Source organism: Homarus americanus, unplaced genomic scaffold, assembly GCF_018991925.1.
Source record: "Homarus americanus isolate GMGI-L3 unplaced genomic scaffold, GMGI_Hamer_2.0 scaffold23578, whole genome shotgun sequence".
Classification (NCBI taxonomy): Eukaryota; Metazoa; Arthropoda; class Malacostraca; order Decapoda; family Nephropidae; genus Homarus; species Homarus americanus.
The window spans coordinates 7,079,869-7,224,047 of NW_024733231.1; the positions used below are offsets into that span (position 1 = coordinate 7,079,869).

The 144,179-nt window shown below is 39.2% G+C and overlaps 7 protein-coding genes across 10 annotated transcripts in view; 5 read left to right on the forward strand and 2 right to left on the reverse strand.

Annotated features, from left to right (window-relative positions):
- The first annotated feature begins 7,783 nt into the window (after positions 1-7,783).
- Positions 7,784-17,622, forward strand: LOC121869661. The gene is made up of 6 exons (XM_042371195.1): positions 7,784-7,889; positions 12,094-12,248; positions 15,118-15,298; positions 15,575-15,707; positions 16,327-16,417; positions 17,169-17,622. Exons 2-6 carry the CDS (start codon positions 12,094-12,096, stop codon positions 17,257-17,259), a joined length of 651 nt encoding a protein of 216 aa, XP_042227129.1. The 5' UTR covers positions 7,784-7,889; the 3' UTR covers positions 17,260-17,622.
- A 9,715-nt stretch (positions 17,623-27,337) lies between these two features.
- LOC121869662 (dnaJ homolog subfamily C member 25 homolog) lies at positions 27,338-36,222 on the reverse strand. The gene is made up of 6 exons (XM_042371197.1): positions 36,070-36,222; positions 33,587-33,728; positions 32,994-33,182; positions 32,527-32,739; positions 31,871-32,039; positions 27,338-31,122 (listed from the first exon to the last, which is right to left on the reverse strand). Exons 1-6 carry the CDS (start codon positions 36,170-36,172, stop codon positions 30,934-30,936), a joined length of 1,005 nt encoding a protein of 334 aa, XP_042227131.1. The 5' UTR covers positions 36,173-36,222; the 3' UTR covers positions 27,338-30,933.
- A 543-nt stretch (positions 36,223-36,765) lies between these two features.
- Positions 36,766-94,400, forward strand: LOC121869494 (ATP-dependent RNA helicase TDRD9-like). Its single transcript, XM_042370848.1, has 25 exons — positions 36,766-36,840; positions 39,936-40,016; positions 44,827-44,973; positions 45,685-45,861; positions 47,211-47,432; positions 49,235-49,438; positions 49,922-50,092; positions 51,020-51,153; positions 51,530-51,613; positions 53,162-53,304; positions 55,183-55,349; positions 56,623-56,791; positions 58,276-58,536; positions 59,806-59,933; positions 60,744-60,950; positions 61,758-61,975; positions 65,838-65,990; positions 68,386-68,584; positions 69,384-69,638; positions 69,770-69,837; positions 73,023-73,161; positions 75,260-75,391; positions 77,197-77,340; positions 87,735-87,869; positions 94,270-94,400. The coding sequence occupies exons 2-24, from the start codon at positions 39,936-39,938 to the stop codon at positions 87,771-87,773; spliced, it is 3,642 nt and encodes a 1,213-aa protein (XP_042226782.1). The 5' UTR covers positions 36,766-36,840; the 3' UTR covers positions 87,774-87,869; positions 94,270-94,400.
- A 9,619-nt stretch (positions 94,401-104,019) lies between these two features.
- LOC121869663 (transcription initiation factor TFIID subunit 8-like) lies at positions 104,020-110,486 on the reverse strand. The gene is made up of 6 exons (XM_042371198.1): positions 110,222-110,486; positions 109,377-109,498; positions 108,645-108,799; positions 107,888-108,045; positions 106,090-106,223; positions 104,020-104,907 (listed from the first exon to the last, which is right to left on the reverse strand). Exons 1-6 carry the CDS (start codon positions 110,385-110,387, stop codon positions 104,812-104,814), a joined length of 831 nt encoding a protein of 276 aa, XP_042227132.1. The 5' UTR covers positions 110,388-110,486; the 3' UTR covers positions 104,020-104,811.
- Positions 110,487-113,535: 3,049 nt separating this feature from the next.
- On the forward strand, positions 113,536-122,496 carry LOC121869664 (splicing factor 45-like). 2 transcript variants are annotated; one of them, XM_042371200.1, is made up of 10 exons: positions 113,536-113,677; positions 114,762-114,882; positions 115,252-115,368; positions 116,331-116,451; positions 117,167-117,248; positions 119,063-119,145; positions 120,078-120,220; positions 120,622-120,849; positions 121,648-121,822; positions 122,092-122,496. In XM_042371200.1, exons 2-10 carry the CDS (start codon positions 114,769-114,771, stop codon positions 122,196-122,198), a joined length of 1,170 nt encoding a protein of 389 aa, XP_042227134.1. In that variant the 5' UTR covers positions 113,536-113,677; positions 114,762-114,768; the 3' UTR covers positions 122,199-122,496. The 2 variants fall into 2 exon arrangements, with proteins under 2 accessions (XP_042227134.1, XP_042227133.1); XM_042371199.1 differs by having other exon boundaries at positions 113,537-113,683.
- Positions 122,497-131,897: 9,401 nt separating this feature from the next.
- LOC121869665 (2-hydroxy-3-oxopropionate reductase-like) lies at positions 131,898-138,790 on the forward strand. 3 transcript variants are annotated; one of them, XM_042371201.1, is made up of 8 exons: positions 131,905-132,119; positions 133,503-133,693; positions 133,958-134,110; positions 134,922-135,040; positions 136,225-136,371; positions 137,207-137,327; positions 137,640-137,824; positions 138,199-138,790. In XM_042371201.1, exons 1-8 carry the CDS (start codon positions 131,995-131,997, stop codon positions 138,406-138,408), a joined length of 1,251 nt encoding a protein of 416 aa, XP_042227135.1. In that variant the 5' UTR covers positions 131,905-131,994; the 3' UTR covers positions 138,409-138,790. The 3 variants fall into 3 exon arrangements, with proteins under 3 accessions (XP_042227137.1, XP_042227135.1, XP_042227136.1); XM_042371202.1 differs by having other exon boundaries at positions 132,019-132,103; XM_042371203.1 differs by lacking the exon at positions 136,225-136,371 and having other exon boundaries at positions 131,898-132,119.
- Positions 138,791-142,437: 3,647 nt separating this feature from the next.
- The window catches only part of LOC121869666, a 13,265-nt gene continuing 11,523 nt past the window's right edge, over positions 142,438-144,179 (forward strand). Inside the window, exon 1 of the mRNA XM_042371204.1 lies at positions 142,438-142,547. Coding sequence (XP_042227138.1) covers positions 142,530-142,547 — 18 coding nt within the window. The 5' untranslated portion in view covers positions 142,438-142,529. The remainder of the gene's footprint in view (positions 142,548-144,179) is intronic.

Consider the following 144,179-nt stretch of genomic DNA (forward strand, 5'->3'; position numbering starts at 1 on the left):
TCTGTCTGTCCTGTTTACCTGTGTCTGTCTCTCTGTTTACTGTGTGTCTGTCTGTCTGTTTACCTGTGTCTGTCTGTCTGTCTGTTTTACCTGTATCATATCTGTCTGTCTGTGTCTGTCTGTCTGTCTGTTTACCTGTATCTATCTATCTGTCTGTTTTACTGCTAATGTTGTCTGTCTGTTTACCTGTCTGTCTGTCTGTCTGTTTACTGTGTCTGTCTGTCTGTCTGTTTACCTGTGTCTGTTCTGTCTACTACCTGTGTCTGTCTGTCTTGTTTTACCTGTTCTGTCTCTCTCTGTTACCTGTGTCTGTCTGTCTGTCTGTTTGCCTTGTCTGTGTCTGTCTGTTTACCTGTGTCTGTTCTGTTTACCTGTGTATCTGTCTGTCTTGTTTTACCTGTATCTGTCTGTCTGTCTGTTTACCTGTGATCTGTCTGTCTGTTTATGTGTCTGTCTGTCTGTCTGTTTACCTGTGTCTGTCTGTCTGTCTGTTTTACCTGTATCTGTCTCTCTATGTTTTACATTGTCTGTCTCTCTCCTGTTTACCTGTGTCTGTCTCTCTCTTGTTTTTCTTGTCTGTCTGTCTGTCTGTCTGTTTCCTGTGTCTATCTGTCTGTCTGTTTACCTGTGTCTGTCTCTCTCTGTTTTTGTTTTTTGTTTACCTGTATTTTCTCTCTCTATTTTACTTGTGTCTGTCTGTCTGTCTGTCTGTTTATGTGTCTGTCTGTCTGTTTTGTGTCTTGTCTGTCTGTCTGTTTACCTGTGTCTGTCTCTCCTCTGTTTACCTGTGTTCTCTCTCTGTTTACCTGTCTGTCTCTTGCTTACCTGTCTGTCTGTCTGTTTACCTGTGTCTGTCTGTCCTGTTTCCTGTGTCTGTCTGTCTGTTTATGTGTCTGTCTGTGTTTTTTACCTGTGTCTGTCTCTCTCTCTTTTACCTGTGTCTGTCTGTCTGTTTACCTGTGTCTGTCTGTCTGTCTGTCTGTTTACCTGTGTCTGTCTGTCTATCTGTCACACTCATCCAAACTATGGTGGAGTAAGTATATGAAAGAACTCTTCCTTTTTCCACAATAAGTTAAGTTTGTATATAGATACAATGTGATGAATAAGGTCATTTTAGTGATGATGTTGGACAAGGTATAATGCATAAGGTAGCATATTATGACTGGGGGTGATCCACCCCCTACAGCCACACCTCCCTCCCCTAACACCCCTCATCACTCCTATCACCCCCCTCAACCCTCCCCTCCCTTACTTACCCCCTCAGCCACCTCCTAACACCCCTCAACCACCTCCCTAACACCCCTCTTCCTCCTCTCCAACCTCCTCAACCACCTCCCCAACACCTCAACCACCTCCTCTCCAGCACCCCTCACCCACCTCCCCAACACCCCTCAACACCTCCCCTCCTTCCCTGTACCTCCCCTTCCCCCTCCAACACCTCCCCTCTCCTTCCTCCCTCCATGCCTCTGCTTGCTCCCTCAACCACCTCCCCTTGCCCCTCAACCACCTCCCTCTCCATTGCCCCCTCAGCCACCTCCCCAACACCCCCCTCAACCTCCCCAACACCCCTCAACCCTCCCTCCCCCACCCCACCCCTCTCCCTCCCTCTCACTCCCTCCAACCCCACCTCCCCAACACCTCAACCTCCCTCTCCTTACTCCCCTCCAACCACCTCCCCAACACCCTTCAGCTACCTCCCCTCCCTACACCCCCTCAACTACCTCCTAACACCCCTCAACCACTTCCTCCTAACACCCCTCAACCTCCTCTCCAGCACTCCCTCAACCACCTCCCCTATACCTCCCTCCAACACCAGAACTGTAGATACAGGCTCCAGACCTCTTTCCTGGGAGGGGGTGCTGGTAGGACGTCACTTAACATGTGCCAGTGTTGGTCTAGTCTCTCTGGCCTTACAGGAACCCACACCAGATGCGTCATAACCACAACATTCTCAGGCGGGTTATACCAAGAGTTCACAACACAAATTTCACTCCCAAAGATAGTTAGGTTTTCTGTGGTGTTCTAACTTGAGGATACTTGATGGAGTAACACCATTTGTAGTGTTTATAAATGTAGAGAGAATTTGGTGTCAGTATCGTCACACACAAATACTACTACTACTACTACTACTACTACTACTACTACTACTACTCTCTCCTACATGTGGCTCCAGCCTCCCCAATATTTTAGCCTTACCATTTATTTACATATTAATGTCTATACAAACATCCTACTACTACTACTACTACTTTGTCAAAGCCAAACCTAAGGAGAAAGGACAGTCGACATCTCATCCAGGCTGTAACGCATAACTGGGGCTGCTGCTTCTGTTCGATCACCTCCGGAGTCTGGCGTAAAACATCTTGCACTTGGTCTCATCCCACAGGTTGTGAACACCAAGGTGAAGCTGCCTGATCAACGTTCTGAATTCTCCCCATGCCCCTATCTTGTCGTTCTCGTTCCTCCTGTGTTGCAGCATCGCTAAGTTACGGTGACATGCGGCCATGTGATCAAAAATCCTGATGTCGAAGAAGGCTCGGTGTCCCGACCAGAATCCTCGGCGCTGCGTCCACGGGCTTCGTTGGATGTGTTTGAAGTCTATGTTGGAAATTCTCACCGTCCAATGGGAGGTCGGTTCTACCCCGACATCACTGACAGAATTCCTTCAACATATTTGCTGTGAGGTCCTTACTTCGTCATGCCTCATGCATAAAGCCCCTTTCTTGCACACCAGGGCGTGATCGACGTCATAGGAAGAGCCACACGCATTGGGAGGCAAACCTTCTACTGGCCTACCGTACCTTAGAGCAATGGCACCTGTAAATTCTTGTTTATTACTACTACGACTACTACCAACTACCTATACTACTACTACTACTAATACTACATCTACTAACTACTACTACTACTACTAATAATAAAAATAATAATAATAATAATAATATTAATAATAATAATAATTATAATAATAATAATAACACAAATAACAATAATAATAACAAATAATAATAACAAATAATAATAATAATAATAATAATAATAATAACCACTCACCCCATATTATTATACCACATCACAGAACAAACAAAAGGCTGCAATATATACTAAAGGAAATTTAATCACAGAAACAATGACTGCAGTTGTTAGTTACAGGAAGACGTATACCTAATTATGGCGATGGCTTATTTCCTGTGGGAGGCTGGGTACACTACACGGTGTTTACAAAGTCCCTTCATGATGTTTATAAAGTCCCTTCATGATGTTTATAAAGTCCCTTGATGGTGTTTATAAAGTCCCTTGATGGTGTTTATAAAGTCCCTTGATGGTGTTTATAAAGTCCCTTGATGGTGTTTATAAAGTCTTGATGGTGTTTATAAAGTCCTTGATGGTGTTTATAAAGTCCCTTGATGTTTGTGTTTACAGAGTCCCTTGATGTTTGTGTTTAGAGTCCCTTGATGTTGGTGTTTACAGAGTCCCTTGATGTTTGTGTTTACAGAGTCCCTTGATGTTTGTGTTTTACAGAGTCCTTGATGCTTGTGTTTACAGAGTCCCTTGATGTTTGTGTTTACAGAGTCCCTATGTTGTGTTTACAGAGTCCCTTGATGTTTGTGTTTACAGAGTCCCTTGATGTTTGTGTTTACAGAGTCCCTTGATGCTTGTGTTTACAGAGTCCCTTGATGTTTTGTGTTTACAAGTCCCTTGATGTTGGTGTTTACAGAGTCTCTTGATGTTTGTGTTTACAGAGTCCCTTGATGTTGGTGTTTACAGAGTCCCTTGATGTTTGTGTTTACAGAGTCCCTTGATGTTTGTGTTTACAGAGTCCTTGATGTTTGTGTTTACAGAGTCCTTGATGTTTGTGTTTACAAGAGTCCTTGATGTTTGTGCTTACAGAGTCCCTTGATGTTTGTGTTTACAGAGTCCCTTGATGTTGGTGTTTACAGAGTCCCTTGATGTTTGTATTTCAGTCTCTTGATGTTTGTGTTTACAGAGTCCTTGATGTTGGTGTTTACGAGTCCTTGATGTTGGTGTTTAGAGTCCTTGATGTTTGTGTTTACAGAGTCCCTTGATGTTGTATTTACAGAGTCTCTTGATGTTTGTTTACAGAGTCCTTGATGTTGGTGTTTACAAGTCTCTTGATGTTTGTGTTTACAGAGTCCCTTGATGTTGGTGTTTAGAGGTCCTTGATGTTTGTGTTTAGAGTCCTTGATGTTGGTGTTTACAGGGTCCCTTGATGTTGGTGTTTACAGAGTCCCGATGTTTGTGTTTACAGGTCCTTGATGTTGGTGTTTACAGAGTCCTTGATGTTGGTGTTTACAGAGTCCTTGATGTTGGTGTTTTACAGAGTCCCTTGATGTTTGTGTTTACAGAGTCCCTTGATGCTTGTGTTTACAGGTCCCTCGATGTTTGTGTTTAGAGTCCCTTGATGTTTGTGTTTACAGAGTCCCTTGATGCTTGTGTTTACAGTCCTTGATGTTGGTGTTTAAAAGTCCTTGATGTTGTTATAGAGCCCTTGATGTTTAGGCTTACAGAGTCTCTGATGTTTGTGTTTACAGAGTCCCTTGATGTTTGTGTTTACAAATTCGCACAAACACTAATGGAATCTGTAAACACAACTGCCATCTCAGCAAACACAAACATGGAGGGACTCTGTCAACACAAACATCAAGAGGCGAAACACAGGCATAGAGTGACTGTACAAACTCCTTACACGGTTCAGCAACACTCGGCTCGCTGCTGGGGTCACCTTGCCAGGGGTGTGTGACGCAAGATGGAGGAAGTGGCAACGCAAAAACCCAGAGGAAAAAATCCTAGTTATTTCCTACTAGACAAAATCCCAGCTATTTCCTAATAGACAAAATCCTAGTTATTTCCTACTAGACAAAATCCTAGTTATTTCTAATAGACAAAATCCAGTTATTCCTACTAGCAATCAAATCAATCCCAGCTATTTCCTACTAGACAAAATCCCAGCTATTTTCTACTAGACAAATCCTAGTTATTTCCCATTAGACAAAATCCCAGTTATTTCACTAGACGAAATCCCAGCTATTTCTAATAGACAAAATCCTAGTTATTTCTAATAGACAAAATCCCAGTTATTTCCTACTAGACGAAATCCCAGCTATTTTCTACTAGACAAATCCTAGTTATTTCTAATAGACAAAATCCTAGTTATTTCCCACTAGACAAATCCCAGCTATTTCACTAGACAAATCCTAGTTATTTCCTAATAGACAAAATCCCAGTTATTTCCCTACTAGACAATCCCAGCTATTTTCTCACTAGACAAATCCTAGTTATTTCCTAATAGACAAAATCCCAGTTATTTCCACTAGACGAAATCCCAGCTATTTTCTACTAGACAAATCCTAGTTATTTCCTAATAGACAAAATCCTAGTTATTTCCGACCAGACAAAATCCCAGCTATTTCCCTAATAGACAAAATCCTAGTTATTCCTACTAGACAAAATCCCAGCTATTTCTACTAGACAAATCCTAGTTATTTCCTAATAGACAAAATCCCAGTTATTTCACTAGACGAAATCCCAGCTATTTTCTACTAGACAAATCCTGTTATTCTAATAGACAACCCAGTTATTTCTACTAGACAAAAATCCCAGCTATTTCTACCAGACAAATCCTAGTTATTTCCTAATAGACAAAATCCTAGTTATTCTCACTAGACAAAATCCCAGCTATTTTCTACTAGACAAATCCTAGTTATTTCCTAATAGACAAAATCCCAGTTATTTCCTACTAGACGAAATCCCAGCTATTTTCTACTAGACAAATCCTAGTTATTTCCTAATAGACAATATCCCAGCTCTTTCCCACTGGACAAAATCCCAGTTATTTCCTACTAGACAAAATCACAGCTATTTCCCACCAGACAAAATCACAGCTATTTCCCACCAGTCATAATCCCAGCTATTTCCCACCAGACAAAATCCCAGTTATTTCCTACTAGACAAAATCCCAGCTATTTCCTAGTAGACAAAATCCCAGCTATTTTCTACTAAACAATATCCCAGCTATTTCCCAGTAGACAAAAGCCCAGCTATTTCCCACCAGACAATCCCACCAAATTTGACTATGGCTCGTCTCTCATTGGTTAGTGAATCGACCAATCAGACGCGTGTCCTTCCACTAATGAATACTTGTTGCCTATATCATTGGCTACAAGGAACCACGCCATGTGCGAAGTAACCAATCAGACGCTTGTTCTCCCACTCGTTGGCTGTCATTGGCTACAAGGAACCAGTCTCTGAAGTAACCAATCAGACGCTTATTCTTCCACCTATTGTCTGTCATTGGCTACAAGGAACCAGGCTGTGCGAAGTAACCAATCAGACGCTTATTCTTCCACCTATTGTCTGTCATTGGCTACAAGGAACCAGGCCATATGCGAAGTAACCAATCAGACGCGTGTTCCTCCACTAATAAATACCTACTGCCTATGCCTACATGCAGCAGGGGACCAGTTTATTGACAGCATGAGCACACACAGATAACCTCGCTCTGTTTCCCCTACCGTTAAACCTTTAACTTGTTTTCCCTTTGATCTATCTACCAAGGACAGTGTGTACCAGTGTAAGGTAGGCCAGTTTGATGCTGTTAATATGTATAAATTTGCTTCCATAAGTAAACAGGTATTGTGGATCACCTGAAGAATATCCACCCCAGTTTATTTCACCTGAAGAATATCCACCCCAGTTTATTTCACCTGAAGAATATCCACCCCAGTTTATTTCACCTGAAGAATATCCACCCCAGTTTATTTCACCTGAAGAATATCCACCCCAGTTTATTTCACCTCATCACCTCAGTAGAATATCAGGTATCCAGTTTATGGATCACCTGAAGAATATCCACCCTCAGTTTATTTCACCCAGTTTATTTCAAGAATATCCAAGAGTTTATTTCCACCCTCAGTTTAAGAATCACCTCCAGAATCCATTTATTTCACCTCAGTAGAATTTCACCCACCCCAGTTTATTTCACCTCTAGAATATCCACCTCAGTTTATTTCACCTGAAGAATATCCACCCAGTTTATTTCACCTGTAGAATATCCACCCCAGTTTATTTCACCTGTAGAATATCCACCCCAGTTTATTTCACCTGTAGAATATCCACCTCAGTTTATTTCACCTGTAGAATATCCACCTCAGTTTATTTCACCTGTAGAATATCCACTTCAGTTTATTTCACCTGAAGAATATCCACCATTAACTAACAGTACACTATTTGGGAGGGAGGTTAAGTTAGGTTAATCTTTAGGTGAAATAAGCTGGGGTGGCTATTCTTCAGGTGATCCAGTACTGAAAGTATGTATACCTATGTAGTGCATTGTCTATATACATGCTGAACTGTACACCTGCATTGTCTATATACATGCTGAACTGTACACCTGCATTGTCTATATACATGTTGAACTGTACACCTGCATTGTCTATATACATGCTGAACTGTACACCTGCATTGTCTATATACATGCTGAACTGTACACCTGTATATTATGTATAAGAACCAAGTGGTATACATATTTATAGAAATCAGGAAGCACCTAGCATATAAAAATTATATTGATTGTTTATATAAATTATCAAACTACTGAATAGAAAGAATTAAGAATGACATTAAAGGCACCAGGAAAACTAAAGAAATATTTGAGGAAAGAAACAGACGTAAAAGAAAGTTAAGGGGTGAGAAACAAGAGAGGGTAGGAGGTAGGTAGGTGAGGAGAGGGGAGAGGAGGGAGGTCTGGGGAGAGTCGAGCTCGAACGGGTGGGGGTGGCTGTAGGAGTCAGACCCAGGAGGACGTCAGTGTGCTAGTGGCCGGTAAAGAGTTCACACGGAGTTCGTCTGACTGACTTGAGGAGAGAAAGGTAAGACGTCATACTGTCTTGTTGGCTTAATTTAACCCTCAACACACACACACCAGTTGCATCATTCAATCAACAACGTCTCCATTGCCCCATAACCGAGATGGTTCCTATAAGATCTACGTCATTATACGTCTCTGGCATCAATTATTTCTGGTTATTTTCACTCGCGCTGTCGTCAACACACAAGGTTCTTCGGGGGCGGATCCAGGAATATAAAGGAGGGGAAGGGGGGGGGGGTCCAAGAAGTTTTAGGGAAGGGAATATGGCGAGCAAAGCGAGACCACCAAGCTCGGGGTTTTGGGTGGCATTAAGACCCCTCGAGATTTTTTTTTAATCTAGTTAATAACATGGGCATTTTGAGGCCATTTTCAACCCTTGTGTACTTGATAATAGGAGATATTCTGAGGTCCGGACCCACAGGACACCCCTCCTGGATCCGCCCGAAGTAAAAATAAAACACAGGAGAAATATAAACTCGACTTGTGTATTCGGGAACATTCTGGTCAGTCTAGGTCACTGTGTCTAGACCCCAGACTTAGAGGACAGTCAGGTCAAATGAGGTGCAGAGGAGGGCGGACGAGTTGCCGGTTTTACCACAGCCACCATTTTCCAGTGTTTCTAAAATCCCTTGATGTTTTCTTGTTTACAGAGGCCCTTCACATAACTGTATTCTTCATATTTTTTTTCTTGAGACTTAATCTAGTGAAGGATATTTATGACGTGTATTACATAATTCTATCTGTAAGTTGTATATTGTAATGTACACGGTGAATGATATAATTTTGTTAAAGGGAATGCAAACAAAAACATCAAGGGACTTTGTAAACACCTCATGAATCAGGCTAGTGAGGTGATGGACACGTGTTGGCAGCTTGTAGCTCAAATCTCAATTCTTTCTCTTATTTATATCGTCATGTATTGTGCCAGCGAAAAGTTGCTACATAGAGCGACCTTTTTTTCTCTCTACCCAAACCCGTTGATAAATCCCATTAAGAGAGAAATATAACAATAAAATGACTCATACTTGACCATCTCAGATTCCAATATTCTCCTCTCGCATTGTGTATAACAGACAGTCGGGGTATTGGGTTAGGTTAACATTAGATGCGGTTAGGTTCGCATTAGATAAGGTTAAGTTAGTATTAGATAAGGTTAAGTTAGCATTAGGTTAGCATTAGATAAGGTTAGGTTAGCATTCGATAAGGTAAGTTAACGTTAGGTTAGCATTAGATAAGGTTAAGTTAGTATTAGATAAGGTTAAGTTAGCGTTAGGTTGGCATTAGATAAGGTTAGGTTAGCATTCGATAAGGTAAGTTAGCGTTAGGTTAGCATTAGATAAGGTTAAGTTAGTATTAGATAAGGTTAAGTTAGCGTTAGGTTAGCATTAGATAAGGTTAGGTTAGCATTCGATAAGGTAAGTTAACGTTAGGTTAGCATTAGATAAGGTTAAGTTAGCATTAGATAAGGTTAAGTTAGCGTTAGGTTAGCATTAGATAAGGTTAGGTTAGCATTCGATAAGGTAAGTTAACGTTAGGTTAGCATTAGATAAGGTTAAGTTAGCGTTAGGTTTAGGGTGATTAATTAAAAGGTAAAATAAACTAGAGGGGCTAATCTGTGTGTGTATAAATGTAGGACAGTGTTGGGTGAGAAGTGTGTCGCAGCAGAGGTCATTACCAGGTCCTTGTGTTACTCTCTAGTGGTACAAGTTTATACCAGTGTTTTATTCAGTGTTTTATGGATATCCTTCATCAGATTGCCTTACTGTTTACCACTGTTTGTATACCATCACTCTAGGTACATTTATTGTATACCTGCACTGTCTAGGTACTGTACTTCGTAAACCTGTACTGTGTATATGCATGTTGAACTGTATACCTGCATTGTGTATATGCATGTTGAACTGTATACCTGCATTGTCTATATACATGTTGAACTGTACACCTGCATTGTCCATATACTCCTACATGATGAATTGATTGTAAACATCTGACGATTTTACTAAATACATATTCCAACCTATGTATCTACCCATCAAGAGCCAGAGAGGGTCACTGAACAAACCCACATTACCTACCCATCTCCGCCCTTCACCTTCATCTAGCTAGTCGACTTTCACACCTTTCACCTGACAGCGTATAACTTTCACCAATCTAAGTCGCACTACACACACACACTGCCAACCCTCCCTGGTGCCTGGAGGGTGTGAGAGCTACCGGTCACTGTTTTAGGTCAGCCTTTTTCTCAGCCATGACTTGGATATATAATGTACTGTGTATCTTCGCAGGGGACCTTACAGTACAGTACAACATGCGTATAGATAATGCAGGTATACGTTTAATTATACATATAGACAACGCAGGTATACAGTTCAACATACTGTACAGTGTCACGCAGGTATGTAGATTGTATCGTGACAGTGCTGGTATACAAACAATGTGTCTAAACAGTGCAGGTATAGAAACAATGGTAAATATATGTCCTGCATTTCACACTGTGGTTGCAAGAGGTGTATGTTAAACATGTTTGCTTCCTTGTTCAACCAGAGATGAAGCAACGATACCTTCTGTTCCGCTTATGGACTGAACATGGCGTCATTCCAAGTCTCTCGTACGCGTCGTCAGAAGGTTGAGTATCACGTAATTCCTTGTGGATTTTCACTCTTTGATGGCGTCCTTTATTATAGCGAAAATATATTGAAGATAAAAATCCTGCTTGTGTTAGCGCTCTACAGAAAGTAATCGTATGTCCGCTAGAAGACTCTGGCTAATAGGAAGATGAGGGAGTGACAAAAGCGATTCTTTGTTGACAACGGTGAGCGACGAGAGCAATGACCGCGGGAAATCTATTTGAAAGACCTATTCTTACTGGTTCACATCCGCTGTAGCACCAATCATAATCCTCTTTTCATATGGACACAGCCGGTCAAGTGATGGAGACTCGTAATATTTTCATGAGAATTTTATTGAATATATTGAGTTAATTTTAATAATCGAGTTATGAAAGGATTTTGAAACTATTCCTAAGGAACTGTGTGCTAAACTGTATACCTGCATTGTCTATATACATGCTGAACCAATTGTAAACTTGTATGACAATTTTACTTAATATATAGCATAAGATTCCATATACTGTATTCTAGCTTTAGATTCCCTATATTAATGTTGAAATTCCCTGTATTAAGCGTGAGTGTGATAATGGAGGGAAAAACAAGATCGTTAAGACATGCGTGAGACTTGTCAAGTATAACATTTACTGTACTGTGGCCTCGATTTCTTCACCCACACTTTCCACGTATCACTAAATAGCTAGGACTATATTCCGTTGTCTTAGTACAGTACCTACGGGTATGGATTTGTTATTAATTCACTCACTCATTCCCTGACGGAGAAGAGTTAAAGCTCCTCTTACGTACTTAAAATTTTAGTTTTTTTGACAATGGTAGACAAGATTATGGGTGGTGGCTGTAGGGGGCGCTGGAGGAGCCTTGGAATGACTACCAGAGAGAGAGAGATAATGATTCTATGCGTGGTGTATCTACTGTACGTGTATGTAGTGTTAGGAGTTCTGCAGAGAGTCAGTGGTTGGATTCCCCCGCTAAGGTGAAGCGGCGACATGTACAGTATACACAGCCAGCGGGCGTTGTGGTGTGTGTGTGTTACAATGAAAAACTGTCTGACCTGCGGCGAGAGAACCCGTTATCCAGACTGCGATTGACAGTAAGTAGTCTCTCTCCTTGAAGCAAGAGTTCACGAGCTAATCATATCTAACCTAACATAATAAATGTTTTACCTAACTTAACCTCAACAAATCAAATCAATTCTCACCTGACCAAATTTAACCTAATCAAACCCAACCTAACATCGCCTTACTATATCTAATCAGATGTAAATTCACTTAACCTAACATAACAGTTGCATAACCTGTGGAACGGAGGTAACACATATATCCTATACTGTGTCCTGGGTTCAGTCTCGGGCCCGAACCACATACGGGAAAGGAGTTAGTTGTCCAGGTTGACATTACCAAACATAGTAGGTTTCCGCCAGGTAGCCTACTCCAGCTTCCTCCTGTACTAACACTGGACAATAGTGATAACAAAGTAACACAGAACAGACCAACCTCCCGATAAGTGGTGTAATGATATTGTTCTTGTGTTGCAGAGGACGACTTACTGTATAATGCATTTGTTTTTCTCATGTTGCAGATGTTCATGCGCGTGGCACTTGCGGCGGCGGTGGTGATGGTAGTGGTGGCGGCGCCCAGCAACAAAGAGGGGCGTGAGTCCAGCCAACTACCCGCCGAGCACCGTAAGGGGACTCCTTCCTCCACACCACATCCTATGGAGGACATTGTTGATGCGTAAGTATCTGTCTGTCACTGACTGTCATATCCCAAAATACACACAATAATTGTGCTTATTAGAGCCTCATGCACACGCACACCTAAAATTCTGTTCATCAGAGGCTCCATACCACACACACCTGAAATATGCTAACCAGTGCCCCTCATGCCCACGCACATTAATTCCTCCAAGCAGCACGCGAACATTAGCGAAGCCTCTGCCAATCAGCGTGTGTATCCTGCCAGTCAAGAAGGTACGGAAATTCTCTTGGGACTGGTTTTGTTCGCTTCAAGGTGACCTCTGGAAGACTTGGCATTCTTAAAGATCCTTACATTCATCCCCCCATTCTTAAAGATCCTTACATTCATCCCCCCATTCTTAAAGATCCTTACATTCATCCCCCCATTCTTAAAGATCCTTACATTCATCCCCCCATTCTTAAAGATCCTTACATTCATCCCCCCATTCTTAAAGATCCTTACATTCATCCCCCACAAATAATGTGAGTGCGTTTTATACGTTTTTATAAGTTACGACACAAAAGATGGATTCTTATAGGTCTTTATGTGAAAATGTTCTACAATTGATGATGATAGAAAGCATCTAATAAACTCATTAAAGTTAAGACAAAAGGTGGATTGTTGAAAGTCCTTATGTTAAACTATTCCTTAAGCTGGAGATGTAAAAACTCATCCAACTGGTTCATTTGAGTTGCAACACGTATATACGAGTTATAAGATTACGAACACACTGATTCTTAAAGCATAGTATGTTCTACAAAGTGTGAACGATGCTTCTGTGTTATGGGAAAAATAAGCGTCCAGTTCGGATTCCAATCCAGAGACTTCACATGCTTCGGCAGAGATGATATTGACCAACCTAACTGGCTATTTAGAACGAGTTGGCGCGCGCAGTGATGCCAGGTCTCCTTGGCAAATTGTCCTTACTTGCTAATAAGCAACAAGTGGCGCGCGCAGTGATGCCAGGTCTCCTTGGCCAAATTGCCTTGATGCACCCTCAAAATTTCCTTTTTGTCACAAAATTTCCCTATTTATATATAATTGTGATAATATGGTGGTAGTTATTTGCATTTCTAATCATATTCAATATGACAGCATCTGCATGTTAATATGATGCTATTACCTGCGTGGCTGAAAATAAATATATAATTTACTGAGTGTCTATTGGGATGAATGTTCAATGCCACTACTTTTTTCTTAAATTATTGAAAACAGCCTATCAAAGGGCGGGGAAGAGTAGGGAGGAGGAGAACCTGTAGGTGGGAATAGCTGAGGTGACCAAAGGAGTGGGGGAATGTAAACCAAATTAATATAGTGCCAAGGAAGACACACAGAACAAAGTAATTTGGTTAGTTTAGCAACTTATTAACAATATTGCAAGAACATAATACAGTACCTTGTGGGTGGAGAGGGTGAGGTGTATGGGATCCGACTGACAAACTTAGTCGTCGAAATAGTTTGGTCCTCTTTCAAAATGCCCCTTTTCCATTGCCATTTTCCCCTAAATTTTGACCAATTTTCATTTTCTTCCCTTTCCCTAAATAAGAAATTTTTTCCACACCTGGCAACACTGGCCTGCGCGTCATAATAAACCAGTCTCACGTAGTGGATGTTTTTATTAATTTATATATGTATGCTTAAACAACTATGGTGTTTAAGCACGTAATTTGTAGACTAATACAATAAAAAACATTTTATATACTAATTCAAGGAGGAAATTTATGCTATTTATGTATATTGACTTTATTGAGAGCGTATATAAAGCAAATACATCAAGCCAAAGAACCAACTAAAATAGAAAAAGCAATCTTGTTTTTTATGTAAGATCTTTCCTAATGTTGCAGCTGAGCCTCGTGTGTGTGTGTGTGTCCCGCCTGGATACAACAGCACCTTGGCTATTGGGTTTCAAGAGGAGGTACAGATAGGAGACTGGCTGGCTTATCCTTGTCAGCTGACGTCAGGGAAGTTGAATTTAAGGGAAAGCTGGCATGAAGGGAGCAAACATAACACATTCTAGCAGATTAAAAATACTGTACTGTCCTCAAACACCTTTACACATTACAATCCGTATATGTTAATAATAAGTTTGAGGCGTTTCAGCTTATTGATCACGTGAAGATTAGGCACCCTAGCTTATTTCACCTTACACTTACCGGTAGCCACCCTATTCTAACCCTAACCCATCCCAGGTTGCATTAGGGTATTTAATCAAGTGAAATAAGGTGGTGTGTCTATTTTCATGTGATCCCAGCTTTTAACTATGGCAATCTTGCAGTTAGTTATCCATTTGCCTTGAAACTTAAGATTTTAACTGTTTCAACCTGAATAGATTCGATATTATTAAACAAACAAGGTCGGTCATCACAACCCATTTAGCTACCAGCAATCATTAATTTTCCTACAAATTAAGAATTATATAAAAATGATATGTGGATGATATCCGTATGAAGTTAAAATGATTCATGGATGATGAGAATAAAATAAAAAATTAAAATGATAAATGGATATTAGAATGATATTACCTGTAAAAGGATATGTGGATGGTATAACTATATAGATAATACAAGGCCTGGCAAATTGCTTCCTTGTAAAGCGTAACATAGTTGGTGTCAAGTGAATTGCGTATCACCTGATCTGGGTGCGTATAGTTGAAAGTCCCAACACTTATTATCTCCAGGGTTAAGACTGTTGTAATGCCTCCTGTGGTAAGATTGGATGTACAGGTATTGATATATTCAGTGTAAAGACTGAATCTACTAATACCTCTCATGAAAAGCCTGACCCTTGTGTATGTGTTGTTAAGTCAATTCTAAGATGATGGTGGCAGCAACAAGACCAACATTGTGGATGAAATTACGTGTTACAGGGTGTTGACGTCTGAAACAATGGCAGCTGTGGACGAGGCAGCAGCTCGCGTCACAACAGCCATCGGAGGGGTCATTGATGACTTGGGCAACTTCGTAGTGAATTCGGTAAAAGAGTTACCAGATGCCATTCGCGAGGTGTCGGAAAAGGTCAATCAAGCGATTGCTGAAGGCGGCGAGCAGGTGAGTAGGATTTGAATTTCATTTTGTGGGAGATAATTCTGATTTTAAATAATTTTTACCAACTTTGGATAAATCTTTGGTGATGGAAATTTTATCTACTTACCTCCTTCTCTTACAACAAATAGAAATTGCGATACACCTGTATAATCAACTATTTGTTTAAAGTTATTCTTTCGTCAATGCTAACTAAAACTACACTGTAATTCTCTGCTATATATACCTGATTCACATTGTCATCATTTAATGTGTACTGAACATGGTTGGTGTTGTGTGTAGGTAGTGATTATAGTGAAGGGGGTGAAGACCAAAGTCACCAACGGTACAGCCACAAGAACTGTCACCAACACCGTCGACAGGGTCTTCCAGGTCGCCAACTCTTCTCAAACTGCTTCCAGTTTCAAGGACCTTCGTAAGTTTGATCTACCTATGTAAATTACTCTTTCTGAACAACTGTTTATGAATTTTTATCATTAGGAGAATGTATACTTGGGTTAAATGAGTTTTGAAATAAGACTATGCAATGATTAAACGAATTGCCGACATTTCCAGTATGCCATCTTACATTTGCTTCACACTGGAAAATAAATGTTGCAATATACGATGCATTACCTATTATTTCACTCCCTTATATGTATTCATGCCTGAGAATATTCATTTGATCTTCAGTGAGTGATGACATTTTTTTTAATAAAAATATATCACTGATTCACTATACGATTTATAAGTATTTTGTCTGACTTCCTGGTGTTCAATATCAAGAGATGACTTGTTATTATTTAGTGCTGTGCTGTATTGGGTCCGTTCAAAAGAAGTTTCTTAAGATCATTTTGCTTGACCATGGGTCACCATTGCTTACCTCAAGACCGAAAATGTATACCTGCATTATACTGGCACATGCTGAACTATACTGTATACAGTACTGTACCTGCATTGTCTGTATACAGGTTGAACCAATTATAAACTTGTATGATGATTTTACTGCATAAATATCTATCTACTTTTTGAAGTAAAACAAAATTTTCTCACAGAGGAGCGCATTGCAGTGACTGTGAGCCGCATATTCTCCTCTTTCATGTTCAACTTGGACAAGATTGACAGTGCTGTAGCTGATGGGATCAGGTGAGAGCATCTGCCTTCATCTGGTGTTATATTACCAATCATACTAGTCAGATCACCTGAAGATTAGGCACCCCAGCTTATTTTACCTGATGATTAAAACACCCTTATATTAATCTAAACTACCCTAAGATAACCTGTCCTAACTTAATCCAACATATCCTAACCATACTACCATCAGGTGAAGGGCTGACTGTTCTTTCTAATTGTACATCAGTGTTATAATGAAATCCCTTATTTTTCTTAAACATGCTCAACTCTTGTGAACCCTTTCAGTGTAGGTTATTTAGCAACTTTCTTCCTTTCCTTGAAGCTATTAGAACATTGAAAACCTGCTTTAACTGATGTTAGTGTTTTATTATATAGCACTGTACTAATAAATGATAATGTACAGTACATTATGTTTTGGATGTCTTCCTCATTTATGCTAAAATTTATCAATTCACAAAAAGATCATGAAAGAATTGCCGAGGAAACCATTTGAATTCTCCTGCACTTATGAGTTCAACCATAAAATTAACACTAAAACTGCACTATATTTAACAACTTTGACTTAAGATTAATTTAGATGTACAGTACACTATGTCACCTTCATTTCATGAGTCATTCTTTCGTGATAAATCTTGTCTCTATAATAGTGACTTTCTTTTATAATTTTTGGAGCAGAATAAATACTGTACTGCATATATCTCATGTAATTGCTAGTAAGTTTTTCATGTTTTTTATAGTGATTCTTAATATTCTTCCAATACAGGAGAGTGGCTTTCAACAGCACTGACAGTAAACCCACGACCCAAGTACTTAATCGTCCTTCACAGGAAAATGAAATTCGAGCACTGTCTTAAGTGTGGCACTGAAGAAAACAACACCAAGACCCAAAATATCCAGTAAAATAAGTTTAATGTAGCTTTTAATTTACACTTACCTGTACTGTAACATTTGTAAACCAATATTTATCTATCTCTGTGAACTGTATATTATGTGTGTTGTTTCATGCATTCAAACATTGTATGTTAAATATTCCCAGGATATATTCTCTTTGGTGAGTAACAGGGTGACCCCAGACTGTGTCACCTCGGAACCACCACCACACATAATGTTAACCACATCTAATGAACTTGTTGAAGAATATTAATACCTGTACTGTATTATGAAATGTTACATATATGACATCAGTATCAAATGCAACATACTGTATACCATTTTAAGTCTTATTTTTAATAACTTGTGACCTGTAGATCACCATAAAAGTACTCTCAAGGTGAATTATTGTACTGGGAGTTAAAAATAAGTCACTATTTTGTGCACATTTATAATCGCCTGCTGGAGGAAAGTAATTCACAACCCAGAGAGAAAGATTTGGTAAGAAGGCCAGCAGAGTGGTCAGACAGCATTTCGTAGCCAGTGGTTTACCTTCATCCTTCTGGCAGGGTGTTCAGTGGTTTACCTCCATCCTTCTGGCAGGGTGTCCGGTGGTTTACCTTCATCCTTCTGGCAAGGTGTCCAGTGGTTTACCTCCATCCTCCTAGCAGGGTGTTCAGTGGTTCACCTTCACCATTCTGGCAGATGTCTGTCTATTCAAGGGTTGTACTACCATCAGCAAAGCACCCTCCACTGTGTTCATTTTATTGCCAAGTGAGCAAGGGTGATATTCAGTACAGCACAATAGGGATGTTACTTTACTCTGGCCAGACCTTTCCTGCAATGGAACAAGGAGGCCAAAAATAAGTACTGTACTAACACTAAGCCTCCATCATTCATTCTCATTTAATTTGTTTTCCTACCTTACCAGATGTGTTCTGATATATAAACACATCCATATTTATATACTAACAGTTAAGATTAAGATTATAACATATAAGGCTATAGAAACAAGTTACCCATATATCCATTATCATATAAGAATTGCCTCTCAATATATCTGGGCTGAGTTAAGAGGAGTGTTGAGTGTGTGCATGTGGTGGTATATTTTGTGTTTTTAGCCCAGGTAATGTAACACATTGACAGGGCATACGTATTGAAACTACTTAGAAACCTACACTTGTAACATCCCTGTAGTGAAGTGAAGGGGCCGTCATTTTTGGAATCATGTTAATTTAATTCTCTAGAACTTATGTTTGAATATAAATTATATCAAAACATAAATTCTATCGAAGTAACTTATGATTTTAAAAGCATTTAAACAATATTTATGAAAGACAATTACACAAACTCTGCAACTGTAAATAAAAAATAAATCTTGAATTATAATAACGAACATTTATATAAGTTCTTTCAATCAATCATAAAATATTCTTACAAATGTCTATAAATGATATACCCCACTAGCCAGAACTTACCACAACACATATAGCATACAACATCCCTCTGTGGTAATTCAACTGTTTAAAATGATCTTATTAGGCAGCCAAAGTATAATTATTAACTACCAACTGTGAACCTGAGATTTGTACTATAGTCATCAGGAGCCAGTGAGAAATCTTATGGGAGTTACCTGGTACATTTGCTTCATTATTCTCAATCATAGTGACTCACAACTTTCCCCAATAAGGTGAAGAGGGGTGGGATCTGGGTCACTTACAGGTTTCCTCTTTTTAAGCATGCAAAAGGCTTAATCTGTTATAACTTTTAGGTGCTAATGGGTTAGTGTAATTACTGACCTTGGTATGCACTTAAAAAGGGCCTACCCTCATTGTTGAGGTGCAGTAATAATATAAAAAAACCACCAAGTAAGTACAAATACAGTACTGTACACATTACAAAGGATAAAGTAAAACCAGAGTTGCAGTGAGTGAAAATTCTATTAAACATTGTCTGCAGCAGAGGATCGTTAGCCACCTCACTCACCAAATTAATGGTGCCCTCTAGTTACAGAAACTTTATAGTACCACTATTAAACAGTGACAAGGAATATTTCTGAAGGTTAATCCAAAAATTACAGGAGAATAAATAGATGTTAGAATTAAAGTTTCATAAACATTTGAGAATCAGAATCAACATCAATTTTGAGAATAATTTCAAATGTTAGACCTTGGGCAACATGCTTACAAGTCTCTTGAGATGCCACCTACTGCAGATTATGTCTGGGATATTGGAAGCCCGTATAGGCTATGTTTACATACACTATTTTGAAATGGCAATAAGTAGTTCTTAAAAAAAAAAAGTCAACTCATTCCTTGCAATACACAAGTGTAAATCAGGAAGAAAACAAGACTCACTCCTCTGATCAACCAGTCTTTTTCTAAGTACAGTGTAAACCCTTTCACCCCACAACAGTACACAGCCCTTGCATCCAATTAGTGCAAATTCCTTTTATTCTGTTAAGATTTAATTCCAACATACTTCCTAAGGACACAATATAGTGAATGTCAGATCTACATCAACACAAACATGGGATGCTCTGTAATTTCATGAGCACCATATATTCGTATACACTTCACTATAATATTCTTAAAAAATATGGCCCAATTTAGTAAACAATAATGACACAAAATTCACAGCAAGCCATCATGTAGCTGAACAGTCATGTCTTTAATAAACACCATAAAATTCTCATGTTTGAGGGTTTAATTTCAACAAAAAACAATTAAAATAAATAAATTCAATTACAAGTACAGTACAGAGAACATTATAATGAGTGGGTGGACACTATGAAATAAGGAACACAAAACAGTCACTGATGATGGCTACTGTTTAAGGCTTAACAATGGTAAACCCAGTATAAGGAAACAGTTCAAGAAGTGTTCAAACTCTAGCAACATTCCTCACAGTATAGTTAATTCATGCTTTGTGATTCTAAACAACATACTGTTCTTTAAAATACACTTTTTAATATTCAACGGGTAAATGTGACAGTAAAAGCAAATAAATTTTGGTCATATATGAATTAAGTTGAAGGCCACAGTAACCACACCCCAGCAGGTCTTGGAGGAAGGTCACAATGGTATGACTAAGTTTTAGTACAGTACTGTATCTTGTGAAATTAGTTGATTAATTACAGGAGTGCCAACCTGCTACACAGAATTCTTGGGTAGTTATCTTGAACACAGTTGCTGGGTCTTTGACATGAATGGAGAATATCAGTGAATGGGGTGCTTAAGGAAGAATCTATTTGTACTACTCAGTTTTAAATACAGTTGTAATAAAACAAAACAAGTCCAAACAGGTATGTCTACTGTACATACAGTATATATCTATTTATACTTTATAAACAATAATGGAACTTGGGCTAAGGTCCACGTTATACCCTGACTAGACATACAGTAAAATCTCTCAAAGCCACAATGTCTCTTGAGCTGCATTTGGTGTGCAGCACAGCTTTAAGAAAGGAACAAAACCAGTCTGGCAACTGTGAGAGGCTTTGCAGCTCAACATGGGTAAATATCCTACCCACACCTCACTCATAACACTTACAGTAGTATATCAATAAATGTTCTCAGTTCTTGTGATAATTGTGCCCAAAGATAAACTTTTCTTAATACGTACTATTGTAGGATCATTATAAAGTTGCAATTGAAATTATACATTATGTAAATTAACTACTGTACAATCTATTAGAGCAGCCATATTGTGTCTGATTACAGTACAGTATTGTAGAAGCTGTAACTTCAGCATTCTGAATGTTCTGTAATAAAACTAACAAAAAGCTGAACTGTAGTTGTTACAGTAATGAGTGCACTTATTCCCCATGCCAAAACATATTCACTGTCTTTTAAGCATAAAGGCCAAAAGACTCGCTTTACTTTGCATGACAGAGAGAGGAAGTTCATGTACCATGTTATAACTAGTGCTGCCTGATTCACCTGAACTCCCTACAGCAGAAATACTCAACAATAGTTTACCGGCATGCTGCTTTTGACAGGTGTTTGAGATAGCAATTAGCTACTCAGTAATACCTGCAAAAGCTAACTTGGCCTCAATACTGTGCACACCAAGTGTTATACCATGGAAAGGTTTTGCTGTACTGTACTTTGATTAGCAGGAGAGTTTAAATACCTGTGTAACTAACTTTGACATTGGTTCCTGAGTATATAATCATTTCAATAATTCACTTTTGTCTCAGAATATTTACCTAAAAACCTACAAAAACAAATGAAGATCTCTTATCTATGCATATATACTGTACAATATATATATATATATATATATATATATATATATATATATATATATATATATATATATATATATATATATATATATATATATATATATATATATATATATATATATATATATATATTGTGAGGTCTACATCCACAATAATAAATTAAAATTACGTAGGTATAAAATATAAAGTTGGAAATTACATCAGCAGACTTATTAAGCTACTACAAGCATTCACTGATTTACATCAAGCCAAACAGTGTCATTCTGATATAAAATTGTCTAATAATTGGGGAACAATATTTGAATAAGTTACTGAAGTCTGATATAGCACCATTAATCTTGCGCACACCAGTGTAACGACCGCCTTGCCCATTCATTTCCAGCCCACCAAAATTCGGTTTCACACACTCTGCCTTGGTGACAACTGGTGCTGCTCCGTGGATTATTTTTTAGCTCCCTCCCCAAAATTACCATGCCTGGAAAATATCCTACTGGTACTGTACCCAAGAAATCCCATCTCTCCATTAGTTTAGGCGTGAAAATCCAGAAAATACAGAGTCTGGAGAGAGACAGTGCCTGGGAAGGCAGAGGAGAGATAGGCTGGGGAAGAGAATGACCTTGACAGTGACATAACAGAGGAAAGTGATGTACCTTTAGATATACTTGGTTAGTTTAAGTCTTTTTTATTTAATTATTCAAGTGATGGCGATCGGGCAGCCCCTCGTGAGTAACGTCACAGCTTCAATCAGCTGGCAGGACCTCCGCCACTACTCGGGATGTCCACCGTTTAGTGATATACAGTACTACATACACTGGTCCCTCTGTTAACGAACACAATTCGTTTCACAGTCGTTCGTTAACCGAATCTATTATTTCAATGGGATCTTGAGTAATTGGTTCCAACTCACAGAAAAAGTATACATACAAAGTACTGTATACCAGTAATAGAATTAACAAAACATTAAATATAAACTAAATACAGTACTGTACTATACAGTACAATGATAAATAAAAAACAATAGAATACTATATTTTAACTTACTTTGAGGTGTGTATGTCGTATTCCCGGCAGCTTTGTTTACATATCAAACAGCCGATTGTAGAGGCAGTCGATGATGACATGCCATATTCGTTACAGAGTGCATTGGTTCTAATGCCTTCTTCAAGTTTCATAATAATTTCAGCACTGTATATTATCAATACTGTATGTTAACTAAATTTCAGAATGACCAATAATTTTAATGTAAAAAATGCAGAAATATTCAAGAGACCAACTTCCTTGATATTTACTCCACTGGAAACAAATGTAAACATAAAACTGATTACTGTATTAGCGGACTGGCCGATCAGATGATGCGCACAACAAAACATGTTTGTCGTAATGATTTCGTTGATTGAAGTTTTGTTCGTTAATAGAACTGAAAATCCTTATGGGAGCTAATTCGTTTACCGAAATTTCGTTAATCGAACCGTTCGTGAACCGAGGGACCACTGTACTGTACATATATTTTTCTTATTTGTTTAATAAATGTTTATTCTCATGTCATTTATTTTTAACCTGTACAGAACTTTAGTATGCTATTATAACACAAGGTTTGTACAAGAGTTTGCTCTGGTTTGTGCACAACAAGAGGCTCTACTGTATGAAGTCAAGTGAAAAGTTAGGTTTAGGATGACTGAAAATGTCATTATTTAAAACCTGGACAGTACAGTACTTTAATAATTATGTCATATACCCCTTTAACATGCCAGATAACTCTTTAACTTAGTACTGTAGTTTGCTCTGGTTTGTGCTAATGAAAGGCTCCACTGTATGAAGTTCACTGAAAAGGTTAGAGTTAGGGTGGCTGAAAATGTGTCCTGAGAATACAGCGTCTGAATAACATTCCACTTTTTGGGAATGCTTCCATGACATAACTCGGCAACTAGCCGTATGATGGACACCGTCCCTAAAGCTAATTTCCACTAATGATGGCTGCTGTCCTTATAGCTAACTTCCACTGATGATAGCTGCCATTATAGAGTTACTAAACTAAATATTCAAACTATGAGAACAAAATGAGCTAAAAAGAAAAGAAAAATGGTGTAACATAAATACAGAATATGATTAGGGTGAAACAAATGGCCACAGAATATTCTTAAGTGTACAACTCAATGACTGACAGCAAACAAATACAAGTAAACTTGATAAACAAAGTAAATTATTTATACAAGACTTCCTTTGCTTATTTATTACACAACAACACTTAATTATAAAACCATCACGCTTATGTTGTTCTTGAGGCTCTAACAACCACAAAGTAAAAGACTACAGTATTTAGTATCAATAACTTGTTCTATCAACTGAGGCACACCTTAATATCATATATCTCAAATATCTGTTTTGTATCTAGAATTTCTTTTTTATCTAAGCCATTACATGTATACATTCTCCAAACAGTATCCTTCCTTAAGATTTTGTGTCAAACAATATGACAACTGACAAAGGATTCTGACAACCCTATAGAGAAAACTGACAAAGGATTCTGACAACCCTATAGAGACAACTGACAAAGGATTCTGACAACCCTATAGAGACAACTGACAAAGGATTCTGACAACCCTATAGAGACAACTGACAAAGGATTCTGACAACCCTATAGAGACAACTGACAAAGGATTCTGACAACCCTATAGAGAAAACTGACAAAGGATTCTGACAACCCTATAGAGACAACTGACAAAGGATTCTGACAACCCTATAGAGACAACTGACAAAGGATTCTGACAACCCTATAGAGACAACTGACAAAGGATTCTGACAACCCTATAGAGACAACACAAGTTGCTGTCTTCATTGTAAAATTCACCGGACCTCTTTGTAAAGATACTTTTTTGGAGTGTGTATACATTTCTATGACCATACATTATGATATTGTAAATCCTTGGCAGTATCTGAGAGAAAACAAAGATTCAGACGATTCTTACAATTTCACTCCTTTGTCTAATTCATCAATTATTTTTTTACAGTAGGATTCCTTATTTTTTTTACAGTAAAGCATATTGTCTTCAAACTTTCAACTCATCTAAGCATTTATAGTTCCAATTTAATGAATGTTAAATGTTAATAACATTTTTGGAGTTACAATATAGTACATATTACCATCACTCAATTTATGAAGGATTGATTTACGATAGTTCACCCTTTTGTAAATCCAAGATGCCTGTAAATTCCAATATGACATCCACAAAGACACCATGAAGTTGTACAATACAGGCATCAATGGAGGATCAATTTACAAGTGGTTTTCTGGAACAGAGGTCTTACCTAACCCAAATACTGTACTGACACTGGCTAGAATATGTCCTTTACTTTATATCTTCCTTCTCCAAGAAATTCCATCTCCATAAATAAGACTCTTCCCTAAGCACTTGGTTCACTTGCCCTCAAATCGTTAAGCTCAAGACCCATTCCAGTATAATCAATAGACAATATTTTTATAAGAGAATCTTACAACCTACTGTACTACATTACCAGACCTTACACCATAGCATGACAACCCTGTAATATACATACAATATAGTACAGTATATATGCAGTACAGTATCTAGTCAATTATTTAATTTTTTTTTGCTGTACAGGATTAAAGGGGTTTTACACCTCAATGTTCTTCATACTGTCCACAAATGCTGAATTTTGAAAACATTACCTCAGTTTATTTTTGGCATGCAAGAAATGATAATCGAGTAATAATAACAATACAAATAAAATAATATCAATAAAGGTAAGGATAATATAAATATAATAATGATAACAAAGAAAGTGAAACAAATTTTCAGGATAATCTACCAAAAGAATGGAAACTAAATATATTTCCTATGAATAGTTTTATAACATAATAAATAACAACATCCATTAGACTAAAAAATTATTTATGTTACATTAAAACTTTCACCAGGAGATTATGGCAAAACAAACTACTGTACTATATATCTTCTTTGCAAAGTTAATAATAAAAGAAAAATTATAATGCAAAGTGATTGAGAATTATTTTATATTATAATCTTGGTCATTGAATGGAAGTGGTCACCTCACCTGATGCACTTTACTACAACCAATTAAAAGAATGGACTAAAAACTGAAATGTCAGCTTTAGTTCCGTCATCAGATATTACCACATACCGTATAGTTACCGATGAATACTGCTACACAAACACTGAGTGAGATTTGCAAGTATTCTTCAAGGTATAAGTTTCCCTTCCCAATACAGTAAAAGTCCAAAAAACCGGATGCCAGGAATCCGGACCACCCGAGAATCCGGACTTTTCAAAAACTCAAACTTTTTAAATTTAGAGGGCTTTTGTGGGTTGTGTGAATGAATGGAGTTGCTTTAAAAAATTAATTTACATAATTCTAATAATAAAAGTAATTGTAAATTATAGGTAGCTAATTTTGTTAGTTTTGTAATTAGCTTGAACTGAAATGTAAAATTTGAGGCACTATAAATCTTTTGTGTGTATGCCACAGCTGCACATCGACAACAAACGACCACGCGATCGCCACTTTAAAACAAGCAATCAAACTGTGACAACGTATGTAATTTTGAGTCCTACTCTTTCCATGTACAGAGTACAAGCCCATAATAATGGTCCCTAAAGTAGATAAACTTCGTTGTGTGAAGAGAAAGAAGAACACATTGAAATTGAGTCACAAACTTGAAATAATTAAGAAACTAGATTGTAATGTGAGCAATGCTGTTCTAATGGAAACATACAACATTGGAAAGTCTACAATTTATGATATAAAAAAGGCAAAGAATAAAATTCTAGAATTCACAGCTTCTTCTGAGCCTTACATTAAAATTGCTGAAAGAAAAAGTTTACATTGGCCCAAATTAGAAAATCTTGAGTGTTGCACGAATGGTTTTTGTTAAAACGATCAGAAGGTATGGCAATTTCTGGGCCGATGCTTATTGCCAAAGCAAAGTCTTTTAAGGAACAAATGAACATTGAATCAGAGTGCGCATTTAGTGATGGATGGCTTAGGAATTTCAAGACTCGTCATGGTATTAGACAGTTTGTTTACATTTTTGTCTAGTGTTGACTTTATTTTTCTTTAAAACTGCTCGTTTTGACAAATGAAGCATGCTTTATTTGCTAATGAATAAACTATCAAAATGTACCTGTTCATCTCTTCTTTATTCCTCCTTAAATTTTAATTTTAAAAGTACTGCCTGAGAATCCGGAAAATCCGAAAATCCGGACCGACCCAATCCCCAAGCAGTCCGGATTTTTGGACTTCTGCTGTAACATGATATAACTGAGGAATATAATCCATTGTAAATATATGATAATGTGGCAATACACAACAGTTTTTAAAGAAATGAATAACAAAATATTACAGGCATTGATGACTGATTTACAAGTACTGAAATGTAATTGTGTATCTGCTTCACCAAAGGGGACTACAGTATTTAGTAAAAAAATTATTGTGTGGTTTTACCCTTTGTAGTAATGCCATTGTTCTTTAAGTACTGTACACAAGTGTCCTGGAAAAATGTATACACATTGCCATACAGGTTTTGGCGGAGATTGTGCGAATGGTTGTATTGTATCATAACATCAGTATTGTCTTCACTTATTGACGTGTGAGGTCTCCCACAAATGATGAAAATGTTACCATTGTAGTACTGTATAAAGCATTCACGTGCTCTCCAGGAAAACCTGTAAGACATTTTTTTGAGACATCCTGTATATTCTCAACCTGTGAAGTACTGCACCTGAATATTAGACCCACTCTTGACCTCACATCACACATGATGCTCCTAATGTAAAAAAAAAAAAAAAAAAAGTTTGTACAGAGTAGTTTTAATAAAAAAAATAAAAGAACCAAGAAAAATCCAAATTCTCCTTCTGTCCTACACAAGTCAACAAATCTTTCTGAATATCATAAATTCAGACCCACCAAACTTGGCACAAAGAGGGAACACTGTACAGTAATATGATAAATAAAACCCCCTTCCTACCTTTACTTGACACTCCTATAAAGGACCAGACAGCTAACAACTGCCTCTAAAAGCTTACTGCATATCCTCATCAATATATTTGTCAATGAACGTTTGATAACCCACTTAGAATATCCCAGGATCTGCCCCTACAAAGGTTTCCCCTTATTCCCCAATGAAACAATAATTGCAAAAACAGTTGAAAATGAATAACTCTCCACCTGAGGATGTATAGAGTATATGGGGAAGAATACCAAGATACGCACATTATTCACCCTTTCCCAGGATATGGATTTTAAATGCCTGTAATAAACAAACATAAACATCACTATTACAAGTACAAAAATAACCTTCCACAGTTTTTAGCACACACAACTCCCCCACAAATTTGCCGATAGAAATAAAATCTGCATACACTGTGCAGGGGGGCACACGAGTCGCTGTACCGAGACACATTTCCTCGGTAAAACAGATCATGCACCATCCTGTATATCTTTGTAAATTATGTGGTATAATTCTAAACATACCGGTATCAAGAACATTTTAAGTAGAATTATAAAACAGTAACTGAAGGCTTAAGGTGGATTGAGCAAATATCCACTTTACAACTCGGTAATCCCCAGTTCTCACTCTTACCTCCAGAAAGGGTTTTTTTCTGGTCCATAATCATCAACATGCTAATTTTCAAAATACAGTAATGGGTAACTATTTTGGTGAGCCAATAATCAAGACAGTTTCCATCTTTAATGTTCTTTAATATTAACGTGGATTGAGATGTTCCAATAAATTTTGAGAACTAAATTTCAATAGAAGGCATTTTCTTGTGTTATTGTACACAAACACACACACTCAGAAATACAAACATAAAAAAACGGAAAAATCTTGAATATGCAATTTTGTGCATAACAAAAATTTCAAAAAAAGTAGAAAGCCTTCCACTGCCAAGAGGAACAAAATCTAACAATAAATCTTCACATCAAACTAAATTTTTCCAGTGTTATGAGAGTGTAAGTGGAACTTCTCAAAACCTTCATTATATTCACACCTTCTATCTCCTCCATGACTGCTTTTAAAGCAGTACTACTAAATAAAAGAGGTTGATATTTTCATTTGTATATAAGTAAATTTGTAAATATTGCAGCGTTCTTGATGATCACTACTAAAATTGTGTACAGTACCATGAAGCACTTGAGGATGACTATTGGTGGCAGTTTAACTTCTTCCTTTATAATGTACAAACAATGCTGGTGATCTACATTAAACTATTAAATATTAGACATAATGAAATGACATACAGTATATGAACTGATGGAAAATTCATAACCAGAGATGTATATATGACACTTGACAATGATCAACACACATAACCGGTGACTCTGGCCCGAGGCACGGTCTTGTGCAAAATAACCATGGGTCGATGCTTGCCTCTTGAGACAACTTATGACTGTTAAACAAAATTAGTAATTGATTCTGCAAACCTATTTTATAACTGAAGATGGAGAGAAAATTTTGTGAATATGCCAAAAAAATTTTCAGGCTTTGGAATCCAGGAAAGCCCACTACAGCCCTAGCCTTTAGTTTAGAAAGTGTCAGAGGTTGATACTGTCAATCACAGCTGCACAGTGCACGAGATGCTTGTTCTATCCTCGGCAGGCTCAATCATAAGGCTGGAGGCAGAACCAACTTCAACCTTCTTACCAATACTGAACACCAAAGGGAAGAGGCGGGGAACTACATCGTTCTTCCCAGACTTGATTATAATATGGGAATTATAATCAATACCTCATACATATTCTAATGACTGTCAAAAGTGGCCTGTAAGTGCAGAAACCAGCTACAGAGAGCGGGGAGGTGGAAAGTACTTTATGATGGGCACCTTGGAGGGGACAACTTTCCGTGAGTAACAAACTGTAAAATAGTTACCTAACCTTCACTGTGTTGTCTAAGTCACTCGCTCAGCTCCACAAAGTTGCCAGATACTGCTATTTGAATGAATCATACTGAAACCATGACATCCCTTCTGAGGCTGATTGTACTTATTCACAGTTTGGTTGACCTGGGATGCCCCCTTGCACAAACCAGTAACCCTTGTGAAAGGAAACAGATTTGGTACAGTACTTAGCTTCTGAAATATGGCAGCCAAGAGTAGGACGATTGTGATGCTGGTTCTGTCTCTCGCTGTATGATCAAGTCCGACAAAAAGAAAAGGCAGCACCTACTATTTCACAGAGTGTTAGTTCCAAGCCCCAACAGAAATATTTATTTACTCAGACCCCTTTGTATGGGCAAAGACTACTCAGGGGAGCCGGGCTGATTGCCCAATTAGCAACAGCCACTTATATTATGGCTTCCCTGGATTCCAAAGCTTGGAAGCTTAGTGGGTATATTCATGACTTGTTTTTGAAAGGCATTAGGTTATAAAATGAGGTATTGATTCTCAAATCCCAGTTTACAGATGTATCTGGACTGGGCAATTCATGTATCATTAGCCAATGTTTATAGGTTCAAAATCAAGGTTTTTCAACAATGTTGGCTAAAACTAACTGAAATATTACCATTGTTGAAACCTTTCTGTTGTTAACATAGCTCTTAAGATAGTGGTCTTAGAGGCATCAGCTGCTGTTTAAGGTAAAAAGATTGAGTCCTCTCATTACACTAGCAATATGCTTTGTCACTCATTTGTGTAAGTCACAAACTGTCATTTCATAAGATCAACCCTCACTTCCAGTCCATCTCCGTGTCAGACAATGAGAGGAAGGCATAAGTGAGCCACCAGGTAAAAGCTTGGGCACTGAATAACGTGGGACAGCCAATATCTGGGTCTCTACAGGAAAGTCGCTAGAGACAATGCCCCCTGGATTAGGTGTTCAAGGAAAGCAGCCCAGTTGAGTGAGTTTAACGACTTAAACAAACACATAAGATGAGCTCTGGTTGCTTATTAAGAGATATGTAATGCTTGGACAGAATGGTGAAAACATTTCCAATTCCCTGACCACAGAAACTAACCTTGTTAGTTACAGCCACCATTGTTGAGAGAACTTAATTTTTTACCCACAGACTTTGGCTTGTACTGTACTGTAACATGTGAATTGCCCCAGCCAGGTATTAGGTTATGAAAATACTGTAAGCTCAAATTTCTTCATGTTTATGCAACTTACTATGCTGGAAAAGCTCTAATCATTCCACAACACAGCTTTATATTGGGTTCAAATATACACCTGTCTTATCACTAAGAATATATCCTGTATGATCAATATCTTTATATACTGTACTGATATACAGTATAATAAATCTACAGCATGAACTACCATACACAACACAGTTTAAGTGCATCATAAAAGCCTACTGCAAGGCTCATGTATGCTTTTATCATTACTTAGTAAAGCTATCCATATTCATATAATAGAATATTGCACCTTATTGAACTTAGGAGTCGTCGAAGTACATACGACCGGGTCCGTTAGCCTTCATGTAACGACGATATGACTTGTACCGACCAGACTGGGCCATCTTCACCTTCATCTCTGCATCACGATCAGCCTTCCATTCATTATATTTATCTTTATTCCATAATTCTCGTTTCAAGTAATCTGCTTTTATATTTTCTTCTAAGTTCTAGGGAGAGAGAGATGATGGCGATAATGATAAATTGCAAAGAAGTTCTTGTTTAAACACATTAATTCTATGTTTATTTTTTTCATTACTGGATTCACTAAAATTATAGTTGCCCATCCCAACAACTTTGACAAAATATTTCATGATACTTCATCTGATAATGGGTGGAGGAGTAAACTGAAAATGACGAAGAGTAAAATAACTTCGCCTCTTAACACATCCAACAATTCCAATAATAATAACACTAACATTAACTAATATTTTTGAGTAAAATTATCAGATAAATTACAACTGGTTTGACAAATACAATATATAGACAATGCAGGTATACAATTTCCAATGTACAGTCGAAGAAATAAGTCGTGTTACACTCCCCAGCGTAATGTTCTGCAGCCCATTATGAAGAATTTGGGTCGTGACAGCGAAGCATCGAGGTTTGACTCTGAACAGGGAACTTTACCATAATTCTTTGCCGTGGGTTTCAGAACATGAGACACGGTAAGTGTAACGTGACTTTTCTTTGACTGTACAAATAAAAAGGACATTTGAATAAGGATAGCCAACAAAGCCATCAGATGTTTATATCCAGTAGGTTCCTTACACAATACTATATACTGTACAGAATCTGAAGAAAATTATGGAAAGGAAGCTAAAATTATCCAAAACAGACAGTGTTACATTGTTATATGCCCTCACACTTTCAGAAGGTGGTATAAAGAACTGAAATCAATGTAATAAAAGAACTTACTTCAAATTGTCCATGACTGAGGCCCATGAACTTGCGAATTATATACATCTTCTCCTCCTCACCGTACTCCTCCTTCAGGATCCAGAACTTCCACACCCAGCGTAAGTACCAGGATATGTACTTCACGATCCAGTACGGGAGGAACACGAGTTGTATCCACAGAATATCCCTAGAGGAAACAAAATAAGAAATGAAAAATAGAGAGAGAAATAGGAAATGAAAAACAGAGAGAGAAATAGCATATGAGAGAGAGAGAAATAAGAAATGAGAGAGAGAGAGAGAGAGAGAGAGAAATAAGAAATGAAAAACAGAGAAAAATAAATGACATACTATAAGACATTAATCAGGATAAGAAAATGGTGGGTGTGTGTGTGAACTTCTGTGGCAGTTCATCAAGCAAACAAGAATTCTCAAGTGGCAAAGGAACTACTGTACTAAATAAGACTAAATACACTTATGTTTAACTGCCATATTTATGCCCAGTGATTAAAACAAGGCCAAGCAGAATAGGCATTGCACCTCAACTCACCTGATGATTAAACACCTTCAAGCTATCTGGGTGTCTAATCATCAGGTGAAATCATCAAGGGTGCCTAATCTTCAAGTGATCCACCTAATTACTCTACCACATGCTGAAAACTCACTAATTAACGTACTTGTAAGTGGGCTTAGCGTACACCCCACGAATATCCATCTTTCGCTCGATGACCTGACGAATTATTTTTTCCTCCCGTTCTTTAATTTGCTCTTTCGACATTCCTTTTAACTTCTTCTTGTCAGTTATAAGCAAACCCTCCTGCTTGGCTAACTCTACCGCCTGTAGACGGTATTTTGGTACTACAGCAAAATACTTGATGGCTTCTTGATATCTGGAAATAATGTTTACCGTGAAGTATCAACACAAGCTGTAAACATTCTTCACATCATTCACAAAAAGGATTATTAATTCATGTACACCAGGAGGTTCTGTGTGTTTTATATGTAAAAAGTTTTAAGTCATACGTACACAAAAAACACAAACAGGATGAGAACATCGATGCCAAGTTATTTTTCAAGCCATCAAAAAGCATATTACTGTAACACTGTCTCACATGAACAATAAAATAACTATATATACACTTACTTCATCCAACCATTATAATACTGTACTAATGATATAAGGGATATGGTCGCCGCCAAAACGATTCTGACGTCAACGTGGGGGGCCATGCGTCTGCGCCACGCTCGGTATACATTCTGGTAGAACTGTTCTGGATGGTCCAACATATAATCGTAATCTTCTCGGGCTTCATCGTCTCGTAGAATGTCATACCTGCCCAACGGAGATCAAGAAACACAGATAACAGGACAACATAACACAAAATTTCTCCTATATTATATGGAGAGGTTTGATATCTTCCCCTGGTGAAAGATCAAAGATGTGACATATCAAAGTACAGTTGGTTCAGTCTATCACACAGCAGACAATATCTCGCACTAACACTAAGATCAAACCATCATTTCCATTCAAGAGTTATGGCAGGGACATAGATGAAGAGGTGAATACTGTATACAAGTTTAGACCCTTGTAAAAACAAAACAAAAAAACAATAATAAATAATGGAAGACCTTTTGTGTAATAAAGCCAATATATATATATAATAGATGGTGTTTACTTTCACAAGGGCAGGAAATGGCTAACATCAGACCTCAGAGGAGACAAAATACTGTACTCACGCTGTAGACAATATCCGGAATCGCTCTTCTGCAATTTTCTTTTCCTCGGGATCTTGGAACTTGTCAGGGTGGGTTTTAGAGGCAACCGCCCGGAAGGCTCGCTTAACTTCTTGTTTCGTCGCATCGCGGGTTATCTCAAGGACTGGAATAATAATAATAATATTTATTCAGTAAAATTGTTATACAGATTTACAATTGGATAGGCATGTTTATAAATTATGCTGTTGTACAGTTCAGCATGAATACAGAAGTTGTAGGTACACAGTGCAGGTATGCTGTGGGAGTATACAGTTTCCTGTGTGCCTAGACAGTGTAGGTAAACAACAATGGTAAATAGGAAGGCAACTTGATGGAAAGTACCGTACTTATATGTAATGGGAAGTTCTGAATTTGTAAAATACTACAGTAGTTATTTATATAAAAAATATCTATCAAGTACTGTACAGTACTGTACAATAATAAGGAGGTGTATTATGCACAAACTTGATCTGTGCATAGAGAACAGTGTGTGTGTGTATACTAGTTCAGACCAGCTGTTCAGTTTTGAGCAGTAGCATCAACATCATGCACCAATGATCAATTATTAGGGAGTTAACTGAGACCTACCAAACAATGAGAGAACACTTTAATATTTTAAAATTAAAAATAAAGTCACATTTCATTTAAACAGTCCAATTTTTCTTTGATTAGCCACCTTTTGTCTTTAATCCCCATTATTATGTACAGTATCTATGATATTGTATTCATTAATATAGTACTGTACTACATATTACTGTAATAGTACAATATGTTATTACAACCAACAGTGGACACTGGCAACAATTAGAGAGCAGCTTCCTCTGTGGTAAACATCATCTGCTGAAATCTGATAGTGAACTGAGCTACAGTATTGTATTTGTGTTGACAAGTCTGAGGAAAAGTTGAAAAATACCACCATTAATCTGTAGGATATATATTAACTGGAAACTGCCACACTTTGTCCTTCCTGCTGTTGGGAAAAAATCTACTCAATAAAGCAAGACATAAAGAACACAGCCATAAGAGTTTCAACACAATGGCTTTATTTTCTGTGATAATTACATTCGCCCCTTAACAAAAATTTCACTTTGGTCGGTGAAGCCAGCCAGCAGCCCCGCGAGTCTCCCTACAGTATCGCTCAATACACTAAAGCCACAGTACTGGTAATTACAGTATAATCTGGATTTTGTAATTACAGAAGTACTGTACTTGCTGTATCTCAAAATATGGTTGGTATGTATAGTATATCAAACGAGGCACTCCCCATTGATAGTTTGTGTGTAATCATTTAAAACCTGATAATTGTACAGTAACTCATTAGGTGTATTTTACCTCACAATTAACGTACAAGAAATGTTGTTTTGAACTTTGGGTTTTATAGACTGATGAAAATAATTGAAATCTTTTAAAATATGCAAAAAACACACACATTATAAGCTCTCTGTTAGGTTAGGGTTGTCTGATTTCTTCACTTGACTTGTTTTAGAAATGTGTGACACTGCAACCACCACGATGATAAAAGACTGAACTACCATACTGATCTTAAGAACTGATGATAAAATGTAAGCAAGTCAGCCAAGTTTCAGACAAAGCCAAACCCACATGAATACTGTAACCAATATTCCTGGTAATACTGTACAAGGTAGAGCTCCTGAACCACCAACTGGATTATTAGTTCATAAAGTGTACCAAACCTAACCTAACATAATACAGTTATTGTCTTCTGTTAACATCTGTAAAAATAAAATTAATGTCCACTTATTAACCTCATCAATTCCTTTACCCATCTGCCCATTGCTGGAAGTAAAATAAATAATAATAATCCTTAATCATTCAAATTTTATTGTGGATATTTTGCCGTGACCGGTTATGTTCCTACTAACGCTATTTTACCGTGAGTGAGCTAATTGGCTAAGTATACTTTGTTTCATATGAAGGAGTGTTCGCCCCCCTGGCTAGGAAGTTAGGTAAGGTTAGGTAGGTTAGGTAAGGTTAGGTAGGTTAGGTTAGGTAGGTTAGGTAAGGTTAGGTAGGTTAGGTAAGGTAGGTTAGGTAAGGTTAGGTAAGGTAGGTTAGGTAGGTTAGGTTAGGTAGGTTAGGTAAGGTTAGGTAGGTTAGGTAAGGTTAGGTAGGTTAGGTAAGGTTAGGTAGGTTTCATTGGTTGGTTAGATCTGGTTCTTGTAAATATGTCGCCTCTTTTATACTGATAAGAACATGAGATATTAAGAGTTTATCCTAGGTGTGGCGAGGGTAGGTGACGTGGGTGTACCAGATGTAGTGAAGTAACACCAGCTGGTACTATAGGAGAGGTCAACAACCACCAGATGTAGTGAAGTAACACCAGCTGGTACTATAGGAGAGGTCAACAACCACCAGATGACATAAGGTAACCATGTAACTCCGGGAAGCTGTGAGGGAGGGGGGGTTAGAGATCCCGTTAGTCACACATGATTCCTTCTACTTACGATCATAACAGTTATTTTCGCCGCAGTAGTAGTCCTCGACGTAGCCATTTGTGGGCTGGAACACGATACAGAGGGAATATAAGAGAAGGAAGCGCCACATCATCACTGAGGGCTGGGAGGGTAGGAGCCTCACTCACCTCTCGCCGCTGCCACACACACACTGCCATCAACACATGCGATTCTAGAAGACATCAACATTTTACATCAACATAGATTAAATTAAGTTTCAAGAATTCACATTAATCACATCTAAATATTTTTGTGAGATAAAGGATAGCATATGTGATAAGTTTGGATATTATGATACACGTAAAACAAAAAATTATTTTGAAACGCATGTTTTACTTTATACCTAAACTAGTAGAAAACAAGTCTTATCCTGACATAGGAAAGCTTTGTATTTTATAAACCTGTAATAAATAATTAAGAATAACTTTATCAACAATATTTTGTCTCCATTATATCTAGAGTTAAATGTATCATCACGAACACCTTCTAACTTTGGCTGTGGCTTCGTCGTATCTTATTTGTCAATTAATTACAAATACAATTATAAAACATCGATTAAACGTAATAAAATGAATTCTTAATTATAGTAAAATTTATTTTAAATACGACAGTGTTTATAAAGTTTCAGTGACTCATTACCGTACAGTATATGAAGTTTTCTGTAAATAATGATCGAACAGAATTGCTGCCATGTTGGAAAGTTGAGTTTCCAAGACACGCGTGGCGTGGCGGGCGGCGTGTCTCTCTTAATGAAATTTCAAGGTTTGTGGAGAAAGTTCCTCCTACGTAAATTGGTTAGGGTCCAATTTCACAAGTGACTTTCATGAGTATACTGTATATAAAGTTACTATTTTCCAGACTTCGAGTGGCCATTTAAATGGCCCTCAGTGTACACTTTGTGTAATGAGTTGACCACTTACCTGTGTTACCATGGTGGCCGCCTTTCAGGTCACCACACTACCCTCGTCATTGAGTGATAGTGTGACTAAACCAAAGGAAATCGGCCATTGGAAGATTTGTTAAGGGGAGTAATTTTAACTTGTGGTTGTTGGAGCTGACGTGTGTGAGTTGTTTTGTTGGGGAATTATTAATAGCGGTTCATGAACGCACATAATAAACATTTAATGACAATAACGTAGAAATTATTGTAGACCCATCCCCTCTAGGTAGCATCAGTGTGTTAAATCGGCAATTGAAGTAATCTGGGGTGTCTAATCTGCATCTGAGCCATTTACACTTAAAAATGTACTCGTATATAGTACAGTAATATGGTATTATTGCTTTTAATTGACCCATACCTTTATTATATTTATATATTTATTTGGTTAGGTGAGGGTAGATTAGATCAGGTTGAGTCAGGCAATTAGAAGCAAATTTACCATAATTATTGACGACTGACCCGCAGTTGACTATACCTTTCTTTTTTTAGGTAAAATTGTCGTTTTGGTCATCCATCTATTTGAAATAAAGGTCAGAATCATTCAAAAACTCAAAAACCATCAGAAAAACATAATTTTCACCTAACCCAACCAAAATCTAACCTAATCAAACTAACCTAACTAACCTAACCTAACCAAACTAACCTAGTGTAGCAGGATGTAAGCGTGTGATGACCGTGGCAGCTGTCCTTGGTCTAATTTCGGTTAATATTGACGACACACCCGTCACACCGTAAGTTTTGATGGATAATTTTCTTACAGTATATTTTCATCGCTGAGTTCGGATGTAAAATTTAATTTCTTTGGCAAATGCTTCGTTTGGTAGATAATTAGGCCCCAAGGCTCGTACTAGCGGAACTACTTTGTCTGTCGCGGCAGTAAAATGATATGGTGGCCTGATCCATGCTTGATGTTGTCTTCAGATAATTTCCACACATGGGAAGCAAAAGTTAGTAAGTAAAAAGCTATGATAACATAAATATCGTAAAGAGAAAAGAAAAATATTAAAAGTTTTCAGTGACATCACTCGGCAAGGCGGGGTTTACATGGCTGAAATTGTGCATCATATTTGTGATTTTTTTTTTATGATATTTATGTTACCAGAGCATTTAATACTATTTTAATGTGTAAGAAGTCAATTTAATGTATAACTAGTGAATTAAACATATAAACAGGTTTGTTGGTGGCCCTTAAAGTCTTGGTGAAAGGTTTGAAAGTAAAGGAGCAACTGTGTGTTTGTGTTATAGGTTGCTGGTCCCCACCCCCCCCTACCCCCCGCCCCTACCCCTACCCCCCCGCCCCCTACCCCCTTTACCCCTACCCCCCTACCCCCTACCCCCCGCCCCTACCCCCACCCCTACCCTACCCTCCTTCCCTACCCTCCACCCCCACCCCCTACCCTACCTCCGCCCCCCACCCATACCCCCCCCGCCCCATATACCCCCGCCCCCCACCCTTACCCCCCACCCCACCCTTACCCCCCGCCCCCACCCTACCCCCCCCACCCCCACCCCGCCCCCACCCCTACCCCCCTCACTGTGGTGGTGTTGCCTGTGAGGTGAGTAACTTCACATATGTGGACAACCTGTACACCTGCATAGTCTATACGGAACTGTACTGTATACATGCCAAACCAATCGTAAACTATGATTTTATTTAATTCTGGTTACGTATATAGTATATTATTATTGTTACAGTACAGTATAGTTACAGTATTTGACTTCTTTGTTTATTTGGTAATACTGTGTTGTAGTTTACTATTCTTATACATTACACTTAAACTAAGGACATTGCAGGTACAGTATAAAGCTGTTATAGATACTGTACCAGTATTTTGTTTAAAAGGCAAGTGGTCTCATAACTCAAGAACATCTCATATTCAACCCCAAAATTGTAATGGATGTATTCTGTTATGTTTTCTCCCTTCAGGAATTTTAAGTGGTAAAATGAACCAATAAACCTAATATAACCTAACTTAAATAAAAAGTATTTAAAGATTGTTTGATAAGGTTGGGGTTATTTGGTTATTGTCATCTTTAATAAATGGCTGCTTAAACATATACGGTACAGCTTAGCCAATGTTTTTTTTTTTTTGTTCAAGTATAAGTACAAAATAATGAGAAAACAAAATATTAGCATTAACAAATGTTAGTCTCAGGGATACACCAAGAATTGCAAATTTATTTATAAAGTCAAAAGTGTGGTCATTAAATTGTTACTGGCACCTGTACTCGGATGCCTCATTTACCAAGTGAGATTAGAAAGTCTTCAATTACCATTAGTTCAAAGAAAGGCAGGGGATATAAATTTAGAAGTACCTCAGAGGGTATTACTCCAGTTTATATCCGAAGTAAGTGGGAGGCTGCACTTCTCGAGGTCACAAGTTAAAGAAACTATCAGTACAGAAAACTCAAGAGTTAACTTCTTTGGAGTAGGAGCACATGTTCAGGTTCATTCAAGTGCCTGCTAACAATGAAAACTCACTGTCTCACTGGCTAGGAAGCTGGCAAGAGGTAAAATTGATAGATGTAAAATGTAATTGACTACTGAACTGTACTGTATATTTAAATAAGGGGTGTGGTGATGCAGTAGACAGAGCTCTCACCACCTGGCCCAAGTGTTTGATCTCTAGCTGTGTACGGTTCACTCTGCAGTATACATGTATCTACAGTAACTGTACTAGTTGAGGCAATTAAGTGCAGTGCTGTGCCATCTGTGCTGCCTCCATGCCTACTGAAGGCTTAGTTTATAGTATGCTATGTCCAAACTGTTCCTGATGGGCAGTTATGACAATGGGACTCAACCTCACACACTTAAATAATAGTTATTACCCGGTAAGTATTGAGAAGTATGGTCACAACACATTGAACCATTTTATTGTCCACCACTCAAGAAACTGACAATCATTTCCATTTACAGATGGCTGAAATGCCTCTAAGTAAATTCCATGGAACTGCTGAAGACTACCTCAACTGGTTTAATGGTGTTGAGTTTGAGAAGGTAAGTACTGTACTATACCACACAGCACCTGTCTCTCTGGTATGTGTTTTAGTACAGTGTCCCACCTCCTGTTATAATACCCTTAAGCTTTTTATGGTGCTTGAATTATTTACACAGGTTGAAAGATTGTTATTGTTATAAATGATGGTCTTGGTGTTAGAAGGAAGTCATTGTGATTTGTTTGAAGCCTTAGTGTAATTATTAGGTCAGATAAGCTACCAAGTACTGTACTAGCAAATAAACGGGGGCTCAGACACAGTCCAAGTCACTGGTCCTGGAAGGGGGGAGGGGGTATTTTGTTATGTTGTAGTTGATCCCGTCACTGTAACACCAATGGAGGAGTGAAAAGATGTTTTTTCTATGTTCTTTATTATGCATTCCTCATTTTTGTATAAATTATTTCTTTATGTATGTAAGTTTTATTTTCTTTCATTTTCTGTGTGTAGTTTAGTGTTTTTTAAGTTTATCTTATTTAACTTGATTTATTTATTATTATTTTTTGTTTTATATATATACAGGTACCCGGCAACTCGGGTTTTACATGCGTTTGATGTAAGTGTTTTTTGGAATAACGTGATTAATCAATTAATACTAAAAGCTAATTTACAAGCACCTATTTTTTAAATAACGCGCTCAAGACAGTTTAAATTTGCCGCGCGTATTCGCCTGGCAGTGGAGTCTCGTGTGATGCCTGGTGAGGTGGTTGTAAGTTATTACTATAAAGTCGCAGTCATATCAACATCAAGGATTTAAATATTATTGTTAATAATAATTATTATTATAATAATGTAATAATAAAGATTATTTCTGCTAATGATGAAGATAATGATGATAATGAAGTGCAACAACTGTGATGACGTCCAGCAAGCTTCCCGTATATCACTTTCTCAGGTCACACCAGCACTACTTTTTCTCTGTGCTCTCATTTGCACTGTGTATTTATCACTTACCTTTTTAGTGTTAAACTCTGTTTTCCCCCATTGAGCATGTCTGGAAAGTGTCCGTCTACCTCCTTTGGGGCGCCTAAAGCTAAAAAGGCATGATAAACAATCGCAGTGGACGTGAAATTAAATGTGATCACCCGCCTTCAGAGAGGAGATCGTGTGTCGGAGGTTGGCCGCGTGCTTGGTTTAAGTGAGAGCACTGTTCATTCCCTGTGCGGTGTGTGATGGTTCCCCTAACCTGTACCATTTACATGTATTCTTATGGGAAAATTTTGTTTAATTTACGCATCTTTTAATTAAGCGGCGATTTTCAAGAACGTGACCCCCGCGTAAAATGAGAGGTGGGTGTACAGTATATTCTTTTATAGCAATAGAGTAGTGGATGAGTGGAACAAGTTACCAAACATCATTATTAACTCGAATTTACTGGATAGCTTCAAACATAGGTTGGATGGATATATGAGCAATGCGGGTTGGGTGTAAATGGGACTGCCCAGTATGGGCCAATAGCCCCACTGCGGTTTCTTCCATTCTTATGTTCTTAAATTACAGTACAGTGGTCCCTCGGTTAACGAATGCCTCGGTTAACGAAATTTCGGTTAACGAACTGCCTCCCATAAGATTCTTAAATTCGGTTAACGAACAAAAATTCGGGTAACGAATTTCTTACGAACCGACCTCAACATGTTTTCGCTTGCACTGGCCGGTCAACCAGCTTTAGTATTAGTCCGCTAATACATTAATCGGTTCTAGGGCTTAAATTCCTTACTATTTTAGTAAATATCAAGAAGTTCATACTATTCAATAATTTTAAAAGTTTAATATTCAATTTTTTAGTCATTTTAACAATTATTGAACATAATTGAAGGTAAAGTGACTAGTTTAATGCGCGGCATCCAGCCTCTTAACACAGCAAACAGGCGTTAGTCTCTCTCTGTTTTCACTGGAGGTAACATCTTGCTTGAGACTCTCTTCAACTAAATGCTTTTTTTCTGTGTTTCCAAGCAAATTATTGGTCATTTTGAAATATATTATACATATTGACAATATATAATGCAGTGCAGTGTTGATTTAACGAAAATAATCTTGAAATACACCAAGAGAACTAATATTTTATGGGTGAAATGGTGCCATGGGGTGACTTCTCTTCCACCCCAATGCCTTCTCTTCTTCCTTCTCCTCCACCCCCATTCTAATTCCCATCATCATCATCACCATCATCCAGGAGCCTTCTACATACACACCTCAAAGTAAGTGAACTTTTCTACCAATTTTGTTGAATTTAGGCAATTTTCGGTGAGCTGGAACCAATTACCCAAAAACCCATTGAAACAATGGTTTCGGTTAACGAACAACCTGCTGGAACGGATTGTGTTCGTTAACTGAGGGACCACTGTATTAGGGAGAATAAAAAGTAGATACGGCAGTGGTAATAATAGCACTAAAGGCATTATGATTATTTGTTAAAAATGTTGGCAAGTACTGGGCATGCACTGGCTCCTGATTGTACCTGAACCCGCTGCAGTGTTGATCAAGTTTGGTTTTGAAAGAGCTCACACTCGGTATACTGTATTTCTTTCAGTGTCTCTTATGACTTCAGTGGTGAGTAGGTATCTCGTAGCTTCTCACAGGGCAGAGAAAAGATTCTCACCTCTATTGCAAACTCGAACACTCAACTTACTTAACAATTTTACTAAAAGTAAATATGGTTGAAGCTTTCAGCAATCATTTATAATTTAAAATATACAAACATAAACATGAGATTTCTTAACTTTCTTAAACAGACGTCTCAATGGGGGACTTGAGAAATAAGTTATGGCTACATGTTTTATGGGCTATTGAGCATAATATGAATCATGTGATTTTTTGTTGCACAGACATCCTGCCTGCAGCTGGTTAAAATACAAATGTCACACAATACATCTTGTGCAAGGAAATGAATGGAGCATGACCACTTAACACATGATAAGACTAGGGTGGCCAGACGTCCGGCTTTTGAGCACTCTGTCCTCTGTCCGGCGCTACCTCGAGCTGGACGTTAATTCGTCCTCCTTTTTGTTGTTTAACTAAAAAGAATTATATAGATTACCTTAGGTATACTTAAAACAGCGGGAACTGAAGGCCGTAATAACCTTTAACATATTTTTATTATATGTAGTTGTCGTTGTCAACACTGTTGATGAGCCTCAGTGTACGACAGTAAGAGTCAAGTTGTCGACAGTAAACACGTCTTATGGTCCGAGATAGTCAGTCTACCCAAGGCCGCAGTGGAGAGTGGTTGACTTTTTTGTTCTTGCTTCAATTTGGTTAGCATATGCTGTTTCAGCAGGAGTAAAAATTTTAACTCATTTCTTTCAGTTCTTTATTTATACTGTATAAATGCATGTATGTGATATATAGAGTGCGTTTAAAAAATAAATAAATTTTAGAAATATTACCACAAAATAGCATTCATCACATTGTAGTGATATTTGACAAATCAACAATTCTTCAAAGTATATTTTGTATATTTTATACAACCATTTATATATTTTCAACTCATCATTAAACATGCTTAATTTAGGTCAAAAAATAGGTGTCGCCAAAAAAAAAAAGAAGAAAAAAGTCCTCCTTTTTGAAAATTTGGAAATGGCCACCATAGATAAGACGGTGAGTTATGTTACAGGATTACTGTACTTGTATACTCAAAGTAAGCACAACTAAGTCAGATTCACTTAATATGATGGTCACAAGTAACATACCTGGTACATGAAGGAGATCACAGTCAGTCATGGTACTTCTGGCTGTCTCACATTATATACACCAAGGACTACGCAGTCAGGCTTTTTATGGAAATATTATCAGTCCCAGATATTGTACACATTGTTCTATGAAAATTAGTGCTGTGGCTCTACATTACTTTTTGTAAGGTTAACGTTTATAATGTAATCAGTGTTTGAGGGAGTCGGCCAAAAGTAACAGAGGCTTATTCACAGGGACTCAGAGATTTTGTTGGTTGAAAGGTTTGAACTAAAAAATTATTGAGTTTCTTTATTACAAAAATGACAATTTCAATATAGTCATCAGATTCTCCAGTGACTGTAAATCAAGGAACTATAACTTCTGTTTTGGATTGATGTCTTGTATGTTCACGAGAGGCAAAACAAGGATTGTAGGTAACTGAAACATATCGTCTTAGTATAACTTTCACTACACTTAAATACAGTTGAAGCCTTTAACATACTCATAATCAATCTTGAATGTTTCAGCTTTTGGTAGGCATATATCACATCTGGGCGGAACTTTAGATTTATGGACGACGGCATAATATGAATGAGTGTGGGTATTAATCTACTAGATGCGCAACTGTGACTGTTACAGTCCTGCATTGTGAGGGAATGACTACTGGACTGGAAGTGGACATGCGAGTGTCAACACTCACGCATCCAATATAGATTTATACATACGTATGCAAAAAAAAAAATACATAATTACTGAACAGTATTACTTAAATGTTTGTACTGTATTATCATATTTTTATGATTTATGGTAATTATGATATTTTGATCTGGAAATGTTTGATTTTACTGTCAAGCTGTATGTGTGGTAAAACATTTCCCATGATGAATGGAGGTGCTGGAGCGGCACTCTGGTGCACTGATCCTCTGTCAGGAGATACGAGTTGTGTTAGAGGTGCTGTAATACAGTATAGAGCTATTCACTCTGGCTATACTTTACTGGACTGTATCTAGGGGTGGACTAAGCCCCTGTAAGGCAAGGCTGCCAATACACTATACAGAACTGTGGGTGACATCAGTTTAGGGTTTCCATTGTTGGCTGTTTTGAGAAGCTTGTGAATGTAATGTTCTTGGTTGTACCCATAACAGGTGGTACTTCCAAAGAGCCAGACTGATGGTAAGGGGCTCCAAGTGCCTGAAACTGAACAGGATTCCTGTTCTTTCATTGACACGTCTGCCTACATGGATCGTAAACACGGTCAGGATTATGCTGCCAAGTACAAGAAAGAGTTTGAGGTTAGTTACAACTTTTAAATTATGAGCTTCTTGTTGAGATTATATTTACTTTTACTGCGTAAGTGTATGTTCATACTCTTAAGACATCATGTGATGTAACCCTTTAGAGGGCAGGAGTTTATCTCAGTTGAATAAAATTGTCTGGTGTCAGACAGAATAACATACCTAAGGGCGGTGTGGACCTCAGAAGAGTTAAATTGGGATGTTGTAACTTCCAGTGCTCAAAATTTCAGTTAGCCCAGTTGTGGCCATCAAAATTAGTGTTAGTATACTCCCAGTTGTCAGTTAGGGACATGGAAGGATAACCAAGCCCCCACACCTGGCTAGTGCAGGAACAGTAGCTGCCTTATTACAATTTACCAGTACCCAGAAAATAAGATATCAGGATGAATTCTCCATTTATGTGGCAGCCAATGTTTTGTAGGTCTTTAAAACTGAAGGACAATGAATTCCAAAGAGGTGCATATATAATATCTTTATCGATAAATTAGTGAGGATCATCAAAAATATATCCTGCTATACTTGGTGATACAGTACTAAGGACCTACAGTACAAGGCAGGTGTAGGGTAAAGTTCTCCGGGTATACGAGAAATAAATTTATATAAGTTGCACTAAATGATTCAAAAGTTATACTGTATTGTGATCAGTCATTTATAATGCTTACATTATTACCATATAATAATGTCTTATATTCCTGTTATTTTCCTCAGGCACTGCCATTAGTTGATACTAAACAACATTCCAAGGTGTGGTCAGTGGAAGAAGATACAATGACAGAATCACTCTTGAATGAGGACGGGGTGAATGCTGCCCAAGTTTATTTGCATTATAACTTCTGTGTATACAATCAAGACTCAACACTGCCCGTATTTGATGACCAGAAATTGGTGAGTAAATATAACCACTGTGGGAAATATATAACTTCAGTGAGAAAAGAATTCTCTCTTTAACAGTCCTGGTGAAAGAGGAAATGTTAAACCATGGCATGTACTGTACAGGAAAGTTGCTTGACGGAGAGCTTGTTGCAGTGTTTCTCTAGACTGTGAAGGTATAAGTTTTAGAAGTACAGGTAAGAAGAAAGTGAAAACAACAGTTTTAAAGAACAAAAAGAATGTATTAATTAAGATAATCACTTGAGTAAAGAATAAAAATGTGTAAAAGATTTGAGGGAGAAGGTGTTCAAAGTGTATGTCTGAGATTGGATTTATTAAATGAGTCAACACACATCACTCATTTTGGTGTACTACAGTGCTGCTGGCCATCAATTTATGACTTCAGTAGTGCTTTGTATTTGGAAGGAGAGGAGGAGATAAACGTTAAACAGCTTCAACACCTTTATTACTTTTCTATACCTAAAAGACAGAGGGGGTTGAATTGATGGTTGGACTGACAGGGATTTAGTTAACAGGAGGATGAGTTGATAGAGGGTTGGGTCAACGGGTTGGATTGACCGACTACCATATACTGTACTCTGTGTCTGTAGCTGTTCCGGAAATGCTCAAGATAAATTGGGGACGCTCATGCTATGGTAGGTCTGTCCCAGGTCAGTCAAGCAGAACTGCAGCTCTGACATGACCGGCATCTTTCATGTATCTCAATTTTTTTTTTATAATAGTCTTTCTGTTCTTATAACCTCTATTTATGGACTGTATTGGAAAGTATTATATCGAGGGTCCATTAGATATGAAACCTCCATCCAATGAACAAGTACAGTATACTTTATAGAGATGAAAGTCCGCTGTATTGAGAGTCCGTTAGATGAGAACACCCTCCACCCTATCTCACGGATTATATGGAGTGAAGTCTTTTTTATGGAGGTTTCACCGTACGTATCTCCAAAACTGTAATATTATGTAATATTATCCTCGTGTGGACCTCGGGGACCCCTCTAACAGGATGATGTCTCTGGCAATGGTACGTGAAGTTAAGATTAAAATTAATGAATGGCTAGATCTGTGCCTCCAAGTTAATAGCCACTGATCTACTTACTTTGTTGTCTTACTGATTACCATTGCTGTATACCCACACTGTCTAGATACATTGATAATTGTATATCTGTATGGTCTGCTGTATGTACACATTATATCTACCTCTTCTATATACAACCCGAACTGTACAGTACAGTATACGTATATGGTCTGTACACCCCAGACCATTAGTAAATTTGTTTGGTGATTTTACTAATTATAATTTTGTGTGAATGTTTTCTTTCATATCTTTTATTTATTTTTTTTAGATCCTTAAGGAAATTTCTAACTATCAAGTTGTGGTAATTCAAGGAGAAACAGGATGTGGAAAATCAACACAAATTCCTCAGTTCATCCTAGATGATGCAGCAGAGAAAAACGTCCATTGCAATATTGTGGTCACACAGCCTCGTAAGATTGCTGCTATTTCTCTGGCTCGTCGAGTTTGTACAGAACGTAATTGGGTACTGGGAAAATTAGTTGGTTATCAGGTAAGATTTTGTCATATGAATTTTTGTACATTACTGAAGCTTTTATAACCTAATGTTAATAACCTACTGTTTATAACCTATTGTTTATAACCTACTGTTTACCTTCATCCTTCTGTTGGTCCCATCTGTCTGTCTTGTTCCATCCATCCATTTCAGTCGTAGGTACAAGATTGATGAGTGGATAATGACCAAATTTACTGCACATGGAATTAAATATATAAAAAAAGTGGATTTAAATTTAACTAGGATGAGGTGAGAAAAATTATACCAAACAGTACTTGGTAATTTATTAGATTTATCACTATTCAGGTTATTAGCTGTTAGACAGTCACTTACCTCCTGGCTGACCACTTCTCATTACATTTGCTTATTTTATCCTCTTCACCACTGATCGGCTCGTTCGTCACTTGGGCGATCGGTCACGTCTCTGTTACACACTGTTGGCAAGTACTGGGCATGCACCGGCTCCTGAATGTACCTGAACCCACTCCAGTGTTGGTCAAGTCTTGTCTTGAGAGCTCACACTCGGTGCCGTCACAACACTTGCTGGTAGATTGTTGCAACAGTTCACAAATCTCACTCCGAAAAAATTTGCCCTCACAGTTTTCTGGACTTGCGGCTTCTTCAATCTTGAGCTGTGACCCCTTGTGGGGCGAGCGTCTGCCAGCTCCAAGTAAGGACACTCAACTGAGTAGTGCCCCTTGAGATGTTTTTACACCTCATTGTCACCAGGCACTGGGCTGCACAGAGTCTTGAATGGTCCCAAGCATGTAACCGTACTAGTATAGTTTGGACGACACGAAACTCTTTATACTTAAGGCACTCACGACATTAGTTAATTAATTATTCAGTGAATTATTAATCTGTTCACATCAAATGTTCTAGGCCACAAAATTAGTTCACATGGTCTCACTGATAAGACAATGTTAATTCCCAAAGTCGGAAACCTCCATAATTTGGACGAGCTCTAGCTTTGGGGGGGGTTCAGTTCGCACATTGTTGTTGTGACCACCGCTCCACTCCTGTTTTTTTTTTCATCTGCATTTAGTGGTTCCCAAGTGTATTATTATGGCCTGTAAAGCAAGTAAAGGCAAAGCAACACCACCGAGGACCATAACATCAGCCAGATTTACCATAAGTGCATATTAGATAATGTATAAATGTTACTAAATATAAGTGTGAGTATACGTACAGTACCGTAAGTCCTACACTGGACCTTAAGAGTCATTTGCTACAAAAAAGTAATTGCAGTCTAAATGTATATTGGCAATTTTAATTTTGTTTTTGGAAGGAATTTTTCAGCAAACTGGTGGTTGAAAGCATCCAGGGAGGGAGGGAGGTTACACTTAAGTCAGAATTCTAGATAAGTCGGATAGCCTCAAGCCCCAAATACTCTGACTCAGGAAGGTCTCACAGCTAAAATAACTAGGAGGGATTGATCTGTCTGCAATTTGTATAATAAATCAATTGGATACAATATATAGTAATGTTTGTTTCACAGTTGATATAAGTTGTGGAAGTGAACTATATTAATATTTTTTTAATTGGGGCCAGATCAGAGCTTGGCAGTTGAGTGGGTGCAGCATTTGCCTCCTGTTATGGGGGTCAGTGGTTCGATTCCTGCCTCCTGTGTACCGAAGGCTTCGTATACTATATGCTGTATCCACACTGTCCCTAATGGGCAGTCATGCTTTTGTGATTCACTTGCAATTGGGCCAAAAGTTCATTTAAATTTAGATGAAATATGGATTTGTAAATTGTCTAATTTTGATTGAAAGTAGCTAATATTTTTATTCTTTCAGGTAGGTCTGGACAAACGCACCGACATTGACACAAGACTCGTGTACGTCACGGCAGAAGTATTGGTTCAGACACTAATTAACCAACGCAGTCTTGACAAGTTCACACACATTATCTTGGATGAGGTTCATGAACGAAGCGCTGAGACAGACTTTGCCATCCTTCTTGTGAAAAAGCTGCTTCGTTCTGTTTCTCCTCGGGTTAAGGTAAGGTGAAGGCGTGTGTAAAGTGGCCAAAGGATTGAACACCTTGTACAGTGTGCTACTTGGTATGTACAGTACTCTAGATATTATGGACAAAGACTGTATACCTGCAGGTTCTCCGGAGGTGATCATTTGCTGCTAAATGAAATTCACTGCCATACTAATTGATCTGTTTACTGTAGTCTCAACTCAACTCATGCTATGTAAAGTAAGAAAAATCAGCAACTCCACATTGTTTATATGACACACCAGCTGTGCTAAATGTAAACTACAGGGTAGAACAATTGCAGAATAAAGAGTTAAAAATGTTCATTACTTGAAAGACTTGAACATCTTCTGAAAGTAAGTTCACTTAAGTAACTTAATCAAATTCTTGTTGAATTTACAATTTTGGATACATTAATTAGACGATTCTAAGACATAGATTTGGATAAGAAGTCATAATCTTATATTTTATCTTCTTATAAAGATTTTCTGTACTTACAGATCATTCTGATGTCGGCCACCATTGATACCTTCAAATTTTCTGAATATTTTGCCACTCCGGTCACGGACCAGTTAGTACCTGCACCCGTTATTTCCATAGGGAAGAGGACACGCCACAAAATCATGACCTTTTACTTGGAAGATCTTCGTGTGATCTGCAGAGACAGACCAGTGAGTATTTCATCAAGCAGTTTTATACTTTAAGCTTAAGTGCATTCATAGCAGTTAGCCTTTCATTATTCTGAGGTCAGCAGAAGTTGATGAAATACAGTAAACTCTTGCCATTTGTGATTTTATGGTTTCCAGTTTAGACTTTGTGGCTCATTCCCTTAAAAAAAATGTTTAGAAACACAAAAAGGTAGTTGTATATTACATAACAATTCCTTCCTTCTCATAACCATTCTCCAGGTAACACCATTGTACAGTACCAATAAAAGCAACAAATAAATAAAGAACATAGATACAGGCTTGCTGACTGTTGTACACAAACTCATTAACTCATCTGGGGTTGAGTGTGGGATTATTTTATGATAATATTTCATTAACTTGGCACCAAATGAACCTAAATAATATGGGAATTATGGTGAAATTGCATACTTACTGTGGTTAGAAAGGGGTGGGAAATTTCCGTTGGGTCCAGCCCTGCTACCTGCCCTACTCCGTCTCACAATTCCACTCTAGTTTTTCTTATTTTATACCTACTGTACAGTATGTTTTATAATTTAATTGTTTTATTAATGCTTTTCACCATACATTTAGACTATGCAGTGTGCATACAGTAGACTATGCAGGTATACAATATACACTCGCCAACAAAAGCCCTGTTGGAAAGGGGTGGCTTGAATATATTATGAAATAGATTAAGATGAATGAATTATAGGAATAGAAAACGAATTATATTAAGACACTACACAATACTGTGTATGGATACATAGCCCAGGACTCAGGGGAGGAGGAGGGAGGAAGGACAACTCACCACCTCCCATGCACGTCAGCCCACAATCCCTTTATAACTACAGTATACAATTTCACAATAGTATAGATGACTGTGTCAACTAGTTCCTGTAAAAGTTGTTCTTAGGTTAGGTATTCTTTCAGACTATAATACCCAAGTTACCAAGGATCAACCCAGGAAACCCGAGTATAGATGACGACATGTACAAATTTGTTGTCGAGATGATATCGTGTTTTGACATCTTGGAGGAGAACACCGAGAAGATGGTGACAACAAGGTACACAAGCTGTTTTACTCTCTTTTGGTATTGGTTGATTAACACCTACCTGAAGTGTATGTCTGTAGCCGAGTGAGTGAGGGTGTAGTTATTAAAGTGTTGGTAAGTGCGAAAATGACTATAAGGAAGTGTTGCCATGACTGATAAAGATGTGGGTGTAAAGTGTTGATCAGGAAGTGGGTTTTTTTAAGTGTTAAGTGACTAAGGAAGTGTTGCAATTACTCATGTAGATACTATTATTTATGTGTGAAAAAGTGGATACTGTTTTATGGATGTGGGTGGGAATAGCCTGTTCTGACTGCTCTTACCTTGTTAAAAATATGTTTCTTCTGATTGCAGTTAATTTGCTTTATTTATTTATTTATTTTTTCTTCAGAGGAGCAGTTTTGGTGTTCCTGCCCGGTTTGTTTCAAATTGAATGCTTGATTGACCACCTAGGTGAGAGAGCCGAAAGATACAAGTGAGTTTAAACTTATCTCCAAATTTTACAGTTGGATTTTCTCTCATGTACTGTATAGACTGTAGCAAGTGTTGTAAGTGTTGAATTCTAGATTTATTAAGCGTCTTTGATATAGTAACTGCCTGTGAATTTAAAATTTTTACAAAATATTGCAAAGAAACGTGACATAGGAAACATGGTGGGCTTGTCCTGTGCCTAAGTGATGTATGATCCCAATATGCATTCCTGAAAACCTGTATGATAGCCTGACCAAGTACAGTCTTATCAATGCATCACAACATGAGTACATGGAGAGCAAATCCTGTCTGGCAAACTTATTCACTTTCCTTGAAATGGGAACAGACTACAGGTACATGGACCAAGGCTTACCAGTGGATCTGTTGTACATGAATTTCTCTAAGGCATTTGACAAAGTGCCTCTTTAAGATCCAGGCACATGGCATCACAGGAGATATTGAAGTGAATTAACAAATGGCTCAAAGACAGGCAGCAAAAAGTGGTCATAAATAGAATACATTCAGAATGGAAAAAGTTTCTTAGTGGAGTACCACAGAAACTATCATTGTGATCTACATAAATGAAATGAAGGAAAATATAGCAAGCCACAAAGTCAAGTTTGTGCTTGAGACTGCGAATTGTTTTTTCGCATTACAAAATGTAAGACTGTATGTCATGTAGATTACAACAACCCCAATCACAACTATTTTGTTTATAACATTTCCTGTTATTGTTCATAAGTAAAAAGATCTAAGTATTGTGACATCAGTCACTGAAGGCAGTGCAACAGTGGAAAAAGCCAACTAAGATTTAGGAATAACTTAGATACAAAGATAAGAAAATGTTCCTTCAACTTTATAAGTATCTCTTACATCCCAGTCTGGAATAGTACTTTATACAGGTATGGAACCTCTATCCCCCACAAAAATTTAGCATTCCTTGAAAATGTGCAACATAGAATAACTAAGATGATTCTGGAACTAGCATGTATCACCTTGATTATCCAGGAAGACCGAGGGCCTTGGGACTAACAACTCTTCAAACAAGACTTAATAGGGCAGATCTCATACATTCAAAATCTTGAGAGGGATGGAAAATGTTAACCCGGTCCTTATCTTCATAACTCCAAGGTATCATGAAGAACGAACATAAGCAAATAATTCTTTTCAATGAGAGTGATAGATGTATGGAGCAACTTAATAGCTCAAGTTGTGGAATAGAGACTAGTACTACTGTACACTGGGCTTCAAAATAGCCCAAGACAAGATCATCAAGAACAATGGAGGGATTCTACACAGACCACTGGCATGGGCACCTCTAGTTTGGGTGGCCTTCAGATACAATAGAACCTCATTATTTGAACTAAAGGGGAAATGGGAGTTCAAAATACCAGATACTTCGATATAGGAGTGATTTTATTACTTAAACAAGCCTCACCCGTTAACTATGTTTATTTGCATAACAAAATCAAAACAAAGTAATTTGGTGCTTTTCATAATTACAGTTCGTGTATACACACTACATTCATAATGACACCCATTAACATTTCAGATGGCAGTTGTTTCCACTTCACTCCTCCATCACACATGAGGAACAACAGCTTGCATTCTCAACCCAACCAAAAGGCTTCAGGAAAATTATATTGTCAACAAATATTGCCGAGAGCTCTGTTACTATAACAGATATCAAATATGGTTGGTACCTTTTTATTTAAAGCATAAAAATACTTGCTGAAGGTATAAAAATAGATGAATCATACAGATAATTTTTGTTGATGAGTTTTTAACCTAACCTTATGTAACTAAAGTTAGTATATTTGACTTTACTTAATATAGCCTTACATAACCTTGTATAATCTTAAATAAGCCAACTGCTGTAGAGTATTGTTAACCAAATACAGTCGACCCTTGTTAATTCGGACTAATAGGGGAAGGGTGTCCGTTTTAGCAGATTGTCCGAATTAACCGATTTAGGGGTTAATATTGCATTATATTTCAAAATCATTGTTTTCGTCACGATTTTATCCCACTTTCCACTGTAATACGTACGTAATTTCAGCAAAAATATTACATTTCCGTGAATGTATTATATCAAGCACAGTATGAATAGAATATCATTGTAATATAACAGTATTTAAACCGAAAACTAGTAAAAAAACGAATAACATCTCTCGAACATCGGAAGCTTGGGTAAAGTCTTTTGTTTTCGTCATGTATTTTATCCTATTTTACACTGAAATACATCACGTTTCAGCAAAACTACTATTTATTTTCGAGAATATATTCATTCAGGCACAGTTTAGGTAAAATTTACGTGTGATGTAACAGTTTTTTAACTGAAAATGATTCGAAAAACACATACCCTCTAGCCCTGTTCCAGGAGAGGACTGGGAGAAGCTGTTTGGTGCTGCAGACGATGACAAGGAAAATGATTTGGATGGATTTTAATGAAAATATTCAGAAATATGGTATCATAGTATTTATTCAAGTCAATTAGGATAGAATATTATTGTAATACAACAGTTTTTTAACTGAAAACCAATCGAAAAGCGATTACGGTAACATCTTTTGAACGAAAGAAAGCGAAAGTCTTTGTTTTCGTCACGATTTTATCCCACTTTCCACTGTAATACTGACGTCATTTCAGCAAAAATATTACATTTCCGTGAATGCATTATATCAAGCACAGTATGAATAGAATTCCATTGTAATATAACAGTATTTTAACCAAAAACTATTAAAAAAAACGAGTAATTTCTCTTGAACATCGGAAGGTTAGGTAAAGTCTTTTGTTTTCGTCATGTATTTTATCCTATTTTACATTAAAATACATCACGTTTCAGCAAAACTCCTATTTATTTCTGAGAATATATTGATTCAGGCACAGTTAAGGTAAAATATACATGTGATGTAACAGTTTTTTAACTGAAAACGATTCGAAAAACACGTGTACCGTCTAGCTGATACTCAACAGATGGTGGTGGTGCGTCGTGATCGTTGTAAACAATATGAGGTTGAGGTGGATTACTGGGTACTATATCAAGTGTGAAATATCAAAAACGTTTTTATTACCGGTACTTTTTGTAGATCAATGGGTACTGTGATGCCGTATATGATAAGTTAGCCTGTGCTAAGAACTTCAACATAGACTACTGAAATCACGTTGTAAGGTAATTTAGCCTATTGTAAGTTAGTGAGCTTCATTTGCTGAAGGAACTGCACAACTTTTCATTACTAATTGGTACATATTTTACATTTCCATTGTTTACTGGCAGTAAATAGTAAATATTTTTCATGTCTGAAGCTAAAAGTTGCATCCCCCCCCACACTAGTGGTGATGTTACATTTAACCAAAAAGAAGCTGGTGTTTTATCCAAGCAGTGGGTGGACCAGCATTTTAGCTTAAGGTCCGCGTAGGTAATATTCCTACAAATATAAAAAAAAAAAGTTCGTTCAGATTTTGTCCGAATTACCCGAAATCCGGATTAAAGGGGTCCGAATTAACGAGGGTCGACTGTAGGATGCTTTGGTGTGATAAATCTTTGTGAAACTCAGATACTAAATACTTTTCAGTGATCGACTTCTGCCTGACAAAGGTGCTGACATATGATAGTGCAACTAACTATACTTCACTGAAGATGGACTGGTCATCGCAGGCTTCTTGCCAACAGAAAGCAGGAAGGTGTGGACGGGTCTCGTCGGGAAGAGTTTACCGTCTTATACCACAGTCATTTTTTAGGGTTGGTAAAGAAACACTGCTCCATTTGTTAATATGTATTCCCTGTACAGGGGGTCCCTGACTTACGAATGCCCGCCGATAGAAAAAGGAGTTAAACTTGAAATTTACAGTATTTTATTTACCCGATGATTTATTTTTTGCTTTCATTTACTCTATTTTTTCATTCTATTTCTTCTTTTCTCTTAAATTAAGTGATTTTACATGTATGTAGGGACTTAGGCTATGATATAGTGGGATTTCAAAAATTGTTTTGTAAGTACGGTATGCACATAGCATGTGTTCTGACTTACATACAAATCCAACTTAACCCTCTCAGCCTTGCACATCTCCATAGTGACGTCGAACATAAAAGACAAAAAACCTGTGCTCAGCCTCGCGACGCCAACGTGGCGTCCAATGGACCGTACTTTCAAATAACTCAAAAACTATTCATTGAAACTGACTGAACTTTGGATGCCATTTGACAGACGTCGTTTTCTTTGTGTGGGCCTTATCACCTTCTCCGAGACGGTCTTGGTCGCCGTGTGAGTGGCGTTTGGTGTTGCTCTGGCCATTAGAGCGAGAGGAGGGTGCGCTGCCCGGCCATTAAAGTATTCCACGAGTTTTTGTGTTATGTTATTTTTCCTTATACGACGATATTCTGCATGCTTTGTTCTATATTTTAGTATATAGTACATATCAATGAACATCATAATAAAAGCAAAATAGTTTCAGACAATTTTACACTAGAAGAGGCCCCATTACAATTAATAAAATTCCATGGCAGTGAAATGACCCCTTAAAAAAAAAAGTCAGCAAAAACCTCTGAGGCTGAGCGTAGGTTTTCATGCACTTATGTGTCGCAGGCTCCGAGGTTGAGAGGGATAAGAACGTCCTCAGGAACGGAACCTGTTCATAACCTGGGGAACCCCTGTAATGTGTTTAGATTATATATTAATCTACTGGTTGTCTTGGTTTCCATTTGAATAATTATTGGGTACTGTACTGTAGGTATTTTTCAACGAATAATATTTTTTGAGTTTGAGAGATGCCCAAATTTACTGTGTTTTTGGAGATAGTGGAAAGGAAGAGTGATAAAGGATGAGTGGAAACTAGGTGGTTATGTCATATCCTTTACCCAAAGCACCCAGAGGTCTAACCACTACGTATATATAAATGGTATTATGCTGTATCATATTAGTTGTTGTGGTTAATAGTGTTTTGGTGAATAGGGATGAAGAGATGGTGTAAAAAGAAGAGACAAAAGAAGCCTGTTTTAGTACATTGTGTTTCAGACTCTGCCTTTATATTCAACTCCTGAACTGTGCCGCATACCCCTCAGCCATTTAGTGTTGAAGACCAAGGTGCTTAATATGGGGGAACCTCAGTCCCTCCTGGCTCTGGCTCTTGATCCACCAAACTTGGTTGACATACATCGAACTATCCTCACATTGAAGCAGGCAAGTAAATTGCATACATGATACTTTTGTTATTAATGTTGAACTTTAAGTTTGAGGCTAACAAATGTCTCTTGTTAGGTAGAAATATTGTCTTTACTGCATGAGTGTTTTGATAAAGGAAATAATCAGTTTGATCAAAAAAATTCACGTTTGCAGCTCAAGCTGGCCACATCCTCTGCTGTGCTAGAGTAAAGGTCCAAGAAGCTATAAGGATGGATATTAATGCCTGAGACTACTGATTAACTTAGTGGTCTGAAGTCATGTTAACGTATACAGTATTTACGAAGCAACTTTATTTATATCCATTGCAATGTTTAGCTCACTTTCACAAAGTGCAGAAGAGGTAGCTTTACTTCCCTTGTTGTGTTGTAATTATCAACATAAACAGATGTTGAACTTTTGCTGGTACATGTACTGTAAGGTCGTATATCACTTGTAAAACACTGCACCACCACCATATTCAGTGGGTAGAATTATCAGATGATAACAGTCACCTTTCTCATATGTATGTGCCGTAGCTGTAACATTTTGAGGGAAATGTAGGTCACATTAATTATTAATTCCAACTTTGGTTCTACACAGATACTCTACAATATGTTACCTCACTGAGCATCTTGGTCCTGATCATTTATAACAAAGAATTGCTCTTTTAGAAAAATGGTCACTTGTCCACCTTTTGGAAGATTTTGACCTGTGGCTACAACGATCACTCTTAATGGGTGTGATTATCTAATGGTATCTCTTAAAGTAATGCAGGTGGTAATCATTCCACTAAATCAAATACAGTTATACATCTGGCAATGAAGTGGGTCCCCAGTGATTGGAAAGTGGCTTAAGTGAATCCTATCTTCAAGAAGGGCGATCGTCACTTCACGAACAACAATAGACCGGCGAGCCTGACCAGCATAATATGTAAAGTACTTGAGAGTCTTGTCAGAGATGACGCGGTGGAACATCTACTACGAAACAACCTTGTAAAGGATTGCCAACACGGTTTTATGCCAGGGCGCAGCCTGCACACAGCTGTGCCCGCTGCATGATGTTCTTTAACATACTTACCGATTTTTACTTAAGTTTATTTATCTAAATATAAATTCATATAGGTTGGCTCATTGCTCTATCTATTTTAAAATCAAATTAACAGTATATACTTGCAGAAAGGCATAATATAATGCGAAACAACAAAGCCCAACCATTAATTAAGCAACGGGGAACTAAGTAACCAATCACCGATCACTTTTACATTCATTCATAATTTTTACTACGTAGTATAGTAAACAAACGGCCTTGAGTTGCCAGCTGTCTCCAGCAGTATTCGAAGAATCTTGAACGTGACTGTACATCCTGCTATGGTTGTACAGTAACACAATGTGCTGCAGCCACTAGATATATGCATGATGACACCTGGTCTCCTGTCTAAAAGAATGTGATGAAACAAAGTGTTTCAATATCTTATGACAACTCTTGTTTTGGTCATGTTACATCAAGCACAAGTCTTCCCCCTCACAACATTTCACCCTGTGCTGTATATATGTATTTATTTGTGTATTTATTTAATTGTATTAATTTTTTTTCTTTTGGAACAGATGGGTGCTCTTGCTGTCAAATCCAACAATGAGATATCTTCCCTAGATGGTAATTTAACATTCTTAGGAGAGGTGATTGTCGCTCTTCCACTTGATCCCCGTCTTGCCAAGCTGATTGTGATGGGCTATCTGTTAGGTTGTCTCAGGGAATGTATAATTATTGGTGAGTAAAGATTTCATTCTCATTTAAGATCTTCCATTTTTTCTCTGTTTTCTGCCTCTTTGTCCTACAGGACCCACATGGATTAATTAGGTGGCCATGGTAGAATGGATGCTTCACTTGTAACACTACTTTGACTTAATGGATCATACTGTTTACTGTCAAGCATTGTATGCCTTTTGGTTTTGTCTCAGGTCATTTATGGGGTCCTTTAGGCTGTCATAAAATTATTGTTCGGGATGGGGAAGACAACATATGGTGGGAAGATAGTTTTATAATTTATGAGAGGTGTGTGAGTGCATAGGGTGTCTGGCAAAACTGTCTACATACTGCTTTATAGATTTTATTATCGTGTGAATGCTTCTATTATAACAGCAACATTATTTGCACTTGTGTAAGGCAGTGTATACATTTTTTTATACTCTGTATATTATATGTTACTCCTGTGGAGTAAACATGTGAATCCCTTAGGGCAGGGGTTCTCAACCAGGGGGGAATTTCCCCCCTCAGGTTTTCAGGGGGGGGGGGGTAAAACTGATACTAATATGGAAAAAATAAAAGATTTCCAGTATTATATGCATATTATTTGGAATGCACTTTTTGAGGCAGACAATCTTGGAAAGGAGGGGGAAATGACATTCTGACATATGGTGAAAGGGGTGCATGGGGCAAACAAGGTTGAGAACCACTGCCTTAGGGGGTTACATTTCCAAAGAAAACCACCAATGAGGTTAAATCTGGGAAGTGAAGGAAGAAAAATTTACATTACTTAAGCCCCTTCACCACTGATTGGCCTGTAATCCACTTGGACTGTCAGTCATAACTCAGTTACACATTGTTGGCACATACTGGGTATACACTGGCTCCAGAGTGTATCTGTGCCAGCATTGGTCAAGTCAGGTCTTGAATGATCTAACTCTTGGTTCTGTCACAACACTGGCATATTATTCCAAGTCTTCTGACAGTGATGGCCAATAACAGGCACATTTTAACATTACACAATATTAAATGCAATATACCAGTCTATTTTTTTCCACAAGACATAGTTTTCAATTATCCTTTAGTTTGGTTAGGTGTGTGAAGTATGATTTATCACACTATAATCTTTGTATATTTAATGATGCCTTTACTTTTATTCTATTTATTTTTTATTAACATCAAACACATTTGTTGAATTAGACCCAACTTATCAAATGCTACCTCTCTGTAAGTAGACTTGTAAATTTTATCTGTTAATGGTTATTTGTTTTCTCTACTGTTATTTCTTTTCAGCTGCTGGCTTGTCATTGAGAGGCATCCATGCCCATCCATTCCGAGATGAACTAAATGCCTATCTTTCCAAGGTCTCCTGGTCTTATGGCTCCTTCTCTGATTGCATTGCTGTTCTCAACGCCTATGATGTAAGGACACACACACATTCCTTTTTTATTATTATTATTTATTATCATCATTATTTTGTCTTTTTAACTCATTCATAGTACAATCAGTCCTTGACTTACGACGGGGTTAGGGACCAACGACCGGGTCGTAAGTCGAAAATGCGAAAATAATACATAGAAAATCTAAAATGGGTGTCTCTTTTTCTTCTCGGCACCACGAGAACTTTCACTTTTACGCTTGCCAGCCAATTTAAAGGGAATTACAAACAAAATTTTTTTCAGTACACAGCGCGATCACTAACGTCAGGACTCGAAAATACATAATTTGAAAAATATTTTATACGACTGCGGCTGTCGTATATCCGGCTGGTCGTAAGTCGAGGAGTGGCTGTATTTTGATAGGAAAATAGATGCCTAGACAGGATTGTGTCAGGTGCTGCGTGACCCCACCAGGATTAGTGACCTATTTCAGTTGTGGGTAATTCATCTTTACATTAAGTTTCAAATCAATTAGTGTCAAGTTGTCAACATTTTAGAAGAAACACCAATCTCAGAGGCTGTAAATGTGATGTGACAGGAGTTATGACCTGGCAATAAATTATTCAACCAATTAAATCTCGGAAGTCACATGCCTGAGGTAAGTAAATGTTGCACATAATCTGCACAGCCTGTGCTAAAATAGTTTGGTATGACGTTTGGTTTAAATGCTCGGAACAGATACTTTTCGGGTAACATACCCTAAATTGAATAAGGAGTCAATGATTATATTGCGCTTTTTACCTGTGAATATTGGAAATTTTAATGTTTATTTACATTACCCGATACCCGTAGCTGTGGCAGAGTTTGCAGCTCAGAGGAAAGTTCATTCATCGAGGCGGCCAAACTGAGAAACACTGGGCCAGGCACAGCTATGTAGACCTCGTTGCCCTACGGGAAGTGCAAACGTTAGTGAATGAATTGACAAGTCGTTTGCAACGTTTCAAGATCGAACCTCAAGTGCATAATCCAATCAATCAGAGTCACTGCCTTATTCTAAAGGTATGGTAATGTTTAATATTAACATTTGATTAGGATAAATGTTTGTCTTTTATATTAATTTTTTGAATTAGAGTTAATTCTTTCATCATGGTGTGCCAGTATGCCCACAGGTGTTCATTGGTTCTTGAAACTAATCCAACTGGGTAAAGAGGATTACATGTAAAAAAAAAATCTTTATCTGGTCTTATCCACCAGGATAGTGTAATCTGCTTTGAAATTATATGTCTTCTCTGAAGGGTACATAGAGGGTATTCATTGCTGGTGCTTGTTGTCTTGCAAAATTCTTATCTGAAGTTTTTTCCATGATCAGAAATTGTTAATTCCACATTAGGGAAACAGTGGGACGGGTACTGTATTCAGATGCAATGTGAAGTGAGTGGAGGGATTTCTTCATTCCTCCTATTCCAACACAGTTACAGAAAGGAAGGAACTGTTAGTTTTGTTTAAGATGATCAGAAACCTCTCAGCCACTGTAATGACAGGAAATTGTCAAAAATGGGTTACATCTGTGGATGGCAGTTGGTCCCTGTATTAGTCTCAAGGGATACTGATAAGAAACCTCTTAATCAAACAGAAGGCAGGAAATAAGCCAAAATAATCAGACATTGTACGAATCCAAAGTAGGCTTCATGAAGCATGGAGTGAGTTTAAACTTGCAATATGAAGGGAATCAGGCTGTTAGATCTGATGAGAATGAATGAAAACTCTTGTGTTAATGAATGAAAGGACAGACAGAGGGACAGCCTGACAACACATTAAATATATACATCCCATCTGAAGACTGAGTAAAAACTATCATCCCCACAGATATGCATAGCAAGTGCCTTCTTCCCACACTACTTCAAACGTTACATCCCAGATAACCACGAGGAAGAGATATGTCGGGAACTGAATGGACACGATCCATTTAAGACGGTGGTTGTGGGAGGTCTGCCCCCAGATACTAACATTGTGTATGACCAGCAAATTAGGCAGCTATTTCAGGAGTGTTCACAAAACCTTCGCATTTCCTATGAAGGAAGCAGGTAAGTGGAGATGATTTTCTCATGGTTTGGTAATTATCTCTGGAACAAAAGGAAAAGATCTCTGCTTAAAAATTTAGTTATTCACTTGTAGGTATACAGGGTTTTGCTGCCATCCATAAGTTAGTGCAGAAGGATCAAGGCAAACTACACCAGAGTGGTTAATATGGGTTATTTCACTTTTTCTGGGTTATGCCCTTCAACAGGCTACAGCTTGTAACAAGTACTCTACTGGTTGCCAGTTTGGGAGTTCAGTAGCCTTTGCCAACTTGTGATCCCTCAGCCCAGGGTGCTATATTAACCCAGAGGGTACACCAGTTATTACCAGCTTCCTGCCACACCATTGGCACAAAATGGGTGATTTTTATGCATATATTGTCTTCCAGAGACAGGTCTACGTTTACTTTACTTTTTACTTCTATCCTCATTGCCACCGGTACACTCGTTAGCCGCTTGGGTGGTTGACCTCGTCTCTCTTATGCACTGTTGGCAAGTACTGGGCTCCTGAATATACAGTGGGGTATGCTATAACGAATGTAATTGGTTCCAGAACCTCGTTCGTTATAGGATTAATCCGTTCCAGGCCCTCAAATACAACCACTTAACACTGAAAAAATTCTGTGGAAAATGTAAAAAATACGGTACTTTGTCTTACCTTAGTGTTGTTCAGCATGCAGGACAGGAGGCAGAGGGGGAGGGGGGAGGAGAGAATTATGGAGAAGAGGTGGAAGGAGAGGAGTCATCCTTCCTAGCCCTCTTTGGTGGCTGTCTCACAGGCACTTTGTCTGTAGGTTCTTCAGTTACCTTTGTAAAGAAGGAATCCAGGGTTGGCTGCTTCAACCTTGATTTCTGGACCTTCCAAAAGTAGTTCATAACATTGTCATTAAACACACTGATGGCCTTTTGCACAGAACCAACATCAGGATGATAATCCTTAGCAAGTTTGGACAGTTTGCTCCAGCAAAAGAACCTATCCTTGAGATCTTTGGCTGGAATGATGCGGCTTTCCTCCTTGTCCTCCTCCTCCCCTGACTCCTCAGAAGTTAAGCTCCGCTTCAGTGTCTCATTTTCCTCTTTGTGAAGCTCAAGCAGCTCCTCAGTGGACAATTCCTTAGTGTGCTCGTCCACCAACTCCTCAACATCATCATCATCCACTTCCAGGCCCATGGAATTGCCCAGAGACACAATTTCATGAACAACAGCCTCTTCTTCTAACTCTTCGAAGCCTTCAAAGTCTCTTTGAAGGACACATTCAGGCCACAATGGCCTCCAAGCAGCACAAAGACACCTAACAGTAACTTCTTTCCAGGCTGAGGTAATTAAAAATACAGCATCTGCTATATTGAAGTGACTCTTCCAAAATTCCTTCAAGCTAACATCACTGGAAGAAGTGGACGCAAAACATTTTCTAAACAGTGCCTTTGTGTACAGCTTCTTAAAGTTAGAAATTACCTGTTGATCCATGGGCTGGATGAGAGGTGTTGTGTTGGGTGGCAAGAAGTGCACAGTGATGAAGTTGAACTCCTCTGGCAATTCAACCATCAAATTAGGAGGGTGGGCTGGTGCATTGTCCATCACCAACAAAGCTTTCAGTGGAAGATTATTCTCCCTGAGGTATTCCCGAACACTGGGTCCAAACACCTCAATCACCCACTCAGAGAATAAATTCCTGGTCACCCAAGCCTTTGGGTTTGACCGCCACATAACACCAAGGCGGGTCTTCCTAATTTTTTTGAAAGCTCTGGGGTTTTCTGCATGGTACACAAGGAGTGGCTTTATTTTGCAGTCACCAGAAGCATTAGCACAAAGAAGGAGGGTAAGCCTGTCTTTCATTGGCTTATGGCCAGGGACAGAAGTTTCCTCCTTGGTAATGTATGTACGGCGAGGCATTTTTTTCCAAAAAAGTCCAGTTTCATCTCAGTTGAATACCTGCTGAGAAACAAAGCCTCCCTCTTTAATAATATTCAAAAAAATGTCATGGTGTTCCTTAGCTGCTTCCTTATCTGCACTAGCAGCATCACCATGTCTCACAACACTATGTATTTTATTTCTCCTTCTGAAACCAGTAAACCACCCCTTGGTACCCATAAACAATGGCACATCACTATCACTTGCACTGGGAGTCTTGGCTTTAAGGTCCTCAAACAATTGTCTGGCCTTCTCACAAATTATAGCTTCACTAATGCTATCACCTGCCATTTCTTTCTCTTTTATCCACACTAAGAGTAAGTTTTCCATCTCCTCAATCACATTACACCTTGCTTTGCTAAGTCTAGAGATTCCCTTAGCCACTTGCACTGTTTTCAACTCCTCTTTATTCTTTAAAATTGTACATATAGTCGATTTAGCCATCCCATACTCATCACTAAGTTTCGCAATGCTTGTTCCATCCTCATGTTTCTTTATGATTTCTTTCTTAGTTTCAAGAGTTATGAGCTTTCTCACTCGCTTTGGACGATTCATTGTCACAATTATACACTTGTATAATAAAATATTTATACAAATAACTTTATTTCCATATCAAAAGATGAAATTTCAACAATAACAGTGGTGCACTGGCTACACAATGAGACAAAGATGGCGCCTGACGCTCTTGTTGTGGGTCGCGGTACAACAATATTCATGCGCCAGGTGAAATAAGTCCCGTATTCATCCGCGTTCGTTGTAGGAGTTGCGTTCGTTATAGCATTCTCAATTTTATAGGTAAAACCGTTCGTTATAGGAATATTCGTAGTAGGATCCGTTCATTATAGCATACCCCACTGTATTGGAACCTGCTCCAGTGTTGGTCAAGTCTGGCCCTGAAAGAGCTCACACTCAGTGCTGTCACAACACTGGCAGGTTGTTCCAAGAGTTCATAATTCTCAACAGGTCTTATAGTGGATGTGTTACTCATAAAACATTATGTATTAGTACAGTAACGTGATTATTTTCATAATGCTTCTATGTACAGTAATAATTTCTAGTTAGAATTTACATTTTTCACAGTTCAGCAAATTTAAGTCATATATCAAGATCAATAAGTACTTTTGAGCAACTTTCACTTGATTATTATACCCCAGAAAATTTTAGTAGAAGTTGCAAATAATAAAAAAAAATTTAGGTTCATGTTATTCTGATGATGCTGATGGTGGTTGTTTTGGACCTGTTAGTACACATTTTATTGCTTCATTGGAGTGAAATAATTGGAAGTGGTTGTTTGCTGCTGTTGTATAGTACAGAGTTGGGGATTTTGTTTCTACCAAGTGGAAGTTTCAGAATGAATTGGTCCTGTAAAACCAGATTCAGAGATAAGACAGCCCTGTTAAGAGAGTCATAAATTTCTAGCATTGGAAGCAAAATTACATTGAATCAATGAAGATTCCCCCCCATCTTATTTACCCTGACGATTTGACACCTTAATTCAATCCATATGGAGGGGGGGGGGCCTGATTAGCATTAGGGTGGTTAATCTTAGGGTAAAATAAGCTGGGGCTAATCTTCAGGTGATCGAAGACAACTGTTTATGTATTTACTTTGAAAGATGATGAATTGGCAAGATGTTTCACAGATGTGATGGAGTAGCCATTCCTTTCATCATTGAGCTTTAGGGTTCTTGGTCCCCTTGTTTGAGTAGAACTGAGTGTTTTCCTCTGATTTCTCCATTATGTGGGAAATATGCTTCAGGGAAGGAATACCTGGTATGTAATCTACTGGTATACAAAATTATTCATACCATTCATTTTCATTTCGCAAGATTAATCTTCCACAAAACAGCTCCAACTTCCCTTTCTTTGGTTCATCATCCACAACTTAAAGATTTACTGTTAATATACTGTACATATGGTTACCTTAGTAGGATTTTAATAAAATTTCTCCCCTTTAGGGCATTTATTCAATTTCCAAGACTTAGCGGGTCTTCAGAAAAGGAGAATCACTTCAAGGCTATTCCAGGAGACTGCCCAACAACAATGCATATGGCTCTCAAAATGCACCAAATAACGAGAATTCAGAAGGGCTTTTTTATAACTTGTTATAGGTAAGATATACAGTATTACTTTACCTTTACTTCATCCTATTAGCCAGATATAAATAAACTAACTTGTTTAGCACCTGTCTTAGATAAGTAACAAGAGAAATTGTGGTGTGAATCTAAAGGTACATTTAACTTTAACCTTTAAATGGTGGCCATCATCAGTGGAAGTTTGCTGTAGGGACATTGAACAAGGCCTCATTAAGGAAGGGGGCAGTGTACATGGGGCCCCTGTACATCAATTTATTTGGTTTCAAAGATGACAAGTGCAGTCCAGGAAACAGTTGTTTACTTTTACTTTTATCGTGTTTGGACTCGAGGAGAGTTAAAATTTGTTGGTGTGTTTTGAAATGATGGATTTAGTTTTGAATAGAGAAAAGGTGTTTTAAGAATTGTTTACTATATTCTTTTGCTCATTGCAAGATAATCTTTATTTTCACTTTGTTTTGGTCAAATTCTTTCACTGTCAGCTCTAATGTCATAATGCTATCAAAGGTATCTGTAGTATGATAACTCTATAATGCATCGGACGGGCTAAAAACCGATGTTGTTAGAACCCTGGATACTAAAATAATAGCAATACAGTAGAAGTCCAAAAATCCGGACTGCTTGGGGATTGGGTCGGTCTGGATTTTCGGATTTTCCGGATTCTCAGGCAGTACTTTTAAAATTAAAATTTAAGGAGGAATAAAGAAGAGATGAACAGGTACATTTTGATAGTTTATTCATTAGCAAATATAGCATTCTTCATTTATCAAAACGAGCAGTTTTAATGAAAAAGCTGTGAATTCTAGAATTTTATTCTTTGCCTTTTTTATATCATAAATTGTAGACTTTCCAATGTCGTATGTTTCCATTAGAACAGTATTGCTCACACCACGTTCTAGTTTCTTAATTATTTCAAGTTTGTCACTCAATTTCAACGTGTTCTTCTTTCTCTTCACACAACGAAGTTTATCTACTTCAGGAGCCATTATTATGGGCTTGTACAGTACTCTGTAAATGGAAAGAGTAGGACTCAAAATACTGTTATATTACAATGGTATTCTATTCATACTGTGCTTGATATAATGCATTCACGGAAATGTAATATTTTTGCTGAAGTGACGTACGTATTACAATGGAAAGTGGGATGAAATCGTGACGGAAACAATGACTTTCGCTTTCTTTCGTTCAAAAGATGTTACCGTAATCGCTTTTCGAATGGTTTTCAGTTAAAAAACTGTTGTATTACAATAATATTCTATCCTAATTGACTTGAATAAATACTACGATACTATATTTCTAAATATTTTCATTAAAATCCATCAAAATCATATTCCATGTCATCGTCTGCAGCACCAAACAGCTTCTCCCAGTCCTCTCCTTGAACAGGGCTAGAGGGTACGTGTTTTTCGAATCGTTTTCAGTTAAAAAACTATTACATCACACGTATATTTTACCTAAATTGCGCCTGAATGAATATATTCTCGGAAATAAATAGTAGTTTTGCTGAAACGTGATGTATTTCAATGTATAATAGGATAAAATGCATGACGAAAATAAAAGACTTTAACTAAGCTTCCGAAATTCTTGAGATGTTACTCGTTTTTTTAATAGTTTTCGGTTAAAATTCTGTTATATTACAATGGTATTCTATTCATACTGTGCTTGATATAATACATTCACGGAAATGTAATATTTTTGCTGAAATTACGTACGTATTACAGTGGAAAGTGGGATAAAATCGTGACGAAAACAATGACTTTCGCTTTCTTTTGTTCAAAAGATGTTACCGTAATCGCTTTTCGAATGGTTTAGTTAAAAAACTGTTGTATTACAATAATATTTCCTCCTAATTGACTTGAATAAATATTTGAATGGAAATATACAATATTTTTGTTGAAACTACCCGCGTTGTCAGTGTAAAGTGTCCTAATAATAAATGGTAAACAATTTGCCTTCGGCACTCGTGTTTCAGGCACGGCAAGCCTCAGTTTATAGGACGTAGAGCGTTTTTACTGAAGGTTTTGTTGTTCCATTACCCTCAAAAACTTGGGTCAAACTATAAACGCGGAATATCATAAATTAACGATTTCTTGGTAAAAAAATCAGGGTCGACCTATAAACGAGGGGGGGTTATAGACGAGTATATATGGTATGTTGTCACAGTTTGATTGCTCGTTTTAAAGTGGCGACCACGTGGTCGCTTGTTGTCGCTGTGCAGCTGTGGCACTCACGCATGTGCACATACACACAAAAGCCCGCTAAAAAAAAATGTTTTCGAAAAGTCCGGATTCTCGGGTGGTCCGGATTTTTGGACTTTTACTGTATAATAATTAGGTTGTGGAAGGACTTATTCTACTGCACTTTGTTTCCTTGGTAATTTTAACATGTTATAGTTTTTCATAACATTTTACAGTCCAGAGGAATCTGAAAGAAAATTGAAGGAGGCCCTGGGCTATAACGTCCAGTCTAATTCTTCACTCAAATTAAGGAAGGATCCTCAACAATCAACTCTATTCACTGCTGTTAGGGTCACCCAACCCTCAGTTTGCAGACTGAAGCCTCCTATATTACCAACACAAGTAGATCATGCCTGGAAGGTGTATGTTTCTCATGTATGTACTGTAGGTGTTTCCTTTACTTTAACTTTATCTTCTTCACCACTGATTGGCTTGTTAGCCACTTGGGCAATCAGTCCCGTCTCTGTTACGCACTGTTGGAAAGTACTGGGCATGCACTTTTGTGTTTTCCTCATTGTAAAACTGAAGATACTGTACACTATTGTTTCATCACATATAACGTACACTATAATGAAAGTTACTAACTTTCAGATGAGTATTTTGTGTATAATTAATACTTACTTGTACACACAATCATAAACATATCTGCACATTGTGTCCAATGTTTTCCTAAATGACACCAGTGCTGCAATGTAACCACCAACATGAACCACGCTACACATTGTTTGGAAGATTAATCTGTTTTCTTCTGAATGTTCATATAATAACAGTACCTGTACTTCCTGTGGATAAAACAAGAAATATCGCGAGCCAGCAATATATGGCATTTTACAATATCCATTGTCTGTGGTGTCAGATAGTTGTGCGTGAAATGTGCAGTTACTCTTTTGATAGTGTGTACCGTACCTATATACCCAAGATGCCATAATGATTCGGAACTGTCTTTTGACATCCGTTCTCCGGCTTTCAATGGTATAAACTTTAGTTTGTACCTTCTAGCCAGAACTGCTGGATCAATATTAATGATGAATTTTTTTAAGAGTTTCAGTTAATAATAAAGTTATTGCCCTTTAGATTGATTCATGAATACTGTATAAGTTGCTGCTCCTCAGCAACAAGCTCTCCTCATTTATGACTATACATTATTATAAATGGACCGTCTCTTTTCTTTCAGGTAGAGACGGCAGGACATTTCTGGGTGGTTTCTAATGAAATGGGTGAAACTTTCAAGATAAAGGATGAAACACGTGACCTGACTAATATTCAGTCCTGTATTAACTCGGCCATATCAAATGATGAAGCACCTCCTCTGTCACTAGAGGGCATTACCCCGGGACATGTGTGTCTTGCCAAATATAAAGACATTGATGGTTTACAGTCTTATTACAGAGCACGTATTGAGGAGGTCCATTGTGACTCAAATGTTTTGGTAGGTTTTGAATTATTGCTCATTAAATATATTACTTTTATTCTGGCACCCATGAAAAGTAATAATAATTATACTTATATTATTCACTGATTTATTTGAAATTCATTGTATTTATATTATATCTGTTTCAGGTGTACTTTGTGGACTATGGAAATACTGAATTTGTCGATGGAGAGGACTTGAGAGCTCTACCTGTTGGGTAAACAGTATTAAGTTTTGATTGAACGAATAAGTATATTGTAGTTTTATTAGTTTGATAGAAAAAAATATGAATAGGACTAGGTTAACACACACACACACACACACACACGTCAAAAGAGAGAGAGAGAGAGAGAGGAATGATTAACTTTGTGATACACTTACTGCTGTTATGTGTAATTTCCTTTGAAAATGTCACACTCAGTATTGATTATTCTTTACCAAATATAATAATAACTTGCCAAATGCAGGAGGAATAAATCTACAAAATTATGTCTCAGGAATTGTTTATTTTTATGTGTGTGGTTATTACATTATTGCAACAAGTGGTGTTGATGTTGGTTATTGTGAAGGTCTACTACACTGCCCTTTATTGTGGTCACTTAATACTGGGTTTTACTTAATTTTAGGTCGCTACCACCAGACTGCAGGACAGCAATTGGTCGGTTCGTTAGCCGCTTGGGCGATCGGTCACTTCTCTGTTACACACTGTTGGCAAGTACTGGGCATGCACCGACTTCTGAATGTCCCTGAACCTGCCCCAGTGTTGGTCAAGTCTGGTCTTGACAGAGCTCACACTCGGTGCCGTCACAACACTTTGTGGTAGATTGTTCCAAGAGTTCACAACTCTCACTCCGAAAAAGTTTGCCTTCACTGTTTTCTGGACTTGCGGCTTCTTCAATCTTGAGCTATGACCCCTTGTGGGGCGTGTGTCCGCCGGCTCCAAGTAAGGACACTCAACTGAGTAGTGCCCCTGAGATGCTTATACACCACAATTAGGTCACCCCTTGCCCGTCTGTTATATAAGCTAGGCAAATTCAGGCGCTCCAATCTCTCGGGGTAGCTGAGGTGCCGAAGGGCAGGCACCAGTCTGGTGGCCCTCCTTTGAACATTTTCAACCAACTGACAGTCCCTAGCATATCTCGGGACCAGACGGGGTGACAGTACTGCAGATGGGGAAGCACTTCACTCTTGAAGATCGTTCCGAAGGACGGACCGTCTAGGTATCTGAACGACCTTCTCATAAGACCCAATAATTTATTTGCCTGGTTTACCTTCTTTTCGCAATGGCCCGAGAACTTCAGCTCATTGACAACATACACACCTAGGTCCTTCTCACATTCAGTCTCAAATAGTGCAGTTTCTTCATCCCGTTGGACATATGATACGCCTCCTTACCATTGGTACGCTCCAGGTGCATCCTCTTAGACTTCGTGACATTGAATCTCAGCAGCCATTTCTTCGACCATTCTTGGAGCTCTCAGAGATCCTTCTGCAGCTCTTCACAGTCCGCTTGGTTCTTTATTTCCCGAAATAACTTGGTGTCATCAGCAAACATTTGTATGGAGGAGTGTACAACTTCAGGCACGTCATTTATGAAACAAACAAACAAACAACGGCAGGCCCAATACACTGCCCTGTGGTACCCCGCTTGTGACAGGTACGGTTGATGATTTTGTGCCATTAATCCACGCGAGGACATTTCCCCGAATTCCGTACCCTTCCAGTTTGATTTTCAGCCTTTCGTTGGGTACATTGTCAAAAGCTTTGGTAAAATCTAGGTATATAATTGTCGATATTACCACCCCATTCCAGAATATAGGTCCAAATATCCAATACCTTGAGCAAGTGTGCGAAGCAGGAGGCCCCGGCATAAAACCGTGTTGGCAATCCTTTACGAGGTTGTTTGGTAGTAGATGTTCCATCGCGGCATCTCTGATAATACTCTCAAGTACTTTACATATTATGCTGGTCAGGCTCACCGGTCTGTAGTTGTTCGTGGAGTGACGATCGCCCTTCTTGAAGATAGGACTCACATGATCCATTTTCCATTTACTGGGGACCTTTTGTTCATTCAGGCATTTACATAACAGGATCTTCAGGGGCTTGGCAAGCTCGTTGCACAACTCTCTTAGCACTCTAGGATGCACCATGTCAGGGCTGGACTCTTATGGACCTTTAGCTTTGACAGTTTATTTCTAATACCCTCTTCTGTGAACACAATGTGGATCAGTGCTGTGTCGAACAGTCTGTCCTGAAACGCAGGAAGGTTAATCGCATCCTCTCTTGTGAACACCGAGGAAAAGAAGCTGTTCAATGCCTCGACTTTATCCTGGTCAGACTCTGCGTAACTACCATCTTCAAGCCTCAGGTCTGATACTCCTACTCGCGTTTTTAAATTCGACTTTGCTTAGCGGTAAAACTCCTTTGGGTTTGACTTGACCTCGCTTGCAACCAGCCTCTGGAACTCCTTTTCAGCCTTTCTACACTCTATCTTTGCTTGGTTTCTGGCAGTATACTGCTCATCGTTTGACCCAACCCACGTCTTGAATTTCTTCTCAACTTTGGCGACCGCCGCATGGTTCATGTGTAGGAATCCCCTCGTATTCCTAGAGGCACTGGATTTGGTCTTGGGTATATATTTATCGATCAAATGGGTCACTTTACTAGTTATGATATTCAGCATAGTGTCTGCGTTCTTGTGCCTTAATGAATCAGGCCAGTGGATACCACTCATCTCTTTCCTCATCTCGTTGTAATTTCCCCTGTAATATTTGCATCTTGGCCTGGTCTTATCTTGAACTAAGTAACAGTTAAATCTGAATGACAACACTGTAGGTATACGGTGACTGGTGCCAACTGGGGCAAGGTGTTCCAGTTTGGCCACCATACCCTCCTCGATGTTATGATGAGGTCTAGTGGCTTGGGTGTTTGCTCCCCTCTGTAATGTGTCGGGTCTCTAACATGTTGGAACAGAAAATTATCTCTCAGAGTTTCTACAAAAAGAGATTTAGGGATCCTCCCATCGCACGTTGCAATCGTTGAACACATAATATTCTCTGATCATTGCACTGTTCTTGGTTATTCGTCACATGGGGTAACGAGGTGTATTAAGCTCACACCGAGGTATACAAGATATTCTCTTTGAAGTATAGTTTGTGGATCACTTCCAACACTTCACACAGGTCTGTTACATTTATCCTTTTTCCAGATCATTGTTCTCATATATTTTCATCTAATTAAATAGAAACATTTTACTGTACCATCTTATGAGGTATAATTAGTACAGAATTTACTCTCTGCCTCCTTTGTGTATCCTAGAGCTTAAAAAATGTGTATATACATACAGTACATTGCATTTGTATCAATAGATTTTTGTATTAGTTTTTTTTTTTAAACCCACAGCTTAACGGATGTGAACATGAAGGCAATGGAATGTATGCTGGCAGAACTAAAGCCGGCCCCGAAATATGGTGAAGCTTGGGGAGAAGAAGTGACTAATTGGGTTCAGATCCAAATTGAAAATCAGTACTGTCTTTTAGAGGTTTGTGTTGGCTTTTACTTTTTCTTTACTTTCCATCAGTTGTGGAGTAATAAGATATTTTGAAGAAGCTTATTTTGTCTGCTAGATGTAGTTCTGTGAGGATGTGTGTGTCCCTCCATAACTCAAGAAATTGTAAACATAAAATCTCTAATAGCAGGATTTGGGATATCACCAAATAAGGTCTCAGATACTCCTCCTTGTCTCTATGGCTATAATGTGAGACATACTGATGGCTGTCATGCGAGACATATTGTATTTTAGTGAGCCTGCAAACTTTAGGGTTTTTTTTTTACACCAATACTAACCCTTTATAATAGTAGCCATAGAATCTGATTAACCCTTAAGCCCTGGGTTAGGGTGCTGCTGGCAGTACCCTCCATGCTGGGTTAAATCGAAAAAAAAAAATCATTTCCAAAATATATATACTGATGTGAATTACTTAGGAACTTCGTGTTTTCTTCTTCCTGTAGTTATCTATATATATATATATATATATATATATATATATATATATATATATATATATATATATATATATATATATATATATATATATATATATATATATATATATATATATATATATATATATATATATATATATATATATATATCATAAATCCACAATGAAAACGTGGATAAGATAAATCTTGATAAAATCACACGGGAAAATAGGCAGAAGTTCTGGAACATTACCTGGGGTCTAAGGGTTAAAAGCTCAGGTACACCTTCCACCAGGTCTTGACTTGTAAAAACTTAACAAGTGCAAAGCTTGAATTTGAATCATTTGATATCCAAATTGTGAACAGTAGTTCCATGACAAAAATAGCTTGTGTTTGTATTGGTACTTCACAGAAGGATTTTATTTAATTATTTATTGTATTTTTTTATTTATTTTTTTAAGTTATATGATGCCTTATCATGATAACCATATTACTCCCATACTGTGCTGCGAGTCACAGGCTTAAGAACATATAAAATGCTTAAAACATATTGTTGGCATTCCTCTTAGCTTATCACTATGTAGGTACTGTAACGATATGTAAGAATTATTTATTTTTTTTATACATTTGTTTTAAATTACATGGTAAGTGTAACAAAACTAAAAGGTTTGCCCCCTTGAAACATCATGGTAAATTAAGGTCTGTAGTAGCATATAGCTGTCACTGCCTCAGCCAAGTCATCGTACAGTACTGCACTCTGCCGTCCATGCAATGCTGACAAAATAGTTTTTATATTTTCTAATGTTTTCTGTGTGTGATTTTTCTGCCATACTGTACTTTTTTACAAGTCTTGTTTTAATTGTTTAAACAACATTAACGTATAGTGTCAATATTTCCAAGGGGAGCTTGAGGTTTAAAATGGTATTATAGAATAACACTCGCCAAAGCCAACTCCTGGTTCACATGTTGAAAGAGATAATTAAATAATTTTAGTTTAGTATTTATATTTATTTCATGGCAACTATTAGAGTCCCCTTGTGCCTTGTGGTGACATCATCATTGAACATATTTATGTAGACTGCACAAAATTACCTAATTTTAAAGACTTGAAAATTGGAGAAGTAATGTCAACCAGAATTTATTCACCTAAATATTTAGCAACAAGAATGATTTGATTAAAAGCATTAACAATTGGTGCAGCTTACCTGTTTGTTCTGGTTCACCTCAAACCCTGCCTTCCAATCATAACCACGGTTTCTTGAAAAGGATACCTTAAAATGGATTGTTGGTATTGAATGCTGAATGTTGTTGAATTACTATGTGAGTACTGTAGTGTATAGCTCTCCAGTCACATATTTGGTTACCTCAGTAACTATAGAGGTTTATATGGTGTGTTATAGAAAGAAAGGTATTGAATTCTGTGGTTGATTAGGTTGGGTTAGACTGGGTTATTTGGTTCTGTAGGGTTAGTTGTGTGGGGTTAAACTAATGAGGTATCATGACACTGTCATGGATTGTTGATAAGTAAGATAATATATGCCAAAAATATAATAATAGTTTTTCATTAATTTCTTTCTCTTGAATGCTGTATATGAAGCACCATTCAAGATGACATTTACAGTATACTTAAAAGAATTTATTGATATGTTTTGCAGATTTACAGTATTGTGCACGGGGTCTTGAGGGTGAAGGTGCTGAAGAAGCACGAGGGAAAGGAGATATCCCTCAGTGATGAACTGATTTCAAAGGGTTATGCAGTCTGTGCTGATGAATCCTACCTGTCAAAGGTCGGCATAAGCAGTACAGTATATATTTTAACCCTGTCTGGCCTTTTCCTTTCTTAATACTTTGATACACTGTGGCTGGAATCAAGAGAAAATGTCCACACACACACATATAATTACACAGGGGAAAGGGAAACAATGGAGAACCTTAGCTTTCTTCTTTATTCAAGACATCTTCAGAGACAACTGAATTACAAAGATTGAGAGAGAGCTTATGTACACAGGGTGACCTTACAAAACATGAGGTCAGGTAAAAAAATATGACATCCACTCAACCACACACCAACCACATAGCAAAATAAAAAGAGATTATATGAACGGGTGACATAACTATTCATGTCATGTCAGGTAAAAAAATGAGACCCACTAATCATCTATCATACATCTACCTTACATGCATTCAAAGCATTTTTAACCGTGGGCCACTGACAAATAAATTTGTGTAACATCAGTTTTGTACTGACCATCACTAAGGTTTAAAGAATACATTTCTCTAATCAAACTTGCTTGAACTAGAAGTCTTTCTGTGACACATGATTTCTATTTCTTTAATTTTATCCTCTTCAACACTGATCGGCTCGTTAGCCGCTTGGGCGATCGGTCACATCTCTGTCACGCACTGTTGGCAAGTACTGGGCATGCACCGGCTCCTGAATGTACCTGAACCTGCTCCAGTGTTGGTCAAGTCTTGTCTTGAGAGCTCACACTCGGTGCTGTCACAACACTTTCTGGTAGATTGTTCCAAGAGTTCACAACTCTCACTCCGAAAAAGTTTGTCTTCACAGTTTTCTGGACTTGCGGCTTCTTCAATCTTGAGCTGTGACCCCTTGTGGGGCAAGCGTCCGCCAGCTCCAAGAAAGGACACTCGACTGAGTAGTGCCCCCTGAGATGCTTATACACCTCAATTAGATCACCTATACACTTCTAAACTGTTTTCCCATTCCATGGGATGATTGTTGTTCCTTATATGAACGAACAGTGCACTGCTTTCAGATGCCATTCTAATATTGTACTTTGTGCTGTTTAATTCTGAGTTGCAATGCTTTCCCAGTCTGACCTACATAATTTCCATTACAATTGCTACATAGAATACAGTAAACACTTACATTTACATTCAAGGTTGGGCTGTTTTTAATTAATATATTAGTAATAGTTGAGTCATACTTAAAAACAACATTAATGTTCAATAATTTAAGGGACTGAACTGACGGGACAAATTCATTGCAATAAGGTAGTCAAAATATTCTTAATTGTAGGAACTTGCCTAATTTGAGTAGAATAAAAGGATTGTTTAGCTTTTTTAAAATCAACGATCAACAAACAATGAAGGGTTCCCAAGTTTTTGTGTAATGGACTGAATGTGTTGCAATTCTTCTTCGATAAATTCAGGGTCACAAGCAAGTACTTGCAACAGTGCATAACAGAGACGTGACCGATCACCCAAGCAGCTAACGAGCCGATCAGTAGTGTTGTGGATAAAAGTATAAAAAAAAAAGTAGTAACACTAGTACAGTATCTCATTTTTGTGTCCTGGGTTCAATCTCTGGACAGGACATATGTGAGAAGGTGTTATCCAGTGTGACATTTCCAATTGTGACGGGTTTTCTCCGGGTACTCCGGTTTCCTGCTGATCAATGAAGGTCACAACAAAGTAAGAAAGAATAGACCAATTGTGCTAACATTTAGTTAACCGACCAAGTAAAAAATAGCAGTGGAAAAATTTGATTCACTTTTCTGAAAAGGAGTTAAGGATTTTCTGCAATAAAATAATTTTAATTCCCTTAAAAATAATAAGTCATCTTTTTCAGCAAAATCGTGGGTTACGAGCAATATATAGCAGCCATTTACAGGACATTTCTACAAGCAATGCATGCACTCTTACATCGGCTGTCTCATCGCTCTCCCTCAACTGTGATAGTAAATCTTCAGTCTTTGAAGGGAAGGAAGAAAAGGTAAGCTTACTGCTGCTTTTGTTCATAAGTGAGATCCATTCCCTCAAGTATACTAATACCATTTCTTACAACCTCTCTTTTTTATTCTTGACCTGCCCCTGGCTCTCCTACCCTCCACATTCCCAAACCATCTTGACCTGCCTCTTCACCGGACTTCGCCAATACTCTCAGTATCGAGCTGCCCTCATAACTCTGAAAAGGGCCTTCTGTCTTTTGCTGTCACTTTGCACAACCACTTCACCATTTTCATATCACCCCACTCAAGTCTACTTATGTCATCCTCTTTAACTGCCCGTGTTTCATTGCCACACAACATCACACTTCTCACACCAGCCATATACATTTTTCCTTTGACTTGGATGGAAGGTCCTCGTGCATCAATCAAGGCAGCAACTCCATATATATCCTTCGGCCAAGTCTGACTCTTGCAACTGAGCAGATTTCAGGACCCCACTGGCACTGTTCATGTCACCCAGGTAATAAAACTCATCCACACAGTCCAAGGTCATATCCCCAATGTAAAGTTTCTCCACACTTAAAGAACTCTTAAAGTCAGCAACATCCTGGGGGCGGATCCAGGAAGTTGTGGGTGGGGGAACATGGCGAGCACAACAGGCCCATCGATTTTTATTTTTATTTATTTATTTATTTATTTTTGTGTGTGTGTGTGTGTGTGGGTGGGGGGGCTATTAGCACACACACACCCTGAAATTGTATTGAAATCTGACCAATATCATGGGCATTTTGAGGCGATATTCTCTGGTCAATAGTAATTATTTTTTTACTACCTGTGCTATACAAAAATGCCAGAGTAGAATACTGCACTGAAGAAAATGTATTGGAATTTTCTGATGAAAGGGGAAAGGGTGGGGGTGTTGGACCACCAGGATCTCCCCCTGGACCCTCCCTTGACATCCCATAGTCTGCCATCTACTCCACTGCACCTGTTGTTTGCTCACCTTCCACGCTCATTGCTCATTATTGAGTTGCTGTCTACACCTTTCTTGCAGACAACACATGGCCATTTTCCACTATCCATTTTGGGTCCCTCACCCACACCACTAATCAATACTTTTGTTTTTACCACATTCACTCTCAGGCCCTTTGCCTCTATTCCATTTTAAATTGCCCACAGCTTCTTCAATACTATCTGCTATCAGCATTAAGTAATCAACATAGAGCAACTCTCAAGGCAGACCAATCCTATGTAGTCCTGTGATGTATTTACCTTATTTTATCCCATGGCTACAGACTAGAGGTGGCCATGCTGAGGGAAGGAGGCCTGTGTAGGATCCCTTCATTGTTCATGATAATTTTGTCAAGGGCTATATTGAAACCCAATACTGTTCTTGATTCCACAGCTTCGGCTGGTAGACTGTTCGTTCTGCATGATAACTCTGCAAGCTTTATATATATTTATATTATATATATATATATATATATATATATATATATTTTTATAATAATATTTATATATATATATATATATATATATATATATATATATATATATATATATATATATATATATATATATATATATATATATATATATATATATATATATATATATATATATATATATATATATATATATATATATATATATATATATATATATATATATATATATATATATATATATATATATATATATATATATATATATATTTATGTATTTATATTTATATACATGTGTCTCTACTTACAAACGAGTTACGTTTCTGAGGCTTGTTTGTAAGTCCAACTACTCTTGTAGATACCAAACATATTGTAAAAATGAAAAGATTATGGATATTTAGTACAGCTATACCCTTTAATACAGCCTTAAAACCTGGCTCACTCTTCTCCTCTTAGGTAATGTTTGTTCTATCTGGAATTTTCTTCAAAATAATCCAGTCTCATCCACATTAAACACCTGTTCTGGCAGGTAACCCCCCTCAGTGATGATGTTTGTATCTCTGAAAGTTTGTAAGTTGAACGTTCTATTTTATATTTGAAGATTTTCTTGAGGCCATATTCACCCCTTCTTCTGAAGTTTATGCCATTAACTCGCCCGTTGAACTACTCGAGTGTCCATGTTGAAATGTCATCTGTCAATTCAACAGCCTTGGACCTGGAGCCTCAAAGTCCACGTAGCAGGTGAGAAAGTGTGCTCAAGGAAAAACTGATTAGTATTGATAAAACAGTGATTAACCCTTAACAGTAGAAGTTAGCTGCAGGTACGGTGGCAATCATCAGTGGAAGTTAACTGTAGGGACAGTGGCCATCATCAGTAGAAGTTCATTGTAGGGATGGTGGCCATCATCAGTAGAAGTTAGCTGTAGGTACGGTGGCCATCATCAGTAGAAGTTAGCTGTAGGTACGGTGGCCATCATCAGTAGAAGTTAACTGTAGGACGGTGGTCATCATCAGTAGAAGTTAACTGTAGACGCGTGGTCATCATCAGTAGAAGTTAACTGTAGATGAAATATCAGTAGTAGTTAACTGTAGGACAGTGGTCATCAGCAGAAGTTAACTGTAGGACGGTGGTCATCATCAGTAGAAGTTAACTGTAGGGATGGTGGTCATCATCAGTAGAAGTTAACTGTAGTGGACGGTGGTCATCATCAGTAGAAGTTAACTGTAGGGACGGTGGTCATCATCAGTAGAAGTTAACTGTAGGGATGGTGGCCATCATCAGTAGAAGTTAACTGTAGGACGGTGGTCATCATCAGTAGAAGTTAACTGGGACGGTGGTCATCAGTAGAAGTTAACTGTAGATGGTGTATTGCTATCATCAGAAGTTAACTGTAGGACGGTGGTCAATATCAGTAGAAGCTAACTGTAGGATGGTGGTCATCATCAGTGGTGCTAACTGTAGGACAGTGGCCATCATCAGCAGAAGTTAACTGTAGGACAGTGGTCATCATCAGCAGAAGTTAGCTGTAGGACAGTGGTCATCATCAGTAGAAGTTAACTGTAGACAGTGGGCCATCATCAGTAGAAGTTAACTGTAGGACGGTGGTCAATATCAGTAGAAGTTAGCTGTAGGACAGTGGTCATCATCAGTAGAAGGTTAACTGTAGGACAGTGGCCATCATCAGTAGAAGTTAACTGTAGGATGGTGGCCATCATCAGTAGAAGTTAGCTGTAGGACAGTGGTCATCATCAGTAGAAGTTAACTGTAGACAGTGGCCATCATCAGTAGGTTAACTGTAGGACAGTGGTCATCATCAGTAGAAGTTAGCTGTAGGACAGTGGTCATCATCAGTAGAAGTTAACTGTAGGACAGGCCATCATCAGTAGAAGTTAACTGTAGGACGGTGGTCATCATCAGTAGAAGTTAACTGTAGGGACGGTGGTCAATATCAGTCAGTAGAAGTTAGCTGTAGGGACAGTGGTCATCATCAGTAGAAGTTAACTGTAGGACAGTGGCCATCATCAGCAGAAGTTAACCGTGGGGACGGTGGTCATCATCAGTAGAAGCAACTGTAGGGACGGTGGTCATCATCAGTAGAAGTTAAAGGTAGACTCGTGGTCATCATCAGTAGAAGTTAACTGTGTATCTGGTGGTCATCATCAGTAGAAGCTAGCTGTAGGACGGTGGCCATCATCAGTAGAAGCAGTAGGACGGAAACATCATCAGTAGAAGTTAACTGTAGGACGGTGGTCATCATCAGTAGAAGTTAGCTGTAGGGACGGTGGCCATCATCAGTAGAAGTTAGCAGTAGGATGGTGTCATCATCAGTAGAAGTTAGCTGTAGACAGTGTCATCATCAGTAGAAGTTGGACCGTAGACAGTGGTCATCATCAGTAGAAGTTAGCCAGGACGGTGATCATCATCAGTAGAAGTTAACTGTAGGACAGTGGTCATCATCAGTAGAAGTTAACTGTAGGACGGTGGTCATCATCAGTAGAAGTTAGCTGTAGGGACGCGGTCATCATCAGTAGAAGTTAGCTGTGGACAGGCCATCATCAGTAGAAGTTAACTGTAGGATGGTGGCCATCATCAGTAGAAGCTAGCTGTAGGCTGCGGTCAACATCAGTGGAAGTTAACTGTGGACAGTACATCATCAGCAGAAGTTAACTGTAGGATGGTATCAGTAGAAGCTAGCTGTAGGGACAGTGGTATCATCAGTGGAAGTTAACCGTAGGACAGTAATATCATCAGTAGAAGTTAACTGTAGGACAGTGGTCATCAGTAGAAGCAACTGTAGGGACAGTGGTCATCATCAGTAGAAGTTAGCCAGGACAGTGGTCATCATCAGTAGAAGCTAATCCGTAGGACAGTGGCCATCATCAGTAGAAGCTAACTGTAGGACGCGTGGTCATCATCAGTTGAAGTTAGCTGTAGGGACAGTGGTCATCAATAGTGTAGTTAACTGTAGGACAGTACATCATCAGTAGAAGTTAACTGTAGGGATGGTAATAACATCAGTAGAAGTTAGCTGTAGGACAGTGGTCATCATCAGTAGAAGTTAACTGTAGGACAGTGGCCATCATCAGTAGAAGTTAACTGTAGGACAGTGGTCAATATCAGTAAGCTAGCTGTAGGGACAGTGGTCATCATCAGTAGAAGTTAACTGTAGGACAGTGGCCATCATCAGTAGAAGTTAACTGTAGGGACGGTGGTCATCATCAGTGTAGTTAACTGTAGGGACGGTGGTCATCATCAGTAGAAGTTGGCTGTAGGACAGTGGTCATCATCAGTAGAAGCAACTGTAGACACAGTGGCCATCATCAGCAGAAGCAACTGTAGGACGGTGGTCATCATCAGTAGAAGCAACTGTAGGACGGTGGTCATCAGTAGAAGTTAGCAGTAGGGACGGTGGTCATCATCGCAGAAGTTAACCGTAGGACGGTGGTCATCATCAGCAGAAGTTAGCTGTAGGACGGTGGCCATCACTGCAGAAGTTAGCAGTAGGGATGGTGGCCATCATCAGTAGAAGTTAGCTGTAGTACGGTGGCCATCATCAGTAGAAGCTAGCTGTAGGTACGGGTGGCCATCATCAGTAGAAGCTAACTGGTAGACGGTGGTCATCATCAGTAGAAGTTAACTGTAGACGGTGGTCATCATCAGTAGAAGTTAACTGTAGGACGGTGGCCATCATCAGTAGAAGTTAACTGTAGGACAGTGGTCATCATCAGTAGAAGCAACTGTAGGACGGTGGTCATCAGTAGAAGTTAACTGTAGGGAGGTGGTCATCAGTAGAAGTTAACTGTAGGACGGTGGTCATCATCGTAGTTAACCGTAGGGACGGTGGTCATCAGTAGAAGCACTGTAGGGATGGCCATCATCAGTAGAAGTTAACTGTAGGACGGTATCAAATATCAGTAGAAGCAACTGGGGACGGTGGTCATCATCAGTAGTTAACTGTAGGGATGGTGGCCAATAATGCAGAAGCAACTGTAGGGACGGTATCATCATCAGTGAAGCAACTGTAGATGGTGGTCATCATCAGTGGAAGTTAGCTGTAGGATGGTGGTCATCAGTAGAAGTTAGCGCAGGACAGTGGCCATCATCAGTGGAAGTTGGGGCTGTGTGGATGGTGGCCATCACCGTGAAGTTAACTGTAGGACAAAAATACCATCAAAGTATGGTAGTTGAAGCTTGCAGGGATTGAAAGTGGGCCATCATCAGTAGAAGCTAACTGTAGACAGTGGTCATCATCAGTGTAGTTAGCCGTAGGGATGGTGGTCATCATCAGTAGAAGTTAACCGTAGACAGTGGTCATCATCAGTGAAGTTAGCTGTAGGACAGTGGCCATCATCGCAGTTGGGGCTGTAGGACAGTGGTCATCATCAGTAGAAGTTAGCTGTAGGACAGTGGTCATCATCAGTAGAAGTTAACTGTAGGACGCGGTCATCATCAGAAGTTAGCTGTAGATGGTGGCCATCATCAGTAGAAGTTAACTGTAGGACAGTGGCCATCATCAGTAGAAGTTAACTGTAGGACGGTGGTCATCATCAGTAGAAGTTAGCTGTGGATGGTGGCCATCATCAGTAGAAGTTAGCTGTAGGACAGTGCATCAGTAGAAGTTAATCAGGGACAGTGGGCCATCATCAGTAGAAGTTAGCTGTAGGACAGTGGTCATCATCAGTGGAAGTTAGCTGTAGGGACAGGGTCATCATCAGTGGAAGCTAGCTGTAGGGACGGTGGTCATCATCAGTGGGAAGTTAGCTAGGACAGTGGTCATCATCAGAAGTTAGCCAGTAGGGACGGTGGTCATCGCCAGTGTGGAAGTTAGCTATAGGACAGTGGTCATCATCAGTGGATGTTAGCTGTAGGACAGTGGCCATCATCAGTGGATGTTAGCTGTAGAGACAGTGGCCATCATCTGTGAAGTTAGCTGTAGGACAAAAATATCATCTGTGGAAAGTTGGGGCTGTAGAGCCACCACATATTCGTGGAAATTAGCTGTAGGACAGTGGCCATCATCTGTGGAAATTAGCTGTAGGACAGTGGCCATCATCTGTGGAAGTTAGCTGTAGGGACAGTGGCCATCATCTGTGGAAAGAACTGTAGACAGTGGCCATCATCTGTGGAAGTTAGCTGTAGGACAGTGGCCATCATCTGTGAAAGTTAGCTGTGGTGCTTCAATGGCCATTATCTGTGAAGATAGCTGTAGGACAGTGGCCATCATCTGTGGAAGTTAGTTGCAGACAATGGGCCATTATCTGTGGAAATTAGCTGTAGGACAGTGGCCATCATCTGTGGAAGTTAGCTGTAGGGACAGTGGCCATCATCTGTGGGAAGTTAGTTGTAGGGACAGTGGCCATCATCTGTGGTGTTAGCTGTAGGGACAGTACATCATCTGTGGAAGTTAGCTGTAGACAATGGCCATCATCTGTGGAAGCTGTAGGACAGTGGCCATCATCTGTGGAAGCTAGCTGTAGGAATAGTGGCCATCATCCAGGAAGTTAGCTGCAGAGCCAATGGGGCCATTCGTGGAAATTAGCTGTAGGGACAGTACACATCATCTGTGGAAGCATTAGGACAGTGGCCATCATCTGTGGAAATTAATCAGACAGTGGCCATCATCTGTGGAAGTTAGCTGTAGGACAAAAATATCATCTGTGAAAGTTAGCTGTAGAGCCAATGGCCATTATCTGTGGAAGATAGCTGTAGGGACAGTGGCCACCACTGTGGAAGTTAGCTGTAGAGCCACACATTATCTGTGAAATTAGCTGTAGGACAGTGGCCATCATCTGTGGAAGTTAGCTGTAGGACAAAAGCCATCATCTGTGGGAAGTTAGGCTGTAGGACAGTGGCCATCATCTGTGGAAGTTGGGGCTGTAGGGACAGCGGCCAACACCTGTGGAAGCTAGCTGTAGGACAATGGCCATCATCTGTGGAAGTTAGCTGTAGGACAGTGGCCACCTACCAGAAGTTAGCTGTAGGACAGTGGCCAACATCTCAGGAAGCTAGCTGTAGACAATGGCCATCATCTGTGAAGTTAGCTGTAGGACAGTGGCCATCACTGTGAAGTTGGGGCTGTAGGGACAGTGGCCATCATCTGTGTGAAGTTAGCTGTAGGACAATGGCCATCATCTGTGGAAGAAGCTGTAGGACAGTGGCCATCATCTGTGGAAGTAGCTGTAGGGACACAGTGGCCATCATCTGTGGGAAGTTGGGGGCTGTAGAGCCAATGGCCATTATCTGTGAAATTAGCTGTAGGACAGTGGCCATCATCTGTGGGAAGTTAGCTGTAGGACAGTGGCCATCATCTGTGGAAGTAGCCAGGGACAGTGGCCATCATCTGTGGAAGTAGCTGTAGGGACAGTGGCCATCATCTGTGGAAATTAACTGTAGGACAGTGGCCATCATCTGTGGAAGTTGGGGCTGTAGGACAAAGTGGGCCATCATCTGTGGAAGTTAGCTGTAGAGCCCACGGCCATTATCTGTGGAAGTTAGCTGTAGGGACTGGCCATCATCTGTGGAAGTTAGCTGTAGGACAGTGGCCATCATCTGTGTGAAGCTGTAGACAGGCCACTATCTGTGGAAGTAGCCAGACAGTGGCCATCATCTGTGGAAGTTAGCCAGGGACAGTGGCCATCATCTGTGGAAGAAGGTAGGACAACAGTGGCCATCATCTGTGGAAGTTAGCCAGGGACAGTGGCCATCATCTGTGAAGGCTGTAGGACAATGGCCATCATCTGTGGAAGTTAGCTGTAGGGACAGTGGCCATCATCTGTAAGTTGTAGACGAAAAAATACCATCTGTGGAAGAAGCTAGGACAATGGCCATCATCTCGGAAGTTAGCTGTAGGACAAAAAATACTCACCGTGGAAGTTAGCTGTAGGACAGTGGCCATCATCTGTGAAGTTAGCTGTAGGGACACGTAATATCATCTGTGGAAGCTAGCTGTAGGGACAGTGGCCATCTGTGGAAGTTAGCTGTAGGACAGTACATCATCCAGGAAGTTAGCTGTAGGACAATGGCCATCATCTGTGGAAGTTAGCTGTAGGACAGTGGCCATCATCTGTAGCTAGCTTTCAGGACAATGGCCATCATCTGTGGAAGTTAGCCGTAGATGGTGGCCATCATCTGTGAAGCATTGGGAGACAGCCATCATCTGTGGAAGTTAGCTGTTGAGACAGTGGCCACTATCTGTGGAAGTTAGCTGTAGGGACAGTGGCCATCATCTGTGGAAGTTAGCTGTAGGGACAGTGGCCATCATCTGTGGAAGTTAGCTGTAGGGACAGTGGCCATCATCTGTGGAAATTAGCTGTAGAGACAATGGCCATTATCTGTGGAAGTTAGCTGTAGGGACTGGCCATCATCTGTGGAAATTAGCTGTAGAGACAATGGCAATTATCTGTGGAAGTTAGCTGTAGGGACAGTGGCCATTATCTGTGGAAGTTGAACTCAAGAAACAGCACAGAATGTGGCAAACTGGTGATGACTGTGGCTGTACTCCCAACATACCAATACCTCACCACCCGACACACCTCCTCCTACACCTGTTATTGCTATGGAGACAATAACTTAAAGCAAATACTTGTGTCAACAACTGTTTGCTGGCAAGTTTCCACTGCCACACGTGAAGTCCAAGATGCAGAACCTCCTGTCTCACCAGCAATGCAATTACTGTGGTGGTGACGTACAACTGTTGATCAAAGCTAACTCCATAAACACCACCTTGACTGCCATCTGTCCTGACTGTAACATGACATGGAGCATGGGACCAAGTGCTAGTAGCAAATTTTTTTATTTTAAAACCTATAATCCCATAAGACTTGTGTTTATTTTCGCAGATTACCTTTACTTACAATAAAATGAGGTACTGTATAGTGACAGGTATCACACAATAACCTTACAGCACTTCTGCAAAGAATTGCCTGTAACACAAAGCTAAAGCTGCTGTTATTTGAATAAACTGATTAATTTTCATCCAAATTTAAAATATATACTGCATATATTTATGAGTGTATAGGGCAGTGACTGGAACATTTTGGTCGAGAATATTTTTGATATCCCGATTAGGTATGGAACAGCAAAATTTTATTTTTAATTTTATGCAAAAAAGTATTGCTAATATTCTGACACTGTACAGTACTGTATTGTATAATTCAACACTACTCCTTTGTTTTACTTGAAATGTGTTTCAAACATGGTCCTCGTAATAAGGATAGGTAATTGCTACAATATGGTAGAGCAAATTTTAATGTATCTTTTTTGGTTACAGAGATAAAAATAATAATAATTATGGGAACACTGTAAAACAAAAAAATATTAATATTTTTTTTAAAGACTATTTGGCAGTTATCACTCATACTTACACATTCTTTGATTTATATGATCCACATAACATATTTAAAAGTCAGGTATATCCATAGAAAAGGAGTTGCACCTCCAAAAGTAAATGGCAGACAAACCCCTTAAATCATGTTGTAGATAAGCCTGCCTAGTGCAAGAAGGCCCAGTTGGTGATGGTGGTACAGCGCTAATACACATATCTCTCACTGTTGTGTCCTGTGTTCAAACCCTGGCTTGGGACAGATGTGAGAAGGGTGTTGTCTAGTGTCAGCCCCACCAAACAGCAGGTCAGGTACCACAGTTTCCTCCTGTATTACACTAGACAATAAAGGTCACATTAATGCAACATAGAACAGAACAACTGCCTGAATGGTGAGTAAGATAGTAAGTGGTGAAATGATAAATAAAAAAATTAATACAATATATCATAAACAACAGGATACACTTTATAGAGTTCCCTTTGATCCATTGGTTGAGGTAAGGGCCATAGAGTTTTCAGCCCTGGACGTGAAACCCACAATAGACTCGTGTGATCTGAACTACTTTGGTCACAAAAGAAAGTTCATACTCTTCCCTTCTCAGTTCCAATTGATTTATATCTCTCTTTTTTTTCTTTTTAAATGATAAACTAGAATGCTCTTTATATTTTCAGGCTAATGGTGGCATCGTTTGCGGGTTTGAATTCTTGTGAGTCAATGGTGATCCTGCGTAACACCACCTTGATGCCCCCCATCCCTGGCCTCTTGTCTCTCTGTCTCCTCCTCTTTTGTCCTGTAGCTGAATTAAGGTAAAGTTGGGTGTTGGTTGGTAGTATTAAAGAGAGTGTGTTACTGTAAGCAGAAGCCATTTTTAAATTAAAGGCAAAGGTTGATGCTAGTTAGTACAATAAAATATTAAATTGAAGACTATCTGGGCTTTTACCATCATGTGAGGCACAGTGGTGAGAGATAAGAGTATTATTGCTTTAGCACCTGACATCCCAAGTCTCTATTTGTCACATTATTACCTTCACTAAAATTTATTAGGCAAAATCTAATGTTATGAGCCCTTTTGGCCATCTTGGCCATCATGTCCTAAGAGTACAGATATACTAATGCTATCTCCCTAACTTCACAAGTTGTAATCAGGTGATACTTGAGGAGCTTGTCAGTAACTCAACACATACAGCATCCTTAAAAAATCTGAAGAGTAGTTTTAGAGATCAACCAGGAAAATATATTATTTTTTTAGATAAGCACACACTTAATCTTTAACCTTATAAAATATATTATCTTTGTGCTTAAAAGTGCCTAGCTGTAAATGGTTTAACACTGTAGTACAGTTATCTCTCCATTAGCCGGAATAATTGGTGTAGAGTGGTTTCCGGGTATTGTATTGAGACGACTTTTCTCATCCCCAGAATTTTTTATGGGCACTGGTGAATGTTTCCAGTCAAGCAGACACAGCTGTATTTATTTATCCAAACACTACTGTACATGTACAGTAGCTAAAAAGGAGTATCTAACAGGGTGGGTCCGATGACTTGTTACATTATATGTACATGCAACTCGTGTTGTCTCGGGAGGGTTGGTGTGCGTGTCTTCACCCACCGCCATTCAGTAGCCAACACGGAGCGAGTTGGCATAGAGGAATGAAATAAATGGGACGAAAATAGATGAAGCAGGAGCCCTGCTGGTTGACAAACTGGAGCAAGTTGAGAAAGAGATCCTTGCTAAGACTGAGGAAGTAGCTAATAGAATGGAGGTGGTTGCTAAGAGGAGTTATGCTGACGTATTAGGAGGGCCACGGGGGGGGTGGGCGGAGAGTAATGCAGAATCAGTACAGGTTCTACAGCAGATTGGGACTCTGAAAAAGTGTGTCGAAGAAATGAAAATTAACGCACCTACTGTTAGGGGAGAGGAGGAACACCAGGAACGGCTCCAGCGCAGGAACAATGTAATAGTTTTTGGAGTCCCAGAGAGCCAGGCAGAGGGAACTGTGAGTAAGGAAACACATGACAAGGTGCTGTTTCAAAATATTTGCACAGAGGTTCTGAAGATTCCAGCAACCCCTCAGGATGTGAGGAGACTGGGACAAAAGCAGGGGGCTAAGCCTCGCCCCCTCAGGATCACACTAGGGAGTGAGGAGGAGAAATGGCAAGTTATTCGGCAGGCAAAAAACTTAGCAAGGAGCGAGGCATTTCGGGATGTATTTATTCACCCAGACCGCACGGTAATGCAGAGGGAACAGCACAAGAAGCTCCTGCAGGACTTGAAGCAGAAGAGGGAGGAGTCGAGGAGGAACGGGGACAGGTGCACATGGGTTATACTCAGGGGGAGGGTAGTGGAAACAAGTGTGCCGACACAGGGCCAGGGGGCAGCAGTGCACCCTCCACCCACTCAACCCCCCACCCGGGAGGCGGCACCAGCTCAGCCTACCGGACAGGAGGGAACGAGCGCCGTGTAAACAATGACATTTTTAACCACACCCTGCAAAATACAGTGTACTTAGCAAATGCTGCAGCTTCTGAGAATGTGGGTGGAGCGGGTTTATTACTAAGAGCAGAGACGTTACCGAGAACAAATTCTGGCTTGAATGTCATGTACACTAATACTGACACGTTCCTTGATAAGAGGGAGGAGTTTGAAACACTACTAAGAGTACACCAACCAGATATTGTAGGAGTTGTAGAACTGTTGTACAAGAACAGGAGAATCGACCCAGAGGAATGTGAGTTCAGTATTGCTGGATATGACTCATTTACGAACCTAACTCAAGAATCCTGCAGGAGGGGTGTGGTTATCTACGCTAGGCAAGACCTTAGAGCCAGCCAGGCGAGGGTACAGGGAGAGGATGTTTTTGAAGAGTCCAAGTGGTGTAAAATTAAATTAAAGGGAGGGGACTTACTTATCGTCGGGTGTATCTACAGATCCCCGAACTGTGGCCCACTAAATCAAAGGAACTTAAGAACCTTAATAAACAATGCGGCGATGCTCAACCCCAGCCACCTCCTTATCATGGGGGACTTTAACTATTGCGACATCGACTGGAGAAACGAGTCCACCCCGAATGACTTGAATAATCCTGCTACTCTTTTTGTAGAAACTCTGAGAGATAATTTTCTGTTCCAACATGTGAGAGACCCGACACATTACAGAGGGGAGCAAACACCCAAGCCACTTGACCTCATCATAACAAACGAGGAGGGTATGGTGGCCAAACTGGAACACCTTGCCCCAGTTGGCACCAGTCACCATACAGTGTTGTCATTCAGATTTAACTGTTACCTAGTTCAAGATAAGGCCAGGCCAAGGTGCAAATATTACAAGGGAAATTACAATGGGATGAGGGAAGAGATGAGGGGTATCAACTGGCCTGACTTATTAAGGTACAAGAACGCAGACACTACGCTGAATATCATAACTAGTAAAATGACCCATTTGATCGATAAATATATACCCAAGACCAAACCCAGTGCTTCTAGGAATACGAGGGGATCCCTACACATGAACCATGCGGCGGTCGACAAAATTAAGAAGAAAACCCAGAAATTCAAGACGTGGGTTGGGTCAAACGATGAGCAAGACAGGAGGATGTATGCAAGAGCCAGAAACCAAGCAAAGATAGAGTGTAGGAGGGCTGAAAAGGAGTTCCAAAGGCTGGTTGCACGCGAGGTCAAGTCAAACCCAAAGGCGTTTTACCGCTATGCAAAGTCGAAATTGAAAACGCGAGTAGGAGTATCAGACCTGAGGCTTGAAGATGGTAGTTACGCAGATTCTGACCAGGATAAAGCTGAGGCATTGAACAGCTTCTTTTCCTCAGTGTTCACAAGAGAGGATGCAACTAACCTTCCTGCGTTTGAGGACAGACGGTTCGACACAGCACTGACCCACATTGTGTTCACAGAAGAGGGTATTAGAAATAAACTGTCCAGGCTAAAGGTCCATAAGAGTCCTGGACCTGACATGGTGCATCCTAGAGTGCTAAGGGAGCTGTGCAACGAGTTTGCAGAGCCCCTGAAGATTCTGTTTTGTAAATGCCTGGATGAACAAATGGTCCCCAGTGAATGGAAAGTGGCTTATGTGAGTCCTATCTTCAAGAAGGGTGATAGTCACTCCACGAACAACTATAGACCGGTGAGCCTGACCAGCATAATATGTAAAGTACTTGAGAGTATTATCAGAGATGCAGCGATGGAACATCTACTACGAAACAACCTTGTAAAAGATTGCCAACACGGTTTTATGCCGGGGCGCTCTTGCTTGACACAATTGCTCAAGGTATTGGATATTTGGACCCATATTCTAGAACGGGGTGGTAATATCGACAATATTTACCTAGATTTTGCCAAGGCTTTCGACAGTGTACCCCACGAAAGGCTGAAAATCAAACTGGAAGGGTACGGAATTCGGGGATATGTCCTAGCGTGGATAGAAGACTTTCTACATGACCGCAAGCAATGTGTGGTGATTAATGGCACGAAATCGTCATCTGTACCTGTAACAAGTGGGGTACCACAGGGTAGTGGATTGGGCCCGCTGTTGTTTGTTTGTTTCATAAATGATATGCCTGACGTACACTCCTCCATACAAATGTTTGCCGATGATGGCAAGTTATTTCGGGAAATTTAGAACCAAGCGGACTGTGAAGAGCTGCAGAAGGACCTCTGTGGGCTCCAGGAATGGTCGAAGGAATGGCTGCTGAGATTCAATGTCACGAAGTGTAAGAGGATGCACCTGGGGCGTACCAACGGTAAGGAGGCGTACCATATGTCCCAACGGGATGAAGAAAATGTACTAGTTGAGACTGTGTGTGAGAAGGACCTAGGTGTGTATGTTGACAATGAGCTGAAGTTCTCGGGCCATTGTGAGAAGAAGGTAAATCAGGCAAATAAATTATTGGGTCTTATAAGAAGGTCGTTCAGATATCTAGACGGTCCGTCCCTCGTGACGATCTTCAGGAGTGAAGTGCTTCCCCATCTGGAGTACTGTCACCCCATCTGGTCCCCGAGATATGCTAGGGACTGTCAGTTGGTTGAAAATGTTCAAAGGAGGGCCACCAAACTGGTGCCTGCACTTCGGCACCTCAGCTACCCTGAGAGATTGGAGCGCCTGAACTTGCCTAGCTTATACTACAGACGGGCAAGGGGGGACCTAGTTGAGGTTTATAAGCATCTCAGGGGGCACTACTCAGTTGAGTGTCCTTACTTGGAGCTGGCGGACGCTCGCCCCACAAGGGGTCACAGCTCAAGATTGAAGAAGCCGCAAGTCCAGAAAACCGTGAGGGCAAACTTTTTCGGAGTGAGGGTTGTAAACTCTTGGAACAATCTACCAGAGAGTGTTGTGACGGCACCGAGTGTGAGCTCTTTCAAGAGAAGACTTGACCAACACTGGAGCGGGTTCAGGTACATTCAGGAGCCGGTGCATGCCCAGTATTTGCCGACAGAGACGTGACCGATCGCCCGGGCGGCTAACAAGCCGATCAGTGGCGAAGAGGATAAAAGTAAAAGTAAGATACTTCTTTTAGCTACTGTACAATCAAGTACCTGTATATTGTAATAAATAAAATAAACTTCTGTACTGTATACACCATACTGTACTCGCCAGTAGATGCTGTCGTCTTGAGTTTGCGATGCAGGCAGGCCAAACGGTGATATGATACAGGTTGACCTGCCTTTGTCCTGTACCATCTACTAGCAGGTGTTGCTCATTGTCACTTATCTCTCCCTCCATAAAGGAGGGATTCTATATGCACTGTATACTGTACATACACCCTCTACACACCAGCCTACAGTTGACATGCACTGTTCACTTTGCTATGTATACAGTACTACAGTGCATACGTACGGTACTTTCGCACTTACTAAATACTTTAACAGTACATTATAACACAGATTTTATGTGAAAAAAGCATGAGCAAGCAAACAAGCTTGTACAATGGCAGTAGATAATGAACTAAGTGTCATGATGCTAGAGTTTGAGGAGATAAGCTGTGAAATACATCAGCCAATCATAGGTATCCCAAGCGGTCACATGACAGTAGTATCCAATTATAACTCATGAGCACTCTCAGCCCACCCACTCTCATGGTTGGCATTTGTCGGTGCATGACGCAATTTCTTGGAAATTCGTTTGAATACCTGTGAGAAATTTTCTCATTAAAAAAAAAAAATAAAAAAATATATATATATATATATATATATATATATATATATATATATATATATATATATATATATATATATATATATATATATATATATATATATATATATATATATATATATATATATATATATATATATATATATATATATATATATATATATATATATATATATATATATATATATATATATATATATATATATATATATATATATATATATATATATATATATATATATATATATATATATATATATATATATATATATATATATATATATATATATATATATATATATATATATATATATATATATATATATATATATATATATAGAAGTCCGCGTGCTTTATTGGGCTAATGAAATATATATGGATCTTCGTGTTTCGAAGCCGGATTTGGTAAAACGTTACTCTGACCACCTACGTGATACGGGTGGTCCCCAATAGAGGTTCACGGCGCCATAAGTTCGTTGAACCGGCTTTGTGTGAAATATAACAAAGTCTAGGACTGCTTTTAGTATCCTGGTGGTCCAGCGGTTAGCGTTCCCCGGTCACAGTCATAGGATTGTGGGCCGTGGGTTCGAATCCTGGCGGGTTGAGGTGTTGATTGTATGTAGAAGTCCGCGTGCTTTATTGGGTTAATGAAATATATATATATATATATTATATATATATATATATATATATATATATATATATATATATATATATATATATATATATATATATATATATATATATATATATATATATATATATATATATATATATATATATATATATATATATATATATATATTTATTTATTTATTTATATTTATATTATTTATTTTCCTGGTTATGAAGAGTTCTCGTGGTCGAAGATTCCAGCATAAGGAGAGATTACTACATCAGTTATTCACAATAACTTTGCTGAATACATTTGTTCCTATTGTGTTTGATAGTGCATAACGTTGCTTTAATTCTTACTGTGTATCGTATTGATGTCTTTCAAAATAAATTATTTAAAAAAAATTTGAATTGTATTTTTCCCAAAAGGGTAAATAATGAGTGCACACGCTACACTGGAGCTTTGATCGGCCTTGGGTATGATGAGGAAAATGGCCGGGCCATATATCCAGATGAGGATATTGAATTAGAATTTGACGTTAACTTCACCCAAAATGATTTGATCACGGTGAGTACATTGTCTTCTCTCGGTATTGACCAGTACGCTCATTGTTTGTTATATCATCAAGCTGTGTTATGTTGTAGATTTTTGGTGTGTGTGTGTGCTAGACTAATAAGTTTTTTTAGTTATTTACTTTTTTAATATAATATATATATATATATATATATATATATATATATATATATATATATATATATATATATATATATATATATATATATATATATATATATATATATATATATATATATATATATATATTATTTTTTCTGACCGTCAGATCAACATGGTAAGATACCTAATGGATGCCGCCCTTCAGGAGAAAGATGAGATCTCAAGCCATATGCTCATTAGCATAAGGAAGAAATTGAGGAAGCTAATTATCTCGTAAGTTATTTTTTTACCCTTCTCATGACGTGTTGTTTGATTTCTTACGTTTTCAGGTTTTTAGCTTTTTATGCTCTCCACCCATTTCAGGTTTCCACTCAGTAACTTTCCAAAGACAAAATGAGGTTAATATCAGTTTTATAATGATATTGTAATTTGATGAATTTTTTATTGAGAAAGTTGAAGATGTTACTCTGGATGGGCTGCCATATAAGATGCACCCCCCATTTTAGCAGGGAGTATATAGGAAAAACTTTTGTGTGTATTTTCCTCTTATAGCCATAGTTTTCTTAAAACAATATATATTGTCCTGGTCAGAATCTGCGTAACTACCATCTTCAAGCCTCAGGTCCGATACTCCTACTCGCATTTTTAATTTCAACTTTGCATAACGGTAAAATTCCTTTGGGTTTGACTTGACCTCACTTGCAATCAGCCTCCAGAACTCCTTCTCAGCCCTTCTACACTCTGACTTTGCTTGGTTCTTGCATACAACCTCCTGTCCTGCTCATCGTTTGTCCCAACCCACATCTTCAATTTTGGGGTTTTCTTCTTAAACTTTGTCGACTGCTGCATGGTTCATGTGTAGCAGTTTCCTTGTATTCCTGGAGGCACTGTGTTTGGTCTTGGGTATAAATTTTTCAATGAAATGGTTCACTTTACTGGCTATGATATTCAGTGTAGTGTCTGTGTTCTTATACCTTAGTGAGGCAGGCCAGTGGATACCCCTCGTCTCCTCCCTCATCCTGTCATAATTTCCATTGTAATATAATAATCTTCACCTGGTTTTGTTGTGAACCAAGTAACAGTTAAATCTGAAGGACAACGTTATGTGGTGACTGGTGCTAACGAGGGCAAGGTGTTCCAGCTTGGCCACCATACCCTCCTCGTTTGTTTTGATGAGGTCCAGTGGCTTGGATCTTTGCTCCCCTCTGTAATGAATCACACAGGAGAAAATATGTGTGATAAGGTCCTGGACACATTGAATGAATTGGACATAGATATTCAAAATTGTCGTGGACAATCGTACGATAATGCCGAGTAGTTTTACCGCTTGTTGGTTTCAGATAAAATACAAAATCTTCTGGAACAGTATAACAAATTGTAACCCATTTATCATGAATCACAAAATCTGTCAATTTTTCTGCATGTGGTATTGAGTGTGAATGGCTCCCAGACCACCTCATTGTTCACAAGTACTGTACACCCCATTTATTACCAAGTGCCTCTGGAGATAAAGAGAATTGAGAAACTGTATAATAATGACTTAAATAACATTTCAGGTTGTTGGAGGAAGGGAGAGCATACAAGGATCCTGAACCCCACCAACAACTGTACCGCTGGAACATGGTAAGTTACAGTTGGCAGTTTTCTCCTCTTGTTGCATCAAAGTTTCGTGTATTTACTGTAGCTATAATTTTCTATTGAGTGAATCTTCTGAACACAGAAATTTGTCGAAGATTATAGAATATTCTGTATACTCTAAAGGTATTTGACAATTTCTGGATACTCTTCAGTGTTAAGTGAATTTTCTGATCAAAGACAAATTAATTTTTCTGTGATTTTACAAAGACAAATAACTTGAATAGTCATCAACAACTAATGAATAGGTTATGAACTTTTTAGATTTTGAAATGTACTAAAATGTCCAATTTTTGTGGTTATAAGTTGCCTTTTATGAAACTTTTTTAAGGTTTTTACTTACCTTATACTTTTATCCTTTTCGCCATGAATCAGCTCCTTAGCTGCTTGGGAAGTCAGTCAGGTCTCTTTTAAGCACGGTTGATAAATACTGAGCATGTACTGGCTTCAAAATGTATCTGTACATGTGCCAGTGTTGGTCAAGTCTGGTCTTGAAAGAGCTCACACTCAAAGCCGTCACAACACACTAGTATTTTTTTTCCGTGTGTTCACAATTCTCTACAAAAAAGTTAGCACTCACAATTTTCTGGACTTGTGGCTTCAACTTTGAGCTGTGACCCTTTGTGGGGCAGGTCTCCACTAGTTTCAGGTATGGACACTCGACTGAAATATTATAAACTTCACTTAAGTTACCCCTTGCCCGTCTATAGTATAAGCTAGGTAGTTGCAGGTATTCTAATCTCTGGGTAACTGAGGTGCCGTCGTGCAGGTACCAGTCTAGTGGACCTCCTTTGGACATTTTCAATCAACTGAGTCTCTAGCATATCTCGGGGACCAGACGGGGAAGCACCTCGCTCTTGAAGAGCGTTTTGAGGGACAGACCGTTTAGATATCTGAACGACCATCTTATAAGACCGACTAGCTTCATTGCTTGATTCACCTTCTTCCCACAATGGCCTGAGAGCTTCAGTTCATTGTCAACATACACACCCAGGTCCTTTTCACATACAGTCTTATTAATCCAGTTTCTTCATCCCTTTGGGACATGTGATACACTTCCCTACTTTTTTTTTTTTTATCCTCTTCGCCACTGATCGGCTTGTTAGCCGCTTGGGCGATCGGTCACGTCTCTTTTCCTTTATATTCTTCACCAAAAGGTCGGCTCGCTAGCCGCCCGGGCGATCGGTCACGTCTCTGTCACGCACTGTTGGCAAATACTGGGCATGCACCAGCTCCTGAATGTACCTGAACCCGCTCCAGTGTTGGTCAAGTCTTCTCTTGAAAGAGCTCACACTCGGTGCCGTCACAACACTCTCTGGTAGATTGTTCCAAGAGTTTACAATGGTATGATCTGGGTACATCCTCTTGCACTTTGTGACATTGAATCTTCGCAGCCATTTCTTTGACCTCTCTTAAAGTTGACAGATATTTCTGTAGCTCTTCACAGTCTGTTTGCTTTTTAACCCGTTGAGCGCTAATCCCGTACTTATATGGGATGGGTGACCAGCCGCGACCAGCGCTTATCTCGTAAAAGTACGTGGCTAGATTTAGCATTGTCCTGAACTCATATTTGTGGTAGTAGCAAGATGCGCATAAAGCTACATTATCACCCCCTCCTTGCCTACTGGTATACTGCTTCCCGGGCCACGTGGCTCTACGCTCTGGAAGCCTCAGCAGCGACAGTGTTCATCACTCAGTGAGTCACACTCACGCCAGCCATGCATGAACATGTCACACCGCTCTCGCTCCAGGCTGACTGAGGAGGAATACTCGCGTCTCGTTGTCGAGTATGAGCCTACATCAGAGCTTACCCTAGATGATTTTTCTGAGTCGGATAATGACCCACTCTATGATCAGAATACTTCATCTTCTTGTTGAAGTGGTGAGGGAGATGTTTCAGGTGTACTGGCAAGAACGACATGTAACACCTCGTAATCCAACTCTTGACACACCAAGGAAAAAATTTGAACCTCCGCCTTGTCCTGATCTGAATCTGCATAACTACCATCTTCAAGCCTCAGATCCAATATGCCTACATGTGGTTTTTAGTTTTGATTTTGTGTAATGGTAGAAAGCCTTTGGGTTTGACTTGACATTGCTTGTAATCAGCCTCTGGAACTCTTTTTCAACCCTTCTATTTGTCCTTTCCCATGTCTTGAATTTCTGAGATTTTTCTTAACTTTGTCTAATGCCACATGGTTCATTTGTAACAGTCTCCTTGTATTCCTGGAGCCAGTAGGTTTGGTCTTGGGTATATATTTATCAAGTAGTTCACTTTACTGGCTATGATGTTCGGTGTAATGTCTGTATTCTTGTATCTCAGCGAGACAGGCCAGTGAATACCCCTTCTCCTCCCTCATCCCATCATAATCGCCCATTGCTTTGTCAAATTAAGGATTTGAAGTTACTTTGGTTTAATAAGCTACAATTACACCCTACAATGAGTAAGTCTCTCCCCTTATATTTAATTTTTTACCACTTTGATTCTTCAAAAACATCCTCCCCCTGCACCCTCACATGGCTGGTTCTAAGGTCTTGCCTAGCATAGATAACCACACCCCTCTAGTAAGTTGCTCAAGAAAGGTTCATAAATGAGTTAATCCATCTATATTGAACTCAGTCCTCCAGGTCAATTCTCCTGTTCTTGAACAGCAGTTCTACAACACCTAGTATATTGAGTTGAAGTACCTTGAGTAATGTTTCACACTCCACTCTCTTATCAAGGAACATGTCAGTATTAGTTTATACGACTTTAAAGCTGGAAATAGTCCTCGGTAACATCTTTGATCTTTTTAGTGGGCCTCCCTCCATTCTCAGCAGCTGCCTCGTTTACTAAACTCACCATATTTTGTGAGGTCTGGTCACAGATAACATTGTTTGCATAATGCTTGCCTCCTCCTGGGTGGGAGGTTGAGGGGTGTCCCGCTTTCCCCTGGTTATGTACTGGTGCACTTGAATCCACTATTCTACCCTTGTATATAACCCATCCACATCCATCCTTGAGTTTCATCGATTCTTCCATCTTCTGTTTCAAGCAGCTCAGGAGTTCTTTGTACTGTTCCCTCTGCATTACTGTGCAATCCGGGTTTATGAATGTCCCAAAATGCTTCGTTCCTTGTTAAGTTTTTTGCCTGCCAAATAACTTCATATTTTCTTTCCTCATCCTCTAGTGTGCTCCTGAGAGGGTGGGGCTTATTCTCATGCCTTTGTCCTAGCCTCCTCACTTCATAAGGGGTAGATGACAGGTGTAGAACCTCTGCACAAATACAGTAGTCTGAAACGCCATCTTATCCTGTGTTTTCCTACTTTCACTTCCTCCGGCTGACTCTCAGCGACTCCAAACACAGATGTAATGTTCCTGCACTTGATTCATTCCCGGTGTTCCTCCTCTCCCATATCAGTAAGCCTACTAGTTAGCAACTTTTCAACACACTTCTGTGGAGTTTCTAGCTGCTGCAGGACTTGTAAAAAAACCCACATTACTCCCCATCATCTTCTGTGATCCTGCTGCAACCTGAGCATAGCTCTTATTCACTACTCCCTCTATTCTATCAGCTACTTCCTCATTCTTAGTGAGGATACTCTTTCCCAACTTGGTATAGTTTGGCAACCAACAAGGATCTATTTTTATCTCTATGAATCTCTCTTCCTTATTATCTGCAATAGCCACGTTTACTTTGGTTATACAGTCAGGGTTAACCTTTTGGCTGTGGGAGGTTACTTTAAGCTGAATAAAATTGTTTGGCAATAGCCAGAATAAAATGGTAAGTGCAGGAATTGCAGCAAAAGGGTTAAGTGCCCAAATATAAACACTTGATAATGATGCCGATAGATAAACATTTTAACCTTTCTTCTGACTCCAGCTTACTTATTGCTAAAGTTACTGTGCAACTTATAGAATAAAAAGAATTGACAATGAATACATAAATAGGTGCCCAAGGAAGATGTGTTGCCTCCTATAGCAGTTGAACTTGCTGATGAAGCTGGGGGGTTGGTGTTCCCACTCCACTGTGGCATCGTCCTTCGTCCTGAGAACTGCCCCGAGAAGCTCCGTAATAAGCTGTCTGAGCTAAAGAATCTTCAAGCCAGGTTTGTCACTATTCATGTGCTGTGTACAGTATATGCTTTTGTCCCTCCTGGACAGGGCCTTGTTCAGTATTTATGGCTACCCAGTCTTGAGTCAGTGAATTGGATATTAACTTGTATTCAACTTAACATTTTGAATCGTGTACAATGTTAATACTTTGTTCTTTCTGGTGTTGTTAAAAACTGCTTGTATTTCTTTTACATATCTTCAGATTAGCAGCAGAAGAAAGTACACCATATACAGAAGTGAATAGGACTTGTCCACTATGCCTTGTTCCCCTCAAATCCTTGTTGAACCTTGAACTACACATGGCCAGCACTGCACACATGTATGAAGAACGTAGACTTGAAAAATCCAGCTCCTCAATGGTACAAGATGATGAAGTCTGAACAGTGGGGTCAGGTATTATATTAATTAGTTAGGATGACCTTTTTTATTCAGTTTTCCAAGATTCACAATAGCTTTATGCTTTGTTTGCTTACTTATTTAGCAGTTTCAGATGCCAGAACCTTTTTTTGCTGTGTAATTGATTTTTTTTTTATAATTTTAAGTATACTGCAATTATTAAATCACTTGGAGGCTACTTGCTCTCCAGTATTGTTTCTAAATGAAAAAAAAAGTAATTTATAAGATTTACTTAATTATTTGATTCAGGCTACAAAGAGAGGAAATAAATTAGAAAAAAATGCATAAACACTAGGAAATCAGAATTCTGTTGTACATGGGTAGGTATGTGTTGAGTGATAACTCTAGTAATACTGACTACTTACTAGGGATTCCAGGTTCTCAAACGACCTATTATGTCAGCCAGGGTTGATCTGTTAGTCCATTTTATATTGCCTAATCTCTTCCCTCCCACCTCAAATGAAGGAGATTTGATACTTCTGTTGCCCTCTGGAGGTTGGAGATCCTATTACAGCCATGCCTGTCTGGTCATGACACATATCATAACAAGTCTACTATCCACATTCTTAGCCAATCTACCAATTTGTATTTATTCCCTTACTGACCAACAGAAAACTGCCTGTGTAATGGTTCTGGGGAGTTAGTCTTTGTTTATTTTTATGGAATACAGTATTTTTAGTTTTTATTAATTTTTTATTACTATTATTTTGGCCCCCAGGCCCTGATGTGGGTCATTGACCTGTGCCCTGATGGGCTAATCCAGTAAAAAAAAAATTGAGCTAGCCCTTCCTCGCAATATATTATTCACCTATATACAGTAGTGTGATACAGGTTCTGGTACTGTTCATCCCTGGGGTCTATAATTGTGTACATATACAATTGATATGGAAACCTTATGCTTTAATATTGCAAACATTTCAGAATGTTCATAATACTGTATTTACACTTATTGGAATCATCTGAGATTTTAGGATCAATCCTTATATGTAGTTTAACCAAGACATTATTTTATTTTATTTAGTGTTATTTTATGCCCTTTGCCTAAAGTTCAATATGGAAGAAAACTTGGTCAAGGGCACTTGGATGTCAATCACCAGAATGCTGTCACTAATAAGGATAAACCCACCAGAATCTTCTTTGAGTTTGTACATTGAGTATCAGTGGCATTTGGCTCTTAAGTGATTATCATGCCATTTCATAGGAAGGGTGTGAAGATATGCTCAAACAGTCACTATTACAACAAGTCTAGGTTATGAAAATGATGACCGTACCCACAATGTGGTATGAAAGCAGGGAGTGCTTTATGTCTCTTTCTCTCTAAAACTTGGGTATTGTGCTTTATGGGAAATATTAAAATGTGTGAACCACTAGTTCCTGCAGCCATACCTTGACCCTGTTAATTCCCCCAGATGTAGATGCTGTGGCCATATATGAAAAAAAAAAATCAACATGAGCATTTTTTTTCTCCTTTTAATTTTTAAAAGATAAAGTAGTCTACGTGAGGAAAGTTTCCCAGTGTGACTTGTTTTCTTTACTACCAGCAATGAAGTTTAAATTTTGTTCATTATTTATGGCTTGCAACTAGTTGGTTTACACATAGATTTGAAGAGGCTCCATGTGTTAATTACTGTCACAATTTATAAATAAAACTCCTTGTACTGTAATCACTTTCCTTTCACTTACCGGTAGCTTTGAGTCATGTGTTACTGGGCATGGCCTTTGGGTCTGACATACTTTGGAACACATTGACACACTATTGGTGGATTCTTGGGACACATTAATTCGTGTGCTGACAGACCCTCACGGTACTGGTGGTCCAGCAGTTTTGTGCTTATCTCTCACTACTGTTTCCTGGTTTCAATCACTAGCCTGGGACAGATGTGAGGGTGTTATCCAGTATAACACTACCAATTATGGCAGGTTTCCTCCAGGTATTCCAGTTTCTTCCAGTGCTAACACTGGACAATAAAGAACTCTCATATACAAACAGACTCTCTAGAAATGTTGAACTTGAGTCCCAATCCAAGGACTACCTGTGGTCTGAATTAGTGGATTTAGTGACTCATACCTTGCACAAACTACCCTATTTAAGTTCAACTAATTTAACTTTCCTTAAAAATAGATAAATAGTTTAACAACTCGATTCTAACAACATAATGTGTGCAAACTTGTGTCTCACACCCGGAGTTTTAATCAACATCTTCCATTGAAGAAGGTCATTGTGTCGACAACTACAGTTTTAAACGCGAAGAACCCCACACTGCACCGCATGACGGAGAGAGGCAGCAGAAAAACAAACTACAGTATGGTAATAATATTGGAATTTAAAAATGTGGCTGTTAGCTGGTCTACCTTAACTTATTTGTAATTGTTTTATTGGATATTTATAGTAAATAGAATTAATGAACAAAGAAAAGCATAATGATAATTTAATAATCTTTTTTTTTTACAGTAATGTTTTTATGGCCAATATGAAATTTTCCAGAAACATGTGTTTTGTTTTACTGTCAAGTGCAAGCTCATTCAGCTGCTGGAGTCATCCCATCTTACAAATACTGGTACTAATCAGATAAGCAAATTTAATAATTTATTCAACATTTTAAAAATTTTGTGGGGTTTTGTTTGGAACATATAAAGGGGAATTTTCTAGGTTCTTAATCTTAAAATGGATAGAGCCAAATTTCACTGGCAGGACATCGTCACTAAACTTTATGCAACATATATTAATAAAGTAAGTGTGTTTAAGATAAATAAATCGACTTTTTTAGCAGTTTTGTAAGTGAGTTTTTGCCTGGAAAATATCATTCTTATCCTCGCCAATTAATGGTACTAAAAACAACTATGTTGATAATCATCCATGTACAGTCTTATATTTGGCGCCAGTGTTTGTCATCTCCGGCATGCCAACCACACGAGTAAGGCGACCCAAAATGCATCAGCGAAGGTGGACAGGCTGACCAACCCTACCTTCGACGGTCCCACACAGAGGGTAAGAGGTTCGAGCAATTAAAACAGCTTGAAGGAACGACTTCTACTTGTGGGTTTTTTGTCGAAGGGGGAAGGAGGGTGATTAAAATTCCGGGTGTAGAATTTCCCAAGAAAGATAGCTGAAAATGGGTGAAATTACTTCAAAGTCCATCAGCAAGACTGATTATTGTGTTACTTTTTTATCTCAGATTCTTATTATGCCCGTTGAGTAAGGTCATATATTTTTTTAATTGGTCTGTTGAGAACAGACCAATGTGTGAAGTTTACCATCTTAAACCCACAGACTGACAGACAAAATGTTAGTTTATCCACAGGTGGTGGTTGGTAATGTGAGACATATTTGCATTACAGTTTTCTAAATATAAAATAGGTTGATTAATATGGCTCATATTAAAACATTTTATTAACAAGTTACCACTATAAAAATAAATCCAGAAGCATATTAAATATGCATTATTTTCAAGTTTGGTGCTCTTGTTTAAAAATTTGTTTGTTTCAATAAATGTATTGAAATGCTGGTAATCAATGAAAAGTGTAAGTGGGTCCCACTGACAGTAAACTGATTACAAAGCCTTGAGTACACAAGGATGCAGTGATTGGTATCCTCACTTATCAAACTATAAAGTTAGATACCCATCCACAGGTGGGTGACCTGTGGGTGCTCAGACATGAACCAGCAACACTCCACCTTGATAATCACAACTTTAAAAGTATTTGATGTTTGTATTTCTGAGTGAGCTGATCAATTGTAAGTCCAGTGTTGAACAGCCTTGACACCATTATAAAGTAGGTGAGGGCAGAAACACGAGCCACAGTGGTTAATAATATTAATACAAACTGCAAGTTATTTAAAGGATAGGAAAGTTTGCCTCTGAGCTACAATTTTCCTTTGTATTTCATAAATAATCTACAAGCAGCAGAACCACCTGGAAATCTTGTATAACATCAATGCCAGTGCTTTATTTATTTTTCCATTATAAAAGAAAATGAGTAGGATCATTCAAGATTCATCCAGATCCTGAAATGGAAAAAAACTTAGTCTGAAAGAACTGAAGTGATCAACCTCTTCTATCCGTCACTCCATTACAGCCTGAGTAGATTTTGAAAGTAATGACTATACATTGTACACCTTACTATACCTTACTTTCCTAACAAATTATGAATGAGGAACACTAGTAATTCACTTCTTCACTTTGGGTTTGCGTGGCATCTTGACAGGTCTGAGGTAGGGGTTGTCCAACTCGGCATCTTGTGTTTCGTTCATTCTGTCCTTCTCCTGAAAACAATTATTTGAGATTAAATAATGATTGAGGAATACTTCTGTATGAAAACAAAATATCATGACAAACTGTTTCTTCATGAAAGTATAACAGAACATAAATTAGGCCTAGTAGCATTTTCAAGATAAAGATTCACAACTATCATGGAGTGGCATAGTACCAGCTAATAGAAATAAAAAATATATTTCAAACAAAAATAAGTTTGTTTGCATTTTGGTCCAAGGAAATATTCAAATCAAGTGCCCCTGGGGCAGCCACATCCCCTGGCCCTCACTCTACCAGGTTGAGTGAGGTGTTAATTATGTTCTGGTTATATTTCAACTCCCATGTGCAAAAATAAAAGAAATAATTATCATAAGGTCACAAACATGAAGGGAATAAACATTTCTTTGTACGGGGGAGCAGAGTGTGGGAGCCCCATTGCTGAGGGTCGGCAGAGGCAGTGTACCAGTTGGGCTGCATGGCAAGGCTTGAGGCCACCCAGCCAGCATCTATGCAAATGGCAGTTGTGTAGATAATGAGTCATAGCAAGCTTGATATTTGAGATAAAAGAGTGGGATTTGCTGCATTAGCATTTTAAATAAATTATCTACAGTTTTATATGAGTAATCATGATAAAATAATCATTTCTATACTGTATGTAAGAGTGAGTAAAACAAAAAAAATTTTTACACAATAAAAATGTTTATACACCACTTTATACCTTCTTTATTTCATGTGATTACAATATGAAATTAATTGTTATGAGAAATGTACATTAAAAAACAAAACAAAAAAATAGTTATAGGGGAAAAGTTGCGTAAAAGTTAATATTTCACTGTGCACTTCACTCTTAACGTCATTGTCTCTCTATCACTCGCAATTGTTCAATCATAATCGTCAAGTACTCTCATCATTAGTTCTGGGACATTTCCCAGCTTCACAGTGCTGTACTTAGCATGAACAAGGCGATTGAATCTAGTTTTAGTGGGGGTACGGGTAGTGCACACTTGTGAGGATGGTGAGTAAGCCACCCTGGGATGGCTGAGATGCCACATGAACCAATTTGTGGCCAAACAGATACTGGCCATCTCTGGCAGACAAGTAGGGAATGACCTTCCTATTAAACTATACAGCTGCAACACCACAAGATGTGGTACATGTATTATATAAGAGAAAAGCCTTTTATTGATTCTCACGTGATTTGGGTCCCCTTCTTCATGAACCATTCTTCTCTTCTTTGTTCTTGTTCTCTCCTCCTCCTCTTCAAACACTTGGTCCCTGGGCATAAGAGCATCCAAGTATGACTTGGAGTTGGGTGTCACACCTACAACTGAAGGTGGAGGAAAGTTTAATTTAGTCAAAACAATCATGCAGGATATTCAGACACATTAATGATAATGTACAGTATACCTGTACTGGCATTACACAAATTAATTTTAATCAATTGAAGATTCTATTGTGCTTGAGAATATTAATATCGGTACCATAAAAGACAGGTAAATCTAAAATACTTCTTATGAATAGATTAACCCTCTTGTACGCAAAATAAGTTTTAATGGCACAATTAGCGCCACCAATGCTACCCAAAGTTCTTGAGGGGGTTAAGCAACAATATTTTATTACCTGTTAGAAATTACTGTACAGGTGCTCCTCTACTTACGAACGAGATAAATTCCCGAGGCTTGTTTGTAAGTCCAACTTTACTCTTGTAGATACCAAACATATTGTAAAAAAATGAAAAGACTGGATATTTAGTACAGCTATGCCCTTTAATACAGCCTTAAAACCGAGCTCACTCTTCTCTTAGGTAATATTTGTTCTATTTGGAATTTCCTTCAAAATAATCCAGTCTGATCCACATTAAACACCTGTTCTGGCAGGTAACCCCCCCCTCAGTGATGATGTTTGTATCTCTGAAAGTTTGTAAGTTGAACGTTCTTGAGTACTGTAGAAGAGCAACTAGATACAGTTGTACTGTTTATTATCTGGTTATCTATCTATTTTCATGATTTTTTCTTTTCCCCACTTTTAGTAATGGGTGTTGCTGGCTAGTGTACTGTATATGTCAGGGTAAACAAACCAGATTTGGAGCCTTGTGGGGGGGATACTTAGTCAGATATGTCTCATAAACTTGTAAGTGGTATAGGTTGATCCAGCCTAACATGAGAAGTAATAACTTGAGCAATAAAACAATGTACTGTACATCTTTTCAAGAAGTTGAAAGGAGACAGAGATCAAGAAAGAAATACACACACACAGATTGTCAACATTATACTCAATACATCAACATGTAGCTTCTATATAGTGGCTTCATATCCTATACTTGAAGAGCTACAAAGAGATTTTGTGAAGAAGGAATGACATGCAGCAAGTGTTCAACTGTAGCAAGGTATGTGATTAACCCTTACACAACAGCTATTGTCACTGGAAGCTGGCTATCATCAATGAAAGTTGGTTGTAAGGAGGTGGCTATCAATGAAAGTTGGTTGTAAGGAGGTGGCTATCAGTGAAAGTTGGTTGTAAGGAGGTGGCTATCAGTGAAAGTTGGTTGTAAGGAGGTGGCTATCAGTGAAAGTTGGTTGTAAGGAGGTGGCTATCGGTGAAAGTTGGTTGTAAGGAGGTGGCTATCGCTATCAGTGAAAGTTGGTTGTAAGGAGGTGGCTATCAGTGAAAGTTGGTTGTAAGGAGGTGGCTATCAGTGAAAGTTGGTTGTAAGGAGGTGGCTATCAGTGAAAGTTGGTTGTAAGGAGGTGGCTATCAGTGAAAGTTGGTTGTAAGGTGGCTATCAGTGAAAGTTGGTTGTAAGGAGGTGGCTATCAGTGAAAGTTGGTTGTGGAGTTAGTTGGAGAGATGGCGGTCATCCTCGGCAGATGCTTCATGCTGCTTGTGTTTTGTTTTTATGCATATAGGGGAATCCAGGATAGAAGATGAGGAAGATGTAGTGTGTATTGTTTTGTATTTTGATATATATTTGGAGCACAGTATAATACTAACGCATAAATTCCTTATCATCAGTGAAGAAAAGGTTCTGTGTATCGCTGGTTTTGGCGGCAAATTTGGTTAATGCTCTCTCTATGTCTCTCTTCTGAGCAGCGGCCTTTTCTCGGATAGCCTCATATTCTGTCACTGGCTGCTTGTACGTGTGCGAAAAACTGAAAACGAGGAAAAAATAATATCAATCATATTAAGAAGACTACGTACTACTTAATTTTCTACCTACAGTATATAACATTTTGAGTTTCTAATACAAAAGTAAAAGTCAGCAGTTTTTTGCTGGTTTTCAACTAATGTGACCAAGTTTAAGTAAATAGTCCATGACTTTGAGGTTTATTGAAATCCTCCAGCACAATGAAAAAAAATTTATAAAAATAAACTGTTCACATTGGCTACTTCGGTTGCCTGTGACTTAATTTCTGGAAATTAAAGGAAAAGTTTTCAGACAATTTTCAGATATCTATATTGGCTTCTGAAAAATTAAAAAGTTATTCAAACCATTAATTTCTGTGTGTACAGTTCAGGTACAACACACCTTTATCTTTGCAAAAATTTTTTTTTTTTTTTTTTTTTTAAATCCTAATTTAGACATCTGTGGCTATTTCCCCATAATGAGGAAAATTTTAAGAGGACTAATGATGCTTATTCTTTGGAGACCATCTCCTTGATAGTGGAAATTATGAAAGACTGACAAAACACCCAAGCCAGAAACCCCTTCATGTGTGCACAGTACTACAGGAAATGTGACATACTGTACCAGTAAGTGTGAGTATCAGGAAATGGAGGAAGATGATCAGGAATGTGTTGTGGATGAGACTTCTTATCACCAACTTGTAGTACATTGTGTTGCTTCAGGTCCACTTGTTGGGCCGGAGCAGCGATAACGACTCTGTTCTGGCGAAGTCTGAAGGCCTGTGTATAAAAATATTTAATAAATTACAATAAAAAATTATTTATTAATTTATCTATAACCTTGTCCTACTACCCTATACTACCAACTGAAGGACTAAAATAGAAGTTCCAATTTATGATCTGAGAAGGAATAAGTGACATGTAAGATGTAAACCACAGATACACACTGACTTACCAGAGAGCCTCAACATATTTCACACCAAGGTACATTATTAAGACATAAAGACCTACTCCAAGCAGCCTTCCCACCCAATGGATTCAAGATGTAAGATTCAATTCTGTTTGTTTAAAAAAAGTCTAAACTGCAACATGGTGCCAAATGGATCCATGAATAACCGGAAACTATTTTGTTAAGGGATAGCTTGGTGTGTGTGTCCAGTAACCATACAAGTCAACCCTCAGTGTGTATTAAGGTCACATTCCTAAAAAATGTTGTGGCTATGGAATCTGGAGAAAGCCTAAAATATAAGCCTGGCATAATTTAGTATTAGTTTAACCAGGTGGTGAAGCCCAGGAGAAAGTGGCCTTACAAGTTGGTCAAAAGTTAGTAGAATATGAAGGAAACATCAACACTCACTTGTAATCCTTCAATACTAATGCCCATATCTATTAGAGCCATAACCACATCACCAACGACTGGCTCCGTCCGATACGCCTGTTCACAAAATGCTTTACTGCTACGACCAATTTCACTGATTACTGAAAGAAAAATTAATTAAATTCACAAACAATATTTGAGTAATGTAATGAGAAAATATATATATATATATATATATATATATATATATATATATATATATATATATATATATATATATATATATATATATATATATATATATATATATATATATATATATATATATATATATATATATATATATATATATATATATATGTACGTCTGAAGCAAATTATTATGATGCTAGGTTTTACAACAAGATACCTGTAGCATCCTCCACAAGCTTCTTGCTGCGAGTCTTATGTCTGAAGTATTACCCGTAAATTATCCTACCATGCCTGACCTAAAATAAAATGATATACTTCTATCCTATAATAGGTTTGATTGGTTTATCTTATCTGTGTGTCGACTTAGATTAGCATTCTAGATGGAAAGGTTGACCAATTAATTATAAAAACTATTAAATCCTCTTGAGGTAGAAGGAAGTTATCGTGGATAATCTATAAAGATTTTCCAACCCAGCTTATTTCACTTGAAGATTAACCACCCTAATGCTAACTTAATCTCATCCCCCCCCCACCCCCCAAACAGTGTTATGGTGGTAAATCTTTAGGTGAAATAAGCTGGGTTGGAAAATCTTCTGGTGATCCATTAACTTCAATAGAAATAATTCACTTAAGTTGCTGGTTGACCCGGTCGCTTGTTCTAAAGTATTACCGAATATTGATTACTTTACTCACAGCTCTGCAGCATCTCCGTGAGTGTGCCCATGGCAGCCTTTTCAGCATAGAGGAAGCCAGACTCCTGTACGATGCCTCCCACGGCCGAAGCTAAAGTCTTCCTCCGCGGGTTAACAGTTGCTGGTATTTCAACTACACCCGTGGGTAATGCTGCCATAGTCTGCATTTGTGATTTAAATTTGAACACAGCCCACAAAAAACGATAATGAATGGTTGTTGCTCAGAGTCTGACACAAATACGTCCACCTTGCCCTTCTCAACTTAAGTGATCCTGGATATAATTGTTTATTAAGTCGATAGTTTACTAACTGGTATATATTAATTTTAGATAATAATAGATGCAATTATATTCATATATTCGAATGGATTATTCGTGAATTATGAAATGTCTGATATACTGATAAAGTTAGTTGTAATGTCAACTTAATGGTTATCGTTTAAACGAATAAATTCTAATATTAATGAATATTATCCTACATTTAATTAAATAACAAGATTTTATTAATATCTGAATTATGTGGAGATCAATGAACTACTGTCATGAGAAAAAACCTTTGGCCTCTGGAGCGAAGGCAGAATATGATACGGCAGAACAAAAAGCTACAATGGAAGGAAGATAATCCCATAAGTTTCTGAACATTATCGTTAAGAGTTATTTACGATATATTGTGGGATAATTTACTAATTACATAGATATGATCCCTCACATAAACATATCTGCTACTAAACCGTTTGTTCTCCAGCCTCACTTAACGAACAGAGACGACCAACCACATACACACAACATTAATCTTACTTTCTTTTAATTATCTCACCATATATCAGCTAACTAGCTGTTCGGCCGATTAAACTATTCTTTGTTACTTTATTACACGTGAAACAAATTTGCTTAAAATGCAGCGACAATACAGCGTAACGTGTTTATCCCACTACTATATCATGGGTTCGAGTGTGGCCGAGACGCACTCGGTGCCGTCATAAAGTCTGAAGATTGTTCCAAGAGTTCATAACTCATACTCCAAAAACATTGCCCTAACAATTTTGTCAACTTGTGGCTTCTTCAAACTGAAGGTGTGACATCAAGTGAAGCTTTTAAGGATTGTATATCAGCATCGATAAATATATACCCAAGACCAAACCCAGTGCTTCTAGGAATACGAGGGGATCCCTACACATGAACCATGCGGCGGTCGACAAAATTAAGAAGAAAACCCAGAAATTCAAGACGTGGGTTGGGTCAAACGATGAGCAAGACAGGAGGATGTATGCAAGAGCCAGAAACCAAGCAAAGATAGAGTGTAGGAGGGCTGAAAAGGAGTTCCAGAGGCTGGTTGCACGCGAGGTCAAGTCAAACCCAAAGGCGTTTTACCGCTATGCAAAGTCGAAATTGAAAACGCGAGTAGGAGTATCAGACCTGAGGCTTGAAGATGGTAGTTACGCAGATTCTGACCAGGATAAAGCTGAGGCATTGAACAGCTTCTTTTCCTCAGTGTTCACAAGAGAGGATGCAACTAACCTTCCTGCGTTTGAGGACAGACGGTTCGACACAGCACTGACCCACATTGTGTTCACAGAAGAGGGTATTAGAAATAAACTGTCCAGGCTAAAGGTCCATAAGAGTCCCGGACCTGACATGGCGCATCCTAGAGTGCTAAGAGAGTTGTGCAACGAGCTTGCAGAGCCCCTGAAGATTCTGTTTTGTAAATGCCTGGATGAACAAATGGTCCCCAGTGAATGGAAAGTGGCTTATGTGAGTCCTATCTTCAAGAAGGGCGATAGTCACTCCACGAACAACTATAGACCGGTGAGCCTGACCAGCATAATATGTAAAGTACTGGAGAGTATTATCAGAGATGCCGTGATGGAACATCTACTACGAAACAACCTTGTTAAAGATTGCCAACACGGTTCTATGCCGGGACGCTCTTGCTTAACACAATTGCTCAAGGTATTGGATATTTGGACCCATATTCTAGAACGGGGTGGTAATATCGACAATATTTACCTAGATTTTGCCAAGGCTTTCGACAGTGTACCCCACGAAAGGCTGAAAATCAAACTGGAAGGGTACGGAATTCGGGGAAATGTCCTAGCGTGGATAGAAGATTTTCTACATGACCGCAAGCAGTGTGTGGTGATTAATGGCACGAAATCGTCATCTGTACCTGTAACAAGTGTGGTGATTAATACATCTGTACCAGTGGGGGCAGTGTATTGGGCCCGCTGTTGTTTGTTTGTTTCATAAATGACATGCCTGACGTTGTACACTCCTCCATACAAATGTTTGCCGATGATGGCAAGTTATTTCGGGAAATTAAGAACCAAGCGGACTGTGAAGAGCTGCAGAAGGACCTCTGTGGGCTCCAGGAATGGTCGAAGAAATGGCTGCTGAGATTCAATGTCACGAAGTGTAAGAGGATGCACCTGGGGCGTACCAACGGTAAGGAGGCGTATCATATGTCCCAACGGGATGAAGAAAATGCACTAGTTGAGACTGTGTGTGAGAAGGACCTAGGTGTGTATGTTGACAATGAGCTGAAGTTCTCGGGCCATTGTGAGAAGAAGGTAAATCAGGCAAATAAATTATTGGGTCTTATAAGAAGGTCGTTCAGATATCTAGACGGTCCGTCCCTCGTGACGATCTTCAGGAGTGAAGTGCTTCCCCATCTGGAGTACTGTCACCCCATCTGGTCCCCGAGATATGCTAGGGACTGTCAGTTGGTTGAAAATGTTCAAAGGAGGGCCACCAGACTGGTGCCTGCACTTCGGCACCTCAGCTACCCTGAGAGATTGGAGCGCCTGAACTTGCCTCGCTTATACTACAGACGGGCAAGGGGGGACCTAGTTGAGGTGTATAAGCATCTCAGGGGGCACTACTCAGTTGAGTGTCCTTACTTGGAGCTGGCGGACGCTCGCCCCACAAGGGGTCACAGCTCAAGATTGAAGAAGCCGCAAGTCCAGAAAACCGTGAGGGCAAACTTCTTCGGAGTGAGGGTTGTAAACTCTTGGAACACTCTACCAGAAAGTGTTGTGACGGCACCGAGTGTGAGCTCTTTCAAGACCAGACTTGACCAACACTGGAGCGGGTTCAGGTACATTCAGGAGCCGGTGCATGCCCAGTACTTGCCAACAGTGCGTGACAGAGACGTGACCGATCGCCCAAGCGGCTAACGAGCCGACCAGTGGCGAAGAGGATAAAAGAAAAAAAAAATCGATATATTTTATATCGTGAATCAATGTGAAATTGCATAAGGATTTTACTGATATAATTTTTATTTATACTGTATATAGTATAGTGGGTGTTGAGAGTGAGCGCTGCAAGTGTTCACTGCTAGTGCTGCTGTAAACAAACTGCTGAGGGAAGATGTCCTGGGCTCCCTGGTCGAATATTCTTAAATCGTGAACAATCTACTACTTTACTAAACCTGTCATCTGTATGGGATAATTAACCCTTATGTTAGTGTAAGTGTGTGCAGTAGTCAAGATATATTGGTGATAATACCTTAGTATTATCTACGTTGGAATACCTGTATTTTATACATCACGGGTATACCAGCCATACAGTATTTTATTATTGCTTTAATTTATTATTTACCTGCCTTAGTTTTGGTAACCATGGAGCAGACGGCGAACACCAGAACACATTGTTCGATTTCGTTTACTTTTTGGGTTTTATTTTGCTTTTAATTGCCCCACAATTCTTTCAAGACCAGAGTTGATAAGCACTGTGGCCAGAAAACTGTGAGGGTAAACTTTTTCGCAGTGACGGCACCGAGTGTGAGCTCTTTCAAGACCAGACTTATAATATCCGAGCAGGTTAGGACTCGTAGCAAAGGATTTAAGTTGGATAAGTTTAGGTTTAGGAGGGAGATAGGAAGGAACTGGTTCACAAATAGGGTGGTGGACGAATGGATCAAGCTTAGCAACTTTGTAGTAAGTGCTGGAACGCTGGAAAGTTTTAAAAGGAGGCTAGATAGATTCATGGATGATAGAGAGTGGTAGTAACTCTCGACAGGAGCTGCCATGCACAGGCCAACCGGCCTATTGTAGACTCCTTATGGTCTTATGTAACACTGGAGCAGGTTCAGGTACATTCAGGAGCCGGTGCATGCCCAGTACTTGCCAACAGTGTGTAATAGAGACGTGACTGATCCCCCAAGTGGCTAACAAGCCGGTGAAGAGGATAAAAGTAAAATTTAATTTACCTATTAGGTTAGGTTAGCTTGAGTGGGGCAATTACAAGCAAATTTACCACTTTTTTCCAGACCTAACCAACCAAAGAAACCTACTGAACCTTACCCAACTTCCTAGCCTGGGAGAGGACCCCCCCCCCCTCCATATTAAACAGAAAGTACTTACTTACTTTTAAGAGAATAAGGTTAATGAAATGAAATAATGGACTAAACTGATTTTTAGAATGTGATAAAAGAGCTCCAGAATGTTGAGGACTCCTCTGGTGGCTGAGACTCCCGATTTGTGTAGTAGCCATTTGTTTTTTGGTTATATTTTGTAATACATTTATATTATGTTGGTTTTTCAGTTAAGACATGTCTCTGTACGATGACATCGATACTGACAAAGCCTCGGGTGCTTCAGGATGGGCATCTGGCATCAAGCTCATGCATAATCAGCTGGCATTTAAAAAAGCGACCATCACAACAGTACGTATGAGATACCTTGAGTAACATCTTATGTCTGAAATTATAACATATAAGTTTTCGAGATAATACGTGTGACCGCAGAATATTTCACCTGATGATTAAACACCTTACTGCTAACCTAATCTAATCAAACCCCTCCAGGTAACATTAGGACATTTAGTCACATGAAATAAGCTGAGGTGTCTAATCTTCAGGTGATTCAATGGTTATGGTAGATATTTTAGAATAGAATAAAATAGTATTGTATCAGGCAACATTACAACTCACAATTATTCAGAAAATGCATAAAACTGGTCGATATTCCCAGGTATATATAAATAATACTTAAAACGTGAATTTCTCTCGAGCGATTTATCATTCTTCATGCAGCCAAAGCGGGACCAGACGCGTCGAGTATCTGGCACCAAACTACCACCAGTGATTGACCTGAAATCTCGACGGGAAGACGATGAAAACACTCCGCCTCTTCTCTTTCCGGGCCAGAAGGTTAGTCAGTCACCTGTGAGTCTGTTATATCCTGAAGCTTATTAGTCAGTCACCTGTGAGGCTGTTATATCCTGAAGCTTATTATTAAATTTTTAAGCTTATTAGTCAGTCATCTGTGTCTGTTATATCTTGAGTTTATTATTATATTTTTAAGCTTATTAGTCAGTCATCTGTGAGTCTGTTATATCCTGAAGCTTATTATTATATTTTTAAGCTTATTAGTCAGTCATCTGTAAGTCTGTTATATTCTGAAGCTTATTATTATATTTTTAAGCTTATTAGTCAGTCATCTGTAAGTCTGTTATATTCTGAAGCTTATTACTATAGTTTTAAGCTTATTAGTCAGTCATCTGTGAGTGTTATATTCTGAAAGTTATTAGTCAGTTATCTATGAGTCTGTTATTATATTCTTAGGCTTAATTTTTAGTCATTTGTCGTGAGTCTGTCATATTCACTGTTAGGTTTGTCCAACAACAGTACAGTATTATTGAGGAAGAGAACAAGACATTAGACAAAAACCCCAGTTTACTATTTAATTTTTTATTGAGGTTTTTGATGATTTGTGTCTGAATTGTAAAAATAAAAACGTATGGATGGTTGAATAGTTTAGTAAATACAGGCAGTCCCTGACTTACGACGGGGTTAGGGACCCAAATCCAGGTTGTAAGTCGAATTGGTCGTAAGTCGAAAATGCGAAAATAATACATAGAAAATCTAAAATGGGTGTCTCGTTTTCTTCTCAGCACCACAAAACTCTCACTTTTAAGCTTGCCAGCCATTTCAAAGGGAATTACAAACGAAAATTTTGTCAGTACACAGCGCAATCACTAACGTCGGGACTCGAAAATACGTAATTTGAAAAAATTTCGTACGACTGGGGCGGTTGTATGTCCTGGTGGTCGTAAGTCGAGTAGGTCGTAAGTCGAGGAGTGGCTGTAATAACTATTTCTTCTTTCTTGTAGCAAGAGTTTGGGAGAGCCACATCGGTGAATCCCTCATACGTCGGTTCCAGCGATCCAGAGTGGAAGTTTATCAATGAGTACGACCCGTTATGGCCCAATGACTACGAGAAGGTTGTCAAAGGTAGTGCCGAGTGAATCTGTTATTATGTCTGTCTTTCCATACTGTCTAGGGTCCCATCTGTGCACAAAACACTTGGAGAAATTTGTTTTGTCTTGATATTAATGGTGAGGTAAATAGTAATATAGAGCTTTGTTGAGGATACACATGATTTAGAAGTGTTAGTGTAATTTATCACAGTTAATGAATTATATGGATTATATGAAGATTAGACACCCCAGCTTATTTTGCTGTAAGACTAACTACCCAAGTGCAAATCTAACATAACCTAATCTAACTGAATCTAATCTAACAATCTTAGATAACCTATTCTATCCTAATTTCATCTAATCTAACCTAACAGTCTAATTCAACCTAACCTCTCCCCCCTTCCCATATATCCAGGTAGCATTAGGGTGTTAAATCATCAGGTGGAATAAGCTGGAAACCTAACCTTCATGTGATCCCCATAATGATAAAATGGGACCTAAATTCACCACCACAGCTTTTAATTTTTGTTCTTCAGAGTCAGAATGAGTAGTTAACAGCATATTCCGAGGTACTCTTTGACAGTAGAGGAAAAACAAAAGTGAGTGGATTTATTTACATATTAATTAGGAGGTCATGGTGTATATTTTGGTGATTCAAGTCCTCAGAGATATTTGGAGTGTGTGTGTTCGCATGTACTGTATTGCATTTTGACTTATGTGTACAATACGATAATATCAATTGCTTTCAGAAATGAGAGAAAAGAGAGATCGAGAGGAAGAGGAGACAAGAATTAAGGAGAGAGAGGAAAGAGAAAGGAAAAGAAGAGAAAGGTAAGGCCATATGTTTATTTATTTATTATTATTTATTTTGTTCAACCTTTGATCGAGATGCTTAATAAAACCTCATGTTAGCCAGAATAAAGTAGCTAAATATGACACTACTCATTAAAGAGTTATTAGTCTTGTTAAAAATATATCTTAGAACTCTTAAAACTGTGTGCGGGTTTACATGAACGATAACTTGGGAGTTATCTGGTCAAGCAAATACTACATTGTGTATTTTGCGTGATTTAGTCTCTCTTCTCTTCTTTTTATCTTTGTAAGATCTCATCTGTAAGAGAGTTTTTTAGTATTAAAACTAGATTTGTTATAAGTATTAAGAGATGAAGATGCCCAACCTATTTTAACCTTAACTCTATCTAGACTGTACATTCATTATCATTATCCCAGAAGACTTGAGATTTTTATAATTCAAGTCCATGCTGGCTACACCTTGTTCCCAGGATTGCTATTGAGTAACTGATGACTTGAAAACACTGGGGAATTTATTTGAGATGATAATGTCTGGCAAATTTCCATGGCTCATACACTATTCGTCCATTTAAAACTTTGGCACGAATTACAAGATGTTTATGCTGCTTCACGAACCCAAGATTCAGACTCATGAATCCAAAGCATTTACAAAATAATACATCAATGTCTACTGTACCGGGTTCATGAGGCTGAATCTCTGGGTTCATACAGCAGCAGAAGAAGCCCTCGACAGGACTTTTATTTGCGACTGTACATCATAATGTAAAAGGCCCTGGCATGAGAAGTTTATTATAGTCTACATAGGGTTAAATGGTGGTCATTAATAGTGGTAATTTAATATCCCTTGCTTTCCATTTATGAGCATATGATGAGGAAATGGGGAAACCTTATCTGTTAGTTTACTGTTTGGTTTGGTTATGTTAGATTAGGTTTTCTTACTGTAGAGATGTACAATGATAATTACAATTCATTAAGTAAATTCTAACACGCCCAGAGTGAAAATATGACGGAAGACTTTAAAATGATCACAGCATTTTAAACTTATCCTCTCAACAGGAATATTAATAATTGTATTCAGAATTTATCAATACTGTAACCAAATTAAGACAACCTAACATTTTTAAGTACACTTTGTCCTATACAGGTGCTCCCCGATTTACGATGGGGTTAGGGACCCAAATCCAGGTCGTAAGTCCGAATGGTCGTAAGTCCGACATAGATAAAAAAAAAATCAATTTTTTTTTTTAAATTACAATGAAATACAGTACAGTAAAAGTAATAAATAATGAGGAATGGATTCAGTGTGACTGAGCACTTACCTTTAATGTAATCAGCTGAATGCACATGGGGCCCCCATAATTTTCTAATTATACATGGAGACTACACTAAATGGAAACGTTTCGGTATAGAAAATGCGTACGTCATTTGAAAAAATAAATGGTCACAACTGCGGCGGTTGTAAGTCCCAACGGTCGTAAGTCCAAGCAGTCGTAAGTCGGGGACTACCTGCATGTATATACAGCACTATGCATAATCACTCTCAGGCAGTGAATGACCAAAACTCCATATTTTGGGGGGAATGTACTACAGTAATGATTTATTGTATAGAGAGAATTTACCAAAAGTGATTATTAACTCATTTTAAAGTGTTGGGATTTTATAATTTTTTGTTGTTGGGGTTTTATAATTTTTTGTTGTTGGGGTTTTATAATTTTTTGTTGTTGGGGTTTAATAATTTTTGTTGTTGGGGTTTTATAATTTTTTGCTGTTGGGGTTTTGTAATTTTTTGTTGTTGGGGTTTTATAATTTTGTCCTTACTGTCTTGATATCAGAGGAGGATCAGAAGAGGCGACAGGTTTTGCCCGGCTTAGAGAACCAGAGGAGGAAGAAGAGGAAGAGGAGCGACCGAGAAGAGGTAAAAAATTAAGTACTGTACTAAGCATTAAACTGAGAAACAAAAGGGATCATTAAGCTGGGACACAAAAGAGGTTATTAAGCTGGGAAACAAAAGGGATCATTAAGCTGGGAAACAAAAGAAAGACATTAGGGAAACAAAAGAAGACATTTAGATGGGAAACAACAAAAAAGGGGCATTAACCTGGGAAAAAAGGACATTAGGGAAACAAAAGAAGACATTTAGATGGGAAACAAAAAAGGGACATTAAGCTGGGAAACAAAAGAGTAGTGTTGGTAATATTTACACCCATTGAGACAGCTTAACATTATATATGTCTGGTGATATAAAGTATAGCATTGTTTTTAACGTGAAATTTTATGTGGTTGAGAATTTGGGTAAAGAACAAGATCAATGTGAGGAAGAATTTTAACACCATTCAGAAATTTAGTTGGTAGGTGTAACTAGATGTTGTTGAGATAAATAAATAGTTGGTTGAGTTTGACCTGTGTATCCCCCCCCCAGGTTGATTAAATATACCTCATTTCAGTGTTTTTTGTGTAGTCTAAAAATTTTATATGTACTGTACTTATATTCCAAGGTATGTGTACTATAAAACAATTACTACTTGTACACTCTTGATAATCTATCTGTCTCCTGTTTTTTATCTTTACTTTAGAGGTATTATTTGGTTTATATCTGGTGTGAGCTGGTGTGTATCTGTAGTGTATCCATACCTTCTCTGACTTGTCATTAAAACCCTGTTGGTTCACAAATATCCAACAATAATGTGGAGATAAACTTGCCTTATTTCACCCAGTCTGGATATGTGATGTTGGGGCCACATGGTAGACATATCACATTAACTCATTAGCTAAGCATTTGAGTGACCTGTTTCCTGCATTTAACTACAATTATTTCAGCTACGATTGTGTATATTTTTTATTTAACAGGTGCAGGTGCTGCCATTGCACCCCCTCCATCACTGGGAGCAGATGATGGAGCTCTTGCTGGGGTTCCCTCAAATAAAGGACCAAACTTTAGTGGTATTGGGAGTACAATTGCTGCAAAAATTATGGCAAAATACGGTTTTAAGGTAAGTTATGTTGTAATGCATGATGTACAGAAGCTAAAACAACTATCTGTGCAGGTGGGGGTCGATATGCTCCGAAATTTAGCATGTGACTAGTGACAGCCCTCATATACCAAAATTTATCTCCCATGGTCTCATATTGTTTCCCACAAAGTATACTCAGATAGTTGTTTTAGCTGCTGTACATCTGGAATGAATACCAATACATGTAGTTACAATATATTTAAAGTGCTTTATTAGATAAACTTCATCAATGGGAATAAATAATAATATGAATTGCTGTGTAACCTACAGATTGTTGAACACTGTGAAGTGGAGAAAATTATACTTAAACAACACCATCTTATGTACAGTGGTGAGTGAGAATTGAATGCTAACTGTCTTCTCCGTTGTCCATCTTTTAGGAGGGTCAAGGACTTGGTAAGAGTGAGCAGGGTATTGTCCGAGCCCTGGAGGTAGAAAAAACGAGCAAGCGGGGCGGTCGGATTGTTTTGGAACGTGAAGATTCCCCCGGACCACCCACCATGCCTCCTCCAGTTGCCCTGCCACCCCCACGTACACCACAGTCCGACAAGCCCGAGGCAAAGATGGCGCATATATTACGTAATCCATCCAAGGTGGCGCTTCTCAGGGTAAGTTAATATATCAACCACACCGAGGATAATTTAACTAGCCACACATCTCGTCTAAATTAAATATCCCCCCCATGTCTATTTAATGAACATGTTTGAGGCTGTGGGATCAATGGAAAATTTAATATATCTGCTCAGTATTTTCACAGTATCTATATTTTCTCCCTCATGGTATCAAAGCTAGTTCCTGTGTGACCCCTCAGGACAATATCCCATACATTCCTCAAACTCTTCCTTTACTCTTGTTCACAATTTTATCATCATTGGGTGAATTGTAATGTCTGTAAAAGAAAAGAATTTGTCTCTCTAAATCTGTTAAATTTCCCGTACTTTTCACATACCATCTTGTTGTTTTATTGTTTCTTTGCAGCCATATTAGTGGATGGTAAATTGAGGATGTTTGACTGAATGTAAAGGGAATTAACATTGTTTGTGTTAGTATTGGTTGCTTGGTGAGGCTGTGTTGTGTCTCTACAGGTATCAGTATTAAGCAGTGTGGTAATATTTTGTTTTTTGTATGTTAGTCACTGTCATTTGTATTATGTTCCAATAGATTTTCATTAAGCTCTGCCTCTCTGCTTGTATATCTCATGTCTGTCTTCCTATCAAAATGCAATAGCCAAACCTAACCAAATAAGACCTATATAGTCTTCACAGACCTAACTTAACCTACTTAACCATGAATGAGCTAAAATAATGTAACCCCTATCACTTAACATAATGCACCTAACCTATCCCAACTAAGGTGGCACAAGTGGACACAGAAAAGCCATTAATCGGGATCTCTTACATCTCCAGAATATGGTCGGGCCGGGTGAGGTGGACGATGAGTTAGAGCCGGAGGTCCGCGAGGAATGCAATGGCAAATACGGGGCTGTCGTTCAAGTGGTCATCTTCGAGATCCCACGAGCCGTACCTGAGGAAGCCGTGCGCATTTTTGTCGAGTTCCAGAGAGTTGAATCAGCCATTAAGGGTGAGCAAAGGATTATTATTTCTGTATGATTATTTTGTCATTTATGATGGTAGTGAAAAGAAAAGCAAAATATAGCACTGTATAGGAGGTGTTTCTGTTTGATATTTTTGGCTATTCCTGTTATTTCTCAGGCTTTTCTTTCATCAGTCTCCTCTATTATTTAACCTTCTTCATCGCCTTTACATTTCCATAATTTAGCCAAGTGTTTATACTGTACTGTATATGTAAGCTTTTTAAGGCTGTTATAATTGTTTACCTTCATATTTCAGCTGTTATTGATTTGAATGGGCGATTCTTTGGTGGGCGTCAAGTTAAGGCTGGCTTCTATGACCACGAAGACTTCAAGGCGTACAAACTCAATGAACGTTGTGACTAACCGACACACATCAGTCCAAGCACAACATAACATTTTTCCACATGGGTTGCCTCTCTGTTGTCGTTGTTGCTTTGGATTTGCTGGTTGTCAACACCTGGGTCGTTACGTCCTTAGCAAATTTGAATTTTGGGCAGTGAGGTCATTTCTACTTCAGTGTTTGAAAGTCAAGCTACAAAGAGAAAAAATTTTGTAATACTGACAATTAGATACCATTGTCTAAGTACTTTTTATGTCTGAAGTATATTTTTTCCTTTCTGAAATGTCTTGTCAGACATATAAATAAACAGAAAGTGTTATATCATATTGTTTCCTTTATCCGGTTTATGAAGGTGGATATAGTGAAGTGACAGTAATTGTAGTGTCTGTAAAAAAAGTATTATACCATATCAGGACTTCACAAACTGCACTGACTATTTCAAGAGTTGCACAGAATTCTGAAAACACATACAACAGTTTTATAAGCAGGACACTTGTTGGCACTGGACACACATAAGGTCTTGTGTCAATGTTACTGGGGTTAGGTTTGGACAGTGGATGTTCTAGCTAATCAAAGATGTAAGAACCTAGCTAGCTACCTAACCCCTGCTTATTTCACCTCATAATTAAACACCCGAATGTGAAATGAGGGGTTAGGTTAGCTTAGCATTAGGGTGTTTATTCATCAGGTTGTACCAACATTAAGGAGGCATATGACATGTCCTAGCGGGATGAAAAAACGGCATAAACAGAGACTGAATGTGAAAAGGACCTGTGTGTGTATGTTGACAACGAAATGAAGTAATCGGGCCATTGTGAGAAGAAGGTGAATCAAGCAACTAAGCTAAGGTCATTCAGATATCTAGATGGTCCGTCCCTCATAAAGCTCTTCAAGAGTGAGGTGCTTTCCCGTCTGGTCCCCGAGATATGCTGAGACTCAGTTGATTAGGTGCAAAGGATGAGCACCAGATTGGTGCCTACACTACGGCACCTCGGTTACCCAGAAGGATTAGAACACCTGCAGTTGCCTAGCTTATACTATAGACAGGCAAGGAGTGACTTAATAGAAGTTTATAAACCTTTCAGGATGTTCTTACCTGGAGCTGGCGGATGCCCGCTCCACTAGGGGTCGCATATCTAGATGGTCCATCTACAAGTACATATCTGAACGACTTTCTTATAAGACCTACTAGTTTAATTGCTTGATTCACCTTCCTCACGCAATGACCCGAGAACTTCAGTTCATTGTCAACATACACACCCAGGTCCTTTTCGTATTCGGTCTTTATTCATGCAGTTTCTTCGTCCCGTTGAGGCATATGATATGCTTCCTTGCCATTGGTACAACCCAGGTGCATCCTCTTACACCTTGTGACACTGAATCTTGGCAGCCATTCCTGAAGCTTAGAGAGATCTTTCTGCAGCTCTTCACAGTTTGTTTGGTTCTTAATTTCCATAAATAACTAGGCATCATCCACAAACATTTGTATGGAGGAGTATATAGCTTCTGGCATGTCATTTATGAAACAAACAAAAAACAACGGGCCCAATATTCTGCTCTGTTTTACCTCACTTGTCACGGGAACATATGACGATTTCGTACCATTAATCACCACTCACTGTTTGCGATCATGCAGAAAGTCTCAGATCCACGCTAGGACACTTCCTTGAATCCCGTACCCTTCCAGTTTAATTCTCAGCCTTTCATGGGGAACACTGTCAAAAGCCTTAGCAAAATCTAGGTATACAGGTACTGTATACAGTATTGTCGATATTGCTGTTCTGTTCCAGAATTTGGGTCCACACATCCACTACCTTGAGTAAGTGTGTTAAGCAGAAGCATCCCAGCCAGTGTTGCAGTGCCAATTATTAAGGTGCCGGAGCTGTCAAAATAATTTCCGTTTCCTAAACCGTTTCTAGTGTGTGTGTGTAATAATAATAATAATAATAATAATAATAATAATAATAATAATAATAAACGGTTTATTAATAGAGTTGCAGCCGGTGGCTGAAAATATACAGACTTACAGTTGATTTAGACATAATGATATAATATGCATTGAATACATTTACAGGGCTGTACAGTACATAAATCAGGAGTTGTTTATTATTTTAACAATAGATAGGATGGTGCTGTTCTTATATCTATCGGTGCGGGCTCTTATGGGCTGAATTCTGTTGTAGTGACGGACTGCGCGAGTTGGGTGGGGGGCTGCAGGTGGCAGGAGATGGCGATGGCGAGGGTGGTGCAGTAGTCCACGGCCAAACCTTTCCAGTGCTTGTTGGTGGAGGTCACTGAGGGATGGCATTTCCAGGGTGGAGAGAGCGTTGGTGTAGCCGGAGTATTCTGCGCCGAGCATGATTCTGCAGGCCCTTTTCTGTACCTTCTCTAGGTGACGTTGTTGGGTGGAGTTGAGAGAAGACGACCAGGCTGGTGACGCATACGTTAGTTTGGGGAGAATAAAGGCATTGTAGATGGTCCTCAGCTCTGGCGTGGGTGTCCCAAGTGACCTAAGTCTTCGTAGCATGTAGAGACGGTACGAGGCTGCCTTGACTGTGTTATTTACATGGGCCTTCCAGTCAAGTTTGTTGTCTATAGTTACACCCAGGAGTTTGGCAGACTGCACCAGCTGGAGAGGATGGGCACCCACTGTGACTGCTGGGGCTTGCACTGGAGTGGTGGCTGTATTGATGTGCATGACTACGGTTTTGGTGTGGTTGATGGTGACCTTGTTCTCCGTAGTCCATGCCTGTAGCCTGTCCAGGGTGCCTTGGAGCGATGAGTAGTCTGGTGCGGTGTTGTCCACTGAAACCCCCACAGTGCAGTCATCCACGTACTTCCACCTGTGAGGAGTGTCCGATAGAGCGTCGTTGATCAGGATGAGGAAGCACAGTGGTCCCATCTTGGTCCCCTGGGGAACACCGCAGGTGAGGTGTTGGAATGTAGAGACCAAGCCCTGATACCTCACTGCTTGGCGACGTCCACTCAAGAAATCAGTGAGCCATGAGACCAGGTTGGTGGGCAGCCCTAGTGCAATAGCCTTGTTGATAACAGTGCAGTGATCAACAAGGTCAAAGGCCTTCCTGAAGTCCACAAGGGCAACGGCCAGTGATGTCTTACGTTTCTGCAAGTTTTTGTGTAGAAAATCCAGAAAGCTCACCAAGCAGTGTGATGTAGAGGAGGTCCTCATATTGCCAAATTGCTGTGAATCAATTGACTGATAGATACTGGCAAATGCCCACTCAAAAACAAAGTCCTCGCAAAGTAGACTGGGTATGGGGGTAATGGCAACTGGCCTGAGGTCGTTAGGGGACTGTGGGGTGGTGACCTTGGGGATGGGGGTGACAAATGCGGTTTTCCATTCATTAGGGCATTTGCTTTGTCTGAGGGATGCATTAATAATAGAACAGAGCGGGGTGGTAAGCTCGACTGCAAACTCCTTGTATATTTTAATTGGAAGGTCAATTGGGGTCGTGGAGCGTTTGGATTTAAATTTCAGGAGTTTGTTGGCGATTTCATATGGTTGGACACTGGGAGGGGGGGAGGGGGAAGGTAAGTGTGTGTGTGTGTGCGCACGCGTGTGTGTGCGTGCATGTGTGTGCGCGTGTGTGTGTGTGCACGTGTGTGTGTGTGTTCTAGTAGTAGTCTAATATGCTTATCCTTTCCATATTGGTCACATATCTATAGCTCTTATGAGAGGAAATACATACCCACTTTTGAAAAAGTACTGTTTTTAAGTGTTTAGAAGTGCACCTGTTATCAAAGTCTTTCTACAATATTGATAAGTCATAAAATGTAAGCTGATCTGAAGGAGAGATTAATTATATGAGGATATATTCGGTTTTGTATTTGTATTATTAATGCAAAATAAAGTTGATTGCTTGATTGATATAGATTTATAGTATCATGTAGAGCTTACTATAACTTCATGTGTGAAGTGTGGTGTGGCGGAGTGGATGAAATCAGGCAAATAAATTATTGGGTCTTATAAGAAGGTCGTTCAGATATCTAGACGGTCCGTCCCTCATAACGATCTCCAAGAGTGAAGTGCTTCCCATCTGGAGTACTGTCACCCCATCTGGTCTCCGAGATATGCTAGGGACTGTCAGTTGGTTGAAAATGTTCAAAGGAGGGCCACCAGACTGGTGCCTGCACTTCGGCACCTCAGCTACCCTGAGAGATTGTAGCGCCTGAACTTGCCTAGCTTATACTACAGACAGGCAAGGGGAGACCTTGTGGCGTTTCGTGATGTTGAATCGCACATAGGATGGAGGTGAGAAGGGAAACTCAGCTATGGTGGTTTTCTTATGTAAATATATTATATACAAAACAGTCTGGTGCTGGGAAGTTGCTGCGTGGTAGAGGAGCTGCTGTGGTAGAGGAGTTGCTATGGTGGAGGAGTTGCTGTGATAGGAGCTTCTTTGGAGGAGGTGTTGTGTGTTGCAGACCTCTAGGTTGAATGTCTACTTCACGGCGAGACTGGGAGCTTATATACACGTCCAGTTGATGTAGAACGGAAGTAAGCGTCGCCGGTGTTGACCCCCTAGTCTAGGCGTCTAAACTAGTCAGAGAAACTTGGCGCAACTCTAGGCGGCTAGGCTTGTCAGAGGAACTTCGTCGTGGCAGTTGTAGGGGAGAGTATCCACTACAACCTAATTGAGGTGTATAAGCATCTCAAGGGGCAATACTCAGTTGAGTGTCCTTACTTGGAGCCGGCGGGCGCTCGCCCCACAAGGGGTCACAGCTCAAGATTGAAGAAGCTGCAAGTCCAGAAAACTGTGAGGGCAAACTTTTTCGGAGTGAGGGTTGTAAACTCTTGGAACAATCTACCAGAAAGTGTTGTGACGGCACCGAGTGTGAGCTCTTTCAAGACCAGACTTGACCAACACTGGAGCAGGTTCAGGTACATTCAGGAGCCGGTGCATGCCCAATACTTGCCAACGGTGCGTGACAGAGACGTAACCGTGTAGGGTTATGAGATATTGGTTCGCACTCAGGATGGGATGGAGAAATGAAACTCACAATGTGCTCACTGAATACATATTGTATTGGATGTACAATGCAGCTTGTTGCTGGGTATGTAGCATGGTAATAAGCGTTGAGTAGAGAGAGCTGGGTGGTGAGGGTGCCCAGAGGAGGGACACGTGGCTTGAGGGACGCCAAGGTCGCTGGGGGGAGCGGCAGCCGCCAGGCTGGCGCGGAGGAGGAGGTGGTGTTGCTTGCTGGTGGCACTGTGTAGATAGAGAGGGTGGTCACAGCGGTGTCAGGCCTTATAAGGCGGGGATAGGTGTGGGTAGATAGTTGACCCCCGCTCCGTGGGCGGCGCTGGAGGCGTAGGCTGGGGAATTTGAGAAGGTTCGGTGCTTGTAGGGGAGGAATCCACTGCAATACTCCCCTTCCCCTCCGGGCCAGAAAGTGTTGTGACGGCACCGAGTGTGAGCTCTTTCAAGACAAGACTTGACCAACACTGGAGCGGGTTCAGGTACATTCAGGAGCCGGTGCATGCCCAATACTTGCCAACAGTGCGTAACAGAGACGTGACCGATCGCCCAAGCGGCTAACGAGCACTAGCGTAGCTAGGGGGGGGGCGGGGGGGGCGGTCCGCCCCGGGCGGCACTTTTGGGGGGCGGCACTTTTGGGTCTGCTCATCACCCATATCTGCAGCTACAGGAGACGTTAATCCATCCCTTTGTATCGGCGGCAAGTTAATCCTCTTTACTGCTTTTGTTGCAAACTGTTTTCAGACAGAAGTAACTCAAAATTTACTTCTGAGGATGGATTCAACATATGGTGGAAACTGGATCCTTGAATGTCCGAGCACGAATCCAGTGCAGCTCACGTTCGGAATTTCACACAATGGAAGGAGTTGGAAATTAGGATTGCTCGTGGAGCAACAATTGATAAAAAAGAACAAGTTGTTGTTGAAAGCCAAGTGAAAAAGTGGAAGGAAATCCTTTCAAGATTGCTTGATATTATTAGATTCCTAGCTAAACAGAATTTGGCTTTACGAGGCCACCGAGAAGGAATGAATTATGAGAGAAACGAGACTGAAGCAACGGAAAATAGAGGAAATTTTATAGAGCTAGTTGATTTGTTGGCGAAATATGATCCAGTGCTACGTGAACATCATCTAAGAATCCAGCTGGGAAACATGTTTGCTACTTCCTATCTGTCTCCTACTATTCAGAACGAGTTTATAGAAATTTTGGGAGAAAACGTAAGAAGCAAAGTCATCAAGCAAGTAAAAGAAGCAAAGCACTTTCCCATGATATTCGACAGCACTCCTGATATTTCACATAAGGATCAAACGAGCCAAGTTTTACGCTATGTTATGATCGATGGAGATAAAGTGAAGGTTGTGGAATCATTTGTCGATTTCATTGAAACAGAAGGTAAAACCGCCGAGAATATTTCAATGATGATTTTGGAAAAATTAGAGAAAGACGGAATTGATATTCAAAATTGTAGAGGGCAAGCATATGATAATGCTGCGGTGATGGCTGGTGTTCATACTGGTGTTCAGAAACGTATCAAGGAAATTAATAAAAAAGCAGAATTTGTCGCTTGTACAAATCACTCGCTGAATTTGGCGGGTGTTCATGCAGCTTCTGTTGCTGTGAATTCTGTTACCTTTTTTGGATGTGTGGAACGTTTGTTTGTATTTTTTCTTCATCAACCCATCGCTGGGATGTTCTAACTTCAGTCACTGGTCAAAGTGTCAAGCGCATAATAGAAACTCGGTGGAGTGCGAGGGGAGAAGCTGTAAGTGTTGTAAAGAAACATTTCTCAAAAATCTTAAGTGCCCTAGAAAAGTTAACTGGCGAAGAAGAAAATACAGCTACCAGGGCAGATGCTGGTGTTCTACTTGGTGCGTTGCAATGATTTTCCTTTTTGTGCTTTCTTGGCCTGTGGGGACCCGTCCTTCTAGAAATTAACGACTCGCAGACTTACCTCCAAACCAAGGGCTTGAACATACAACAATGTGATATAAAACTCAGGGCATTAGAAACATTTCTAGTTGAAAATAGGGACAAGCTAGTGAGTAATGGAGTTAACTATGCCAAAGAAATTTGCAATGATCTGGGGATAGTCATGGAGCGTCAGCGTCGACCCAAAAAGAAGAAACAAATGTTTGGTGAAGGATCACGAGATGCTGAATTGCCATACGACATTGAATTGAGGAGAGAAATGTTTTCTTCGCTGGACAGAGTGATCCAAGAAATAACTTTGAGATTTCAACAGCTTCATGAACTTGCTGAGAAATATGCCTTCCTTACCCCATTGAATCTTTTGGATGATAAATATGAGTGTCAAATAGATCACGATCACGACGACATTGATAAAGAGGAGTTCCTCGTTGAGAGAAAAAGACTTCAGCATTTTGTTGCTGTTGCTGCTATAACTATTAAAGACAGAATACAGACGTGGAAAGAAGGCCCCCTTGAACTTTTGCAGTTTATTCAAAAGTATAACCTTGGGAACTCGGTTCCAAATATAGTAATAATGCTGAGGATTTTCCTCACAATTGCTGTTAGTGTTGCTACCTGTGAGAGGAGTTTTTCGAAACTAAAACTGATCAAGAATTACTTAAGATCTACTATGAGCACCTTGCGGTTGAGAAATCTTGCCATACTGTCTATAGAGCGACAATTGACAGATGAAATAGTTTTTGACAATGTCATTGAAGAATTTGCCAACAAAAAACAAGAAAAGTTACTTTGTAGAAAGTTGTAGTTTTCATTTCAGAAATAAAGATGGTCCTAATTTTTTACACTTTTTTACTTTTTTCCCTATCTTATATGTCGCTTTTGCTTTTTCTTTAACTGTTACTTATAAAGTTTAAGTATGTTTGGGGTGTATTTAAAGCATACTATATTTGAGTATGTGAAAGTACAGTAATATTATAATGGTACACAAACTATTTAATATATATACTGTATATATATATAAGAGTGAGTCACTGTGCAATATGTATTTTTTGTGGGGGCACGGATGGGGGGGGGGGCGGCAAACTCAAGGGCCGCCCAGGGCGGCACACACTCTAGCTACGCCACTGCTAACGAGCCGATCAGTGGTGAAGAGGATAAAAGTAAGTAAAAGTAACAAGGTGTACTAAGCTCACACCGAGGTATAAAATATATTCTCTTTGAAGCATAGTTTGTGGATCACTTCCAACACTTCACATAGGTCTGATACATTTATCCTTTTTCCAGGTCATTGCTCTCATATTTTCATCTGATATCTGTGGTACTAATCGTTCACAGACGTAAATATTATGACCTTCAGACACTGTCTACACACGGTTACACTTATCCCTTATCGTACACTAGTCCGTATCAATTGGACCTTCCCAGTCATGCTATAGATACCTTGAGTTCTCCTTAATGCTATCAATACCTACTCTTAATATTATATGGCCGTACATTGGTACAATTCTTCTAAAACAACATACAGTAGGTGAGTTATCCCTTATTAAAGTTTCTATTTTCTACAATTTTCTGTGGCTACAAGCGCGGTGGATTTGAATGTTATGTACTTTTACTTATATCATTTTCACCACTGATCGGCTCGTTAGCCGCTTGGGAGATCGGTCACGTCTCTGTCACGCACTGTTGGCAAGTACTGGGCATGCACCGGCTCCTGAATGTACCTGAACCCACTCCAGTGTTTGTCAAGTCTGGTCTTGAAAGAGCTCACACTCGGTGCCGTCACAACACTTTCTGGTAGAGTGTTCCAAGAGTAATATGAATTGAAGAGATATTAAGAATGACAATGATGTGCGCAGTACACTGTGGCAGTGACTAGGTGTGTTGTAGTTGTGGCAGTAATTCATTATTTGGACATTATGGCAGATAAAATAAATCCAAAAGTTAATACACTTCTTTTACTTTTACTTTTATCCTCTTCGCCACTGATCGGCTTGTTAGCCGCTTGGGCGATCGGTCACGTCTCTTTTCATTTATATTCTTCACCACTGATCGGCTCGCTAGCCGCCCGGGCGATCGGTCACGTCTCTGTCATGCACTGTTGGCAAATACTGGGCATGCACCGACTCCTGAATGTACCTGAACCCGCTCCAGTGTTGGTCAAGTTCTCTCTTGAAAGAGCTCACACTCGGTGCGGTCACAACACTCTCTGGTAGATTGTTCCAAGAGTTTACAACCCTCACTCCGAAAAAGTTTGCCCTCACGGTTTTCTGGACTTGCGGCTTCTTCAATCTTGAGCTGTGACCCCTTATGGGGCGAGCGTCCGCCGGCTCCAAGTAAGGACACTCAACTGAGTAGTGCCCCCTGAGATGCTTATATACCTCAACTAGGTCCCCCCTTGCCCGTCTGTAATATAAGCTAGGCAAGTTCAGGCGCTCCAATCTCTCAGGGTAGCTGAGGTGCCGAAGTGCAGGCACCAGTCTGGTGGCCCTCCTTTGAACATTTTCAACCAACTGACAGTCCCTAGCATATCTCGGGGACCAGATGGGGTGACAGTACTCCAGATAGGGAAGCACTTCACTCCTGAAGATCGTCACGAGGGACGGACCGTCTAGATATCTGAACGACCTTCTTATAAGACCCAATAATTTATTTCCCTGATTTACCTTCTTCTCACAATGGCTCGAGAACTTCAGCTCATTGTCAACATACACACCTAGGTCCTTCTCACACACAGTCTCAACTAGTGCATTTTCTTCATCCATAGAATTTATACCTGTAATTGTGATCGTAGAATATAATGCTCGAAGATGTCAGAGTGGCATCAATACATTTAAATCGGCATAAAAAGTCTCAACGATAATCGTGGGAGAAGTAAGTTATCAGGAGATGAATGTGTTTGTGTTGTGGGGGGCGGCAGCAGTCCTATCGGTATCTTATTGCCCTTTCACCGTCACTGTGCCTGGCTCCGTCTCCAGGAACACTCACTAGCCGGTATACCAGTAAGTGTGACCATAGGTGTGTATTATGTGAGATCGTCATATAAGTTTACAATTGTTTTTCGAATATATATAAACAACGCAGCTACGCAATTCAACATGCATATACACAATGCAGGTATATTTGAAAGTACCAAGACAGCGCAAGTATACAATGTACTGTACATGGATAGACACTGCAGGTATACAAACTATGATAAACATTGCCAGTTCGACCAGGGATAGTCGGAAGTCATCAGATGCTTATATTATATTCAGTAGGGTCCGCCTCCTCAATGCACGTATACAGTTCAGTATGTGAGAGTTGTGAACTCTTGGAACAATCTACCAGAAAGTGTTGTGACGGCACCGAGTGTGAGCTTTTTCAAGACAAGACTTGACCAACACTGGAGCAGGTTCAGGTACATTCAGGAGCCGGTGCATGCCCAGTACTTGCCAACAGTGCGTGACAGAGACGTGACCGATCGCCCAAGCGGCTAACGAGCCGATCAGTGGTGAAGAGGATAAAAGTAAGTAAAGTGTAAAAATAAGGGTATACCGTGTAGGTATACAATGTCCAGTGTATTAACATTGCAAGTATACAGACTATGATGATTTCTAACACTATTTTTCGGCGTCCTTGCACTCGCTCCTGTAATCTTGAGAAGAAAAAATCCCACCTGTTAACAAGTATTACACAGTATCTCGGTCTCCTTGAACTTCGATCGTTACTTAACCACATTGCTTTATTACCACGCCGATGTGGATGTGTGTGTGTGTGTATATTTTATTAAAATTGACATACAAGTTCATAGTGGTTTTAAAATGAGCGCTGCGACTCCTATTGTCTTGTTAAGTAAGCTCTTCTATACAGTACCTTGTCGGTTTGTAATGATAGTTTTCTTATCGACTGTGCATTACCCTAAAGAAGTAGTATTTTTCAATTAACATGATTTCCCATGTACCCCATCCCTTTTTTTACGTGTGCACTGTTGATGGGCTCCGCTACGTTTATGGTGGCCAATGAGCTCGATGTATCTTTACTTCATCCTCCTGTTCGCCACGGATCGGCGTGCAGACACTTGGGCGGTCGGTTAATTCTCCATTACGCACTGTTGGCAAGTACTGGGCATGTACTTTTTTTATGCTCTCAAATACATGATATGCAAATGATCCCATAGATAGATGGATACATAAGTATATTTTTTTAGAAAGTACTTGTAATTCTCCTCCATCTCTAAAGTCGACTCTCACAGTATGTAAGAAACAAAAGGTATATCTTCACTGACCTACTGTACTAACTTATAGTAACTCTTTATCTTGGCCAATCTTGTTTACCGCTGAAGGTAGTGAAGGATTTCCCCTGACTTTACTGTTTCTATCTCTTTTACCAGACCAGTTAACTGTTTGTATCATTTAACAGAATAACCTACGCCATGGTAAGTCGCGCTTGCATTCGATCCCTGTCAAAGCTTGGCAGGACCCTGGCAGTGGGAAGCCATAGCTTGACAGGGCTGAATAAGACCATGATGGGGCCCTGTTACACGTTGACTCGAAACCTCACCACCGCCACCAAGGAAACCAAAGTCGGCGTCATCGGATGTGGACAAGTTGGTATGTTTATGTTTCCTGTGAATCATCTATGTATACACACACACACACACACACATGGAGGATTTATGGTAGGGATAATGTTTATGATGTATGTACTGTATGTATGTATGTATGTATGTATGTATGTATGTAGTTTGGCACTTTCCCATAGTTAGAGGTCGTAAATAAACAAATAGCTGAAATAGCCTAATTTATGGGAAGTGTATTAGGAATAAACGACCTATGCTGTAATGTCTTCCCATGACCTCAAATGACCTCCAACAGGCGAAGCTGTGACCAACAACCTGACACGGAAAGGATACAGGGTGGTAGCAGCGTGTGACAGTGACCCCCGCCGTCTAGTAGATCTGCCTTCGTCTGTATCTCGAGTCTCCACGCCAAGGGAGGTGGTGCAGCTGTCCGATGTTATCCTAACCTGTATGTTTCTACTGTTATGTTATTAGCGTTTCACTGCTTGTTATAGGCGTTACACTGCTTGTTATAGGCGTTACACTGCTTGTTATAGGCGTTACACTGCTTGTTATAGGCGTTACACTGCTTGTTATAGGCGTTACACTGCTTGTTATAGGCGTTTCACTGCTTGTTATTAGCGTTTCACTGCTTGTTATAGGCGTTACACTGCTTGTTATAGGCGTTACACTGCTGTTTCTTGCATCATAATAAGTGTTAATAACGTTATCATACCTATTACTATTACTTTCTCGTGATACGCTAGTTATAATATTGTGACTGGCATCATAATGGTTGTCCCTCGTGTTTGAGGATGGCCTAGGTGGCTCTTGGGCCCGAGAGCCACCTAGGCGTGAAATTGTTTAAGGTGTAGAAGCTGTCGCCAACACAATAACCACACCCTGAGTTAACGAGTCGTATGACCCAGTGTCAAGGAATAGTCTGAGAAGACCGGACAACTCGCCAACTGCACTGGCTAACCATTATCCCGGATTACGATCCGCAAATCGATTAACATCCATCAGGTTCCCAATTACTGCTGGGTAGACAGAGGCAAATGGCGTAAAGAAACTTGCCCATAGTTTCACCCTGCTTTAGCAACTCTGTCACACCATTTTCTTCTCGTCACTTGTATTCCCGTCACACTATTTTCTTGACATCACACTAACCTAACTAATGTGAAACATTAGCTATCCCGACACACAAACTATGACGTTAGCCCCATCGTCACACATCTCACTACCACCGTCACTTTAGCTTCTATCATTTGACGTCACAGGCCTGCCAAAACCGCCCAATGTGAAGGCTGTAGCCGAGGGTAGTGACGGCGTGTTGACGTCACTAACCGCTGGCAAGATATGGATCGACCACTCTACAACAGAATTCGAGCAGACGCAAGTAAGTCCATATTTCTCTCTATCCCATGTTATTCTTTGTACAGTCAGCCAAAGATGCACCGACCCCACCCTGGGTCTCGTGCTCGCAATTTTACCTGGCACTACTTGGTAAAGTAAGGCTGTATGTAAAGGTGATTGTGATTGGTGGATCTGTTTTGGCTGTATCATTGTCAGGATAAAGATTAAACAAACCAAAGGTAACATTTTTATAGTAATAAACTATTCATCATTATTTTAGATCATGAGAAATTTCCAAATGTTCGTATATTTGTTTAAACAATGAAGAAAATTTGATGAGAATCTTGTGGCAGTTTTGGTTGTAGTTGAGTTGCCAATTCTTTTATATAATTTTCTTCATTATTTAAGCAAATATACGAAAATTTGCCAGGTAAAATTGCCAGTAAGAGACTCAGGGTGGGATCGCTGGATCTTTGGCTGACTGTACTTACTGTACAGTCACCCAAAAAAGTCCTGTCGCGAACCATGAACCCCGAGATTCAGACTCTTGAATCCGAAGCATTTATGGACAGAATAATGTATCAGTGTCTACTGCTTCGGGTTCACGAGTCTGAATCGTGGTTCGCGACAGGACTTTTTTGGGTGACTGTACATCCATCATCAGCATCTCATTTATTTACCCCGTTATCAAATTCCTACTTGTTCAGCACCACTATATCTTTATTTTACCCAATTATTAAGTCATCTCATCTATCTCCACCGTCAATCTACTTCATTTCCCGCCATTATCAAGTCCCATCCTCCACATCTATTCTTAAATCCTTTCTGTCTAACTCTTCTCAAACCCCCCTATGCCTCTTCCATCAACTGTTGTATTAAATTATATTATAACCTATTGTATCTTACGTCATTGTATTAAATTGGGTGTTTTGTAGTTTTGTTCTGTTGTATCAGTTAGTAAAACCCTGTTACAGTATCACAAAACATTTTACGGTTGACATTTATTTTATTTTTTGCATGATGTTGTATTTAATGGCACTATATTACATTTTGTTGTGATAAACTTTCTTCTATTGTAGTCTACTGCATTTCGTTGTATTGTATTACTGTATCGTTCTTTTTATTGTAATGTGAAACGGTGTACTTCGTTTCACTGTAATGCGCATCGGTCTCTAATTCGTTTCACTGTAATATATTGTTATGTACTGTACTTCACGTCATGTGCAGGTATACATGAAGGCAGTACATGAAGTAGGGGCGCACATGCTGGAGTCGCCCATCACGGGTGGGTTGGACGCACTCAAGAAAGGACAGATGATCGCGTATGTGGGTGGTGACAAGACCATAGTTGACGCCGTCATGCCTCTCCTAGACGTAAGTATATATATATATATATATATATATATATATATATATATATATATATATATATATATATATATATATATATATATATATATATATATATATATATATATATATATATATATATATATATATCCACAATGGAAACATGGGTAAGACAAATCTTGATCAAATCACACAGGGAAAAGGGAAACAATGGAAAACCTTAGCTTTCGTCTTTATTCAGACGGGCAAGGGACGACCTAATTGAAGTATATAAGCATCTCAAAGGGCACTACTCAGTAAAGTGTCCTTACTTGGAGCTGGCGGACGCTCGCCCCACAAGGGGTCACAGCTCAAGATCGAAGAAGCCGCAGGTCCAGAAAACTGTGAGGGCAAACTTTTTCGGAGTGAGAGTTGTGAACTCTTGGAACAATCTGCCAGAAAGTGTTGTGGCGGCACCGAGTGTGAGCTCTTTCAAGACCAGACTTGACCAACACTGGAGCAGGTTCAGGTACATTCAGGAGCCGGTGCATGCCCAGTACTTGCCAACAGTGCGTAACAGAGACGTGACCGATCGCCCAAGCGGCTAACGAGCCGATCAGTGGTGAAGAGGATAAAAGAAAAAAATTGTCTTGAATAAAGACGAAAGCTAAGGTTCTCCATTGTTTCCCTTTTCCCTGTGTGATTTTATCAAGATATATATATATATATATATATATATACAGGGGTATACAGTATATAATGGACAGACATAGATAGAGACAGAATTTATGAAAAAAAATATAATCTCCATCCAAAAATTTTGAAACTGGCATCATATTCGTGTAAGAATCTCATTATTTTTTTCTCTCTCCTCCGCCAAGCGTCGTATATCAAGGTGTTCTATGTAGGAGACACTGTAGGAGCCGCAATGGTCATCAAGGTGGTGTCTAACATGCTGTGTTGCGTTCACGTTATCGCCATGGGGGAGGCTCTTATGTTAGGTCAGTGTCTTCGAGATTATTCCAAAGTCTATATGTTAAATTTGGTTAGGTCCACGATGTGTGTGTATGAACAAACCGTAGACACTCATTTGAGATCATAATAATAACTATGAATCCACATTAATATATTGATGCATAATAATAATAATAATAATAATAATAATAATGTTTATTTACTGCCAATACTGTACCACCATCTATCACTTAAACCACAACCATTCCTATCACCCATACCCCTTACCAACTCCTCCACCACAACCACAATTCCTACCACAACATTTTACCACTCGCTCGCTCTCTTTGCTCTTGTAGGAAAGCGCGCAAACATTGATCTGAGGACCTTCTGGGATGGAATTCGTCTCAGTGTTGGCAATAGCTTCGTGTGGGAGACAGCCGCGCCAGTGGTGTTCAACGGCGGCGAATACGACCCTGGCTTCTCTCTCTCTCTTCAGAACAAGGATCTTCAACTTGGTTATGACATGGCCAGGAAGTACAAGGTAAATGGAGGAAGGTGATTGGTGGAGGCTGGAGAAAGGTGATTGGAGGAGGCAGGGTGGTAGGGAATGGTGATTGAAGGAGGCAAAGTGGTGACGGAATGAGAAATGGAGTGAAAATAAGGAGGGAGCAAGGGAAGGGATTAATAATAAATATGACTAGAGTATAACGGAAGGAGGAAGTGATATTAGGAGAGAACATAAAGAGAAAAGGGGAGAAGGAAAAAGGGAAAATATTGCAAGGAAGGAGGTTAGAGGGAAGGGGGAAAAATGGAAAGATATACTTGCTTGTTTATTCCTCCATATTTGGGCAAAGAACATCAGCTCCCTAAACACTGATCTATATCTACTGCTGTACCTGTGATTCCCTTTGTCAGGTACCAATGGACATGCACCAGATGGCTTTGAGTATCTACAGAAAAGCTGAATATCAATTCGGGGAGGAGGCCGGATGCTACATCGTCCCCAAAGCCATCGAGTTAGCTCTTGGCGAGTCTCTACAGAGTCCAGGATTCGACACATGGGAGTACGACAATGTGGTTGAGAATGGCTCACTTATTACCAAGCATGTCGGTGTTGACGTTTGACGACAGGGCGTGCTAACTTACTTTCAACCTCGAGTGTGAGGATTGTGATGCGAGAACCAATTTTGATGTCAAGTAAGAGGATATGGACACAAGAAGATCCTGATCTGACGTGAAACACAAAGTTGTTTGGCATCGAGTCAGGTGATCTTCAAACACTCCAAGTTTAATTGATGTAAGTTGCCATTTGTATATGAAAGCTAGCTGGTCTCTTTCATGCGTCAGGTGTCCGTCTATCCTTATACTTTACATCATCAAACATTGATCGTCACTATTGTTATCCAAAAAATGTAGACAATTTTCGGTTTATGGAAATTGGAAAGTATTACTATATTATGTTTCTGTTTACTGCGGACTGGAAAGTGAATAAAAAATAGTATGTGGATTTTCGCTAGCTTTACTTTTGATATAAATAAATATTTCTTATTTTATTTTATTTTTTATCGCCGCTTGGGCGATCTGTCACGTCTCTGTTACGCACTGTTGGCAAATACGCTGTGTAGCGCAGTAGTCCAAGTTCTCTTTGTGTGTGTCAATTTTCTCTTTCTTAGGGCCACATACACACGTACAATAAGGGAGATCTCGCACTCAGGATAGAGGTGAGAAAGCAGGGCTGTGGAGTCGGAGTCGGAGTCGAGGAGTCGGAGGAAATTTCGCCTTGTGGAGTCGGAGTCGGAGAAATTGTCCAGACTCCGACTCCGACTCCGACTGAAGCTATTCTGTTCCTAAGAACAAATATATGAACTCAGGCATATTCATTGCAGTGATTCCACTGATCCCACTAATTTTCTTAAATTATTAAAAGAATTTATTTCCATTTTATAAGCATTATTATGAATTTATTGTAGCAGGCACAGTATAGCACTATAATTTTGGACGATAGTCTCTTCTTTACCATTTGAAATTTTGAATTATATCAAATTTTGTTTCGTTGAAAACTGCACAGAGGCTCTCAGCTACAAAACAATTAGCTACAACCTGTTTTTGGTGAGATTAAGGCAAATTAAATTTAATAATTTAATCATGTAAGGTTTATCCATTTTCCTTAATAAGGTATTCATTTCTTTAATGTACATAAATATATAACTTTACTTTAAAAGGAATTGTAGGATCATCATTTAGATCCACATCAGATTATGAGCTTAAACAAAATTCATATGCTGAGATCGAACTTTTAGATATACATGTAAATGGTGTTTTCTAGTTAATATCTTGAATTCTTAATAAATTTATTTTTCTTTTGATTGAAACTTTGAAAGTCAAGTCTATCATCTTTTTGTAGTTCTTAAATATCGTCCAGATCATTAATAAAGCTGTAGCAGTATAGCCACGGTGTTTTACTTTTTACCTATGCAGGTTACAACATACAAATTACAATTAGGATGGTAGAAATAGTTGTTACAAATAGGCCAAGGAGTCGGAGTCGGAAGCATAAAAATTTGAGGAGTCGGAGTCGAAGGTTTTGTCTTCGACTCCACAGCCCTGTGAGAAAGGAAACTCAGAATAGCGTAACTCTACATGTATTGTATGTACAATGCAGTGCTGAGAGTTGCTGTATGGTGAGGAGCTTCATGAGCGGGGGTCTAGTCCATTTGGGAGCGTGGAGTGGAATGACCTTCACGGCGAGGCTGTGGGTATTTATACGATTCTGCCGGATTAAGGTTGGAGGTGTGAGGTGAGCGGCGCCGCTGATTGGCTGGGCGAAGACGGCAGGTGACTAATCAGCGAGTGATTCGAGGGCAGAGACTGGGGTCTGGAATTCGCTGCTGATTGGCTGAAGCGAGGGCAGGAGAGGAGTTGTAGGAAGAGTTGATCACTACAGCTGCCTCTGAAGTACGTAAGTTTCCAACGGTGCAATGTTGCTGCACTTGTAATATTTTCCCAAATGAATGAAGGTTGACGTGAGTGGGTTTGATACTTTCTACTTAATCTAGTTAACACTTCAGAGCCAATAATTAAAATGTAAGCTCCAGAAAACTGAAAATTTAAGAAAATTCAGAGTTAAACTGGACATGCAATCAATATGGCAACAACAAAACCAAAATTCAACTGAATGTCTATTCTTGTAGTTCAGGGACGCTGATGTTATAATTTTCAATTACAGCTTCAACAACTAAGGTCTTTAAGAGCGTAACTATAGGTTTGTACCCAATGAAAGGCTGAAAATTAAACTGGAAGGGTACGGGATTTGGGGAAATGTCCTGGCGTGGGTAGAGGACTTTCTACATGACTGCAAGCATTGTGTGGTGGTTAATGGTAGAAATCATCATGTGTACCCGTCAGAGGCGGGATACCACAGGGCAGTGTACTGTATTGGGCCCGCTGTTGTTTGTTTGCTTCATAAATGTCATGCCTGACGTTGTACATTCCTCCTTACAAATGTTTGCGGGTGACGCCAAGTTATTTCGGGAAATTAAGAACCAAGCGGAGTGTGAAGAGCTGCAGGAGGATCTCTGTGAGGTCTAAGAATGGTCGAAGAAATGGCTGCTGAGAGTGTCACCAAGTGTAAGAGGATGCACCTGGGGCGTACCAACGGTAAGGAAGCGTATCACGTGTCCCAACGGGACGAAGAAACTGCATTAATTGAGACTTAAGGTGAAAAGGACCTAGGCGTGTACGTTGACAATGAGCTGAAGTTATCGGGCTATTGCGAGAAGAGGGTTAATCAGGCAACTAAATTATAAGGTCTTATAAGAAGGTCGTTCAGATATCTAGACGGTCCGTCCCTCGTAACGATCTTCAGGAGTGAAGTGCTTCCCCATCTGGAGTATTGTCACCCCATCTGGTCCCCGAGATATGCTAGGGACTGTCAGTTGGTTGAAAATGTTCAAAGGAGGGCCACCAAACTGGTGCCTGCACTTCGGCACCTCAGCTACCCTGAGAGATTGGAGCGCCTGAACTTGCCTAGCTTATACTACAGACGGGCAAGGGGCGACCTAATTGAGGTGTATAAGCTCTTTCAAGACAAGACTTGACCAACACTGGAGCGGGTTCAGGTACATTCAGGAGTCGGTGCATGCCCAGTACTTGCCAACAGTGCGTGACAGAGACGTGATCGATCGCCCGGGCGGCTTGCGAGCCGTTCTTTTGGTGAAGAGGATAAATGAAAAGGAAAAGTAATCAGAGACGTGACCGATTGCCGAAGCGGCTAACGAGCCGATCAGTGAAGGGGATAAAAGTAAGTAAAAGTAACAAGGTGTACTAAGCTCACACCGAGGTATAAAATACATTCTCTTTGAGGCATAGTTTCTGGATCACTTCCAACACTTCGCATAGGTCTGATACATTTATCACAGCTCAAGATTGAAGAAGCCGCAAGTCCAGAAAACTGTGAGAGAAAAATTTTCGGGGTGAGAGTTGTGAACTCTTGGAACAATCTACCAGAAAGTGTTGTGACGGCACCAAGTGTGAGCTCTCAAGACAAGGTTCAGGTACATTCAGGAGCCGGTGCATGCCCAGTACTTGCCAACAGTGCGTAAGAGACGTGACTGATCGCTCAAGTGGCTAACGAGCCGATCTTTTGGTGAAGAGGAAAAAAGAAAAGGAAAAGTAATCAGAGACGTAACCGATCGCCCAAGCGGCTAACGAGTCGATCAGTGAAGGGGATAAAGTTAGAGAAAAAAGTAAAATCTAGGTATATATTGTCGATATCACCACCCCATTCCAGAATATGGGTCCATATATCCAGTACCTTGAGTAATTGTGTTAAGCAGGAGGCCCCGACATAAAACCGTGTTGGCAATCCTTTACATTGTAAAGTTTACAAGGTTGTTTCGTAGTAGACTTTCCATTATGGCATCTCTTATAATGCTCTCAAGTACTTTACATACTATGCTGGTCAGGCTCACCGGTCTATAGTTGTTCGTGGAGTGACGATCGCCCTTCTTACTTTTTACTTTTTACTTTTATCCTCTTCACCACCGAAGAGGGGGTTAATAAAATGAATCACCGTGTTTTTTGGTAAAATTTGAATGATTTGAGGATGAATCTAGCGCTTTTCTCTATGGCAAGTTGGCATCACTGACTCAGGAGGCTTGTTGTTGTCTTACCAAGTTCTTAATACGCAATGGAGCTTCGCGCCTGTCAGTTCAATTGATGATTCTCTGCATCCATTTAAACCAGCTATGGCGCAGGAGAGCGAGGTAAAAGATTTGTCTCTTATATCATATAGACTGTAGAGGGTACAGGTTGCTTAAATTATGCCAGTAAATGGTAAATATCTGTGATCAAATTAAGGGTAACATTAATTTGCTCATGACTCGAGAATGAAGGAATATTGCCTTTTGTGGGAATTGTTACAATATCATTGGTCCCCGTGATTATCTCCAATATGTAATATGGTAATGTATTATGCTAATTATTCCTCTAAAACCTGTACCGAGCCGATCAGTGGTGAAGAGGAAAAAAAGTAAAAGCTTTATCAAACCTTTTCTAGAGCAGTTTTTCATGCTGAATACGATAATGAAAATTTGAGGAATACTTAATTATTGAGTTATGACTTTTTTAACCTGTCCCACCAAAGTTGACAAGGCTTTAAAGCAGAGGGAAAATTTGGGATTAAAAACAAAACTAAGAGAACCTTATCTTACCTAATCAGGTCATTATATACTCACTGAGTAATTATTCTGAGAACAGTGGCATACAGTTTGGGTTAATAACCTGACACTGCTACAGTGAAACCTCCATTTAATGCACCTTGATCGGTAATCCTGGAGCAAGTGGCTAACACCAGAATGTGTTGTTCGATTTCGTTCAGCAGTGGATATTTTACCGTGACCGGCTAAGTTCCTACTAACGCTATTTTATCGTGAGTGTGCTCTCAATGGCTAAGCGTCCATTACCGGCGAACAACCCGAGAACGATGTGTGACCGTAACTCTGGCGGCATATGGCATTTATTTTGCCGTGAGTTGATCGATTTTGGTAATTTTTTACACATTATCATTATAAAAGAGGTGACATTTACTAGAACCTAATAGAACCTGACGTAGCCAACCAAAGAAACCTACCTAACTTCCTAGTCGGGGGTCGGACCCCCCCCGTCAAATTAAATGGAAATACTTAGCCAATCAGAATGCACTCACAGTAAAATGGCATTAGTAGGAACTTAGGCAGTCATGACAAAATATCCACTACGATTTCGTTCATTTTTTCTCAGATGTTCTTTGGATGATGGTAAGTAATAAAAATAACATGGCAATACACAGAACTTAATAAAACCTGACTTAGCCAACCAAAAACCTACCTAACCTTACCTAACTTCCTAGCCTGGGGATTTCAATCCCCTGGACCCCCACCATATTAAACAGAAAGTACCTGTACCTACTATACTTTGATAGGTAAAATTTTACTTTCACACAACTATGGATTCTTAGGAATTTTATCATTGCAGTCATTAGTTTAGGCAATTCTAAGACACTTCTTCTATGATGTTTCCCTCGCAAATGTGAAATTCCTTAGATTCCATTGAGGTGTGATGTTGTAAAGTAAAACAGTCTTAACTTTTCTTGGAAATTTTGTCTAGGATTTTAAAAATTAAATAACATTATTATTCATTTGCAACAGAAATGTATAGAACGAAGGTTACTCAGAATGATGAGATACGGTATAACTATCGCATGTGTTAAAAATCTCTGAGTCTTTGGTTGTATGAAACTAAAATAATACCCTTTGATATCTGGTACCAATGAAAGCAACTTTCTTGAAGTGGCATGGTATAATTTTGTTTTGTTTTTGACATGAGAGTATGCTGTGACCGAGCGGGTCAACTGTAAA

Coding starts and splice junctions, on each gene's coding strand:
- LOC121869494 (XM_042370848.1), top strand. CDS start 39,936: ATGGCTGAAATGCCTCTAAGTAAATTCCATGGAACTGCTGAAGACTAC. Junction 47,433..49,234: donor GAAAATTAGTTGGTTATCAG/GTAAGATTTTGT, acceptor TTATTCTTTCAG/GTAGGTCTGGACAAACGCAC. Junction 68,585..69,383: donor GGAAGGTGTATGTTTCTCAT/GTATGTACTGTA, acceptor CTTTTCTTTCAG/GTAGAGACGGCAGGACATTT.
- LOC121869664 (XM_042371200.1), top strand. CDS start 114,769: ATGTCTCTGTACGATGACATCGATACTGACAAAGCCTCGGGTGCTTCA. Junction 114,883..115,251: donor AAAAAGCGACCATCACAACA/GTACGTATGAGA, acceptor TTCTTCATGCAG/CCAAAGCGGGACCAGACGCG. Junction 116,452..117,166: donor CTACGAGAAGGTTGTCAAAG/GTAGTGCCGAGT, acceptor AATTGCTTTCAG/AAATGAGAGAAAAGAGAGAT.
- LOC121869665 (XM_042371201.1), top strand. CDS start 131,995: ATGTGTTTGTGTTGTGGGGGGCGGCAGCAGTCCTATCGGTATCTTATT. Junction 137,328..137,639: donor GGGGGAGGCTCTTATGTTAG/GTCAGTGTCTTC, acceptor TTGCTCTTGTAG/GAAAGCGCGCAAACATTGAT. Junction 137,825..138,198: donor ACATGGCCAGGAAGTACAAG/GTAAATGGAGGA, acceptor TCCCTTTGTCAG/GTACCAATGGACATGCACCA.
- LOC121869661 (XM_042371195.1), top strand. CDS start 12,094: ATGTTCATGCGCGTGGCACTTGCGGCGGCGGTGGTGATGGTAGTGGTG. Junction 12,249..15,117: donor ATGGAGGACATTGTTGATGC/GTAAGTATCTGT, acceptor TACGTGTTACAG/GGTGTTGACGTCTGAAACAA. Junction 15,708..16,326: donor TTCCAGTTTCAAGGACCTTC/GTAAGTTTGATC, acceptor ATTTTCTCACAG/AGGAGCGCATTGCAGTGACT.
- LOC121869663 (XM_042371198.1), bottom strand. CDS start 110,387: ATGCAGACTATGGCAGCATTACCCACGGGTGTAGTTGAAATACCAGCA. Junction 109,499..110,221: donor CACGGAGATGCTGCAGAGCT/GTGAGTAAAGTA, acceptor TTTTTCTTTCAG/TAATCAGTGAAATTGGTCGT. Junction 104,908..106,089: donor AAGAAGGGGACCCAAATCAC/GTGAGAATCAAT, acceptor AATTGTTTTCAG/GAGAAGGACAGAATGAACGA.
- LOC121869662 (XM_042371197.1), bottom strand. CDS start 36,172: ATGATGTGGCGCTTCCTTCTCTTATATTCCCTCTGTATCGTGTTCCAG. Junction 33,729..36,069: donor CGAAAATAACTGTTATGATC/GTAAGTAGAAGG, acceptor TTATTATTCCAG/TCCTTGAGATAACCCGCGAT. Junction 33,183..33,586: donor TTCCGGATATTGTCTACAGC/GTGAGTACAGTA, acceptor TCCGTTGGGCAG/GTATGACATTCTACGAGACG.